The sequence below is a fragment of the Mugil cephalus genome, chromosome 7 (genome assembly GCF_022458985.1).
Source record: "Mugil cephalus isolate CIBA_MC_2020 chromosome 7, CIBA_Mcephalus_1.1, whole genome shotgun sequence".
NCBI lineage: Eukaryota > Metazoa > Chordata > Actinopteri > Mugiliformes > Mugilidae > Mugil > Mugil cephalus.
In genome coordinates this window covers 4833940-4977071 of record NC_061776.1, presented here as the reverse complement: position 1 = coordinate 4977071, position 143132 = coordinate 4833940, and the positions used below count along the sequence as shown (strand labels likewise).

At 40.4% G+C, this 143132-nt stretch overlaps 13 protein-coding genes and 1 long non-coding RNA gene across 18 annotated transcripts in view; all 14 read left to right on the top strand.

Moving 5' to 3' along the window:
* Positions 1 to 22238: 22238 nt before the first annotated feature.
* Positions 22239 to 24848, top strand: LOC125011064. Its single transcript, XR_007113115.1, has 3 exons — positions 22239 to 22329; positions 23253 to 23356; positions 24540 to 24848. It is a non-coding gene; the product is annotated as an uncharacterized LOC125011064 (long non-coding RNA).
* An 18873-nt stretch (positions 24849 to 43721) lies between these two features.
* Positions 43722 to 46036, top strand: LOC125010942 (tripartite motif-containing protein 16-like). Its single transcript, XM_047589905.1, has one exon. The coding sequence runs from the start codon at positions 43744 to 43746 to the stop codon at positions 45403 to 45405; it is 1662 nt and encodes a 553-aa protein (XP_047445861.1). The 5' UTR covers positions 43722 to 43743; the 3' UTR covers positions 45406 to 46036.
* A 3691-nt stretch (positions 46037 to 49727) lies between these two features.
* Positions 49728 to 67008, top strand: LOC125010910 (T-lymphocyte surface antigen Ly-9-like). Of its 5 annotated transcripts, none has more exons than XM_047589852.1 (8): positions 49728 to 49955; positions 50623 to 50934; positions 51020 to 51304; positions 51895 to 52200; positions 52286 to 52570; positions 53156 to 53461; positions 53547 to 53831; positions 66393 to 67008. In XM_047589852.1, the coding sequence occupies exons 1-8, from the start codon at positions 49898 to 49900 to the stop codon at positions 66752 to 66754; spliced, it is 2199 nt and encodes a 732-aa protein (XP_047445808.1). In that variant the 5' UTR covers positions 49728 to 49897; the 3' UTR covers positions 66755 to 67008. The 5 variants fall into 5 exon arrangements, with proteins under 5 accessions (XP_047445808.1, XP_047445810.1, XP_047445809.1 ...); XM_047589854.1 differs by lacking the exon at positions 66393 to 67008 and adding an exon at positions 55303 to 55859; XM_047589853.1 differs by lacking the exon at positions 66393 to 67008 and having other exon boundaries at positions 53547 to 55294.
* LOC125010938 (tripartite motif-containing protein 16-like) lies at positions 59051 to 85313 on the top strand. The gene is made up of 2 exons (XM_047589897.1): positions 59051 to 61274; positions 84767 to 85313. The coding sequence occupies exon 1, from the start codon at positions 59406 to 59408 to the stop codon at positions 61080 to 61082; it is 1677 nt and encodes a 558-aa protein (XP_047445853.1). The 5' UTR covers positions 59051 to 59405; the 3' UTR covers positions 61083 to 61274; positions 84767 to 85313.
* Positions 67004 to 70340, top strand: LOC125011049 (SLAM family member 5-like). Its single transcript, XM_047590044.1, has 4 exons — positions 67004 to 67068; positions 67658 to 67963; positions 68049 to 68333; positions 69800 to 70340. The coding sequence occupies exons 2-4, from the start codon at positions 67717 to 67719 to the stop codon at positions 69820 to 69822; spliced, it is 555 nt and encodes a 184-aa protein (XP_047446000.1). The 5' UTR covers positions 67004 to 67068; positions 67658 to 67716; the 3' UTR covers positions 69823 to 70340.
* LOC125010937 (tripartite motif-containing protein 16-like) lies at positions 74353 to 77062 on the top strand. Its single transcript, XM_047589896.1, has one exon. The coding sequence runs from the start codon at positions 74626 to 74628 to the stop codon at positions 76303 to 76305; it is 1680 nt and encodes a 559-aa protein (XP_047445852.1). The 5' UTR covers positions 74353 to 74625; the 3' UTR covers positions 76306 to 77062.
* On the top strand, positions 80457 to 84767 carry LOC125011058 (tripartite motif-containing protein 16-like). The gene is made up of 4 exons (XM_047590054.1): positions 80457 to 80490; positions 80570 to 80709; positions 80900 to 82302; positions 84224 to 84767. The coding sequence occupies exons 3-4, from the start codon at positions 81022 to 81024 to the stop codon at positions 84623 to 84625; spliced, it is 1683 nt and encodes a 560-aa protein (XP_047446010.1). The 5' UTR covers positions 80457 to 80490; positions 80570 to 80709; positions 80900 to 81021; the 3' UTR covers positions 84626 to 84767.
* A 10495-nt stretch (positions 85314 to 95808) lies between the features above and the next one.
* Positions 95809 to 105583, top strand: LOC125010947 (tripartite motif-containing protein 16-like). The gene is made up of 2 exons (XM_047589910.1): positions 95809 to 97656; positions 105155 to 105583. The coding sequence occupies exon 1, from the start codon at positions 95809 to 95811 to the stop codon at positions 97462 to 97464; it is 1656 nt and encodes a 551-aa protein (XP_047445866.1). The 3' UTR covers positions 97465 to 97656; positions 105155 to 105583.
* On the top strand, positions 100935 to 103678 carry LOC125010936 (E3 ubiquitin/ISG15 ligase TRIM25-like). Its single transcript, XM_047589894.1, has 2 exons — positions 100935 to 101164; positions 101354 to 103678. The coding sequence occupies exon 2, from the start codon at positions 101476 to 101478 to the stop codon at positions 103156 to 103158; it is 1683 nt and encodes a 560-aa protein (XP_047445850.1). The 5' UTR covers positions 100935 to 101164; positions 101354 to 101475; the 3' UTR covers positions 103159 to 103678.
* Positions 105584 to 110372: 4789 nt separating the features above from the next.
* LOC125011000 (tripartite motif-containing protein 16-like) lies at positions 110373 to 112366 on the top strand. Its single transcript, XM_047589986.1, has one exon. It carries the CDS (start codon positions 110409 to 110411, stop codon positions 112077 to 112079), a length of 1671 nt encoding a protein of 556 aa, XP_047445942.1. The 5' UTR covers positions 110373 to 110408; the 3' UTR covers positions 112080 to 112366.
* Positions 112367 to 117084: 4718 nt separating this feature from the next.
* LOC125010935 (tripartite motif-containing protein 16-like) lies at positions 117085 to 120255 on the top strand. The gene is made up of 3 exons (XM_047589893.1): positions 117085 to 117132; positions 117212 to 117349; positions 117540 to 120255. The coding sequence occupies exon 3, from the start codon at positions 117661 to 117663 to the stop codon at positions 119344 to 119346; it is 1686 nt and encodes a 561-aa protein (XP_047445849.1). The 5' UTR covers positions 117085 to 117132; positions 117212 to 117349; positions 117540 to 117660; the 3' UTR covers positions 119347 to 120255.
* Positions 120256 to 126325: 6070 nt separating this feature from the next.
* Positions 126326 to 129084, top strand: LOC125010931 (tripartite motif-containing protein 16-like). The gene has a single exon (XM_047589889.1). It carries the CDS (start codon positions 126391 to 126393, stop codon positions 128098 to 128100), a length of 1710 nt encoding a protein of 569 aa, XP_047445845.1. The 5' UTR covers positions 126326 to 126390; the 3' UTR covers positions 128101 to 129084.
* A 4707-nt stretch (positions 129085 to 133791) lies between these two features.
* On the top strand, positions 133792 to 135771 carry LOC125010946 (tripartite motif-containing protein 16-like). Its single transcript, XM_047589909.1, has one exon. It carries the CDS (start codon positions 133913 to 133915, stop codon positions 135566 to 135568), a length of 1656 nt encoding a protein of 551 aa, XP_047445865.1. The 5' UTR covers positions 133792 to 133912; the 3' UTR covers positions 135569 to 135771.
* Positions 135772 to 138970: 3199 nt separating this feature from the next.
* stard3nl (STARD3 N-terminal like) overlaps positions 138971 to 143132 on the top strand; it is a 13118-nt gene continuing 8956 nt past the window's right edge. Inside the window, exon 1 of the mRNA XM_047590034.1 lies at positions 138971 to 139116. The gene's annotated coding sequence lies outside the window, so the exon portion shown is untranslated. The remainder of the gene's footprint in view (positions 139117 to 143132) is intronic.

Genomic DNA, 143132 nt, shown 5'->3' with positions numbered 1-143132 from the left:
TAGATTTTTTGTAGTGTATACAAACCCCACCAGTGTTGGACCGGGGCCACCGCTCTCTAGCTGCTAAACCGCGACAAGGAGACAGGCCCAGACCTGCGATCGTCGATCGTCTGCTTTCACCGGCACCTGACCAAGGAGCTAATAGTTCGAGAGGCCCGCAAAAGGAGGAATGACCTGAAGTACCGTGGCGAGTCAGTCTGCATCTACGATGATTACTGCCCCGATGTGTTAGAACAACGGGCGGCCTACCGCGATGTCATGGCTAAGCTGTACAATCTGGGCCTCCGACCGTCTCTGCTTTGCCCAGCTAAACTCCAAATCACCAAGAAAGGTGGCAACAAGAATCGCTTCTCCTCAGTTGAAGAAGCCACTGCCTTCGCGAGTTCCATGCCCACTCCATTAGTCTGCTTCACTGACCCGACTCAGCAGCTGAGGTATGGGCTAATCCAACTCCTAACGCTAACACCACTACTGGCATGGGCCTCGGGACGTCTCGCCCAGCCGGTAAGAGCGTTTTGACAGGATAATGTTTGACACACATTGACTGTGAACTCTTACTAGTGTCATATGATGCTTTTTCAACACTGGGACCCCCCGTTAATGCAATTGCACCTCAGAGTCAGGGCTGCAGGATCGTGTCATGGAGCGTTAGGGGAGTCAACGGAGCAATCAAGAGGGGCAAAGTGATGTCACATTTTAGACGGCTTGGAGGGGATATTCATTTTCTGAGATTTCATTTATCGAAAGACCTTGGATGAGTCATGTATTCTATTCTAAATTTTCTGCAAGGGCGAGAGGGGCGGCCATCATTGTAAGTAAAATCATAACATTTGAACCAACCAATTCTATTGAAGATCGCAGTGGGCGTTTTGTGGCTGTCTCAGGCAAGTTGTTTGACATCTCAATTATTCTAGTGAATGTCTATGCCCCTGTATGGGATGTTGACTTTTTTCCTCGCTCGCAGACATAGACAGTCATTACCTGATCATAGGTGGCGATTTCAACCTTATTCAGGATCCTATTCTAGATAGGTCCTCTTCTAAACCCCTTACTCTCTCAAACTCTGCCACTACACTGAGATCGTTTGTAAGTCAGCTTAGCCTATGTGATCCTTAGGCTGCTGCGCTCATCCACCAAAGCCTTTTCATTTTTCTCCCATGTCCACCGTACATATTCTAGAATAGATTTTTTCTTTGTGGATAATAGGCTGCTGCACTGGGTCAACTTTAGCCAGTACCACAGTATAGTGATCTCAGATCATGCTCCTACATCAGTTGTCATAAATTTCCAAACCACAGACCTCCTCACGCACAGTGGAAACTTTCCCACTTTTCACTGATCAATCCACATTTCCAAAAATTCTTTCAGGTGGAAATAGTCAGTTTTTTTCAGGCAAATGACACCCCAGACGTCACAAGAAGCACTCTGTTGGAGGCGTGTAAAGCATACTTGAGGGGTCAGGCGATTTCATTTTCTTCCTGGCAGAAAAAAAGTGGACGCGGAAAGAATGATCTGGCTCTCAGATCAACTAGTTAGTTTTGACACACAATATGCCGCCACAACTACTCCCTCGCTTTATGACCAGTGTCTTAAATTCCAGGCTGAATTTTATCTTTTGTCAACATCCAAGGTTGAAACAAAATTGTTAAAAACAAAGCAATGGTATTTTGAAATGGGTGATAAGGCGGGCAAACTCCTTGCCCATCAGGCTAGAACTGCAGCACTCTTGAGACTAATCCCCAGGAAACTGCCATCGGGGGCAGTGGTCACCGACCTCAAACTGGTAAATGATGCGATTTCGAATTTCTATCCCGACTTGTACACCTCTGAGTACTCCTCTGAAATCTGGAAGAGCCATAACCCCCTGGAGATGTTCTCATATCCTAAAGTTGATAGCAATCTGGCCGACAAATTAGGCGCACTAATCACAGTGGCTGAAGTACAGGAGGCGATTAGGCAGCTGCAAAATGGAAAATCCCTGGGCCCAGATGGGTTTGTGGTAGAATTCTACAAAGCATATTCAGTCCTAATAATTCCACATTTGGTTATTATCTACAATGAATCCTTTAATAGAGGCAGGTTGCCCCCAACCCTTTTAGAAGCTAACATTTCTCTTTTATTAAAAAAAGACAAAGACCCCCTTGAATATAGCAACTATAGGCCCATCTCACTTTAAATGTGGACCAAAAGATTCTTGCCAAGGTCCTGGCCCCTTGGTTGCAACAAGCCCTACCTGCCCTAATTTCCACGGAGGTTCGGGTTGGTGCCATATACTTACGGGGAACGTGAAGTCTTCGGCAGCAGGATTGATGGACTGTGTGCGCATGATGGGACCCAGATGGAATGTGTCATGAGTGCTTTGGAGACCTGGTTCATGGGACCAAAGTACGTCTGTGCCCAGCTTCAGACTCTAAGTGTAGACACGTTCTGATCCATTTAAATTTACATCCCTCCCTCAGCCGATAAGGAAACACCATTGACGTGAAACCATCGATATATACACTAGATGCCCCCTTCACCGTCTCTGATGCTGTCGCATTCATGCATCACTAATTCTCTTGTCTCAACGTACAATGCAATCCGCTACCTGCTGCCATCTAGTGATAATGAAGAGTATTACATGATTATGCTGCCAGCAGCCAGTCACTACTACATCACAGTCTCTCGACAATGGCATATTATTTGCAGATAACAATTAATTCGTTTTTAGACCAGACAAAAGAAGAGCAGGAGAAACAAGATAAACAAACTTCTGTAATCGATACATCGGAACAAAGTAGACATGTAGAATCTAGTAATACAAGATACAGCTGATGATCTTATGTGACAGTTTGAGAGTATAAGAGGATTCATGGGCAGATTGGAGAATTGTTCATCGAGGTAGGAATGGACAATTGGAGGAGGACATGAAGACTGGGACAGATGTAGTTTATGGAACTCCACAGGTCTGATACACAGCACTCCAGACCAGAGACCCTCACAAGAAGATGGAGGGGAGGGGAGACAGGGAGACACAGCGGATAGTAATAGAAAATAAATTATAAGAGATTCGAGGACAGGAGCTTGGTGCCAGAGAAGAGAGAGTAGAGGACATGTCCTCAGTGCATCGTCCCCCTGCAGCCTAGGCCTATAGCAGCATAACTAAGGGACGCTTAAGTCCACCTCTAACTATAAGCTTTGACAAAAAGGAAGGTCTTAAGCCTGACCTTAAAACCAGAGACGGTGTCTCCTTCCTGAACCCAAACTAGGAGCTGGTTCCATAGGAGAGGAGCCTGATAGCTGAAGGCTCTACCTCCCATTCTACTTTTAGAAACTCGAGGAACCACAAGTAGGCCTGCACTTAGAGATCGTAGTGATCTGTTGGGACAGTATGGTACTATGAGGTCTTTCAGATATGATGGACCTAGGCCTTTCAGGGCCTTGTATGTAAGGAGGAGGATTTTAAATTAAATTCTAGATTTTAAAGGGAGTCAGTGAAGAGAAGCTAATACTGGAGTAATATGAGCTCTCTTGCTGATCCTGTCAGTGTTCTTGCTGCAGCGTTTTGAATCAATTGGAGGCTTTTTAAAGAGCTACTTGGAGCCAGACAGTGATGAGTTACAATAATCCAGCCTGGAAGACACAAATACATAAACTAGTTTTTTCAGCACTCTGAAAGGAAAGTAGTCCTGGTCACCTGCTTCATGTGAGAATTAAAGGATCCTGGTCAAATATAACACCAAGGTTTTTCACTGTCGTACTGGATGCCAAGGTAATGCCATCCAATGAAACCAGGTGATTAGATAAATGTTTCCTCTGTTCTGTTTGTTTGTTCAGAAAGTTTCAGTGACACTGTTGACGTGACGCTTCATGATAAGAAACCGGTTCAAATCAATGTGGAAGAGCAGGAAGCAGAAGAACAACCTGCAGACAATAGAAGGAGAGATTAAAGGAAGACTCAGCCAAAAACTGAAGACCTGTATAGACTGGTTGTTCCACTATAAACTTAACTTGAGACTGTGACACAAACTCTACATAGACCAGGTACATGAACACAGTTCGTTTAATACTGAGATAAATGGGTTTATTGTGACCAGAGAGAAACAATCAGATGAAGTCTTTACATGATTATAGGAGCTGATGTTTTACCAAAACTCCTTCTCTTCAGTCCAGTCTGTTGTATTTGACCATATTTGCACATTTACTCACATTCTTTGATATTCATCACATTAATCTGTCACTTGTGTTTTCAATGTGTGTTTTCATTTAGTCGTTTTTCCACTTAAAGCAACAAATAAACATTTTATAAGTCAAAAAATGAAAAATGACAACTAAACATGTTCAGGACAGGTCCGGAACAGTTATTTTCATTAATTTCATTCTTTTTTTGTCTTTCAGGCTCATGTTTACAGTGAAGGAGATGAAGTTTATGACATAATGCTAAACCAGGTTAGTTGACTTAAGTCCTGACATTTAATCTTTGTAAAAATTAGCTGTTGTACCTCAGCCAGGATCACTACTTTATTTTATGAATGTGTCTATGTGGAACCAGTGTCATAGCCTGAAGTTCAGTTTATAGTGACACAACCAGTCTATGCAGAGTCTTGCTTTGCTCTCTCCTTCTATTGACTGGAGGTTGTTCTTCTGCTTCCTGCTCTTCCTCTTTAATTTGAACCACGTTCTCACTGAGAAGCTCCACGTCACCAGTGTCACTCAAACTTCATTTATTTTCATTTGATCTTTAAATAAAAACAACTAAAACAGAATCATTTTTACAATATCCTTTAGCCTTATCAAAACAGGTTCAATTAGTAAAAAATCTAATTCAATACCATTTTATTCATATAGCATCAATAACAATACAAACTGTCTCAAGACACTTTACAAAAAACAACCTGAAACGTCCAGAGCAAGAATGAAGACGACAGTGGCAACGAAAAACTCCCTTTTAACAGGAAGAAACCTTGAACAGGACTTTAAGCTCATATGAAGGAACCATCTGCCCAAGGAGAGCTGTGTAGAAACAGAGAAGAGAGAGAAGAGAAGAGAAGAGCAGGAGAAACAAGATAAACAAAGTTTTGTAATCAATGCAGACATTGGAATAAAGGAAACATGTAGAATCTAATAATACAAGATACAGCTGATGATCTTATGTGACAGTTTGAGAGTATAACAGGATTCATGGGCAGATTGGAGAATTGCTCATCCAGGTAGGAGTGGACAACTGGAGGAGGACATGAAGACTGGGACAGATGTAGTTTACGGAACTCCACAGGTCTGATATACAGCACTCCAGACCAGAGACCCTCACAAGAAGATGGAGGAAGAAGGGAAAGAGTGAGACACAGTGGTTAGTAATAGAAAATAAATTATAAGAGATTAGAGGACAGGAGCTTGGTGCCACAGAAGAGAGTAGAGGACATGTCCTCAGTGCATCGTCCCCCTGCAGCCTAGGCCTATAGCAGCATAACTAAGGGATGATTAAGTCCAGTCCTAACTATAAGATTTGTCAAAAAGGAAAGTCTTAAGCCTGACCTTAAAACCAGAGACGGTGTCTCCTTCCTGAACCCAAACTAGGAGCTGGTTCCATAGGAGAGGAGCCTGATAGCTGAAGGCTCTACCTCCCATTCTACTTTTAGAAACTCGAGGAACCACAAGTAGGCCTGCACTTAGAGATCGTAGTGATCTGTTGGGACAGTATGGTACTATGAGGTCTTTCAGATATGATGGACCTAGGCCTTTCAGGGCCTTGTATGTAAGGAGGAGGATTTTAAATTAAATTCTAGATTTTAAAGGGAGTCAGTGAAGAGAAGCTAATACTGGAGTAATATGAGCTCTCTTGCTGATCCTGTCAGTGTTCTTGCTGCAGCGTTTTGAATCAATTGGAGGCTTTTTAAAGAGCTACTTGGAGCCAGACAGTGATGAGTTACAATAATCCAGCCTGGAAGACACAAATACATAAACTAGTTTTTTCAGCTCTGAGAAAGGAAAGTAGTCCTGGTCACCTGCTTCATGTGAGAATTAAAGGATCCTGGTCAAATATAACACCAAGGTTTTTCACTGTCGTACTGGATGCCAAGGTAATGCCATCCAATGAAACCAGGTGATTAGATAAATGTTTCCTCTGTTCTGTTTGTTTGTTCAGAAAGTTTCAGTGACACTGTTGATGTGACGCTTCATGATAAGAAACCGGTTCAAATCAATGTGGAAGAGCAGGAAGCAGAAGAACAACCTGCAGACAATAGAAGGAGAGATTAAAGGAAGACTCAGCCAAAAACTGAAGACCTGTATAGACTGGTTGTTCCACTATAAACTTAACTTGAGACTGTGACACAAACTCTACATAGACCAGGTACATGAACACAGTTCGTTTAATACTGAGATAAATGGGTTTATTGTGACCAGAGAGAAACAATCAGATGAAGTCTTTACATGATTATAGGAGCTGATGTTTTACCAAAACTCCTTCTCTTCAGTCCAGTCTGTTGTATTTGACCATATTTGCACATTTACTCACATTCTTTGACATTCATCACATTAATCTGTCACTTGTGTTTTCAGTGTGTGTTTTCATTTAATCATTTTTCCACTTAAAGCAACAAATAAACATTTTATAAGTCAAAAAATGAAAAATGACAACTAAACATGTTCAGGACAGGTCAGGAACAATTGTCTTCATTCATTTCATTCTTTTTTTGTCTTTCAGGCTCATGTTTACAGTGAAGGAGATGAAGTTTATGACATAATGCTAAACCAGGTTAGTTGACTTAAGTCCTGACATTTAATCTTTGTAAAAATTAGCTGTTGTACCTCAGCCAGGATCACTACTTTATTTTATGAATGTGTCTATGTGGAACCAGTGTCATAGCCTGAAGTTCAGTTTATAGTGACACAACCAGTCTATGCAGAGTCTTGCTTTGCTCTCTCCTTCTATTGACTGGAGGTTGTTCTTCTGCTTCCTGCTCTTCCTCTTTAATTTGAACCACGTTCTCACTGAGAAGCTCCACGTCACCAGTGTCACTCAAACTTCATTTATTTTCATTTGATCTTTAAATAAAAACAACTAAAACAGAATCATTTTTACAATATCCTTTAGCCTTATCAAAACAGGTTCAATTAGTAAAAAATCTAATTCAATACCATTTTATTCATATAGCATCAATAACAATACAAACTGTCTCAAGACACTTTACAAAAAACAACCTGAAACGTCCAGAGCAAGAATGAAGACGACAGTGGCAACGAAAAACTCCCTTTTAACAGGAAGAAACCTTGAACAGGACTTTAAGCTCATATGAAGGAACCATCTGCCCAAGGAGAGCTGTGTAGAAACAGAGAAGAGAGAGAAGAGAAGAGAAGAGCAGGAGAAACAAGATAAACAAAGTTTTGTAATCAATGCAGACATTGGAATAAAGGAAACATGTAGAATCTAATAATACAAGATACAGCTGATGATCTTATGTGACAGTTTGAGAGTATAACAGGATTCATGGGCAGATTGGAGAATTGCTCATCCAGGTAGGAGTGGACAACTGGAGGAGGACATGAAGACTGGGACAGATGTAGTTTACGGAACTCCACAGGTCTGATATACAGCACTCCAGACCAGAGACCCTCACAAGAAGATGGAGGAAGAAGGGAAAGAGTGAGACACAGTGGTTAGTAATAGAAAATAAATTATAAGAGATTAGAGGACAGGAGCTTGGTGCCAGAGAAGAGAGTAGAGGACATGTCCTCAGTGCATCGTCCCCCTGCAGCCTAGGCCTATAGCAGCATAACTAAGGGATGATTAAGTCCAGTCCTAACTATAAGATTTGTCAAAAAGGAAAGTCTTAAGCCTGACCTTAAAACCAGAGACGGTGTCTCCTTCTGAACCCAAACTAGGAGCTGGTTCCATAGGAGAGGAGCCTGATAGCTGAAGGCTCTACCTCCCATTCTACTTTTAGAAACTCGAGGAACCACAAGTAGGCCTGCACTTAGAGATCGTAGTGATCTGTTGGGACAGTATGGTACTATGAGGTCTTTCAGATATGATGGACCTAGGCCTTTCAGGGCCTTGTATGTAAGGAGGAGGATTTTAAATTAAATTCTAGATTTTAAAGGGAGTCAGTGAAGAGAAGCTAATACTGGAGTAATATGAGCTCTCTTGCTGATCCTGTCAGTGTTCTTGCTGCAGCGTTTTGAATCAATTGGAGGCTTTTTAAAGAGCTACTTGGAGCCAGACAGTGATGAGTTACAATAATCCAGCCTGGAAGACACAAATACATAAACTAGTTTTTTCAGCTCTGAGAAAGGAAAGTAGTCCTGGTCACCTGCTTCATGTGAGAATTAAAGGATCCTGGTCAAATATAACACCAAGGTTTTTCACTGTCGTACTGGATGCCAAGGTAATGCCATCCAATGAAACCAGGTGATTAGATAAATGTTTCCTCTGTTCTGTTTGTTTGTTCAGAAAGTTTCAGTGACACTGTTGATGTGACGCTTCATGATAAGAAACCGGTTCAAATCAATGTGGAAGAGCAGGAAGCAGAAGAACAACCTGCAGACAATAGAAGGAGAGATTAAAGGAAGACTCAGCCAAAAACTGAAGACCTGTATAGACTGGTTGTTCCACTATAAACTTAACTTGAGACTGTGACACAAACTCTACATAGACCAGGTACATGAACACAGTTCGTTTAATACTGAGATAAATGGGTTTATTGTGACCAGAGAGAAACAATCAGATGAAGTCTTTACATGATTATAGGAGCTGATGTTTTACCAAAACTCCTTCTCTTCAGTCCAGTCTGTTGTATTTGACCATATTTGCACATTTACTCACATTCTTTGACATTCATCACATTAATCTGTCACTTGTGTTTTCAGTGTGTGTTTTCATTTAATCATTTTTCCACTTAAAGCAACAAATAAACATTTTATAAGTCAAAAAATGAAAAATGACAACTAAACATGTTCAGGACAGGTCAGGAACAATTGTCTTCATTCATTTCATTCTTTTTTTGTCTTTCAGGCTCATGTTTACAGTGAAGGAGATGAAGTTTATGACATAATGCTAAACCAGGTTAGTTGACTTAAGTCCTGACATTTAATCTTTGTAAAAATTAGCTGTTGTACCTCAGCCAGGATCACTACTTTATTTTATGAATGTGTCTATGTGGAACCAGTGTCATAGCCTGAAGTTCAGTTTATAGTGACACAACCAGTCTATGCAGAGTCTTGCTTTGCTCTCTCCTTCTATTGACTGGAGGTTGTTCTTCTGCTTCCTGCTCTTCCTCTTTAATTTGAACCACGTTCTCACTGAGAAGCTCCACGTCACCAGTGTCACTCAAACTTCATTTATTTTCATTTGATCTTTAAATAAAAACAACTAAAACAGAATCATTTTTACAATATCCTTTAGCCTTATCAAAACAGGTTCAATTAGTAAAAAATCTAATTCAATACCATTTTATTCATATAGCATCAATAACAATACAAACTGTCTCAAGACACTTTACAAAAAACAACCTGAAACGTCCAGAGCAAGAATGAAGACGACAGTGGCAACGAAAAACTCCCTTTTAACAGGAAGAAACCTTGAACAGGACTTTAAGCTCATATGAAGGAACCATCTGCCCAAGGAGAGCTGTGTAGAAACAGAGAAGAGAGAGAAGAGAAGAGAAGAGCAGGAGAAACAAGATAAACAAAGTTTTGTAATCAATGCAGACATTGGAATAAAGGAAACATGTAGAATCTAATAATACAAGATACAGCTGATGATCTTATGTGACAGTTTGAGAGTATAACAGGATTCATGGGCAGATTGGAGAATTGCTCATCCAGGTAGGAGTGGACAACTGGAGGAGGACATGAAGACTGGGACAGATGTAGTTTACGGAACTCCACAGGTCTGATATACAGCACTCCAGACCAGAGACCCTCACAAGAAGATGGAGGAAGAAGGGAAAGAGTGAGACACAGTGGTTAGTAATAGAAAATAAATTATAAGAGATTAGAGGACAGGAGCTTGGTGCCAGAGAAGAGAGTAGAGGACATGTCCTCAGTGCATCGTCCCCCTGCAGCCTAGGCCTATAGCAGCATAACTAAGGGATGATTAAGTCCAGTCCTAACTATAAGATTTGTCAAAAAGGAAAGTCTTAAGCCTGACCTTAAAACCAGAGACGGTGTCTCCTTCCTGAACCCAAACTAGGAGCTGGTTCCATAGGAGAGGAGCCTGATAGCTGAAGGCTCTACCTCCCATTCTACTTTTAGAAACTCGAGGAACCACAAGTAGGCCTGCACTTAGAGATCGTAGTGATCTGTTGGGACAGTATGGTACTATGAGGTCTTTCAGATATGATGGACCTAGGCCTTTCAGGGCCTTGTATGTAAGGAGGAGGATTTTAAATTAAATTCTAGATTTTAAAGGGAGTCAGTGAAGAGAAGCTAATACTGGAGTAATATGAGCTCTCTTGCTGATCCTGTCAGTGTTCTTGCTGCAGCGTTTTGAATCAATTGGAGGCTTTTTAAAGAGCTACTTGGAGCCAGACAGTGATGAGTTACAATAATCCAGCCTGGAAGACACAAATACATAAACTAGTTTTTTCAGCTCTGAGAAAGGAAAGTAGTCCTGGTCACCTGCTTCATGTGAGAATTAAAGGATCCTGGTCAAATATAACACCAAGGTTTTTCACTGTCGTACTGGATGCCAAGGTAATGCCATCCAATGAAACCAGGTGATTAGATAAATGTTTCCTCTGTTCTGTTTGTTTGTTCAGAAAGTTTCAGTGACACTGTTGATGTGACGCTTCATGATAAGAAACCGGTTCAAATCAATGTGGAAGAGCAGGAAGCAGAAGAACAACCTGCAGACAATAGAAGGAGAGATTAAAGGAAGACTCAGCCAAAAACTGAAGACCTGTATAGACTGGTTGTTCCACTATAAACTTAACTTGAGACTGTGACACAAACTCTACATAGACCAGGTACATGAACACAGTTCGTTTAATACTGAGATAAATGGGTTTATTGTGACCAGAGAGAAACAATCAGATGAAGTCTTTACATGATTATAGGAGCTGATGTTTTACCAAAACTCCTTCTCTTCAGTCCAGTCTGTTGTATTTGACCATATTTGCACATTTACTCACATTCTTTGACATTCATCACATTAATCTGTCACTTGTGTTTTCAGTGTGTGTTTTCATTTAATCATTTTTCCACTTAAAGCAACAAATAAACATTTTATAAGTCAAAAAATGAAAAATGACAACTAAACATGTTCAGGACAGGTCAGGAACAATTGTCTTCATTCATTTCATTCTTTTTTTGTCTTTCAGGCTCATGTTTACAGTGAAGGAGATGAAGTTTATGACATAATGCTAAACCAGGTTAGTTGACTTAAGTCCTGAAATTTAATCTTTGTAAATATTAGCTGTTGTACCTCAGCCAGGATCACTACTTTATTTTATGAATGTGTCTATGTGGAACCAGTGTCATAGCCTGAAGTTCAGTTTATAGTGACACAACCAGTCTATGCAGAGTCTTGCTTTGCTCTCTCCTTCTATTGACTGGAGGTTGTTCTTCTGCTTCCTGCTCTTCCTCTTTAATTTGAACCACGTTCTCACTGAGAAGCTCCACGTCACCAGTGTCACTCAAACTTCATTTATTTTCATTTGATCTTTAAATAAAAACAACTAAAACAGAATCATTTTTACAATATCCTTTAGCCTTATCAAAACAGGTTCAATTAGTAAAAAATCTAATTCAATACCATTTTATTCATATAGCATCAATAACAATACAAACTGTCTCAAGACACTTTACAAAAAACAACCTGAAACGTCCAGAGCAAGAATGAAGACGACAGTGGCAACGAAAAACTCCCTTTTAACAGGAAGAAACCTTGAACAGGACTTTAAGCTCATATGAAGGAACCATCTGCCCAAGGAGAGCTGGGTAGAAACAGAGAAGAGAGAGAAAAGAAGAGCAGGAGAAACAAGATAAACAAAGTTTTGTAATCAATGCAGACATCGGAATAAAGGAAACATGTAGAATCTAATAATACAAGATACAGCTGATGATCTTATGTGACAGTTTGAGAGTATAACAGGATTCATGGGCAGATTGGAGAATTGCTCATCCAGGTAGGAGTGGACAACTGGAGGAGGACATGAAGACTGGGACAGATGTAGTTTACGGAACTCCACAGGTCTGATATACAGCACTCCAGACCAGAGACCCTCACAAGAAGATGGAGGAAGAAGGGAAAGAGTGAGACACAGTGGTTAGTAATAGAAAATAAATTATAAGAGATTAGAGGACAGGAGCTTGGTGCCAGAGAAGAGAGTAGAGGACATGTCCTCAGTGCATCGTCCCCCTGCAGCCTAGGCCTATAGCAGCATAACTAAGGGATGATTAAGTCCAGTCCTAACTATAAGATTTGTCAAAAAGGAAAGTCTTAAGCCTGACCTTAAAAGTAGAGACTGTGTCTGCCTCCTGAACCCAAACTGGGAGCTGGTTCCACAGGAGAGGAGCCTGATAGCTGAAGGCTCTACCTCCCATTCTACTTTTAGAAACTCGAGGAACCACAAGTAGGCCTGCACTTAGAGATCGTAGTGATCTGTTGGGACAGTATGGTTCTATGAGGTCTTTCAGATATGATGGAGCTAGGCCTTTCAAGGCCTTGTATGTAAAGAGGAGGATTTTAAATTCAATTCTAGATTTTAAAGGGAGCCAATGAATAGAAGCTAATACTGGAGTAATATGAGCTCTCTTGCTGATTCCTGTCAGTGCTCTTGCTGCAGCGTTTTGAATCAATTGGAGGCTTTTTAAAGAGCTATTTGGAGTCAGACAGTAATGAATTACAATATTCCAGCCTGGAAGACACAAATGCATGAACTACGTTTTTTTCAGCATCACTCTGAGAAAGGAAAGTAGTCCTGGTCACCTGCTTCATGTGAGAATTAAAGGATCCTGGTCGAATATAACACCAGGATTTTTTTTCCCACAGTCGTAATGGATGCCAAGGTAATGCCATCCAACGAAACCAGGTGATTAGATAAATGTTTCCTCTGTTCTGTTTATTTGTTCAGAAAGTTTCAGTGACACTGTTGACGTGACGCTTCATGATAAGAAACCGGTTCAAATCAATGTGGAAGAGCAGGAGGGAGAAGAACAACCTGCAGACAATAGAACAGATCCACCTTATTCTACTCACGAGATTATTCCTCTCTGTGTACACGTCAGTATTTACTCACATGACATTATCCAACCTTTCAGTGAGTTACACTACTTCAATACTGGTTAAATCAAAGTTGTCCCTTTCTTATCAATGAACTGTAGGCTGCAAAATAATTACCTGTGTTGTTTTAAACTATCACCATAGTTTACATGAATGAGTGCTCCCTCAATGACCTGCTATGTGTGATGAAGACCACAAGAGGGCGCCTTCATCTCGCTAATCAGGGATGTAGTGAAGGTTAAAGGTCCTCAACTCACTTTGTCCATAGTTTGATTTTGTCACATGTTATCAGGGAGATCAAATCCCATTTAGAAGCTGTCAAATGATCTGGTACGTTCAAGTCCTGTGGGATAAAAGGCAATTTTTAAACATCCACTCATGTCCATATCTGACTCTGTTTCTGTTGTTTTACCTGTTGAGCAAAACATGTTCAAGTTAAAGTTTTATAATTAATCTGGAATTAAAGTGTAGACTCTCATCTTTAATTTGAGGATAATTATGTACAAACTGGAGGAATCACAAACCCAGATTCACCGATGCTCCTTTAAACACATCTTCTGACTTCTGAGTCCCGGCTGAAAATCAAGGACTATGTATAAAACGGTTGTAATTCCATTTGAGCAAAGCCTCCAACCTCCCAAACTGCTCCCTGATGCCTGCTCATCAAGTCCACGTCTTCATCATATCTACCATCTACAGTCGCTGAGGACGAAACGTGTTCACCACCAAACTTCACCCACTTCATCTGGAGTCTTTTCAGTAATGAAACCTGTTCATGGAGCCGGATCACAAACTAAATGTGGGTTGTAAAAAGCACCAAGTGACAGAAAGTCTGCTCATTTCTCTGTGTCCGAGCTGTTTCAGTGAAGATAGTTGACTGGCTGACAAACATTGTTCTCCTCTAGACGTGAACTCTGGACTTTAAGGAGTTTCAGGAGGAAAACTGCCTCAGTTCTACTCTCACAACACCCTGAAAATTAATGACCGTTTGATCTCATAGCTAAAAACAAGTCTGCCAAGGAGATGAATGACTTCACATCACATTTGATGAAATGTCTTGAAAAATAGATCAAATCCAAAAAGACAGAAAAGACATCACACTACTTAGTCTCCTTTATGACCTTGATAAACGGTGGATCCATGCTCACCTACAATTTGTTGACTTTTCTTTAGCATTTAATACAATTCAGCCTCATATTTTAGCAGCCAAACTTTTATCCCGCCGAGCCTTTATGACAATAGACATGTTATAAAATATACATATACGACACAGTCATTTTCAATCTGCTCCAAAACCATGAAGACGGACATGCGAGGGTTTGAGATTGTTGAGTGGTATGAATCTGCTTATCTGAAGATGAATGCGATTGATTTAAGGAAAAACACCTGCTCCTCTGACATGAGTCATAGCAAAAAGAGCCTGTTAAAATGTGTGATCATGTGGCCTCCATTATTAAGCTGCAGTGGGAGAATACAAACGCCATTCACGCCAAAGCACAGCAAAGACTGTTCCTTTGTAGTATATGGTCCTCTCGTTTTATTCTTAGTGTCCCTTTTCAGTTTTTGGGGATGTGTGCAAAGTTTAAAGGTTAAAAGTAGGGATGTCCGATATTGACTTTTTGCCAATATCCGATAGCCGATATTTTCCAAATTCTTCATTTCCAAATCCGATATCAACCGATATAGTATACTGATATATGCAGGCGTTTTTTTGTTTGTTTGTTGTTGTTATTGTTGTTTTCTTGCCCAGACTAATCTTACGTAGCAAGCAACTTGTTAGCCACACTAGCTACACTCTGTTGTTGTTTTGGCTCCGGGTTTGATAAAGTCATCAATTGCGCGGCGGTAAATGTCTCAGGACCCCACAAACAGCAGCAGCACAACCCAGGCATTATGTTATCTGTTTTCATTATCGGTGGTAAAACCAATAACAATATGAACCGATATTACAAAAATAGGCTAATATCGACCGATATTATCGTACATCCCTAAAATGTCATTTACCAGTTGTCAGCTTGTAAAACTGCTACAATAAGGAGATGAGTTGGCAGCCATATATAAGGAGACTGTAGGAGCTGAACGGGAGAGAGGATTCAACAACTGGCTGGAAGCTCTCTCAGATTCGGTAAGAGTATGACACTGATCTTTCTTGTAATAAACCTTTTTGAATGCAAGAGAAGACTTGTCATCGGTGATCACTTCTTTCTTCAGCACATCAATATACAACACCTTCAGAGGGTATTTAATTATCTTAATGTGGATAAACCTGTCTTGACCTTGTTTTATAGATCATTCATTGAACTCTGAAAGAGGTGTAGAACCAAATTACAGAGAGAAGTGAACAGCTGTTCTAGAGTCTGTTCGCTGTATTTAACAGACATTTAGTCAGAAAGTTCTCCTCCTTCTTTGCTGACCCTTCACAACCCTTGCATCAGGAGTTCCATCCTCTTCCATCTGGGTGGTGGTTTATGGTACCAGGGCTCAGTGCCTTTATCCCTAAGGCCATCGTGGGTATAAACCATCACATAAAGGATGTGTCTCTTCTCCTGCACCCGGTAGATTCTACCTGCACTTTTTTCTATCTCTATTTATGTATTCTAAACACTATTTATGTATTCTTTCTTAATCTGGTTTGTAAACTATGCCGTCGTAGTAATCTGGTCTCTTGCAGTGGGGTTGTACTGTTTTCTTTTGTGTATCTGTGTGTTTTTGTGTCGTCTGGTTGTGGCCCTTTGGGGACAATAAAGATTTATGATAACAAAAATATTAACTCCACATTTTCTCTACAGGTTTTGTGTGAGATGCTGGAATAAAGACAGGAGACGGTCATTCGTTCATGTGTGATAAACAGCATCTTAATTCTTCATGTGAAGCTTCAGTTTTTTCTCCAATTAAATCAGTAAAGTCTGATCAATGACTCTTGTTCAGTGAGTTCATGAACAGATTCACTTCATTCACACAATCATTCACACAGTCAGGTAGTTGGACTCATGTTATCAGCTATGTACGATCAGATAATGACTGATGTCCTGATTGATGATGATCATGATCACTACAGTTGACATGAGCTCGTCTCTTCATCCATTTCAACAACAACAACATGTGGTCTCCAAACCACTCAGTGGAAACGTAATCGTAGATTTCTTTCTTTCCAAAGTCAGAACTAAATCTTTGTGAGTGCTGTGCTACACCAACTCCTCCTCCTCTCCTCTCCACCTCCCAGTAACAACGTCGAGTCAGACTCTCTCTACTCAGGACCTGAGGACAATCAGTGAATCTGTCTGAATGATCAGGATAAGACTGAGGTTGATTCACTGATGTTCCTGTTCTGTTTCCCTCAGTCAGTACCAGATCTCTTTTTACTGTGTTTGGATCCAATGTGATTTCACATGAATACTTTAAGAATTCATCTCTGGTCTTTGGCTCTGGTTGTGGTAGTAAAACATCTACTTCAGTCACTGTCAGTGAGAAGTTTGTCCTTGTCTCTCTTAGGTTGCAGGATTTTTCCCTGGCTTTGCAGGGAACACGATGGCCCCGTGTCCCAGTGCGTGCAATTTTTCAACCTAAAGAGAAAATATTCATAGTCATAGGGAAACATCACCAGCCTTAATTTTGTACTATTTTAACTACTGTTATAGATCTACACATACCAAAACAGATGCCTCGTCAATAAAGGTGAGGTTGTTTAGTTTTTATTTAAGTCGTTTTCTGGGCTGCACCGTTTTGCAGTATCTATAAGTCTTGGTGGCCGCAGCAATCCCTGCTTTGCAGCCAATGCATAGAGTGTTTGTTGACCCTCGTGGCATCTTAAACCTGGGATCAACAAAAGAAACCAAGTTTCTAAAAACAATTTTAGAAGGAGCTGGCTTCATTTGAATATAAATTAGGAAAATAAATCAAATTATTAGGTTTTAGCATTTTGCCTACTTCCAGGTTAACAATAAAAATTCCTTGCACATTACTAGAAAGAAGGATTTCAGATGACCCACATGGCTTCTGCCATCCACCACTGCAATGCCCAACCTCCAGTCACAGCCAGACAGACGACATAGACATAATGTCATCGTTAAACTGACATAAATACAGCATTTTTTTTTTCTTTTTTAATGACAACTGTTTGTTACAGCTCCACAGGGGGTGGGACAACTTAAAACATATAAAATTAAAACTGAATTGATATAAAGTTGGTGGGAAAAACTACTTTATTTATTTATTTACTTAGAAACGTAATATCCAAAGACTGAACTGAGCTTATTCTAAAAGGATCCACATGTTAATATAGCTTCTTCATAGCAACGACATGTATATTTATTCATCACCTTTGCGACTGTTCAATTAGGCGCAGCCTAGATCTGCAAAGTGCGTAGTATCTTTTTCAACTCCCATCAATGAACCGCCAAGCATCAGTTGTCAATAAAAAAGAAAAAAAAAAAAAAAGAAGATGAAGATGAAGCACAAAAAAAATGAAAAACTACAACTAGAGTGCTGATAGATATTAGGTATTAGGATGCATACTGTGACAATAGGGACATGTAGTTTCTCAAATATATTAATGTTTTTCTTTGGATTTGAAGTTGAAACTTCTGAACTGAGCGTACACTGAGGATGGTCAATACATCTGTGCAATCAGGTTTAAATATGAAATTGTTTTAAAGGCGAAAATTAATTTATTCATATTTTAGTAATAATTGACTGTAGGACATATGATAGCTGGGGTCAAGAGCTTTCTATAACAGCTGGTTCCATTTCTGTAGCCCCTTTCGTAGCCCTTTCCATTTCCAATCAGGAACCATGTAACATCTTGATACTGACATATGTGACTCTCCTGGTCAAGACCTTTCCAGTGATGTATTTGTTTCAGCTTTATGGCAAAGTTTTGATTTTCTCTTGCCTTGGCACAACCTATGTCAGGTGTAGTTAATAAACTGAAGCTTATATTTGTTTTCTTGGTGTAAATAGTGATGAAACAAGTCACCATCTGAGATTACAATACTGCTGGCGTGCAAGGGCATTACTTTAGCATTACTTTAGACTTATTCATTATGTATTATTCATTTATGTAATTACACCATGGGTCATTCCACCAGAATGTGTTTTATCAGCCTAAACTGATGCATATTCATTTCCAAAGATCCAGTCAAGACTCAGTCAAACACTCACCATTTATTTTTCTATTCTGTTCTTATTGTCTTGGTTGTGTCAGTACTCCTACTCTCTACGTAGCATTTCAACTGTAATTTTCTATTTTGCAACTTCATGTCCTGACCCCCTCTTGCGGATGACACATGAAAACAACCTATCCTGTGCTGGAGTGTACATCAGTGGTAAATCAACTAGAAATAATTCATGGTGGTTGTGTGCCTCAATCCTGTGGGTCTTACTATCATTTTGTGTTGCACTTTAGTCAAGTTGCTTAGCTTGTGAAATATGGTCACGATCTCCCCTTCTGTTCCTGAGTTAGTGAGGTGTTGACGTCACAGTGAAGTAGAATTTACATGTTTTATATGTTTATATGTCAGAGCTTAATTTTGCTCTGTAAAACATTTCTGTGAGCATGTGTCGTAATTAGCTTATTTTTGAGTTGCAGGCAAAAACGTGATTGTGAGATCACAGTGACCCTTGACCTTTGGCCATCCATTAGTCCAAGTGGATGTTTGTGCCTAATGTGAAGACATCCCCCTCTAAGCATTCCTGAGATATCACGTTCACAGCAATGGGGCAGACAGACAACCGCCAAAACATTATGCATCTGGCCACAGATATGTACCCCACTGGTTCATGATAAATTATAGAGGGTTGTACAAGTAAAAGAGTCATAGAACATTTGAGGTTACTTTATTGGTACCCAAAGACAGACTTTTTGAAATGCATTGTCATCCGTTACATACAACAGTACACAAAAACAACGCAAAGAGAAAAATACAATAAAGATAAATATGCTCTATAGGTCTTGAATTTGATTCATTTTAGTACACAGAGTAGCCCCTCACATCCTCTGTCCGTCAATGCATCGGTACTGCCTGAGAATATATGAATAATTCATTAACTACAGATCACCAGACAAGTAATTTAAAAACAATGTATAGTTCTTACTTTGTCCACTGGTGCCTTGTAAAAGCTGGGACGCAGCTCTGTAAAGACACTCGTCATGTACTCCCAGTGCTGCTTGACTTCATGAACCACAATTACTTCTTCTCTCAGTCTGGTCAGCAGCATAACCTTGTCATAGACCTTTTTCTTCTGTACCATACCACCGTGACCTGTATTCACGCACAAAGTGTTTATAGCAATACGTGTACAAATTTGTACTCAATGCCTTTCAATGTTCTCTTGGCCAGGAGTAGTTCTCCTCAGTCAAGAGCTCGTTAGGAGGGGGGAGTTTTTCAGCTTCCCCCACAGCAGCATTGTATTCAGTGATGGCATCTTCCAAGGCTTTCTTCTCTACAGCAATCTTTTTTCCTGATGTCTCCACTTATTGCCATCTAAAATATGAAAACAAAATAATTCAGTGTACACTTACAAGATGACCAACTAACAGGCTACTATAAGACCAGTAAAATTCTTCCATCACTGGTTTTCATTTGCAAAAAGTGAATTTCATGTGGGTCAGTTGCTGTTGAGATGCGTTGTAGAGCACGATACACAATAAAAAAATTATCTGGACGCAATCCGAACAAAGACTTACCTGCTTGAATTGACATATGATTTAGATGTAAAAACAGGCTTCATATATTTACTATCTATTAACACACATGGCGACACAGCGGCTCGGTGGTTAGCAATGATGTGTCCCAGTGAGAAGGCTAATTCTGGGTTAGTGACCCAGAATTAGAGTGACTCTAACTTGACCCGAGGTGTGAGTGTGAATGGTTGTCCAGGGTGGACCCCAACTTCGCCCAATGCCAAGTGGGATAGACTCCTGCAACCCTTGTGACCCCAGTGACGATTAAGCGGTAGTAGAAGATGAGATGAGATGGGACAAACACACACCCACACACACACACGGGATGAGTTTCTCAGCTACAGTCCAATCAGTGACGCATGTCCTGGTTTCTGAGAGAGAAAGAGGAAAAAGCTCCATAAGAGTCCACTCCCAGTGCTTTCAGCTTGCTATGCTGACATGGAAGAAATTAATATTTTCTGATGAATTTTGCTTTTCAGAGGAAGTTACTGCAAATATTGCTCAATTTCTGTCTTGCTTTAGAGCACAATAATTAATCTTAGTCACGTCTTGATTCCCGGATGCCACTGTAGCACAGTGTAGTGGCCTGCCCCTAGAGAGGAGTAAGGGAGAAACAGGATAGCACGGACGTGGATATGACACTGCCAATATTCGAGATGGTAAACAGTAGAATGAGTAGAGGTAGCTACAGTTGATTAATTACAGCGCCACTTAATAAATGACCGAAAGCAGCTTTTCTATTTGGATGACGCATATGGACCTGAATGGACAGTATGTTGATAATGTTTAATACTGAAAGCATTCCCTAGATTTACTTATATTTGGTACTTTCTGTGAACAAGCCATAGCTCAGATAGCATTTTATTTAATAATAATTAAAATAATTGGAAAAGCAACAAAGGACGTACTAACAGATTAATGAGATTAATTCACAAATAACAGAAGGAAACAGACTGATAATGAGACACTGTATACAGATACGGTATAACATATTGCCATTAACAAACGTCATTGTAGAATTATTTGAACTTCTTGTGTCATTTATACTGTATTATCCCAAGAAGAAGAAATAAAGAAATAAAAGTTTGCTTTTGAGCACAATAATTAATCGTAGTCACAAGTCACATCTTAAATGTCAGCTGCCACTGTAACACAGTATCACAGATTATTACTGATGTAATGTAGATCAGATGATGTTTTGGGCATTTGTTTCTTTAGGCAGGTGGTATATCAAAACTAACTAACTAAAAAAAAAAAAAAGAGCCCATGAGTGGTCAAAACTACATGTGAAACAAGAATGTTGGCTTTTCTACTGCGTAAGCATCATGAAAGCAGGTGAATGACAGGCTCGACAATATGTAATGTTTGCCTTTTTTGCCATTTCTTTACTTTTTTATGAGATTGTTAACACTGTGAATGATGAACAATTCAGTTATGATGATTTTGATTTCAATTAGTTACATGTTTAAGGGACTGTGTCTATGGATGTGAATAGTCTCACTTTATAATTAAGAGCCTTAAATATCATTTTAACTATACAGTAAGCTATAAATATGGTATAATTGTGCCATTCATTTTTTTTTTATAACATTTTGTTTTTATAACTTTTATAACAACTAGAATTGATTAATCTATGAGTCAGCGTAGTCCTGTTGGTGGTTTCACTTTCTATGACAGTCGCGGATCACTTTCTCTGTCTCCAGATGAAGGTAAAAACCATTTTATTCTTTAGCTTAACTACGCGACTTAATCGAATTACAATATATACATAAAATAATAGTCCACTCGTTTTTTAATTTTCTTAGAAAAAAATAACATAATGACAGGTAAAACAATCAGTATTTGAGATTATAAACAGAATAAGTAGAGGCAGCTTTAGTTGATTAATGTACAATAATCAACAATAATTGACCAGGACCAGTTTTTCCATTTGGATGACATATGTGGACCTAACGGTATGTTGATATGTTTATTTCTGGTTTTATTTTCTACAAAGAAGACATGGCTCAGATCATTTTCTCAATCTCAGCCTCCAAATGAAAACTATGTACTAACCAGTTATATAACGGTCTCATTATTTCAAAATTTAGAATAAGGGTTTTATTTTTTTTTTTTTTTTCTGATAATTGGAATTTCATCATTGTCTGGTGGGCAGAATCTCATTCTAGACAGGTTGTGTGCTTGTCCATGCACCAATCACCTCAGGGACACCTGAGACATCGTCTCAAGTCAATCGTCACCCCTGCAGGGCATCACCTGATGAGAGAATGAAAAGTCAAAGTACAAAGTACAGGTACATTGTGTGCATGTACAATGATTAATCGATAGATAGCATTTTACAACCATTGGCAGGTTTTCTTGATACCTGTACTGTGTTTTCCATTAGCCTGTGGGATACCGAGATACTTGTGACTGACTCGGATGTCACCTACGTTGCTCTCTGGTAGGTCGACCCTTTAGTTCTGATCATCTTGCCTCTCTTGGAGACCATCCAGCCACGCTTGGCCAATCCAAATAACATTCCTATGTTACTGCTGAAGATCCTGGTGGTGAGGATCAGTGAGTGGATTTCTTACTCATTCTTGGCGTACAGCTAGATGTTATCCATGTAGAGAGGTGGCTGATTGTTGCTCCACTTCGGAATTGGTACCTGTATTCGGTCGTTGTGATGATCTGACTGAGGGGGTTCAGGCCTATGCAGAACAGCAGGTTCATCTGTCCTGCTAGGCGGTCATGGGGTGCAGTTAGCTTCTTCAGCCAGTACGTATGGATCATATCGGGGCCCGGTGCTGTCTCTTCATCTTTCACACTCTTTGTTGGATCTCTGCCATTGAGATGGTTATTGGTTCTTGTTCTGGGCGGTTGCTGTGGTCAGCTCTTAGGTCCACTAGCCATTGGGAATTAGTGTTGTGTGATGCCTCTCTTTCCTATGTGTCCTTCCAATATTCTTCCATCTCAGATCTCAATGGGTCTGACCAGTTGTTATTTCACTGCCACTGAGAGTGTACTGTAACACAGTATCACTGTACTTAATCACGGTACACCAGTGGAGAATGTCCTCCTGGCCTCTGCCTCCTTGGTGTATCTCTTCAGCTGGGTGGCCAGTGCTGTTAGTCTCTTCCCTTGTCCAGCAATATATATATAAGATACTGCAAACTACTCAAGACCAATCATAGTCTGGCTGTGGTTTTGACATTTATGTTTCTTGTGATCAAGTTAAGTAAAAAACGATTTTGATATTTTAAACATATAAGGATAGAGACTTTACAGAGTATATGTTATCCAGATGTGCAGTATCAAAGTATAAAAAACAAATCATTGTCATTCTGGTTCATTTATGTGACTGTGTCTGACTCTTTCCACTAGATGGCGGTGTTACTGCAACTGAGAGAGAAACTGTGACGAAGAAAAGAGGAACCAAGGACATTTGACTCAGTGGTCAAGAACAGGTCTTCAGGATTGAGAGTAAAGTAAGTAACCCTGACAATAACAAGCTTAATTTGACCACATATGAGCAGATTGTGAGTTGGCATACAAAAGGTTTTGTATCAACCTTCAATATTTAATCTTTTCTTTATTTTCATGTGGTGAATTTCGCTATGCACATGTTCACAATAAGCCAAACTAGAAAAGGATGAAATTGACAACTTTACAATTCCAAAATATGGGCGAGGATTTGGTTGTAACCACTGGTTATTTGATATTACTTCACTAGATATGTAGACTTTTAATAAACAATAGTATTCAGGGTCAGTAGTTTCTTGTGTTTATTGTACTAGCTTGACAACAGTGGCTCAGTGGTTAGCGATAATGCCTCCCAACGAGAAGGTTCAAGTTTGAGTCCAGCTCGGGCTTTTCTGGGAGGCTCTCTTTTCCTCCCACCTCCAAAGACAATTATTGACTCTAAATTGACCGTAGCTGTGAGTGTGACTGGTTGTTTGTCTCTGTGTTAGCCCTGCAATAGAAATAGGAACGACCTGTCCAGGGTGTACCCTGCCTCTTGCCCGGTGCCAGCTGGAATAGACTCAAGCAACCCCTACGACCCTAATGATGATTAAGGGGTAGTGGAAAATGAGCTTTGATAATAAGTAACAGCATTCAGCTTGTTCATCTTGGACCAGTTTGTTAATTTTAACTCATTTTTAATTCTAGGTGCTAAGTAGCTAAGTTAGGCTCATTAAAGAAGTGACATGACTTGACTGGAGTCATATCTAGTCTCACTTTGGCACATATGAGGCATTAAAGGAGCCCTAACCTCGTTTATGAGCCAATCATCCTTCCCATGTTCATGTCATGTGACCTTCATGTCATAAATGGTCAATGGCCACATAAGATGTGGGGTAATTGTGAGTGCAGGCATCCGATTTCCAGAGTGAGAAGTATTAAATAAATGTTTATTAAGTGGAAAGTACCAGTCATTCCTTATATCTCATGAAAGACCAATAAGCAAATACCATGATGACTATGACACGTTTGTGTGAAAATACTGAGAACAGTTAAAGCAAATGGTGTGTGGTGAACCAGTATCTATGATCAATTACTGAATGTGGATATACTTAGATGGACTGGCATCGTTGTATAAGAGTTGCCTTATTTATTTGTAAGGCTACTCTGCATTTTAATTATAATATGATTTCTGATTATGTTTTTCAGGAAAACACAGTTTGCACATAAAAATCAACACTTTAAATTCAAATCATCAAAAATGGGAAACGCACCATCAGAAAGTAACATGGGCATCCGCCTGAAATGCTGCAAGTGTTATAAAGTCCTACCTCCATGCAAATCCTTTAATGACTTTTATCAAAGTACAGTTCATGGGCGACATGTATATGTGTACAATAGAGGAGAATACTACAGACCAGTTGGCTGTGATAACATGTACGAGTGTGAATACTGCTTTAATAAGCCAATCAGGGATCATGAGAAGATGAAGAGAGAGGAGGAGAGGAAGAGAAGAGAAGAGGAGGGACAAGAAAAACTAAATCAAAGATTAAAAGAATCACAGCAACGAGCCAAGCAGCAGCATGAGAAACTGAGCAGGAACATATCAGCAGAATATGAGTCAAAGCAAGATGTTCTAATAAAACATTTGGATGAGTTTAAAGATAATGACGAATCAGACAGTGATGAATCAGAGAGTGATGAGCTTCTAGAGATCCTCTCTTTAAAATGCAGCATCCCACTTCAAAATCTGAGTCTCACTCAGCTGACGGATGATCAACTGGGGGAAATCCTCTCAGCCCTGGACAAACTTCTGTTTGATGAATGGGTTAGTGCCATCCCATCCGTCTACACACTGCATCACACTCAGGTTTTCATCACAGAGCTGTGTTCCCTGTTCCTGGAGAGATCTGAGGGAAGTTCCCAGCAAACCATCTCCAGTCACCTGCAGTCCATGGTGGAGTCAATTAACCAATCAGCAAGTGATGTTTGTCAGAGTTTCCTGTTGACTCAAGCTCTGTATCTGACTCTGATACACTTTTTCAGTGACGGTAGCTCTGACACAGACGCTGTCCTCTTAGCCAAACAATGGGCTGAAGACGAGCTTTCCTCTGAGCAACTCTTTCTTGTAGAATTCCTGAGCACCCTCACATCATCACTGCAGGATGCAGTTGGAAGAGTCTCTGTGTTCATTTTAAAGATGGAAATTCAAAGCTTGGAACTCCTTTTATCCATACTCACACATCTGAATGGAAAGGAAACCTATTCAGCATCCACTGAAATGCTCCTCAAACTCGTACAAACAAACCAATGGACACCAACAGAGGCCCTGAATCTACTACAAGCACTGTCACAGAAGTACACAGAGGATGGTTCAATAAGCAAAATCCTTACGTTGGTCCAAGTGTATGACATATCACCTGAGTGGAAGGATGAGTCTGGACGCTCTCTCATTCAGACCCTTGATTTTGATGGACCTGACAAATTCTACCAGGATTTACCAAACACTCTCAGAGAGAAAGATGGCCTCTGTGTAGATGTAGCTCTGGAAGAATTACAAATGTTATGGAATTTGAATGATTCTTTGATTCATATGATAAAAAACATTACTTTTGGTGTCCTGCAATATTCAGAAAATGCACCAAAAGATTCGCCATTTATGAAAGATGCCTTCAAATGTGTAACATCAGATGAAGACCATATACAGAGTCTACTGTCTCAGCTCTGCAAAGCAGTTTTTGTCGCCAAAGGCTGGTGGCCTACAGTGAAGCAGATGCTGCAGTGGTGTGCAATGATGCTGACTGAAAAGAGTGGAGAGCTACAAGTGGTCGGCATTAACACAGACAGATGTGTTACAGCCATGTTTGCAGCATCACAAATCTTCAAAGGAAACAAGATAAACATTGTGCTGAGCTCTGATGTTCACTCACAGCAGCAAACAAAGGAATGGTCTGACTTCTACAAGTACCTTGAAATGTCTGTCAACACAAACATGAAGATAACCAACGCCTCATACAAGGATGTCTATGAAGCAGACATTGTTTATGGTGCTATGGATAATTTTGTATCTGACTACATTCTAGATGGCATAGAGGTGATGGAAACAGGGAAGGCCCTGCTTAGTCGTGGATTTCTCGTTGAAGAAAAAAACGTCAGTGATTTACATAATCTGGAACTTTCAAGGCTCAAGGACAATGATTCCCTGGTGTTTGCTGCAGAGGTCCTACAAAACCTCCTGAGTAAATTTCGCAATGAACCTGTGGAACTGAGATGCAGGTTCATTAAGGCCATTTTTCAGGTGCTCAACACCAACACAAACAACAATGCAAACACTGGCAATAAAATCATTGCCATCTCAAAGAAAATGAAAGGAAAGGAACTGCTTTCAAACGAGATATTCATTTTGAGCTTTCTTGAGAATCTCCTGAGACTTCTTACTGGAGAAACAGAAGCAGAGACAAATACAACTTCTTCTGCAGGCGAATGGTGTTTGGAGATTTTATTTGCCTGTGTGGAGAAATTCCAGGACTCAAAAGAACAAACCAAAGAGCTCCTCCAGATGGTTTTAAGTCTTGTAGAACAAAGACTTTGGTCAGCACCAGAGGCCTTGAGCCTACTTGGAGCTCTAAATGACCACCATTATGACAAGGGCCGGTATTCCATCATGTGGATTTTACATTTGATGGCAACATATCAGGTTTCCTCCAAGTGGACAGATAAGAACCATCAGCCTCTCCTCAACCTCTTAGATTCATGTGGAACCAAGATTCTGATCCAACATTTAGAAAAAATCCTGAGAGATGAGAAAATAAAAAGCACTGACACTCTTTTTGAAGAAATATGGCAGATTAAAGACATTGATGACCTGACTTTGAGAAAGGCATACGATGTAGTAACTCATGTAACCGACCTGATCAAAACTGGTGAAATCAAAAACTACAAAGATGTACAACGAGCAAAGAATCTGAGTCACAGCACGGACACAAAAGACCTTCAGGAGATCCTGGCAGTCTTATGCAATGCTGTAAACCTGCAAAAGGCTGAAGGGAAGTGGTGGCCCAGAGCCACTCAGATGATAAGCTGGTGCCTCTTGGCCTTGTCTGACACTGGTAAACTCCTGGAGATGGGCACTGGAGAAGGAAAGTCTTGTGTCATAGCCATGTTTGCAGTTCTGCGTGTGCTTAGGGGTGAAAAAGTAGATGTAGTGTCCAGTTCTTCTGTCTTAAGTCAAAGAGATGCAGAAGAATGGACCCAATTCTACAAGTACTTTGGAATCACAGTTGACACAAACACAAATAAAACCGAAGATAAAGATCGTCAGGAATGCTACCAGGGAGACGTGGTCTATGGAACTATCGAAGCCTTCGCTGCAGATCACCTTCGCCAGATATTTGAGATGAAGAATGTCAGGCCTGATCGCAACTATCAGTGCATCATAATCGATGAAGTGGACTCTCTGTTGCTGGATCAGGGAGTGCAGCTGACCTACCTGTCCAGCCCCATGGTCTCCATGCAGCACCTGAATGTTATTCTGGCTATGATCTGGGGCCATGTCAGCCAGCATGGTTTCCTGTCTACAGGACGCCAGACATTTATACAGGGTCCTCCTGCTTCATTCTTCAAGGTCATCTTTGACTCAATGAACACAGACGAAACTGAAATAAAGGATCCAATGGACATTTTACTCATTGCTGAAGAATCCAACACTGTGCCAAAAGGATTTACTAAGGATATGCTGAAAAGTGAAAAGGATGAACGTCTTACAAAACTGAAATCTCTGAGTCAGGATGCAGTGGTCGATTTTTTCCAAGAACTTGAACAGTATGTCCCCTACAGTTTCACTGTTTACACTTTAGAAGATAAAGGTATGCTCTGTCTCAGAAAGAGCAGCCCATACAACGACCAGGAAATTCCAGAGCTTACATTTCTAGTCTTGGAGGAAGGCTTGTGTTGTGCTCTTTATGATTCAGAAGAACCTCTGATCAAGGCCATTGCTGAAATAATCAAAGAGAAGATTCAGTACACCCCATGTTCAAACATTAAAGACAAAATCAGCATTCCTGGCTTTCTGAAGAATCTGATAGAGAGCAAAGTGTCAGTGTGGGTTCAGAATGCCTTTCTGGCAAAGCAGCTGCAGCAAGGACGAGAATATGTTGTAGAAAATGACAACGTCTGTCCAGTGGATTTCTGTTCCACTGGTATCATAGAAATAAATAAGAAATGGGGCGATGGTCTGCAGCAGTTTGTTGAGATTAAACATCAAATCAAACTGAGCACAATTTCAACAGTGACAAATTACATTTCTAACATCTCGTTCTTTGAACAGTATGATGGAAAAATATATGGAACAACAGGGACTCTTGGGAGCACAACAGATATTCTGTTTTTGCAGAACCTGTACCCATATCTTTCGGTTTGCAAAATGCCAACGTTCAACTGGAAAAAGTTGTTTGAGGTCAAAGGTACTCTGAAGACGTCAGCTGAAGAGTGGAAATCTGAAATTAAACGTGCAGTTATGGCTCAGATTTGCCCAAATTCATACAGAGGTGGAAGAGCCGCCCTGGTAATCTGTGAAACTATCAACAAAGCCAAAGAGATCTATGAAGAGCTGAAAGGCAGCATCCCTGGTGAAACCATTCTCTACTGCCGCAGTGACAAAGACAGTTTGAGCAAAATAGATGAGGAACTGCTTCCTGGAGATGTCATTGTTGCCACAAACCTTGCCGGGCGTGGGACGGACATAAAAGTGTCTAAACAGGTGAATGATAATGGAGGATTATTTGTGATCCTCACGTTTCTTTCTGAGAACTCAAGAGTGGAACTCCAGGCATTCGGTCGGACCGCTCGCAAAGGTAAACCAGGATCTGCTCAAATTATCATGTCCATTGAACACCTGCCTCAGTCTTTCAGCACTGTGTCCTCTCTGGAGGAAGCTAAGAGCAGAAGGGACAAACTTGCAGTAGAAAAGAATGATCACATGATGAACAATGTTGCTGAGATGAAACTGAGGGAGGACCTGTTTTCAGAGTACTGCAAAACTCTTCAAGATATTTATAAGAACACAAATGGTGATGAGAGAAGAGCTGTTGTTGCGATAATGAATGAGTTCTGGTGGATATGGCTGCAAACTAAATCTGTAGAAATTGAGCAGCTGAAGAGAAATGAATTGCAAAAAATTTTGAAGGCTGATGTGGCATCTGCAAAAACTCAGTGTCAGAGTCAGACTTCACCATGTTCTAGCATTTATCACTACATCAAGTTTGGAAACATTGCACTGAATGAAAAAAATGGGACACCAGTAGCAGACTATTTGAAAAGGCCATGAAACAAGATGAAAGTTGGGCAGCCATAGCCTTTTACAACCATGCCTACTGCACTATAAAGAAAAAGGATGCAGATTACCTCACTAAGGCCAAAGATGATTTAAAGAAGGCACAAGAGTCTCTAAAGTATCTCAGTGAGGAATCTGTGCTCTGTCTTCAGTTTGTAAAAATGTCCTCTGCAGCATCAGCCAATACTGACCCATCCAGTCTTGAAAAACAACTAACAACCAAATGCAGCATGCTCAGTTTCATTGACAAAAACATTAGTGAGGCGATCCAAAAGATAGATGTAATAAAGGACAGGGGGAGAGATGCAATGGCTGAAAAATCACCAATTTTCTCCCTGGTGTCAAGTTCTGAAGAAGATCTCCAGGTCGAAGCGTACAACCTCTACTGCCAAGGCCTCAAATATGTATTTTCTGTGGAAGAGGAACCTCGTTTCCCATTGGGGGTGGGGGTGGTGTTCTTTCTTGGAGTTCTACAGATTGTTCTACATTTGCTCAAGTTGGCATGGGAATTATTTGTGATGGAATATCAGACTGTATCTCTAGCATACAGTCCATGGTAAAAGGAGAATTCAGCTGGAAAGCATGGGCTATAGAGAAGGCAATTTCCATTGGTGTATCTATCATGACATTTGCAGTTGGAAAGCTGATTTCAAAGGGATTCAAAGCAGCTAAATTGTCATTCAAACGTTTCGTCAAAGAGCTGAAGTCAATGCCAAAGTTCATCTCTAACCAGGTTAAAGAGGGCCTCAGCACTGTCGCAAAGATGAATATGAAGAATGTTTTAGAATTCACTGCTAAAACAGTAGTTGAGAAAAGCATTATGTATGGAATAGGAAAGGCAGAAGAGAAAATACTGACAACAATACTGAACAGCATCAAAAACAAGGTGAAACATGGAATTACTGACCAGGTGAAATCCAGAATGGAAAAGGAGCCCCTGGCTACATTAATAGACTCTATTATCCTCTCCCACCTTGAAGATAAAGAGCAACTCCATGAACTCCTGCAGCATGAGAACAGAAAGACCCAACTGTTGGACGTTTTGAAACAGTTAAGTAGCATTGCTTTACAGCCATTCTACGCAGACCTCAGCTGGCAGAATAAGCTTAGCTCATCCATCTTCACAGTGATGGACAGTGCGCGAGCAGAGGCCAAAGGAGTGACGAAGATAATTCTAACCACCATTCAAACTACCCACATGGCAGTACTGGCTGGGGACGCCATCCATGCAGTACTCAGCCTCTCCGACGAGTTTTTCTCAAACCTTCATGAAGAGATGAATTAGTTTAAAAAAGAAGGATTTTTTTCAGAGAAAGTGGATGTAAAGGATCTCTCTGCTTCAGACACTAAGATGCTGAAAGAGTTCAAACAGGTATTAGCCAATGCCATCAGTGATTTATTGGCTGATGCTTTGGTGGAAGTGTTCCACCAGAAGTTCTCCACTCATATTGTTTCTCGGGTTCAAAACAAAGTCAATGGCTTCATCACCAAGAAAGCCAGAGCCATCTTAAAGAGTGACAGAACAGAGGAACAACTCAGAGCTGGACAGAACAACAGATATATCGCACACATGCCAAGAAAACCAAATTCTAATCATCAGCTTGTAGGAGAGACGGGTGAACGTTTAAAGTTACATGCTGAAAACATCAAGAAATCTGAAACTGCAGGTACAATCCTTGATATCAAAGTCTTGTCAGAAGCCAGTGGCACTAAGGTTGTCATCCTAACAGAGGATGAACATGGCAGACCTACCAAAATGCAGGAGGTGAAACCAACTACTCAACCTTGTCAAACTGTGACCCTGGTCTACAGACCAAAGAGTGACCAATACCCTGATGGACATTATGATGTACGCATCAACAACCAGACAGTAAGCATTGACGGTAAGGACAAGGGCTGCCTATTTCATGCTTTGGCACGAGGCATGAAACCACAGGCCAGTGAAGAACAGATTGTTTTGGAAGCAGACCGACTCCGATCTTTGGAGGCTCAGACCCTCCACCCAGCTCAATGGGAGCCTTTCATTAAGCGCAAAGAACTTACACAAGGAATCAGAGGAGGAGACTGGTACATGGCAGAAGTAGCAGGAATAAAACAGATTATCAAGGAAAATAAAACAATGCTCCAGAAAGAGACTGGAAAACTGACATCATACAAAGAATGGAAAAAATATGCAATTGAAAATCAAGGGATTGGACAGTTCATCAATGCAGACCACCAGCCACCGGTCCGTAGTTTACTGGAAGCTAGAAAACTCAACCAGAAAAGCAAATTAACAGAAGCCATGCTTGAAGTTGGAACAAAGTCTTCTCCTCTGGATAATAATCTGATACATAATGTGCACATGTATCATGGTCCCGAACTTCCAGCTGTTTATGTGCCTAAAGAAGCACATTATGAGTTTGCCAGTACAAGATCAAAAGACTTCAGATCAGAGTTAGCTACCGCCATGAGCAATGATGATGTTGTGGGCTCCTTCAAACTGACAATCCTCGGTTCAATGCCAAGATTCAAGTTTCACAACAACTTCAAAAACTTTCAGAACTCGGAGAAGAGTAAAACGAGACTTGACGTTTTTGAAAAGAGTTTTCAGAAACACAGTACAAAGATGGTACAGACATGGTCCAATCTTCTTCAAGGAAAGAGTGTCATGACAGAAGCCCATCTTAACACCCTTACTACATGGATTAACATCAAAGGCTACGATAATCAAAACGACCCATACAGGAACCGGGTCTCCGACATCCTGCGACGATAAGGTAACATCACATTTAATATGATACTAAATTAAACCGCGATTTTTATGTTGATATGAGTGGTACTGGAATATTTAACATAGTAATGGAGATACATCTTCATAGTGCATTGTGTGTAAAGGTTCTAGATGTGTTTACCACCTAAGACAGGAGGTGAAAGTTGATGAGGGAACAATTGACTCAATGGAAAACAATGCACAAGGAAGTGCAAATATCACTGGTGTCGCCCTCTGACCCTGCCTCCAGTATCTGTAGATAGGTACCAGTATTGAAAAGATGTAACTCAAACATGTTTGTGTTTGAATTAATCAATCCAGCTAAATATATTTACAGTATATCTAAGGAAAATAGACCAGTGCTAGACTGTGTACTTTGCTTTACAGTGAGCAGTTGACCAGAGTGTATTTATCATCTTTGCAGTGTATCTACACGTGAGACTGGTGAACAAGTACAACAAAAATTACAAAGACTTTCCACCTACCAGATTATTACAAAGAGACCTCTGGATATGGACTATGAAGATTGTAGAGTCCTGGATCACTAACTGAACATAGAGCTATCTAGTGGTCACTACAAATAAACGTCAGCATTGGCCTTCTTGCTAAACCCATATTGTGGACATTTAGAGCAGCTCACATACCAGCTTCACTGATGTTGTGTATCTGTCAGTCCATTGACTGACAAGGCAGCGCAATCTAGAAACATCATAAATGACCAAAATTTGAAATGGCTCATTAAAGGATACATATTCACTCTCAGGCCACTGATAACAAACTGACTGCATACTACACAACATACTAATAGCAGAGAAAGCTCCAGCAACCCCCGCAACCCTAGTGAGAAAAAGAGATATGGAAGATGAGATGAGATGTATTGGGTTGTGGTTTTGTGATTAATTCCGTGTTTTTGGACTCTAGTTAAGTCGACCTTTAAACCATTCAACTGACTAATAAGTCTGAGTCTGATTAATATTGACAATTATTCATCTATTAATAGTAGGAAGGGAGGCACTTAGACTCGTATACTGCTCATTTTGGTTTAATTATTGTGTTATATTGTCTGATATTAAACTATAATGCAAGTTATGAGCTATATATTGTTGTTTTGTGGTTGATGATGGGTAAATGTAACATGAAGAGTTGAAATGTCGTGATGATTCTTATACTATGGTCATTTAAGTTATAAACATATGGCCCAACTCAAGATAATCTGAGAGTAGCTAAAGAGACTACAAAGTGAGTTATTTTTTCATCAACCCTGAGGATTGGAAATATGCAGGTGGTCCATCAGCCAACTGACACCATCAACCCAACCAACATTTTACATATTGTGCATATCGTTAGCTCTATTGAAAAAATTCAAAGTGTGACTGAACACTGGAGAGTTGTGCTTTCGTCTGGAAGACCTTTGTGACACCTCAAGGGTATAACTAACTTAATTTTTAACAACAAATTCCGCCAAACAGTTCTCTCTTCCTGGGGCTCACCGGTCTTGCGTCGCTCCCCAACCTGCAGCCAACAGCAGCAGAGTGTCATCATTACCGTAATGGCAGCTTTTTTTGTTGTTGTTGTTTTTATGCGTAGGTGGAAGTTCCGGTCTTGTACCTGCATGAGTTGGTTGCTTGCTCTCAAAGTCATGTGTATTAGATAAGTGATTCTAAGTGGACATAGTGTTTCTGTGGAGGGTGTAGTGTTTCTTTCCCATTGCTATTGACATAACTATTGCCTGTTTGTGTGGAAGAATGGGCCAAAATCACACCTGAGTAATGCATGTGACTAGTTTCTCTAAACAGGAGGGGTCTTGAAGCTGTCATCACCAACAAAGGCTTTTGTACAAATTATTAAATAAATATCATCAAGCGTGTTCAATACTTTTATTATTCCGCATAACTTAATTTCTGAACGTATGTGTTTTGGTTTCTTTGTATGTATGGATTACTTGGGTTGTTACCAACACCTGGTGAAAATTTCATATCAATAGCACCTTTAGAAATATGCTTACTATGAAAGATTGTGATGTGTTCAATACTTATTTTACCCGCTGTACTGTATGTACTAGGGCTATCAAAGCACAGGTGGGTCTAAAGACAAGACAAAGACAGTTAAGGGTAATCACAGGGCGGGAAAATGCAGGAAGTAGAACTATAATAAAAGTAATGCCAATTATAAAACAGGAAACCAGACTGGTACCCAAACACAATATCATGACAGACACAGAGATTATTTTGTAAAAATGAGACACACAGTAAAGGTTTGATCTTGTATTTATAAGCACCTGTTTACCCATCGGTACACTGAGCACTTTACAATCACAATGAGACATCTACACACTCGTGTATACGAATGCACACATGTTCACACAGTATTGTCAAGCAGAAACAACAGAAGTCCTCTGTACTTTAGGGACTTAAGGTCAAGTAAAAAAAAAAGATCTTACATAAACAACAATGGAGGAGGAGTGGAGTGGTGGTTAGATGCAACTTGGAGGCTCAGGTCAGAGGTTTCCCTCATTGATATACACACTGTGGCAAGCCAGGGAAGAATGCAGCAAGATTCACATAAAATAGGCTCCAAGACAGATTAGGCAAAATCAAAAAGTCTTTAATCAGGCTTTTACAGGATGTTATTTCTTCTTCATTCTATTTTATCACATTTGATTTGAATTCTTCTCAATTCTACTGATCGTACTTGAGTTTTATTTGTGTTGTTAGTGTTTTCATACTTTTATTCCACTGCTCTAAATAATTTTAAAATCTAAGTACTTTTATAAAATAGTTTTACTGGATAAAGAGTGTTTGAAGTTTTTATTTTACTTATTTATTTAAACTTATTAAACTTATTTATTTATTCCTATTTCTTACCATATCTTACTGTTTTAGTCTTTTAATTCTCTCCTGATTTGTTTCTTGTAATGTTTCATGTTGAAGGTAGATTCACAGCAGTTGAACAACAGAAAAATGAGGAAATCAACTCCACTGTTACGGATCATGACACAGAAAATGACTGATCTCTTCCCTTCACACATCTGAAAGGCAGGAGATGAACGGACGAGAATCCTCATTCACTGCAAATCACTGAGAGAACTAGGAGGAAATCAACAGCACTGTTTTAAACGATGAAACCTGGAAAAGTGGAAACATCACCATCACTGCCACTGAGAAATGAGAAGACGACCCGTTTAGTTCTTAATGTTGTCAGTTATTGTGTCACGTCTTCCTTTCCTGAACACCACAGCAGGTTAACATGTCTATAATCTGTATTTCTATGATAACAACAGACTAAATGACAGTGGAACAGTGGAAAAGCTCAGTCACAGTGATGAACCTGAATCTGCAGCTCAGTTACAACTGCAAGAGACAAAAAAATGAAACTAATATTTTGTGATGTGACACAAAACTTCAAATGAATGATCAAGTTATTCTCTGACTGCTGGATGTGGAAAAAAGCAGAACATAACACCTGAAGACAAGAGAGTTGCATCCAATCTATCCTCTATATTCCTGCAGTAAATGCATGATGAGACCTGTTGTGCTAGGGTTAAGGTTGGGAGAAGGGGTTTTGGGTGGAGTCAGTGCACGAGGCATCCAGCCTGCTCCTATATTATCCAAACACCCTTTGCTTGTTTGTGTCATAAATCCATCTTCATTGTTTGAAATAACCACTGTGTGGACCAGCTTTCAGGTCAGCTCCAGGTTTGACCCTCGATGTGACCAGGTCATCTTGATGTCAGGCTTTTATTTTTCCTACATGCAGCGATTATTGTGAGGTCATCGTGGGGTTGGTTTGATCCCATAATAGACTGAAAATAGTTTTTAATTGCTCTAAGTAATTTCATTGCAGAAATTGAGTAGGTGATGAGGAATGGAAGGGCAGTGGAGACCTCGATGAGTTTGGTCTGGAGGAAGGCTCTCAAGCTGTTTCTCCTGGACTCTTTGGCCCCCCCAGCTGTGGGCCTGGTCTCTGTGGCAACAGAATGCTGGTTCTCAGACAACCAGCCAAAACATTATGACCACCTAGGTTTGGTGTGAGGCCAATGTCCAGCTCCTCAATATCAGTGCTCAGTGAAAGATGATCATATGTCTGATTAGCTCTGGTTGTGGGTTTGATTCCCATGTTGACAGAGATGGTACCCCCGGCAGTAGTCCCCCGTGGCCCTGATGGAGATGGAGAAAATGTCAAACTAATATGAGAGCGTATCTGAGACAGTTTTCCTCCTGAAACACCTCAAAGAAAAGAGTTCATTTTTATTCATTTATGTATTTTTACAACTAAATGCTAAGAAACAGGAAAATGAAACAGAAAGAAGTGATTAGTTTAAGAGTCAGGAGGTTTTCTGCTCCACAGCATCTTGACATCAAGTTTAAGTGACTCTACGTCTGTAAACTCTGACCAATGTGAAGGCTTCAAACTCTCAGAGAGACTAGAAAGTTTCCACCTGATGAGAATAGACAGCAGCCTGTTGTAGAATCACTGTCACATCATTCCAGCATCATTTCTATAGCTCTCCCATCAGTTTTAATAGAAACATTTATAATCATTTGTATTAGAAAATACTTTATGTTAGGAACGTGGGTACTTTTAAAAGTAAGTCCCACCTTCCTGTGTCAGCACATCCGTCCTGTTTGGCTCTGCAGGGGTAAAGCACAGACCTCTGTCCAGCAGCAATGACCTGAGACATGAAGCCGAGTCCTCTACTGTCACCTGAGGTGCAGTTAAGACGTCTGATGAGACAATTAAACACTTTAATACACCAACATGTTCAGGCATTCATAGAAGGAAGAAGAACAACAAGAAGAGCATGGATCCATCTGAATTTAATTTAGAATAAACATTTAAGAAGCTTCTCGTTCACGTATTCTATCATTATTAAGCTTCTTTAAATTAAATGAAATCTATATTATTCATGTTTCCAAAGGTTCATAACGTTTCTGTGGAGCTCTTTCACCTCCTAGTGGTTGCACAGTTTATGACAATCTGTCTTCCTGAATAGATAGATTAGATAGATAGATAGATAGATAGATAGATAGATAGATAGATAGATAGATAGATAGATAGATAGATAGATAGATAGATAGATAGATAGATAGATAGATAGATAGATAGATAGATAGATAGATAGATAGATAGATAGATAAAGATGCTCTTCTCCTGACACAGTTTTAGCTCAGATCACAGTTTAAGTCACTGTTTTATAAAATGTAATAATGATAGAGTGGTGTGTTTGTCTCTTTCTACTTTTAAATGAAAAAAAAAACATGGTCTATTTTTATTATATCAGATTTATAGAGAACGGGAAACTGGAAACACAATCTCTGAACACAGAGGTTAAAGAAGAATTCCTAATCAGAGTGTGAACGCCCTCATTCTACTTCCTGCTCTCAGACAAAGCAGCTCCACTATGTCCACGTACATCTTGGTTCCCTCCCCTTTAGATCTGTATCCTGAGTAGAGAGAGTCTGACTGGACGTTGTTACTGGGAGGTGGAGTGGAGAGGAAGAGTTGATGTAGCAGTCACATACAAGAATATCAGCAGAGCAGGGAAGGAATGTAGATTTGGACGTAATGACAAATCTTGGAGATTAGATTGTTCCAGTTCTACATTTTGGTACAACAAATTCCAAACTCCCGTCTCAGCCTTCCTCCAGAGTAGGAGTGTACCTGGATCACAGAGCAGGTATTCTGTCCTTCTACAGCGTCTCTGAAAGCATGACTCTCCTCCACAGAGTCCAGACCACATTCACTCAGCCGCTCTATGCTGGACTAGGGGTTAGTGGTTGGTTTGATGATGTGTACTTTCTTGGTTCAAGTGCTGGGTTGTTTAAAGTGAAGTAGACAGAGGAAAATTCAGGACCAGAGAGTTTAATCCTGTGTTTGTCTTCATCAGCTTGTTTTCTCTCCATGTTTGTTGCTGAGTGTTCATTGTTGTGGTGTTTCTGCTCAGAGATCAGCTGTCAGTCAAACATCATGGCTGCTACCTTGACATGTTTAATAGTTGTTCTCTGGATGTTTCATCACTTTCTTTAGGTGGAGCTCTTTCCTGTGTCTGTTTAGCCATGGAGGATATCACTGCTCATGATGACTTTTATTTCCATGACAATGCAAACTTGTCTGAGCTCTAAATGTCGCATGAATATTTGTAGTGATGTATTTGTGTTGTTGTTGTTTCTCTTCCACTTCATATCAGAGGAACCAGCAGACCTTCCTCTATCACTGATATGTTGTTGATCACTTTGTACAGAAAGAAATCTGTGATTACATTTACATTAATGTGTTTGGTTGTTGTTGTTAAGTTGCTGTACAGATTTGTACTAATTCATAAAACTGGAATCATCATGGTGACTATTGATCAGATGAATTGTTTTTTCTTCTTTTGCTGATGTTTAACCAGTTTAATGTGTGAACAACCTGAAGGTTTAAATAATGAATAAAGGGTTTTCACCAAGAGGAAATGTTGACTTGTGTCTTCATTCCAGGATCTCACTAGAATCTGATGGAAAACATACAGTGAAGTTAATAAGAGTATAAATGAGACAATGTGTTCATTGGTGTCGTCATGTAAAAACAACTCCAGGACTCATGGAGGGACTGGTTCAAGTTTCAGCTGATGGTCACAGTCTATATTCTAGGTTCTGGTCTCCCTAGGAAAGTTTTACATTCCTGAAAAAAAGACACTTCTCAGAGCTGGTGGTGAAACAGGGAGCTCAGTGGCCTCCAATAGTAAATGTTTAACTACTGTTTTCTAACCTCATCACTGTGTCAAGTGGTAAATGTTCCAGTTAACGGTGCAGTAAATAGTCTTTGACCAGCAGAGGGCAGAAATGGGCCAACCTTCAACTCACTGCATCTGCACACAGTCAGAGAAACACGCGGGCTTTCTCTGACTGACTGATGAACATTAAAATGATGAGTCTGTTCAGGCTGCTTCAAGTTTCTGGTAGAAGCAGGAGCAGTGCAGTCAGACCTTGCCTCAGATAAGAATGTGTTTGTCTCCTTCAGATAAATGGAAACAAACGTAAAGAACTAAACCCTTCAGTGATGAGGATTTTAAGTGCTGATTTTCTCTTGTCGTCTTCTACTGTTCTTCTCCTTTGACAGACCCACATTGAATCGTAGCCTCCAGTTCAAATGATGAAGATTTGAGTATCTACTGTCAGACTTATGTTCCTCATCTTCAACTAAATATTCAAATAATCTGGAGTTTCATCAAAGATTTGATCCACCTGCTTGTGTAATCTTTACTTTCCTGAATAAATCTCAGCAGCACCTATTCGTGGTCCAGTGGAGGCCTCTGATCACCTGGAAGCCAGAACTTCCTCCTTCCACAAGGAGTAACGTTGGTCTGGAGTCTCTCTGTTGGGAACTGTTTCTGCTCCGGCAAAGATTTGCCGGCTCCAGTGAAATCATGTGGTGACGGACAGAAGAGCAACAGCGATGCAGTCGCACGTACAAAGACGTGGAGTTAAAGTGGTTCAGAACATTGTGGCTGCCATCAGAGAAGTGAGAGGTTTAGATTGTGCTGTTGAATCTGTGGTAAGTGATGTTGACAGTGAAATAACTTTAAAGGATCAACAGTTAAACAGCATTTAAGGCGTTTGTCCAGAAGCACGTGTCACACGACTCGTTGCTCTGATTGGTTGCAGCTCTGTCCAGTTACATGCAGACATCTATCTTCTTGGTGTGACCTTAAAGACGTCTGACTCCTCCAGACTGGGCCTTTGATGCAGAGACATACAGTCCAACAAACAGTGCAGACTACAAATGAAGCTCCAGCAGCCTGAGCCAGTCCTAAAAGCAGTGAGAGGCTCACAAACAGCATCAGTACAGTGCAGGGGATTTTATCTGCACTTTAAAGTTCTCACCCTCCTTCCTCCTGTCATGAAGATGCATGTGACCAGAGCTGAAAGTCCTTTTCTGTTTGTAGAGCAGACCTGCAGCATCAGAACAGGATCCTACCTGATATGGTTTAGACTCTGGTCTCAGTTGGATCCCAGTCAACCCATTAAGATCTGAAACTAGACTCAAAATAAAGCCAAATGTAGTTTCGGGACACTGGGTGTAAAATTGTCTGAGACACTGTATTTCTATTGGAATGATGATTCATCAAAGTCCTGCATAGAGAAGTCTACTGAGTCAAGAATCAGCAGAGGATTCACTTACTGCACATGAAGACTGGACTGTTTCTATCACATGACCTGGACATTTAAACACATGGATTTATTATAAAGACACACAGCAATGTACAATGTGACCTCTTGACTGAATCACGTGATGCCTTTTGTTACCGAGAGACGATGGTAGAAATATTTATCAGAGATCGAGAGGACTTTGTCGAGGCTGCGGTTAATATTTATCTCCTATGTGATAATGTCAAGTGGAAAGGAGGTAAGGACACAGGTGCAGGACGATAAGGTGATGAAGCCGGGGTGCAAACAAAAGGTTTTTAATAAGTGAAGGAGCTGCAGATGGCAGGTAATCCAAAACTCAAAGAACTCAAGAAACATGGCTCGTGATAAAAATCATTGCATAGCAACAAAAACTAGAACATGGAGACAAAAGGCATGGCATGGGTGACAGTTACATAGGCACAAAACCCAGAGGACTAAGACTATGGGACTGAAACAAGACGAGGAAACAACAACACAACTCAAACCATGAACCAGCTCCAAGGAGTCTCTACAGTTCTGATGGGCGTCCCGGAGGCCCAGACTAGGACAGCCGGCCCAGGAACAGAGATGTGGACTAGAGCAGACGCCAGCAGCTCGGGGGCTGAGATGACCCGCTGAGCCAGATCTGGTGGTGCTGAGACGATCCGGGGGCCGGGACACAAGTCCTGTTTAGTCTGTCCATGGTTTCTGTCTCAGGCTGACACGGAGGTGCTGATGCTTTTATCTTTTGACGTCTGGACTATTGTGATGCTCTACTCTCTGGTCTTCACAAAAAAGACCGTTTCCAACTTACAATTGTTACAAAATTCAGCCGCACGAGTGCTGACGAGGACCAGAGGGCGGGAACACATTACAACAGTTTTAAATATCTGCATCGGTTCCCCATGTGTTTCAGGAGAGATTTTAAGCTTCTTTTAGTTGTTTTTAAATGTGTTAACAGTCTTGGGCCTACTCATTTGTCTGACTTACTTTGATCAACCCTCAGGGACCCTGAGGTCCTCCATATTTTTATTCCACTGCTCTAAATTATTTTAAAATCTAAGTACTTTTATAATATATTTATACTGGATAAAGAGTGTTTTAAGTTACTAATTTTAGTTTATTTTAATTATTTATTTAACTTAATAATTTAAATGGTCATTGACAGTGTTGCTGAGGATTCGTGACCTTGGGAGGCAGGTGGTCTCGTCCTATCTGCTGGGGTGTGTGGTCGTTTTCAAGGTTTATCCACTTACATTACACCAATAACTTCAGAATTGCCCTAAGTTCCCACTATTGTAAAGTTCCTCTTGCCCATTTTACACCCTTATTTTCACCTCCAACTTTTTTTTAAATAATAAAGTTTATTATGAACAAACTAAATTTTACCAAGTGCAATAAGTGCAACTATCTTAGACATATTATGTACCCCTACACATGTGCTCTTGTGAGGAGTACAGTAGATATACATTAGGCAGACATACATTTTTCCTAGCCCCTTTAAAATTATACTACAGTTTGACCCTTGATGTGACCAGGTAATCTTGATGTGAGGTTTTTATTTTTCCTATATGCAGCATTTATTGTGAGGTCATTGTCGGGTTAGTTTTTCATAATGGCCTCCAAGTAGTTTTTAATTGCGCTAAATAATTTAATTGTAGATGGTGAGGATGTGAAGACAAACGAAAGGGCAGTGGAGACCTGGATGGGTTTGGTCTGGAGAAAGGCTTTGAAGCTGTTTCTAAGAATGATCCTGGGGATTTAGTTGATCTACTACTAACGCTCATCTATAGTCATGAACTACTGATTTACTAAAAGAATGGCTGTGCAGATTTATCAGTATTCTGTAAATGAGTTTCCTCCTCTTAAATCTCTGCATTGGCTCCCCGTGTGTTTGAGGAGAGATTTTAAGCTTCTTTTTTTTGGTTTTTAAATGTGTTAACAGTCTTGGGCCTAATATTAATTTAAACTTTGAAAATATAAACTAAACAAACTGAGAACAAAAAACAACAAACACTAATCATGTATGTCTGTTTATTCAAGAATGCAGAAAAGAAAGTCCAAAACTGTGGTGTTTCTCTTGTCTGTGGAGTAGGCCGGATTTAGACAGTCAACAGATAAAGGATGATTCCGTGTTTTACAGGACTGGTGGCAACCCTTGATTACACTGAAATTGTAAAGACAATTCGTTATGGTAGACACTTATCAGATGATGCTGTAATTAGTTATAAGGAATGAATTCCTTCTGTATTTACCTCAGTGCCTTATGTCAGTGATGATGATGAAAGCAAACACAATCTAACTCCATGAGATCCAAGTAGCTTCTTCAATTCAGTTCTTAAGACCTTAAAGTGATTCTTAATACGATATTTCACAAATGAATGGGGTGTCCACCACCTGTTTACCAGTTACATTTATGTGCTCATTACAAAAGATATGTAGAGAGATTAAAGTTAAGTGAAAACAGCAATAGTAAAATAAAGAGACAAAGTTTGCAGAGGTTTACAACAAAACTATATAGAAAGGCCCCAAAAAGCCTTGAACCTTATTTCATGACTTTGTTTTAAAATAAATGTTATCTTTGCTTGGAGTAAACACCTATCTAAGAGAGTTTAGAGACTTTATTTCCTGGTATGATTAGTGCAGCTGGACATAACCACAAAATAAAAAAATTAGGATCAAAGAGAAGCCTTAATGGTTAAAGAAGAACAAGGTGAATATTTTGGAACGCCCAAGTCAAAGTCCTGACTTTATCTGGAAAATGTTGTGGAAAGGCCCGATGCATCAGTTCACATCACTATGGATTAGTGTAAATTCATTTCTTTTTCGGACATACTAAGGATTATAGTAGGTTGGATAAATAACTAGATTTAACAAGAAAAACTAGGAAGAATTTACGCTTGACCGTGAATAAAACTGTCTTCATGAAACAGGCCAGAACTGTAAGAAGGAAAATGTTTAGACCTTCAAGTGTGTACTGTTTTGTACTTTGTGCTGTTTTTATGTCTGTATGGTTAATAAAACTTTATTGTTTTATGTTTTAATAGTCAAATTCTTTCAGGTCACTCCTCTTCCGAGAACAACAGTCTGGTGACGCCTCTCGACTCTTCCTCAAAAAGAAACTGTTCAACTGTAAATTCTTCAAATGACACAAACTGTCAGTCACTGACACACAGAGCAGAGATGGCGCAGAAAGGAATTGAACTGGATCAAGAAGCAATCAGCTGTTCCATCTGTCTGGATCTACTGAAGTATCCGGTGACTATTCCCTGTGGACACAGCTACTGCATGAACTGTATGAAAAGCCACTTTGATGAAGAGGACAAGAAGAAAATCCACAGATGTCCTGAGTGCAGACAACTCTTCCCATCAAGGCCTGTCCTAGTGAAAAACACCTTGTTAGCAGCTTTAGTGGAGCAGCTGAAGAAGACTGGACTCCAACCTGCTCCTGCTGATCACTGCTATGCTGGACCTGAAGATGTGGCCTGTGATGTCTGCACTGGAAGAAAACTGAAAGCCTTCAAGTCCTGTTTATTCTGTCTGGCATCTTACTGTAAGAAACACCTTGAACCTCACTATACGTCACCTACATTTAAACAACACAAGCTGGTGGATCCCTCCAAGAAGCTCCAGGAGAACATCTGCTCTCATCATGATGAGGTGATGAAGATGTTCTGTCGTACTGATCAGCAGATTATCTGTTACCTCTGCTCTGTGGAGGAACATAAAGGCCACGACACAGTCTCAGCTGCAGCAGAAAGGACTGAGAGGCAGAGAGAGGTGGAGGTAAGACGACAAAACATCCAGCAGATGATCCAGGACAAAGAGAAAGATGTGAAGCTGCTTCAACAGGAGCTGAAGGCCATCGCTCACTCTGCTGATAAAACAGTGATGGACAGTCAGGAGATGTTCACTGAGATGATCCGTCTCCTCCAGAAAAGAAGCTCTGATGTGGAGCAGCAGGTCAGATCCCAGCAGGAAACTGAAGAGAGTCGAGTCAAAGAGGTTCAGAAGAAGCTGAAGCAGGAGATCACTGAGCTGAAGAGGGAAGACGCTGAGCTGAAGCAGCTCTCAGACACAGAGGATCAAAACCAGATTCTACACAACTACCCCTCACCGTCAATACTTAGTCAATCTACACACTCATCCAGCATCAATATCTGTCCTCTGAGGCACTTTAAGGATGTGAAAGCAGCTGTGACAGAGCTCAGAAAGAGACTACAGGACATTCTGAGAAAGACGAGGACAAACATCTCACTAACAGTGACTGAAGTGGATGTTTTACTGCCACAACCAGAGCCAAAGACCAGAGATGAATTCTTAAAGTATTCATGTGAAATCACACTGGATCTAAACACCGTACACAGATATCTGGTACTGTCTGAAAGGAACAGAAAAATAACACTAGTGAATCGACAACAGTTCTATCCGGATCATCCAGAGAGATTCACTGATTGTTCTCAGGTCCTGAGTAGAGAGAGTCTGACTAGACGTTGTTACTGGGAGGTGGAGAGGAGTGGATTAGTTGGTGTAGCAGTCACATACAAGAATATCAGCAGAGCAGGGAAAGAAAGTGGATTTGGACGTAATGACAAATCTTGGACATTATATCGTTCAAAGGACAGTTCTACATTTTGTTACAACAACATCCAAACTTCTGTCTCAGCTCCTCCTTCCTCCAGAGTAGGAGTGTTCCTGGATCACAGAGCAGGTATTCTATCCTTCTACAGCGTCTCTGAAACCATGACTCTCCTCCACAGAGTCCAGACCACATTCACTCAGCCGCTCTATGCTGGAATCTGGGTTGGTTTGTTCTCAAGTGTTGAGTTGGTTAAAGTGAAGTAGACAGAGGTAACTTCAGGACCAGAGAGTAAAATCCTGTGTTTCTCTTCATCAACTTGTTTTCTCTCCATGTTTGTTGCTGAGAGTTCATTGTTGTGGTGTTTCTGCTCAGAGATCAGCTGTCAGTCAAACATTATGGCTGCTACCTTGACATGTTTAATAGTTGTTCTCTGGATGTTTCATCACTTTCTTTAGGTGGAGCTCTTTCCTGTGTCTGTTTAGCCGTGGAGGATATCACTGCTCATGATGACTTTTATTTCCATGACAATGTAAACTTGTCTGAGCTCTAAATGTCTGATGAATATTTTTATTGATGTGTTTGTGTTGTTGTTGTTTCTCTTCCACTTCATATCAGAGGAATCAGCAGACCTTCCTCTATCACTGATATGTTGTTGATCGCTTTGATTGATATGATTACATTTACATTAATGTGTTCGGTTGTTGTTGTTAAGTTGCAGTAGAGATTTGTACTAATTCATAAAACTGGAATCATCATGGTGACTATTGATCAGATGAATTGTTTTTTCTTCTTGTGCTGATGTTTAACCAGTTTAATGTGTGAACAACCTGAAGGTTTAAATAATGAACAAAGGGTTTTCACCAAGAGGAAATAAAATATTGACTTATGTCTTCATTCCAGGGTCTCATTAGAATCTGATGGAGAAAATACATTGAAGTTAATGAGAGTATAACTGAGACACTGTCTTATTTCCTGAAACACGTACAGAGTTTATGTACTCCTCCTTCTCCAAGACGCCAGTGATTGATAAAAAGTTCAGCCTGGGTGGGGGTGGGGGGTGGTTTTCAAAGGACACGTGGATGGTAGACGAGGATGTTCTTCTTGGGCGTTGTGAGACAATTACATGAAATTGTTGAGACCAAAGTCCAGTTTATTGTATTTAAAAAGAATGAAAACAATACACCAGCTGTAAGTGTAGTAATTACAAAAAGTCTTATTTTACATTTTTAAATTCCAAAACCAAACCACTCATCAAATGTCTTCATATCTGCTTTCAACTAAACTGTTGTGTGTGATAAACCATTTAATAAACTACATGTTGCTCATAAATGCTAAATGAACAGGTAAAATACTGATAAAATAACCCAGCACATCGTTCTACACTGGACACGAAATATTCAGAAGTGGAACTGATTTTTCACCAACCTCTAAGTAAGAAGAAAACTAAAGAAAAAAATCACCTTAAAAAGACTCGTTTTTAGATCGTAATCTAAACAGATTCTTAAACACTGCAGCCAAATATATATTTTAGCTTCCTTTCACACGTTACAAATAATAAATTAACAAATAGCTTTGATTTGTAGCTACAACGTAGACATCTCACAATTCCATTACCCACAATTCAACAGAAACAGATCAGAGACGAAGACAATCACAAGGATCAAATCACTGTTTATGTTTGGATGGTTGACTATAAAGGTTTAGAGAAGGAAGGAAGAAACCAGTGTTTCATTTGATAAAGTTATTTAAGTTTTAAATTTTATATGTCCTTTTTACGCCCAGGGACGTATTTATTTTATAACTAAATGCAGCCTGTCTCAAAATACTATGCATGGGAATGTCATTTTGAGACCAAAACACATTTCAACATAGAACTTCCAGAGCTTCAAGTCGTGGATTTCTTGGAACGGCCTGGAGATAAATCTGATAAATCCCCTAATATTAACTGAGAATAAAAGTTTACATGTTTGTGTTTGAAATGTGTTCATTGGTGTCGTCATGTAAAAACAACTCCAGGACTCATGGAGGGACTGGTTCAGGTTTCAGCTGATGGTCACAGTCTATATTCTAGGTTCTTGTCTCCCTAGGAAAGTTTTACATTCCCTAAAAAAGACACTTCTCAGAGGTGGTGGTGAAACGGGGAGTTCAGTGGCCTCCAATAGTAAATGTTTAACTACTGTTTTCCAACCTCATCACTGTGTCAAGTGGTAAATGTTCCAGTTAACGCTGCAGTAAATAGTCTTTGACCAGCAGAGGGCAGAAATGGGTCAACCTTCAACTCACTGCACCTGCACACAGTCAGAGAAACACGCGGGCTTTCTCTGACTGACTGATGAACATTAAAATGATGAGTCTGTTCAGGCTGCTTCAAGTTTCTGGTAGAAGCAGGAGCAGAACAGTCGGACCTTGGCTCAGATAAGAATGTGTTTGTCTCCACATCACTTGGTGAAAGAAGGTGAACACAGTTACCGTGACTTAAGTGAACCCGTTAAGAGTTGCTCCACAGGTTTATTTTGATGAAGCAATCTTGTGCTCTGTGAATATGAGACACTTGGAGGAAATTTAAAATCCAACACGCTTCTGTTTCTACATCACAAGGCCAGATTGAAACGTGGAAAAACTTTAAATTACAGAGAACATAACAGAGAGTTATTATGTTGATTATGTTACTGAACGTGTCCCAGAAAATCAACTCTAATGCAGCTACTGCAACAAAAACACGATGTCGACTGTGATCCTAGGTCATCACTGAACCTGACATAAACCTTCAGATAAATGGCAACTAACATAAAGAACTAAATCCTTCAGTGATCAGGGGCCTCATGTATCAAGGTTGCGTCCGCCTAGAAACTTTGCGTACGCCCACGTCCACACAACGTTCAGACGTATCAAAAGTAAAATGATCAACTTCATGGCTGGCGTACGCCCATTTCCACAGCTATTGTTCCTTTGGTGACACTAAGAGGCAATGCTGAGTAAATGTCAATAACATGAAATCAAGTAGTCCTCAGAGCGATGTGCGCGATGGGACACATTAATGCACAACACACACAGGTTTGCAACCCTGGGTGGATATAAAAGCATGCACAAAGTGATGACGAAAATGGTATTAACAATGGCAGCCTTGGCTTCGTTAGAAGACCTGCAAATGGTAACGTTAGGCATGAGAGAGTGTTTAGAGAACGAGAAGATCTGCTGTCAAACTACAACAATTGGCTCATGAGCCGTTTTCGTTCACCGAGGCCAGTATTACTGGAGCTGTGGGCAGAACTGCAGCCAGACCTAGAGCGCAACACATCGTGCAGCCAGGGGTTGACCTGCCCACGCAGGTGCTGACCACTCTGGGGTTCCTGGCAACAGGGGGTTTTCAACGTGAACTGGCCGACCAGTCAGGAGTGAGTCAGTCAACCCTGAGCCGAGCAATGCCAGCTGTGTGGGACGGGATCATCAGAATGTCATCCAGGTACAACCAACACATTCCCACTCATTGCTGATGAACAGGCCAGAGCCGGTTTCCCTGATGTAATCGGAGCTATTGACTGCACACACATTGCTACAAAAGCAGAAGCCATCACAGGATGAATTCGTTTTTGTCAACAGGAAACATTTTCATTTGGATTTTAATGCACCCCATGTTTCAGTGAGAAATCCACCCAAGTCTTTGTACATGAGGCTCCTGGACATGTAAGAAACCTGGACTTGGACCTGGTCCAGTCCAGGCTGTTTGGTCCACCCTGGGTGTGTGTGTGTTCGGAAATTTTAGTGAAAAAGAAACGTTTGATGAGTGGATCTGATGCTTACTGAGTGTTTCTTTCTGTGTCTCACTTTTAAAATTCATTGAAAGATTCAACAGCTTTTTTCTTTTACTTTATTTATTTTTTAGTCCAGGCCGACACAGTTTAAATGGTTTCACTCGTATTTTGTATGGATAATGTTAAAAATTATAAATAAAAAAACCTTATTGAGCTTCCTCTTCAAAACATATTGTGCAAAATAAACTCGCAGTTCGAGTCGAATTGAACTGAACAAACAGGCCGAACATATAGTTGACGTCATCTGGAAGCGGCGGACAGGGCTGGGCGATGATGGGAACTTTGGTATTGATCCGATACCAAGTAAATACAGGTCTAGTATCGCCGATACCGATTCTTTTTCTTGGAACATCATGGTCATTGAATAACTTCGTAATTTCACCTTTAGATAGTTGATTATGGTTAAGGGGCAAAATAAAGGACAAATATTTAGGCAAGTAATCCATTTTTTATTGACTGATTACAATATAAAACAATTGAAAAGTATACATATATATATATATATATAACAATGTAAACATGACCAAAATAATGGATAATAAAGTCGGTAGTAAAGTCAATTAAGCAAAATACACAAAAAGCGACAATGTAATAATAAATATAAAATTTACTTAGAGAGGGAAATGTTGGCTCATTCATTTTCCTCCACTCTTCCAATTTAGTACCAGCTGTGATTCTAGGATTTGAGCGTCAAACTTTGTCCATATCCACCTTTTATTACAAGTGAGGAATGAGAAGCTCCTGCATCGCACAAACTTGTAGAGAAGCTGCGCTCGTATGAACTTTGCGACAAGTAATTTGCTGGAACAAACAACAAAAGTATCGAATTCAGAACGCTAGTATCGATAAGCCTTGGTATATTTAGCTTGATACGCCCAGTCTTACCCGATACTCGGGGCGAGCAGATCTGGTTTGCAGTCAGGTCATCTTCGCATGTTTTGAAATGGCACATAAATCTTTCTTGTTGGCTGTTTTTGTGCTGTATTCAAGTCGAATTCAAGGTAAAAAATCTTTTTTTGTAGTTGTATTCGTTGATGTTTCCTATCAAGTTTATACCAAACACTGGCAGATAAGTACAAAAAGGAAAATCCAACCGAGAGAAAAAAAAGCAGAAAGAAAGCGCTGGAAACTCCAGGAGAAAAAAAAAACACACAAAATCAGCTGTTTGGGCAGGAGACTGAGTCAGCACGGAGGCAACAAAAAGGAAGAAAAATCAGAGACGATGAGAGAAAAAAAACCCTTTCATCTGGAAGTTTGTTTCTGTCGCTCGAGATTTCTCTCGCTGGCACAAACCGAGAATTGGCGAAATATCTGGCACTGTAGGGGAGCCACAGCATTCCTTCTGAAGAGCCACGATGGTCAGGTGATGGAGGAAGGAAACGGAGGGAGAGAACAAAAACACGGAAAAACGGAAGCAACAAGAACAGCAGGACCACCACAGGCCCTATAAAAAAAAAGCCAGTCAGAGTTGCATTAATGTCATCCTGCTGTTGTTGACATTTACTCTTTATTTTGAATAAGCATTAAGAATCACCAATTAATTCGATCCATTCCTTCTCAAATCTGGATAAGATAAATTTACTTGAGATTTTTTTTAATTGATTATTGTGTCGGAAATGAATTACAGTAACATAATAATTTCATTGTTATGTATCTACTGTTTTCCAGGGTCCAGTGCTGTGACTGATGTGTTTGTGAAGAGAGGAGATGATGTACTTCTGGAAGTCATGGATGATGCTCCAAAGGAATTTGATTTGTTTGTCTGGACATTTGATACAAGCAATAGTAAAAAATTAGTAAGATATTCACCTGGTGGAAAACCAAGAGTCTCTGAAGGTTACACTGGAAGAGTTGAGTTCTCTGTGGAAAATTACTCAGTGAAATTGAAGAATCTACAAGATGACGACAGTGGAGTTTATACAGCACGTGTGGTAGGAGATAAAGAACAAACAGTAGCTAAATACATGGTCACAGTTCAAGGTAGGTTTCTGAACATTTCACACACTGACAGAGAACATCTGCTGTCATGTCTGTAAACCTCCTCACACCTACTTTCCTCCATCAGGTCCAGTGTCTCCAGTTGATCTGAATCCAGACTCTGTGTCCATCAGCTCAGACTCCTGTAACCTCACTGTGACCTGCAGCACAGAGGACTCACACATCAGCAGCACTTTCACATGTGACACCAAAACCTGCTCTCAGGAGGGAGGAGACCAGTCAAAGGTCACCAACTCTGGTGCTTCCCTCCATGTCCACCTGCTCAATGACGCAATCATCTGTAACCATAGCAACCAAGTCAGCTGGACTCAGAAGAAGACACAGCTTCAGCATCTCTGTTCTCTACATGGCGGTAAGACTGACAGACTGATTAAATAAATGAAATGAGTGGGTTTGAAGTATCTTTTGAAAGTCAGTAGTTTTACAGTTTAAATTTATTTATACTTATTAGGGTTCAGTCGAGCAATTTAGATGCATAAAAGACATTTGTTCTCTAATTTTGTGTCTTGAAAATATAAATTTATTTTAAACTCATTTTAAATATAAATGAAGGCATCTGTTAAGACATTTAGACACAGAACCAGTACAGTCAATCAGTAAATTGTCCACTGATGGCTGAGTTTTGTTTGGGTTTTCTTGTAAAATAATATCAACTTGCAGTGAGACTTAAACTGTTCACCTCTGGACTAAACATCTATGTTTCTGTTCATCACCACAGATTAACTAGGAAAACTGTTTTATTTCTGAATTTCTAGGACATAGTTGGTCAAAGGTAAAGCTTCCAAGACACGATGCTACACTAGCACAAGATAAACTATCTACTAAACTAACTAATGTACTTGAGAACATTTTTAAATGATTATTGTGTCGGAAATGAATTACAGTAACACACTATTTGTGATTGATGTTTAATGTCATTATTATGTATCTACTGTTTTCCAGGGTCCAGTGCTGTGACTGATGGGTTTGTGAAGAGAGGAGATGAGGTACTTCTGGAAGTCATGGATGATGCTACAAAGGAATTTGATTTGTTTGTCTGGACATTTAATACAAGCAAAGTTTTAGTAATATATTCACCTGGTGGAAAACCAAGAGTCTCTGAAAGTTACACTGGAAGAGTTGAGTTCTCTGTGGAAAATTACTCAGTGAAATTGAAGAATCTACAAGATGACGACAGTGGAGTTTATACAGCACGTGTGGTAGGAGATAAAGAACAAACAGTAGCTAAATACATGGTCACAGTTCAAGGTAGGTTTCTGAACATTTCACACACTGACAGAGAACATCTGCTGTCATGTCTGTAAACCTCCTCACACCTACTTTCCTCCATCAGGTCCAGTGTCTCCAGTTGATCTGAATCCAGACTCTGTGTCCATCAGCTCAGACTCCTGTAACCTCACTGTGACCTGCAGCACAGAGGACTCACACATCAGCAGCACTTTCACATGTGACACCAAAACCTGCTCTCAGGAGGGAGGAGACCAATCAAAGATCACCAACTCTGGTGCTTCCCTTCGTGTCCACCTGATCAATGACGCAATCATCTGTAACCATAGCAACCAAGTCAGCTGGACTCAGAAGAAGACACAGACTCAGGATCTCTGTCCCCTACATGCTGGTGAGACTGACAGACTGATTAAATAAATGAAATGAGTGGGTTTGCAGTATCTTTTGAAAGTCAGTAGTTTTACAGTTTAAGTTTATTTATACTTATTAGGGTTCAGTCGAGCAATTTAGATGCATAAAAGACATTTGTTCTCTAATTTTGTGTCTTGAAAATATACATTTATTTTAAACTCATTTTAAATATAAATGAAGGCATCTGTTAAGACATTTAGACACCAGTACAGTCAATCAGTAACTTGTCCACTGATGGCTGAGTTTTGTTTGGGTTTTCTTGTAAAATAATATCCACTTGTAGTGAGACTTAAACTGTTCACCTCTGGACTAAACATCTATGTTTCTGTTCATCACCACAGATTAACTAGGAAAACTGTTTTATTTCTGAATTTCTAGGACATAGTTGCTCAAAGGTAAAGCTTCCAAGACACGATGCTACACTAGCACAAGATAAACTATCTACTAAACTAACTAATGTACTTGAGAACATTTTTAAATGATTATTGTGTCGGAAATGAATTACAGTAACACACTATTTGTGATTGATGTTTAATGTCATTATTATGTATCTACTGTTTTCCAGGGTCCAGTGCTGTGACTGATGTGTTTGTGAAGAGAGGAGATGAGGTACTTCTGGAAGTCATGGATGATGCTACAAAGGAATTTGATTTGTTTGTCTGGACATTTAATACAAGCAAAGTTTTAGTAAGATATTCACCTGGTGGAAAACCAAGAGTCTCTGAAAGTTACACTGGAAGAGTTGAGTTCTCTGTGGAAAATTACTCAGTGAAATTGAAGAATCTACAAGATGACGACAGTGGAGTTTATACAGCACGTGTGGTAGGAGATAAAGAACAAACAGTAGCTAAATACATGGTCACAGTTCAAGGTAGGTTTCTGAACATTTCACACACTGACAGAGAACATTTGCTGTCATGTCTGTAAACCTCCTCACACCTACTTTCCTCCATCAGGTCCAGTGTCTCCAGTTGATCTGAATCCAGACTCTGTGTCCATCAGCTCAGACTCCTGTAACCTCACTGTGACCTGCAGCACAGAGGACTCGCACATCAGCAGCACTTTCACATGTGACACCAAAACCTGCTCTCAGGAGGGAGGAGACCAGTCAAAGGTCACCAACTCTGGTGCTTCCCTCCGTGTCCACCTGCTCAATGACGCAATCATCTGTAACCATAGCAACCAAGTCAGCTGGACTCAGAAGAAGACACAGATTCAGGATCTCTGTCCCCTACATGCTGGTGAGACTGACAGACTGATTAAATAAATGAAATGAGTGGGTTTGAAGTATCTTTTGAAAGTCAGTAGTTTTACAGTTTAAGTTTATTTATACTTATTAGGGTTCAGTCGAGCAATTTAGATGCATAAAAGACATTTGTTCTCTAATTTTGTGTCTTGAAAATATAAATTTGTTTTAAACTCATTTTAAATATAAATGAAGGCATCTGTTAAGACATTTAGACACAGAACCAGTACAGTCAATCAGTAAATTGTCCACTGATGCTGAGTTTTGTTTGGGTTTTCTTGTAAAATAATATCCACTTGTAGTGAGACTTAAACTGTTCACCTCTGGACTAAACATCTATGTTTCTGTTCATCACCACAGATTAACTAGGAAAACTGTTTTATTTCTGAATTTCTAGGACATAGTTGCTCAAAGGTAAAGCTTCCAAGACATAACGCTGTACAGGGTCTGAACATCGCCTCGCACCCTATTAGTGCAATTGTCATTCCTGTGATAGCTGTTGTTGTCCTTATGATGCTTGTTGCATTTTACTGCCATCGTAAGTTATTGTATCTTTTTTATTTATTACAAAACAGAAAGATGAATCTATTTTATTACCTGCTGCCTCACCCATTAGTACTGTTTATTCAGCAATCCAGTAACACTAATCATACAGTTAAAGTTATTCTGTATTTAGTTTTCATGGTAGTTTACAGCTGTTCTTCAGAAACAACAAATGTTGAGACAAGCACCTGTGTTTTAGAGCCTCTAGTCTATGTGCTGCTTTAAGATCATTCGTTCTCTGAATCCTTCACTTGTGATCACCCACATTATAAAACATCACATATGGAGACTTTAAGTGTGTGTCTGTGTGACATAAGAGATATTAACACATGCATGACATTTGGACTCCACAGGAACAACTTTAGAAGTTCATTAATACCTTCAGTGTGCCAGCTTCTTCTCCTCATAATAAACTGATGAACTTACTGATGAATTCCTGACTTTCTGATGAAATAGTCTGTTTATTGTTCATGTTTCCTGACTTGTAACCAAATTGGCCTCGGGTCCATAGAGTGCATATTAAAGATGTACGGCTCCTCTAAAGTGACGCCAAAGCAGCTAGAGCTCCCCCTGGTGACTGACTGCAGTATAGGTCTTAAACTAAAACGCGAAAACTAAAACAATAAATTACACTTCAAATAGCTGTTTTTCAATGATGGTTTCTGCCTTTTTAGGTAGTTAATATAATACTGGTGCATGTTCAAGTGTCCAGGTAACACGATGAACTAATGATGAAAGCAAAAACAGAAATAAATCACTGCTCATTAGCATGAAAACTAAGAATAATGTGAACACAAGACTGAGGCCAAATCTGCACTCATTGTCTTATGATGTCATGCTAATAGAAACGTGTACTTTCTCAAGGATAGGGTACAGATGATCAAACACTTGTAAAAATGTTGACTGTCTTTTTATTCTTCAAGGTCTGAACCCCCCCAAAAACTGAATCAGCTTTCAGCAGATGATGATTCAGCTCGTTCTGGGGTTGTACAAAGGATCCACTAAGACTAAAACCAACCATCTGCCAGAGAGTCTGTATGCAACGGTAGAAAAGCCTACCAGGTCCTGAGATAAATCATCAAGACAAACTGAATATATTCAACATGTTAATATAAGCCTTACCCTGACATGAGCTGGGCTTCACAGTATTGTACATGAACTGTATTTGTACATGGAGTTCTTTTTAACAGTGTGTCCAGAGAACTTTTAAACAGTTGCCGTGTATGGTCCTGTCTCCCTTTCTTTTTCTGGGTTTGGGGAATGTGTTCATTATTTAAAGGTTAAAAGGTTAATTACTCTGTAAAATATTAGCCCTGAGGGCTCAAGGTCTTGTTCATTAATGTGGAGTTTTTGGTGAAAAGATACCACATATAAGGAGTGTGTTGGAACTGAGCAGCAGGGAATTCTACAGTTGGTCCCTGAAGGTCCCTCAGATTCAGCATGAGTTTTTGACATTGTTCTTTCATGCAATAAACATTTCTTTAAATGCAAGAGAAGACTTGTCAGCAGTGATCACTTCTTTTCATCAACACATCAATATACAACATAGTTTACATTGTCTTGATTTTACACAACATGTAACGGAGGACCTGGTCTCATCTTATGGCCTGTCCGTGTCTGAGTCCTCTGTCGTTGGTCTAGCTGGTCTGTTTTTTTTTAATATCACCAGTTTGAAAGTGATGAGGAAACGCTGTCTTACTCCTGAAGTGGCTGCTAATCTCATCCAGGTTTTACAGAGCACTCGCGCCCTGAAGGGTGAAAGACAAAAAAACAAAACCAGGTGGCTAAACGGCGGTCAGAAAGTCATATTGTTCATGAAAGTGGTACCAAGAAAAAATGACTGATAAAAGTGGTGAGTGTTAGTGAAGATCCCTTGGACGATGGAGAGACGAGTGGAGACCAGCACATCCCACACCCCTGGCCTTACCTCCGAGAAATGTTTGAAATAGCTAGCAGCAAGAAGGACTCCTGGAGAATGCATTGTAAATTGCATTTACTAAAACGCCACAAACTTTTGGCATTCAAGAATTCGCCATCAGAAACATGGCGAATGTCTGCTTTTCACCTCCAGAGAAAACACATAAATCAGTTGGAGAGGTACACAACCCTCACTTCCAAAAGGCTCACAGCGACGGATGAAGGTCCAGCCTCCAAACAACCAAAACTCTGGGAGACCAGAAGAGTGTCACAGGCCAGTGTTGATAAAGTGGTCATGGATTTTGCACGCTCTGAGTGTTGTTGAGCAGCCGGGTTTCAAAGCTCTAGTTCTTTACCTACAACCTGATGTGTCAGCGATGTCGTATGGCACCACTAAAAACAGAGTAGACCAGGCTGCACTGGTCATGAGAAATAATCTGAAAACAGCTCTTGGCAAACTTGAGTTTATTGCGACAACGACTGATTGCTGGACCTCACGGCGACGTATTTTATAGGAGTCACAGCACGCTGGTTTGAACCCCAAACTCTCCAGAGACGTTGTGCTGCCCTAGCCTGCAAGCAGCTTAAAGGGTCCCATACCTTTCCTGTCACTGCCAGTGCCCTGAATGAAAGTTTAACATCTGTGAAAAGATTACCTGCACCACAACTGATAACGGCTCTAATTTTGTGAAGGTCATGTTGATGAAAATAACAATCTGGCACCTCCAGCAGAGAGTGGTGAAGTATACGATGATGAGTAGGAGGAAGTTTAAGATGATGATGAAGAGATGGAAAATGCTGATGTTGAGTTTGTTGAAGCCGGAGCCATTTTAGATGAAGACGATGGCTTGGAATGTCAGCTTCCAAAACACCACCATTGCGCCTGCCACCTCATCAACTTCGGATCAACTGTTGATGTGTCTGAAACAAATGTCAGCAAATATCACAGTCTACAAGCGTCTCTGTCGTTCATCATTTGCAAAGTGCACAAGTCTGTGGAACAAAAGTGCAAGATCCACCATAGCTGCTGAGGTCAAATGACACAAGGTGGAACTCGCTTTTTTTGCTGTTGAAAGGATCATTCGGATCTCCAGAGAACAAGGAGAAGGCGCCATTGCTGCTGTCTGCAGTGAACTGAAGATACCCATGTATGTACCTGCATAATTGCTTTTTAAAGCTTAATGATTGTAATATGTGGTAGCCTGATGTTTATAAGGATCGTTCAAGATGCGAAATGCTGCTAATACACATCCACCATTATGTATGATTTTCAGTTCTCTTTAAAAGTTGATCAGCAGTGCATAATAGTTCTGCATAACATTCCTGTTGAGCTGGCTTTTCTAGCAGAGTATGTCAAGTGTCAAAAGTGTTTGATGTTCTGCAGGGACAGAGTAGTGTGCAGATGGGATGGTTGGTACCTACAATAACACTACTCAAGGTTAAGCTCCAGCACCTTCGCATTTCCATCAAGTTCTGTGGACCTTTGGTTGATGCACTCCTCGCAGGCCTTGAAAATCGACTTGGACAGATGCTTACAGATGCAAACTATATTAATCATGTGGTAATCCAGTTCCCTGATTCCAATAATTTAATTCCATGATTCCAATTTGGTCCTAAGTCTGCTTTTATTCCGTAGGCCTCGACTACATCAAAAGTCATTTGCAAGAGCAAGCTGTGGAGAATCAAGGTGAAACCTCCCATTCTTCAGAGGACGACGACTTCTTTTCTGCAATCAAACAGAACCGTAGTTCCCAGGAAAATGACCAACAGTTGGAGACTTACTTGGGATGCCCGGGTGATGCAATGGGGGTACTTCTTTCCCGACAGTATTCAACCTGTCAGTAAGACTTAACTCTCCACTACCAGCCTCAGTAGACTGTTCAGCACAGCTGGACTGATATTCACACCAAAAAGGGCATGTGTTTTGTGGAAACACACTCACACACAGCCTGTTTGGAATCTCTGTCCTCACACATGTGCACAAAATGTTTTATGTAAGGTTATACGTGAGGTTTTGGCAGCGTAGTTACTTCCCTGTTTTTTGAAGGAACTTTCTTTTGCCTCTCCCCCCAACACACACACTGTTGTGGGTAGTTCTCACATAGATGCACTTAAAGTCCTACTTATGATTTCTTGTTTATTAGAAGTTAGTCACAGGGTATGCATTTAATGTTACCGTCTAGGCTTTGAAGTCTGTTGTGACAGATAATATATGCATGTGTAATATCTATTTGCATACCAATAAAGTTTGAACACCATATACATTGAGTTTGCAATCCCTCAATCTTTTACAGCTGTTTTATTTTTTGGATGTGTTAAGAAAAGACTGGCCGACAGAGCTTTTTGTATTCACGTCACTTCATTTTTCTCTGCTTGCTCTGGGTCATGGAGTGCAGTCAGCTTTTCACTAAAATGGTGGTCTTGTTCTTCAAAGGTTACTTTATCCTTTTCTACTTTGAGTATGTTTTGGAGCCTACACTTTTCACTTTAACCTGAGTAAAAAGATGAGTCAATACATCAACTTTTACTAAACTCTTTTGAAACACAGGTATCTATACTTATACGTGAGTAAGGAATGTGTGTACTTTTGACACCTCTGCATAAATCCATCTTCATTGTTTGAAATAACCACTGTGTGGACCAGCTTTCAGGTCAGCTCCAGGTTTGACCCTCGATGTGACCAGGTCATCTTGATGTCAGGCTTTTATTTTTCCTACATGCAGCGATTTTTGTGAGGTCATCGTGGGGTTGGTTTGATCCCATAATGGACTGAAAATAGTTTTTAATTGCTCTAAGTAATTTCATTGTAGATGGTTAGTAGGTAATGAGGAATGGAAGGGCAGTGGAGACCTGGATGGGTTTGGTCTGGAGGAAGACTCTGAAGCTTTTTATAACAATGGACTCTACTTCCTGCTCTCAGACACAGCGGCTCCACTCTGTCCACGTACTTCCTGGTTCCCTCCCCTTTAGATCTGTATAACATGTGGAGAAGTGTAAGAGCTGACTGGCCCCATTCACTGTACAAATACATGACTTTTAGATCAGAGCTCAGAATAATTTCACTTCCAAGAAAGAGAAACTCCCTGAGTCACTGACAACGAGGGCAGAGATGGCGCAGAAAGGAGTTGAACTTGATCAAGAAACAATCAGCTGTTCCATCTGTCTGGATCTACTGAAGGATCCGGTGACTATTCCCTGTGGACACAGCTACTGCATGAACTGTATTAAAAGCCACTTTGATGAAGAGGACAAGAAGAAAATCCACAGCTGTCCTGAGTGCAGACAACTCTTCCCATCGAGGCCTGTCCTGGTGAAAAGCACCATGTTAGCAGTTTTAGTGGAGCAGCTGAAGAAGACTGGACTCCAAGCTGCTCCTGCTGATCACTGCTATGCTGGACCTGAAGATGTGGCCTGTGATGTCTGCACTGGAAGAAAACTGAAAGCCCTCAAGTCCTGTTTATTCTGTCTGGCATCTTACTGTGAGAAACACCTTGAACCTCACTATAAGTCACCTACATTTAAACAACACAAGCTGGTGGATCCCTCCAAGAAGCTCCAGGAGAACATCTGCTCTTGTCATGGTGAGGTGATGAAGATGTTCTGTCGTACTGATCAGCAGAGTATCTGTTATCTCTGCTCTGTGGATGAACATAAAGGCCACGACACAGTCTCAGCTGCAGCAGAAAGGACTGAGAGGCAGAGAGAGGTGGAGGTGAGACGACAAAACATCCAGCAGATGATCCAGGACAAAGAGAAAGATGTGAAGCTGCTTCAACAGGAGCTGAAGGCCATCGCTCACTCTGCTGATAAAACAGTGAAGGACAGTCAGAAGATGTTCACTGAGATGATCCGTCTCCTCCAGAAAAGCAGCTCTGATGTGGAGAAGCAGGTCAGATCCCAGCAGGAAACTGAAAAGAGTCGAGTCAAAGAGGTTCAGAAGAAGCTGCAGCAGGAGATCACTGAGCTGAAGAGGGAAGACGCTGAGCTGAAGCAACTCTCAGACACAGAGGATCACAACCAGTTTCTACACAACTACCCCTCACTGTCACCACTCAGTCAATCTACACGCTCATCCAGCATCAATATCCGTCCTCTGAGGAACTTTGAGGACGTGAAAGCAGCTGTGACAGAGCTCAGAAAGATACTACAGGACATTCTGAGAGAGACAAGGACAAATATCTCAAAGACAGTGACTGAAGTGGATGTTTTACTGCCACAACCAGGACCAAAGACCAGAGATGAATTCTTAAAGTATTCATGTGAAATCACACTGGATCCAAACACAATACACAGACGTCTGGTACTGACTGAGAGGAACAGGAAAGTAACATCAGTGAAACAACAACAGTCTTATCCAGATCATCCAGACAGATTCACTGATTGTTCTCAGGTCCTGAGTAGAGAGAGTCTGACTGGACGTTGTTACTGGGAGGTGGAGTGGAGAGGAAGAGTTGATGTAGCAGTCACATACAAGAATATCAGCAGAGCAAGGAAGGAAAGTGGATTTGGACGTAATGACAAATCTTGGACATTAGATTGTTCCAGTTCTACAATTTGTTACAACAACATCCAAACTCCCATCTCAGCTCCTCCTTCCTCCACAGTAGGAGTGTACCTGGATCACAGAGAAGGTACTCTGTCCTTCTACAGCGTCTCTGAAACCATGACTCTCCTCCACAGAGTCCAGACCACATTCACTCAGCCGCTCTATGCTGGACTCAGGATTGCTGCTTGGTTTGGTGGTTGGTCTATTGAATCAAGTGCTGAGTTGGTTAAAGTGAAGTAGACAGAGGTAACTTCAGGACCAGAGAGTTAAATTCTGTGTTTCTCTTCATCAACTTGTTTTCTCTCCATGTTTGTTGCTGAGAGTTCATTGTTGTGGTGTTTCTGCTCAGAGATCAGCTGTCAGTCAAACATCATGGCTGCTACCTTGACATGTTTAATAGTTGTTCTCTGGATGTTTCATCACTTTCTTTAGGTGGAGCTCTTTCCTGTGTCTGTTTAGCCATGGAGGATATCACTGCTCATGAGGACTTTTATTACCATGACAATGTAAACTTGTCTGAGCTCTAAATGTCTGATGAATATTTGTGTTGATGTATTTGTGTTGTTGTTGTTGTTTCTCTTCCACTTCATATCAGAGGAATCAGTAGACCTTCCTCTATCACTGATATGTTGTTGATCACTTTGTACAGACAGAAATCTGTGATTACATTTACATTAACGTGTTTGGTTGTTGTTGTTAAGTTGCAGTAGAGATTTGTACTAATTCATAAAACTGGAATCATCATGGTGACTATTGATCAAATGATAGTTTTTACTTCTTGTGCTGATGTTTAACCAGTTTAATGTGTGAACAACCTGAAGGTTTAAATAATGAATAAAGGGTTTTCACCAAGAGGAAATGAAATATTGACTTGTGTCTTCATTCCAGGATCTGACTAGAATCTGATGGAGAAAATATAGTGAAGTTAATGAGAGTATAACTGAGACACTGTCTTATTTCCTGAAACACGTACAGAGTTTATGTACTCCTTCTTCTCCAAGACGCCAGTGATTGATGAAAACTTCAGCATGGGTGGGGGTGGGGGGTGGTTTACAAAGGACATGTGGATGGTAGACGAGGATGTTCTTCTTGGGTGTTGTGAGACAATTACATGAAATTTTTGGAATGAACAAAGCCCAGTTTATTGTATTTAAAAAGAATGAAAATAATACACTAGCTGTAAGTGTAGTAATTACAAAAAGTCTTATTTTACAATTTTAAATTCCTAAACCAAACCTCTCATCAAATGTCTTCATATCTGCTTTCAACTAAACTATAGTGTGTGATAAACCATTTAATAAACTACATGTTGCTCATAAATGCTAAATGAACAGGTCAAATACTGATAAAATAACCCAGAACATCCTTCTACACTGGACACCAAATATTCAGAGGTGGAATTGATTTTTCACCAACCTCTAAGTAAGATGAAAACTAAAAACAAAAATCATCTTAAAAAGACACGTTTTTAGATCGTAATCTAAACAGATTCTTAAACACTGCAGCAAAATCTATATTTTTGTTTCATTTCACACGTTACAAATAATAAATGAACAAATAGCTTTGATTTGTAGCTACAACGTAGACATCTCACGACTCCATTACCCACAATTCAACAGAAATCAGATCAGAGACAAAGACAATCACAAGGATCAAATCACTGTTTATGTTTGGATGGTTGACTATAAAGGTTTAGAGAAGGAAGGAGGAAACCAGTGTTTCATTTGATAAAGTTATTTAAGTTTTTAATTTTATATGTCCTTTTTACGCCCAGGGACGTATTTATTTTATAACTAAATGCAGCCTGTCTCAAAATACTATGAATGGAAATGTCCTTTTGAGACCAAAACACATTTAAACATAAAACTTACTTCCAGAGCTTTGAGTCGTGGATTTCTAGGAATGGCCTGGAGATAAATCTGATAAATCCTCTAATATTAACTGAGAATAAAAGTTTACATGTTTGTGTTTGAAATGTGTTCATTGGTGTCGTCATGTAAAAACAACTCCAAGACTCATTGTGGGACTGGTTCAGGTTTCAGCTGATGATCACAGTCTATATTCTAGGTTCTGGTCTCCCTAGGAAAGTTTTACATTCCCTAAAAAAGACACTTCTCAGAGGTGTTGGTGAAGCAGGGAGTTCAGTGGCCTCCAATAGTAAATGTTTAACTACTGTTTTCCAACCTCATCACTGTGTTAAGTGGTAAATGTTTCAATTAACGCTGCAGTAAATAGTCTTTGACCAGCATAGGGCAGAAATGGGTCAACCTTCAACTCACTGCATCTGCACACAGTCAGAGAAAAACGCGGGCTTTCTCTGACTAACTGATGAACATTAAAATGATGAGTCTGTTCAGGCTGCTTCAAGTTTCTGGTAGAAGCAGGAGCAGTACAGTCGGACCTGGGCTCAGATAAGAATGTGTTTGTCTCCACATCACTTGGTGAAAGAAGGTGAACACAGTTACCGTGACTTAAGTGAACCCGTTTAGAGTTGCTCCACAGGTTTATTTTGATGAAGCAATCTTGTGCTCTGTGAATATGAGACACTTGGAGGAAATTTGAAATCCAACACGCTTCTGTTTCTACATCACAAGGCCAGATTGAAACGTGGAAAAACTTTAAATTACAGAGAACATAACAGTGAGTTATTATGTTGATTATGTTACTGAACGTGTCCCAGAAAATCAACTCTAATGCAGCTACTGCAACAAAAACACGATGTCGACTGTGATCCTAGGTCATCACTGAACCTGACATAAACCTTCAGATAAATGGCAACAAACATAAAGAACTAAATCCTTCAGTGATCAGGGGCCTCATGCATCAAGGTTGCGTACGCCCACGTCCACATCAACGTTAAGACGTATCAAAAGTAAAATGACCAACTTCATGGCTGGCGTACGCCCATTTCCACAGCTATTGTTCCTTTGGTGACACTAAGTGGCGATGCTGAGTAACTGTCAATAATGTGAAATCAAGTAGTCCTCAGAGCGATGTGCGCGATGGGACACATTAATGCACAACACACACAGGTTTGCAACCATGGGTGGATATAAAAGCATGCACAAACTGATGAAGAAAATGGTATTAACAATGGCAGCCTTGGCTTCGTTAGAAGACCTGCAAATGGTAACGTTAGGCATGAGAGAGTGTTTAGAGAACGAGAAGATCTGCTGTCAAACTACAACAATTGGCTCATGAGCCGTTTTCGTTCACCGAGGCCAGTATTACTGGAGCTGTGGGCAGAGCTGCAGCCAGACCTAGAGCGCAACACATCGTGCAGCCAGGGGTTGACCTGCCCACGCAGGTGCTGACCACTCTGGGGTTCCTGGCAACAGGGGGTTTTCAACGTGAACTGGCCGACCGGTCAGGAGTGAGTCAGTCAACCCTGAGCTGAGCCATGCCAGCTGTGTGGGACGGGATCATCAGAATGTCATCCAGGTACAACCAACACATTCCCACTCATTGCTGATGAACAGGCCAGAGCCGGTTTCCCTGATGTAATCGGAGCTATTGACTGCACACACATTGCTACAAAAGCAGAAGCCATCACAGGATGAATTCGTTTTTGTCAACAGGAAACATTTTCATTTGGATTTTAATGCACCCCATGTTTCAGTGAGAAATCCACCCAAGTCTTTGTACATGAGGCTCCTGGACATGTAAGAAACCTGGACTTGGACCTGGTCCAGTCCAGGCTGCTTGGTCCACCCTGGGGTGTGTGTGTTTCGGAAATTTTAGTGAAAAAGAAACGTTTGATGAGTGGATCTGATGCTTACTGAGTGTTTCTTTCTGTGTCTCACTTTTAAAATTCATTGAAAGATTCAACAGCTTTTTTCTTTTACTTTATTTACTTTTTAGTCCAGGCCGACACAGTTTAAATGGTTTCACTCGTATTTTGTATGGATAATGTTAAAAATTATAAATAAAAAAACCTTATTGAGCTTGGTCTTCAAAACATATTGTGCAAAATAAACTCGCAGTTCGAGTCGAATTGAACTGAAAAACAGGCCAAACATACAGTTGACGTCATCTGGAAGCGGCGGACAGGGCTGGGCGATGATGGGAACTTTGGTATTGATCCGATACCAAGTAAATACAGGTCTAGTATCGCCGATACCGATTCTTTTTCTTGGAACGTCATTGTCATTGAATAACTTCGTAATTTCACCTTTAGATAGTTGATTATGGTTAAGGGGCAAAATAAAGGACAAATATTTAGGCAAGTAATCCATTTTTTATTGACTGATTACAATATAAAACAATTGAAAAGTATATATATATATATATAAATTCCCCTTTTCCTGCAGTTGTTTTTAGAAAAAAAGGCATTAGTGCAAAAATAAAAAAAGGAACAATGTAATAAAAATTTAACAATGTAAACATGACCAAAATAATGGATAATAAAGTCGGTAGTAAAGTCAATTAAGCAAAATACACAAAAAGCGACAATGTAATAATAAATATAAAATTTACTTAGAGAGGGAAATGTTGGCTCATTCATTTTCCTCCACTCTTCCAACTTAGTACCAGCTGTGATTCTAGGATTTGAGCGTCAAACTTTGTCCATATCCACCTTTTATTACAAGTGAGGAATGAGAAGCTCCTGCATCGCACAAACTTGGAGAGAAGCTGCGCTCGTATGAACTTTGCGACAAGTAATTTGCTGGAACAAACAACAAAAGTATCGAATTCAGAACGCTAGTATCGATCCGATACTGGCCTTGGTATATTTAGCTTGATACGCCCAGTCTTACCCGATACTCGGGGCGAGCAGATCTGGTTTGCAGTCAGGTCATCTTCTCATGTTTTGAAATGGCACATAAATCTTTCCTGTTGGCTTTTGTGCTGTATTCAAGTCAAATTCAAGGTAAAAATCTTTTTTTTTGTAGTTGTATTCGTTAATGTTTCCTGTTAATCCTTAATTTCTTATTAAGTTTAATACCAACACTGGCAGATAAGTACAAAAATGAAAATCCAACCGAGAGAAAAAAAAGCAGAAAGAAAGCGCTGGAAACTCCAGGAGAAAAAAAAAAAACACAAAATCAGCTGTTTGGGCAGGAGACTGAGTCAGCACGGAGGCAACAAAAAGGAAAAAAATCAGAGACGATGGAAAAAAACCTTTCATCTGGAAATTTGTTTCTGTCGCTCGAGATTTCTCTCGCTGGCACAAACGAGATTGGCGAAATATTGGCACTGTAGGGAGCCACAGCATTCCTCTGAAGAGCCACGATGGTCAGGTGATGGAGGAAGGAAACGGAGGGAGAGAACAAAAACACGGAAAAACGGAAGCAACAAGAACAGCAGGACCACCACAGGCCCTATAAAAAAAAAAAAAAGCCAGTTAGAGTTGCATTAATGTCATCCTGCTCTTGTTGACATTTACTCTTTATTTTGAATAAGCATTTAGAATCACCAATTAATTCGATCCATTCCTTCTCAAATCTGGATAAGATAAATTTACTGGAGATTTTTTTTAATTGATTATTGTGTCAGAAATTAATTACAGTAACATAATAATTTCATTATTATGTATCTACTGTTTTCCAGGGTCCAGTGCTGTGACTGATGGGTTTGTGAAGAGAGGAGATGAGGTACTTCTGGAAGTCATGGATGATGCTACAAAGGAATTTGATTTGTTTGTCTGGACATTTAATACAAGCAAAGTTTTAGTAAGATATTCACCTGGTGGAAAACCAAGAGTCTCTGAAAGTTACACTGGAAGAGTTGAGTTCTCTGTGGAAAATTACTCAGTGAAATTGAAGAATCTACAAGATGACGACAGTGGAGTTTATACAGCACGTGTGGTAGGAGATAAAGAACAAACAGTAGCTAATTACATGGTCACAGTTCAAGGTAGGTTTCTGAACATTTCACACACTGACAGAGAACATCTGCTGTCATGTCTGTAAACCTCCTCACACCTACTTTCCTCCATCAGGTCCAGTGTCTCCAGTTGATCTGAATCCAGACTCTGTGTCCATCAGCTCAGACTCCTGTAACCTCACTGTGACCTGCAGCACAGAGGACTCACACATCAGCAGCACTTTCACATGTGACACCAAAACCTGCTCTCAGGAGGGAGGAGACCAGTCAAAGGTCACCAACTCTGGTGCTTCCCTCTGTGTCCACCTGCTCAATGACGCAATCATCTGTCACCATAGCAACCAAGTCAGCTAGACTCAGAAGAAGACACAGATTCAGGATCTCTGTCCCCTACATGCTGGTGAGACTGACAGACTGATTAAATAAATGAAATGAGTGGGTTTGCAGTATCTTTTGAAAGTCAGTAGTTTTACAGTTTAAGTTTATTTATACTTATGAGGTTTTAGTCGAGCAATTGAGATGCATAAAAGACATTTGTTCTCTAATTTTGTGTCTTGAAAATATAAATTTATTTTAAACTCATTTTAAATATCAATGAAGGCATCTGTTAAGACATTTAGACACAGAACCAGTACAGTCAATCAGTAAATTGTCCACTGATGCTGAGTTTTGTTTGGGTTTTCTTGTAAAATAATATCAACTTGCAGTGAGACTTAAACTGTTCACCTCTGGACTAAACATCTATGTTTCTGTTCATCACCACAGATTAACTAGGAAAACTGTTTTATTTCTAAATTTCTAGGACATAGATGCTCAAAGGTAAAGCTTCCAAGACATGATGCTACACTAGCACAAGATAAACTATCTACTAAACTAACTAATGTACTTGAGAACATTTTTAAATGATTATTGTGTCGGAAATGAATTACAGTAACACACTATTTGTGATTGATGTTTAATGTCATTATTATGTATCTACTGTTTTCCAGGGTCCAGTGCTGTGACTGATGGGTTTGTGAAGAGAGGAGATGAGGTACTTCTGGAAGTCATGGATGATGCTACAAAGGAATTTGATTTGTTTGTCTGGACATTTAATACAAGCAAAGTTTTAGTAAGATATTCACCTGGTGGAAAACCAAGAGTCTCTGAAAGTTACACTGGAAGAGTTGAGTTCTCTGTGGAAAATTACTCAGTGAAATTGAAGAATCTACAAGATGACGACAGTGGAGTTTATACAGCACTAGTGGTAGGAGCTAAAGACCAAACAATAGCTAAATACATGGTCACAGTTCAAGGTAGGTTTCTGAACATTTCACACACTGACAGAGAACATCTGCTGTCATGTCTGTAAACCTCCTCACACCTACTTTCCTCCATCAGGTCCAGTGTCTCCAGTTGATCTGAATCCAGACTCTGTGTCCATCAGCTCAGACTCCTGTAACCTCACTGTGACCTGCAGCACAGAGGACTCACACATCAGCAGCACTTTCACATGTGACACCAAAACCTGCTCTCAGGAGGGAGGAGACCAGTCAAAGGTCACCAACTCTGGTGCTTCCCTCTGTGTCCACCTGCTCAATGACGCAATCATCTGTCACCATAGCAACCAAGTCAGCTGGACTCAGAAGAAGACACAGACTCAGGATCTCTGTCCCCTACATGCTGGTGAGACTGACAGACTGATTAAATAAATGAAATGAGTGGGTTTGCAGTATCTTTTGAAAGTCAGTAGTTTTACAGTTTAAGTTTATTTATACTTATTAGGGTTCAGTCGAGCAATTTAGATGCATAAAAGACATTTGTTCTCTAATTTTGTGTCTTGAAAATATAAATTTGTTTTAAACTCATTTTAAATATAAATGAAGGCATCTGTTAAGACATTTAGACACCAGTACAGTCAATCAGTAAATTGTCCACTGATGCTGAGTTTTGTTTGGGTTTTCTTGTAAAATAATATCCACTTGCAGTGAGACTTAAACTGTTCACCTCTGGACTAAAGATCTATGTTTCTGTTCATCACCACAGATTAACTAGGAAAACTGTTTTATTTCTAAATTTCTAGGACATAGTTGCTCAAAGGTAAAGCTTCCAAGACACAACGCTGTACAGGGTCTGAACATCCCCTCCACCCTATTAGTGCAATTGTCATTCCTGTGATAGCTGTTGTTGTCCTTATGATGCTTGTTGCATTTTACTGCCATCGTAAGTTATTGTATCTTTTTTATTTATTACAAAACAGAAAGATGAATCTATTTTATTATCTGCTGCCTCACCCATTAGTACTGTTTATTCAGCAATCCAGTAACACTAATCATACAGTTAAAGTTATTCTGTATTTAGTTTTCATGATAGTTTACAGCTGTTCTTCAGAAACAACAAATGTTGAGACAAGCACCTGTGTTTTAGAGCCTCTAGTCTATGTGCTGCTTTAAGATCATTCGTTCTCTGAATCCTTCACTTGTGATCACCCACATTATAAAACATCACACATGGAGACTTTAAGTGTGTGTCTGTGTGACATAAGAGATATTAACACATGCATGACATTTGGACTCCACAGGAACAACTTTAGAAGTTCATTAATACCTTCAGTGTGCCAGCTTCTTCTCCTCATAATAAACTAATGAACTTACTGATGAATTCCTGACTTTCTGATGAAATAGTCTGTTTATTGTTCATGTTTCCTGACTTGTAACCAAATTGGCCTCGGGTCCATAGACTGCATATTAAAGATGGACGGCTCCTCTAAAGTGAAGCCAGAGCAGCTAGAGCTCTCCCTGGTGACTGACTGCAATATAGGTCTTAAACTGAAACGCGAAAACTAAAACAATAAATTACACTTCAAATAGCTGTATTTCAATGTTGTTTTCCGCCTTTTTAGGTAGTTAATATAATACTGGTGCATGTTCAAGTGTCCAGGTAACACGATGAACTAGTGATGAAAGCAAAAACAGAAATAAATAACTGCTCATTAACATGAAAACTAAGAATAATGTGAACACAAGACTGAGGCCAAATCTGCACTCATTGTCTTATGATGTCATGCTAATAGAAACGTGTACTTTCTCAAGGATAGGGTACAGATGATCAAACACTTGTTAAAAATGTTGACTGTCTTTTTATTCTTCAAGGTCTGAACCCCCCCAAAATCTGAATCATCTTTCAGCAGATGATGATTCAGCTCGTTCTGGGGTTGTACAAAGGATCCACTAAGACTAAAACCAACCATCTGCCAGAGAGTCCGTATGCAACAGTAGAAAAGCCTACCAGGTCCTGAGATAAATCATCAAGACAAACTGAATATATTCAACATGTTAATATAAGCCTTACCCTGACATGAGCTGGGCTTCACAGTATTGTACATGAACTGTATTTGTACATGGAGTTCTTTTTAACAGTGTGTCCAGAGAACTTTTAAACAGTTGACGTGTATGGTCCTGTCTCCCTTTCTTTTTCTGGGTTTGGGGAATGTGTTCATTATTTAAAGGTTAAAAGGTTAATTACTCTGTAAAATATTAGCCCTGAGGGCTCAAGGTCTTGTGGAGTTTTTGGAGAAAAGATACCACATATAAGGAGTGTGTTGGAACTGAGCAGCAGGGAGTTCTACAGTTGGTCCCTGAAGGTCCCTCAGATTCAGCAAGAGTTTTTGACATTGTTCTTTCATGCAATAAACATTTCTTTAAATGCAAGAGAAGGCTTGTCAGCAGTGATCACTTCTTTTCATCAACACATCAATATACAACACAGTTTACATTGTCTTGATTTTACACAACACGTAACGGAGGACCTGGTCTCATCTTATGGCCTGTCCGTGTCTGAGTCCTCTGTCGTTGGTCTGGCTGGTCTGTGTTTTTTAATATCACCAGTTTGAAAGTGATGAGGAAACGCTGTCTTACTCCTGAAGTGGCTGCTAATCTCATCCAGGTTTTACAGAGCACTCTCACAGAGATCTTACCAGCGCCCTGAAGGGTAACAGACAAAAAAACAAAACCAGGTGGCTAAATGGCGGTCAGAAAGTCATATTGTTCATGAAAGTGGTACCAAGAAAAAATGACTGATAAAAGTGGTGAGTGTTAGTGAAGATCCCTTGGACGATGGAGAGACGAGTGGAGACCAGCACATCCCACAACCCTGGCCTTACCTCCGAGAAATGTTTGAAATAGCTGGCAGCAAGAAGGACTCCTGGAGAATGCATTGTAAATTGCATTTACCAAAACGCCACGAACTTTTTGGCATTCAAGAATTCGCCATCAAATTTGAAAAAACATGTGGAGAAGAAATGCTTTGTGTCGTGGATAGATAATTCATTGGTTTCAGTAACAATTGCTTGGCTAATTTATGTTTGCAATGCAGTAGCTACTTGGCTAGCTGCAGCGATATGGTAGGCTATAGGCTAGCATGTAATTATAACTCATTTAGGCTAGCTAGCTAGTTCATATTCACTTCACTACAATGGTCTAGTATTATTTTGCATACTGTTCAGGGTTCCTACGCAAGTATGGAAAGTATAGAATTAGATTTTTATAAATTTCCCGGTCTGTAAAAGTATTGAAAATGAAAACTAGTGTATGGAAAAATATGTTTCCAAGACTGTTGCCACAATTTTCTAAAACATAAAATTATCAATATCTAATTTTAAAAAAAAGGTGCTTTTCATGGCAGCACAGCTAAAATGTTAAAAATGTAGGCTAGACGTCTAAAACATTTGTTCTTATTCTAAATCACTGAACATAATGTAAATTCTCAATGACTGATTAACTCAATTTATAATTAGTTTAATTTAGGATTTATTAATTATAATTCCATACTTTTTAATCACATGCCATAAATTAGATTTTTTTTTTTTTTTTTTTTTTTTTAAACCAAGAAATCTGGAAATTAGTGTCTGGAAAAAGTACGGAATTTTTAAAGTTGAGATATATAGGAACTGTTGCATGTATAGCCATATATTATTCAAAGGAAATTATGTTATGTCATGTAGTCTAATGTTGTGTGTGTTTCTGTCTGCTTTTCACCTCCAGAGAAAACACATAAATCAGTTGGAGAGGTACACAACCCTCACTTCCAAAAGGCTCACAGCGACGGATGAAGGCCCAGCCTCCAAACAACCAAAACTCTGGGAGACCAGAAGAGTGTCACAGGCCAGTGTTGATAAAGTGCTCATGGATTTTGCACACTCTGAGTGTTGTTGAGCAGCCGGGGTTTCAAAGCTCTAGTTCTCCACCTACAACCTGATGTGTCAGCGATGTCGCATGGCACCACTAAAAACAGAGTAGACCAGGCTGCACTGGTCATGAGAAATAATCTGAAAACAGCTCTTGGCAAAGAGTTTATTGCGACAACGACTGATTGCTGGACCTCACAGCGACGTATTTTATAGGAGTCACAGCACGCTGGATTGAACCCCAAACTCTCCAGAGACGTTGTGCTGCTCTAGCCTGCAAGCAGCTTAAAGGGTCCCATACCTTTCCTGTCACTGCCAGTGCCCTGAATGAAAGTTTAACATCCGTGAAAAGATTACCTGCACCACAACTGATAACGGCTCTAATTTTGTGAAGGTCATGTTGATGAAAATAACAATCTGGCACCTCCAGCAGAGAGTGGTGAAGTATACGATGATGAGTAGGAGGAAGTTTAAGATGATGATGAAGAGATGGAAAATGCTGATGTTGAGTTCGTTGAAGCCGGAGCCATTTTAGATGAAGACGACGGCTTGGAATGTCAGCTTCCAAAACACCACCATTGCGCCTGCCACCTCATCAACTTCGGATCAACTGTTGATGTGTCTGAAACAAATGTCAGCAAATATCACAGTCTACAAGCGTCTCTGTCGTTCATCATTTGCAAAGTGCACAAGTCTGTGGAACAAAAGTGCAAGATCCACCATAGCTGCTGAGGTCAAATGACACAAGGTGGAACTCGCTTTTTTTGCTGTTGAAAGGATCATTCGGATCTCCAGAGAACAAGGAGAAGGCGCCATTGCTGCTGTCTGCAGTGAACTGAAGATACCCATGTATGTACCTGCATAATTGCTTTTTAAAGCTTAATGATTGTAATATGTGGTAGCCTGATGTTTATAAGGATCGTTCAAGATGCGAAATGCTGCTAATACACATCCACCATTATGTATGAATTTTAGTTCTCTTTAAAAGTTGATCAGCAGTGCATAATAGTCCCATATAACATTCCTGTTGAGCTGGCTTTTCTAGCAGAGTATGTCAAGTGTCAAAAGTGTTTGATGTTCTGCAGGGACAGAGTAGTGGGCAGATGGGATGGTTGGTACCTACAATAACACTACTCAAGGTTAAGCTCCAGCACCTTCGCATTTCCATCAAGTTCTGTGGACCTTTGGATGATGCACTCCTCGCAGGCCTTGAAAATCGACTTGGACAGATGCTTACAGATGCAAACTATATTAATCATGTGGTAATCCAGTTCCCTGATTCCAATAATTTAATTCCATAATTCCAATTTGGTCTGCTTTTATTCCGTAGGCCTCGACTACATCAAAAGTCATTTGGAAGAGCAAGCTGTGGAGAATCAAGGTGAAACCTCCCATTCCTCAGAGGACGACGACTTCTTTTCTGCAATCAAACAGAACCATAGTTTCCAGGAAAATGACCAACAGTTGGAGACTTACTTGGGATGCCTGGGTGATGCAATGGGGGTACTTCTCTCCCGACAGTATTCAACCTGTCAGTAAGACTTAACTCTCCACTACCAGCCTCAGTAGACTGTTCAGCACAGCTGGACTGATATTCACACCAAAAAGGGCATGTGTTTTGTGGAAACACACTCACACACAGCCTGTTTGGAATCTCTGTCCTCACACATGTGCACAAAATGTTTTATGTAAGGTTATACGTGAGGTTTTGGCAGCGTAGTTACTTCCCTGTTTTTTTAAGGAACTTTCTTTTGCCTCTCCCCCAACACACACTGTTGTGGGTAGTTCTCACATAGATGCACTTAAAGTCCTACTCACGATCTCTTGTTTATTAGAAGTTATTAGGGTATGCATTTAATGTTACTGTCTAGGCTTTGAAGTCTGTTGTGACAGATACTATGTATGTGTAATATCTATTTGCATACCAGTAATGTTTGAACACCATATATAGTGAGTTTGCATCCCTCAGTCTTTTACAGCTGTTTTATTTTTTGGATGTGTTTAGAAAAGATTGGCTGACAGAGCTTTTTGTATTCATGTCACCTAATTTTTCTCTGCTTGCTCTGGGTCATGGAGTCCAGTAAGCTTTTCCCTAAAATGGTGGTCCTGTTCTTGCAAGGTTACAATACTTTTATACTTTAAGTATGTTTTGATGCCTGTACATTTCACTTTAACCTGAGTAAAAAGATGAGTCAATACATCAACTTTTACTAAAGTCTTTTGAAACACAGGTATCTATACTTATACGTGAGTAAGGAATGTGTGTACTTTTGACACCTCTGCATAAATCCATCTTCATTGTTTGAAATAACCACTGTGTGGACCAGCTTTCAGGTCAGCTCCTGGTTTGACCCTCGATGTGACCAGGTCATCTTGATGTCAGGCTTTTATTTTTCCTACATGCAGCGATTCTTGTGAGGTCATCGTGTGGTTGGTTTGATCCCATAATGGACTGAAAAATAGATTTTAATTGCTCTAAGTAATTTCATTGTAGATGGTGAGTAGGTGATGAGGAATGGAAGGGCAGTGGAGACCTGGATGGGTTTGGTCTGGAGGAAGACTCTGAAGCTGTTTATAACAATGGACTCTACTTCCTGCTCTCAGACACAGCGGCTCCACTATGTCCACGTACATCTTGGTTCCCTCCCCTTTAGATCTGTATAACATGTGGAGAAGTGTAAGAGCTGACTGGCCCCATTCACTGTACAAACACATGACTTTTAGATCAGAGCTCAGAATAGTTTCACTTCCAAGAAAGAGAAACTCACAGAGTCACTGACACTGAGAGCAGAGATGGCGCAGAAAGGAGTTGAACTCGATCGAGAAACCTTTTCTTGTTCCATCTGTCTGGATCTACTGAAGGATCCGGTGACTATTCCCTGTGGACACAGCTACTGCATGAACTGTATTAAAAGACACTTTGATGGAGAGGACAAGGAGAAAATCCACAGCTGTCCTGAGTGCAGAAAACTCTTCCAATGGAGGCCTGTCCTGGTGAAAAGCACCATGTTAGCAGTTTTAGTGGAGCAGCTGAAGAAGACTGGACTCCAAGCTGCTCCTGCTGATCACTGCTATGCTGGACCTGAAGATGTGGCCTGTGATGTCTGCACTGGAAGAAAACTGAAAGCCTTCAAGTCCTGTTTATTCTGTCTAGCATCTTACTGTAAGAAACACCTTGAACCTCACTATAAGTCACCTACATTTAAACAACACAAGCTGGTGGATCCCTCCAAGGAGCTCCAGGAGAACATCTGCTCTCGTCATGGTGAGGTGATGAAGATGTTCTGTTGTACTGATCAGCAGAGTATCTGTTATCTCTGCTCTGTGGATGAACATAAAGGCCATGACACAGTCTCAGCTGCAGCAGAAAGGACTGAGAGGCAGAGAGAGGTGGAGGTGAGACGACAAAACATCCAGCAGATGATCCAGGACAAAGAGAAATATGTGAAGCTGCTTCAACAGGAGCTGAAGGCCATCGCTCACTCTGCCAATAAAACAGTGAAGGACAGTCGGGAGATGTTCACTGAGATGATCCGTCTCCTCCAGGAAAGAAGCTCTGATGTGGAGCAGCAGGTCAGATCCCAGCAGGAAACTGAAGAGAGTCGAGTCAAAGAGGTTCAGAAGAAGCTGCAGCAGGAGATCACTGAGCTGAAGAGGGAAGATGCTGAGCTGAAGCAGCTCTCAGACACAGAGGATCACAACCAGATTCTACACAACTACCCCTCACTGTCACCACTCAGTCAATCTACACACTCATCCAGCATCAATATCCGTCCTCTGAGGAACTTTGAGGATGTGAAAGCAGCTGTGACAGAGCTCAGAAAGAGACTAGAGGACATTCTGAGAAAGACGAGGACAAACATCTCACTGACAGTGACTGAAGTGGATGTTTTACTGCCACAACCAGAGCCAAAGACCAGAGATGAATTCTTAAAGTATTCATGTGAAATCACACTGGATCTAAACACCGTACACAGATATCTGGTACTGACTGAGGGGAACAGAAAAGTAAAATGGGTGTTACAAAATCGGTCTTATCCTGATCATCCAGACAGATTCATACATTGTTATCAGGTCCTGAGTAGAGAGAGTCTGACTGGACGTTGTTACTGGGAGGTGGAGTGGAGAGGAAGAGTTGATATAGCAGTCACATACAAGAATATCAGCAGAGCAGGGAAGGAATGTAGATTTGGACGTAATGACAAATCTTGGACATTAGATTGCTCCAGTTCTACATTTTGGTACAACAAATTCCAAACTCCCGTCTCAGCTCCTCCTTCCTCCAGAGTAGGAGTGTACCTGGATCACAGAGCAGGTATTCTGTCCTTCTACAGCGTCTCTGAAACCATGACTCTCCTCCACAGAGTCCAGACCACATTCACTCAGCCGCTCTATGCTGGACTAGGGGTTAGTGGTTGGTTTGATGATGTGTACTTTCTTGGTTCAAGTGCTGAGTTGGTGAAAGTGAAGTAGACAGAGGTAACTTCAGGACCAGAGAGTTAAATCCTGTGTTTGTCTTCATCAACTTGTTTTCTCTCCATGTTTGTTGCTGAGAGTTCATTGTTGTAGTGTTTCTGCTCAGAGATCAGCTGTCAGTCAAACATCATGGCTGCTACCTTGACATGTTTAATAGTTGTTCTCTGGATGTTTCATCACTCTCTTTAGGTGGAGCTCTTTCCTGTGTCTGTTTAGCCGTGGAGGATATCACTGCTCATGATGACTTTTATTTCCATGATAATCTGAACTAATCTGAGCTCTAAATGTCCGATGAATATTTGTATTGATGTATTTGTATTGTTGTTTCTCTTCCACTTCATATCAGAGGAACCGGCAGACCTTCCTCTATCACTGATATGTTTTTGATCACTTTGTGCAGAAAGAAATCTGTGATTACATTTACATTAATGTGTTTGGTTGTTGTTAAGCTACAGTAGAGATTTGTTTTAATTCATAAAACTGGAATCATCATGGTGACTATTAAACAGATGAATTGTTTTTTCTTCTTGTGCTGATGTTTAAGCAGTTTAATGTGTGAACAACCTGAAGGTTTAAATAATGAATAAAGGGTTTTCACCAAGAGGAAATTAAATATTGACTTGTGTCTTCATTCCAGGATCTCACTAGAATCTGATGGAGAAAATACATTGAAGTTAATGAAAGTATAACTGATACACTGTCTTATTTCCTGAAACACGTACAGAGTTTATGTACTCCTCCTTATCCAAGACGCCGATGATTGATGAAAAGTTCAGCATGGGTGGGGGTGGGGGGTGGTTTACAAAGGACAAGAGGATGGTAGACGAGGATGTTCTTCTTGGGTGTTGTGAGACAATTACATGAAATTGTTGTAATGAACAAAGCCCAGTTTATTGTATTTAAAAAGAATCAAAATAATAAACTAGCTGTAAATGTAGTAATTACAAAAAGTCTTATTTTACAATTTTAAATTCCAAAACCAAACCTCTCATCAAATGTCTTCATATCTGCTTTCAACTAAACTGTTGTGTGTGATAAAACATTTCATAAACTACATGTTGCTCATAAATGCTAAATGAACAGGTCAAATACTAATAAAATAACCCAGAACATCGTTCTACACTGGACACCAAATATTCAGAAGTGGAACTGATTTTTTGATTTTTCACCAACCTCTAAGTAAGAAAAAATAAATAAATAAATCACCTTAAAAAGACTCGTTTTTAGATCGTAATCTAAACAGATTCTTAAACACTGCAGCCAAATATATATTTTAGCTTCCTTTCACACATTACAAATAATAAGTGAACAAATAGCTTTGATTTGTAGCTACAACGTAGACATCTCAAAACTCCATTACCCACAATTCACAGAAATCAGATCAGAGACGAAGACAATCACAAGGATCAAATCACTGTTTATGTTTGGATGGTTGACTATAAAGGTTTAGAGAAGGAAGGAAGAAACCAGTGTTTCATTTGATAAAGTTATTTAAGTTTTTAATTTTATATGTCCCTTTTACACCCAGGGATGTATTTATTTCATAACTAAATGCAGCCTGTCTCAAAATACTATGCATGGAAATGTCATTTTGAGACCAAAACACATTTCAACATAGAACTTCCAGAGCTTCAAGTCGTGGATTTCTTGGAACGGCCTGGAGATACATCTGATGAATCCCCTAATATTAACTGAGAATAAAAGTTTACATGTTTGTGTTTGAAATGTGTTCATTGGTGTCGTCATGTAAAAACAACTCCAGGACTAATGGAGGGACTGGTTCAGGTTTCAGCTGATGGTCACAGTCTATATTCTAGGTTCTGGTCTCCCTAGGAAAGTTTTACATTCCTGAAAAAAGACACTTCTCAGAGGTGGTGGTGAAACAGGGAGTTCAGTGGCCTCCAATAGTAAATGTTTAACTACTGTTTTCCAACCTCATCACTGTGTTAAGTGGTAAATGTTCCAGTTAAAGCTGCAGTAAATAGTCTTTGACCAGCAGAGGGCAGAAATGGGCCAAACTTCAATTCACTGCATCATTATTTTGATGAACTAATCTCGTGCTCTGTGAATATGAGACACTTGGAGGAAATTTGAAATCCAACACGCTTCTGTTTCTACATCACAAGGCCAGATTGAAACATGGAAAAACTTTAAATTACAGAGAACATAACAGTGAGTTATTATGTTGATTATGTTACTGAACGTTTTCCTGTAGTCGCACGTACAAAGACGTGGAGTTAAAGTGGTTCAGAACAAAGTGGCTGCCATCAGAGAAGTGAGAGGTTTAGATTGTGCTGTTAAATCTGTGGTAAGCAATGCTGACAGTGAAATAACTTCAAAGGATCAACATTTAAACAGCGTTTAAGGCGTTTGTCCAGAAGCACGTGTCACACAACTCGTTGCTCTGATTGGTTGCAGCTCTGTCCAGTTACATGCAGACATCTATCTTCTTGGTGTGACCTTAAAGACGTCTGACTCCTCCAGACTGGGCCTTTGATGCAGAGACATACAGTCCAACAAACAGTGCAGACTACAAATGAAGCTCCAGCAGCCTGAGCCAGTCCTAAAAGCAGTGAGAAGCTCACAAACAGCATCAGTGCAGTGCAGGGGATTTTATCTGCACTTTAAAGTTCTCACCCTCCTTCCTCCTGTCATGAAGATGCATGTGACCAGAGCTGAAAGTCCTTTTCTGTTTGTAGAGCAGACCTGCAGCATCAGAAGAGGATCCTACCTGATCTGGTTTAGACTCCGGTCTCAGTTGGAACCCAGTGAGGACACAGGTGCAGGACAATAAGGTGATGAGGCCGGGGGGCAAACAAAAGGCTTTTAATAAGTGAAGGAGCTGCGGTTGGCAGGTAATCCAAAACTCAAAGAACTCAAGAAACATGGCAAGGTGAGAAAAATCAGGGGCAGAGTAATGACGAGGCACAGGTGAAACTAATGAGCAATCACACGGGAAAACCAATAATCATTCAAGAGACAACATGAGGAAATACAACAGACAGGAAATCAAGAAACTTAACAAAATAAAATAGGAAACTAAAACCATGATACAGACGGACATAAACATGACAAATAACAGTCGAGGCAGTTTCAAGCTTCACTAAGCATACAGAAATGTTAAAATTGTTCTTATCAAATTTCCCTTCAGGTGAAACACGGTGTATCAAACATGAGGAGTCCACTGAAGCAGGTTCAAATTATGTTGGAGGACCAAAATGCATTCATTAAATGTAATTGCCTCCTGAGAACTTCAGAGAGTCCCTGAACTTTGTTTCTCTTTCTGATCCCTCCTTCCGTGCCCCCTCCTCTTTTTTTATTTTAGGGATGTCTGGGAGTCGTCCCTTGAGAGAGGGGTACTGTCACGGTTCTGTGTCTATCTTTTATTTGGTGTGTCATGTTTTGCTTTTCCTGTTTTAGTTTGTTTACTTTTGTAACTTCCTGCCTGTCGTGCCTCATGTTTCTGTGATGATGTCTGTCTGTGCCATGTTTTGTGTTTCCTGTTTTATTTTGTTAAGTTTCTGGATTTCCCGTCTCTTGTGCCTCCTTGTGTGTTGATTGCTTATTGGTTTCTCCTGGTTTGATTGCCATCATTAGTTTCACTGCTGTCTTCTCATCCCTGTGCCCTCTTGTGTATATATAGCCCTGCCTTCCCTTTGTTCCCTGTCGTATTGCTGTTATTACATTGCTGTTATTTCCCTGTGTGTTGCGCTTTCGCTGTTTTTTTGATTAATCTGTACTTTGTATTCACCTGCCTTCTGCAGCGCTTTGTGTTCCCGCTTAATTCCATTAAATACCCCTTTTCTTTGGAGTCCCTGCCTCATTTTGTTGTCTTGCATTTTGGGTCCTCACCTCAACACGATTCATCTTGACACAAGTTGGGGCAGATGCTTTGTGGATTTTAAGGGGCAATATAAAGTTGAAGGTAGTAAACGTGGACACAACCAATAATTGAAGTTGTTTCCATGTATCACTGTCTCTCCGTCATTATACAGATGTCGTCAACATAGAAAATTAATCAGGCACAATATGGCAGTGGGCATTGGTCTGACAAACCTGAGATAAACCATGTGACTAGCACATAGCCAATCACCTGGATCACTCCAGTATTTACAGGAAGCAGACATGCTCTTGGTAAGATAAATTGGGGCTGATGCACGGAGCAGAGCAGAGCAGCTGCAGGTTAGTAACAAGTTTGCTGTCGGATACTTAAGTTAATGACCAGTATGAAGGTTAACAGTCACTTTCTTACTGACTGCAGATATCCACCAGCTGTCAGAAGTTCCTGCTAAAATCGTTATTGAAGCTGTTTTGCCTCCTGCCAACGCTGTGATGTCACATGGACATAGGCCATGAAGGGGTCTATACTGAGTCTGAAATCTGTTGACACAACTTAAGTAGGTGAGTTGAGCTAAATATATTGTTAGCCTCGTACTAATTTGTTGTTATCAAGGAAATGTGCAGGTTTAATTGTCAGCTTATTTGTACTTTGTACTGTTTGTACTGTTTTTTTTTTTCTCTGTAAGGTAAATAGAATGTCTTTCCAAGTCGTTGTGTTTTATAGTTTTATAGTTTATGACTCTGTTTTCAGGTCACTCCACTTCCAAGAAAGACAGTCTGGTGACACTGCTCGCTTCTTCCTCAAAAACACATTATTCATCTGTAAATTCTTCAAAGGATACGAGCTGTACATCACTGACACTGAGAGCAGAGATGGCTCAGAAAGGAATTGAACTGGATCGAGAAACCTTTTCTTGTTCCATCTGTCTGGATCTGCTGAAGGATCCAGTGACTGTTCCCTGTGGACACAGCTACTGCATGAACTGTATTAAAAGACACTTTGATGGAGAGGACAAGAAGAAAACCCACAGCTGTCCTGAGTGCAGACAACTCTTCATGTCGAGGCCTGTCCTGGTGAAAAGCACCATGTTAGCAGCTTTAGCGGAGCAGCTGAAGAAGACTGGACTCGAAACTGCTCCTGCTGATCACTGCTATGCTGGACCTGAAGATGTGGCCTGTGATGTCTGCACTGGAAGAAAACTGAAAGCCTTCAAGTACTGTTCAGTTTGTCTGGCATCTTACTGTAAGAAACACCTTCAACCTCATTATTATGCAGCTCCTTTAAAGAAACACAAGCTGGTGGATCCCTCCAAGAAACTCCAGGAGAACATCTGCTCTCGTCATGATGAAGTGATTAAGATGTTCTGTCGTACTGATCAGCAGAGTATCTGTTATCTCTGCTCTCTGGATGAACATAAAGGCCACGACACAGTCTCAGCTGCAGCAGAAAGGACTGAAAGGCAGAGAGAGGTGGACGTGAAACAACAAAACATCCAGCAGATGATCCAGGACAAAGAGAAAGATGTGAAACTGCTTCGACAGGAGCTGAAGGCCATTGCTCACTCTGCTGATAAAACAGTAAAAGACTGTCAGGAGATGTTCACTGAGATGATCCGTCTCCTCCAGGGAAGAAGCTCTGATGTGGAGCAGCAGGTCAGATCCCAGCAGGAAACTGAAGAGAGTCGAGTCAAAGAGGTTCAGGAGAAGCTAGAGCAGGAGATCACTGAGCTGAAGAGGGAAGATGCTGAGCTGAAGCAGCTCTCAGACACAGAGGATCACAACCAGTTTCTACACAACTACCCCTCACTGTCACCACTCAGTCAATCTACACACTCATCCAGCATCAATATCTGTCCTCTGAGGTACTTTGATGACGTGAAAGCAGCTGTGACAGAGCTCAGAAAGAAACTACAGGACATTCTGAGAGAGACAAGGACAAACATCTCACTGACAGTGACTGAAGTGGATGTTTTACTGCCACAACCAGAGCCAAAGACCAGAGATGAATTCTTAAGGTATTCATGTGAAATCATACTGGATCCAAACACAGTAAACAGAGATCTGGTACTGTCTGAGAAGAGCAGAAAAGTAATGTTTAAGTTTCAACAACAGTCTTATCCTGATCATCCAGACAGATTCACTGGTTGTTGGCAGGTCCTGAGTAGAGAGAGAGTCTGACTGGACGTTGTTACTGGGAGGTGGAGCGGAGAGGAAGAGTTGATGTAGCAGTCACATACAAGAACATCAGAAGAGCAGGGAATGAAAGTGCATTTGGACGTAATGATAAATCTTGGACATTATATCATTCAAATGACGGTTCTACATTTTGGTACAACAACATCCAAACTCCCGTCTCTGCTCCTCCTTCCTCCAGAGTAGGAGTGTACCTGGATCACAGAGCAGGTATTCTGTCCTTCTACAGCATCTCTGAAACCATGACTCTCCTCCACAGAGTCCAGACCACATTCACTCAGCCGCTCTATGCTGGACTTGGGATTTATTTTTCTCTTGGTGGTCGGTTAGCTAGAACAAGTGCTGAGTTGATTAAAGTGAAGTAGACAGAGGTAACTTCAGGACCAGAGAGTTCTTGTCTGAGCTCCAAATGTCTGATGAATATTTGTATTGATGTATTTGTGTTGTTGTTTCTCTTCCACTTCATATCAGAGGAATCAGCAGACCTTCCTCTGTCACTGATATGTTGTTGATCACTTTGTACAGAAAGAAATCTATGATTACATTTACATTTATGTCTTTGGCTGTCGTTGTTAAGTTGCAGTAGAGATTTGTACCAATTCATAAAACTGGAATCATCATGGTGACTATTGATCAGACGAATAGTTTTTTCTTCTTGTGCTGATGTTTTACCAGTTTAATGTGTGAACAACCTGAAGGTTTAAATAATGGATAAAGGGTTTTCACCAAGAGGAAATTAAATATTGACTTGTGTCTTCATTCCAGGATCTGACTAGAATCTGATGGAGAAAATACAGTGAAGTTAATGAGAGTATAACTGATACACTGTCTTAATTCCTGAAAAACATACAGAGTTTATGTCCTCCTCCTTCTCCAAGACGCCAGTGATTGATGAAAAGTTCAGCATGGGTGGGGGTGGGGGGTGATTTACAAAGGACATGTGGATGCTAGACGAGGATGTTCTTCTTGCATGTTGTGAGAAAGTAATGTTCCATGTACTTTTTTTTTCTTGTTCCTTGGCTTAAACTACTACTAAAACCTATCCTCTATATTCCTGCAGTAAATGCATGGTGAAACTTGTTATGCTAGTGTTAGGGTTAGGAGAAGGGGTTTTGGGTGGAATCAGTGCACGAGGCATCCAGCCTGCTCCCATATTATCCAAACACCCTTTGCTTGTTTGTGTCATTATTCCATCTTCATTGTTTGAAACAACCACTGTGTGGACCAGCTTTCAGGTCAGCTCCTGGTTTGACCCTCGATGTGACCAGTGTTAGATCCCCACAGGTAACAGGTAAGACAGCTTCTCCGTTTATATAGGGTTACGGCTTCACGTCAACAGAGTGTTATCCCAACTGAACTCAATGATAATACTACTCAAGCTGTAGGGGGGGGTGATTTCCTGTTTTCCCCCGAAAAAGACCACACACACACACACAGTGTGCAGTGAAGTCTGTGAAGTCCCTCCTGGCGATGATCATTCTCTGTCCGATCTTTGCTCTCCTGGCTGGCTCGCCAATAAATGTTGTGTCAAATAGGAGACCTTTGTCAAAGAAAGCCCCTGGCTGTTGTTAAATTCATTGTGAGGTCATTGTGGGGTTGGTTTTTCATAATGGCCTCAAAGTAGTTTTTAATTGCTCTAAATAATTTCATCGTAGATGGTGAGTATGTGAAAACGAACGGAAGGGCAGTGGAGACCTGGATGGGTTTGGTCTGAAGAAAGGCTTTGAAGCTGTTTCTAAGAATGGTCCTGGAGTACCCTCTGCTAGAGAAAGCTGAGAATAGCACTTGGTGTTTTTTTGTTTTGTTTTTAAATCCTCTGGTTGTGTACAAATTCTGTGAAATCATAGAAATGGTTAATTACTGATTCACTGATTGTCTTCAGGTCCTGAGTAGAGAGAGTCTGACTGGACGTTGTTACTGCGAGGTGGAGAGGGGAGGAAGAGTTGGTGTAACAATCACATACAAGAATATCATCAGAGCAGGGAATGAAAGTGGATTTGGACGTAATGACAAATCTTGGGCATTAGATTGTTCAAATAACAGTTCTACATTTTGTTACAACAACATCCAAACTCCTGTCTCAGCTCCTCCTTCCTCCAGAGTAGGATTGTACCTGGATAACAGAGCAGGTATTCTATCCTTCTACAGCGTCTCTGAAACCATGACTCTCCTCCACAGAGTCCAGACCACATTCACTCAGCCGCTCTATGCTGGACTCAGGATTGGTGATTGGTTCGGTTTGATTTTTGATAGATCAAGTGCTGAGTTGGTTAAAGTGAAGTAGACAGAGGTAACTTCAGGACCAGAAAGTTGAATCCTGTGTTTCTCTTCATCAACTTGTTTTCTCTCCATGTTTGTTGCTGAGTGTTCATTGTTGTGGTGTTTCTGCTCAGAGATCAGCAGGATGTTTCATCACTTCCTCTAGGTGGAGCTCTTTCCTGTGTCTGTTTAGCCGTGGAGGATATCACTGCTCATGATGACTTTTATTACCATGACAATGTAAACTTGTCTGAGCTCTAAATGTCTGATGAATATTTGTATTGATGTGTTTGTGTTGTTGTTGTTTCTCTTCTACTTCATATCAGAGGAACCAGCAGACCTTCCTCTATCACTAATATGTTGTTGATCACTTTCTACAGAAAGAAATCTATGATTACATTTACATTAATGTGTTTGGTTGTCGTTGTTACGTTGCAGTAGAGATTTGTACTAATTCATAAAACTGGAATCATCATGGTGACTATTGATCAAATGATAGTTTTTTCTTCGTGTGCTGATGTTTAACCAGTTTAATGTGTGAACAACCTGAAGGTTTAAATAATGAAAAGGGTTTTCTCCAAGAGGAAATTAAATATTGACTTGTGTCTTCATTCCAGGATCTCACTAGAATCTGATGGAGAAAATACAGTGAAGTTAATGAGAGTATAACTGAGACACTGTCTTATTTCCTGAAACACGTACAGAGTTTATGCACTCCTACTTATCCAAGACGCCAGTGATTGATGAAAACTTCAGCATGGGTGGGGGTGGGGGTGGGGGTGGTTTACAAAGGACATGTGGATAGTTGATGAGGATGTTCTTCTTGGGTGTTGTGAGACAATTACATGAAATTGTTGTGATGAATAAAGCCCAGTTTATTGTATTTAAAAAGAATGAAAATAATACACTAGCTGTAAGTGTAGTAATTACAAAAAGTCACATCTTACAATTTTAAATTCCAAAACCAAACCACTCATCAAATGTCTTCATATCTGCTTTCAACTAAACTGTAGTGTGTGATAAACCATTTAATAAACTACATGTTGCTCATAAATGCTAAATGAACAGGTCAAATACTGATAAAATAACCCAGAACATCCTTCTACACTGGACACCAAATATTCAGAGGTGGAATTGATTTTTCACCAACCTCTAAGTAAGATGAAAAATAAAAAAAAAAATCATCTTAAAAAGACACGTTTTTAGATCGTAATCAAAACAGATTCTTAAACACTGCAGCAAAATCTATATTTTTGTTTCATTTCACATGTTACAAATAATAAATGAACAAATAGCTTTGACTCCATTACCCACAATTCAACAGAAATCAGATCAGAGACAAAGATAATCACAAGGATCAAATCACTGTTTATGTTTGGATGGTTGACTATAAAGGTTTAGAGAAGGAAGGAAGAAACCAGTGTTTCATTTGATAAAGTTATTTTAGTTTTTAATTGTCCTTTTACGCCCAGGGACGTATTTATTTTATAACTAAATGCAGCCTGTCTCCAAATACTATGCATGGAAATGTCATTTTGAGCCCAAAACACATTTAAACATAAAACTTACTTCCAGAGCTTCGATTCGAGGATTTCTTGGAACGGCCTGGAGATAAATCTGATGAATCCTCTAATATTAACTGAGAATAAAAGTTTACATGTTTGTGTTTGAAATGTGTTCATTGGTGTTGTCATATAAAACAACTCCAGGACTCATGGAGGGACTGGCTCAGGTTTCAGCTGATGGTCACAGTCTATATTCTAGGTTCTGGTCTCCCTAGGAAAATTTTACATTCCTGAAAAAAGACACTTCTCAGAGGTGGTGGTGAAACAGGGAGCTCAGTGGCCTCCAATAGTAAACGTTTAACTACTGTTTTCTAACCTCATCACCATGTCAAGTGGTAAATGATCCAATTAAAGCTGCAGTAAATAGTGTTTGACCAGCAGAGGGCAGAAATGGGCCAACCTTCAACTCACTGCATCTGCACACAGTCAGAGAAACACATGGGCTTCCTCTGACTGACTGATGAACATTAAAATGATGAGTCTGTTCAGGCTGCTTCAAGTTTCTGGTAGAAGCAGGAGCAGTACAGTCGGACCTTGGCTCAGATAAGAATGTGTTTGTCTCCTTCAGATAAATCGAAACAAAGAAGTACAAAGTAAAGAACTAAATCCTTCAGTGATGAGGATTTTAAGTGCTGATTTTCTCTTGTCGTCTTCTACTGTTCTTCTCCTTTGACAGACCCACGTTGAATCGTAGCCTCCAGTTCAAATGATGAACCTTTGAGTATCTACTGTCAAATTCATGTTCCTCATCTTCAACTAAATATTCAAATAATCTGGAGATTCATCAAAGATTTGATCCACCTCCTTGTGTAATCTTCATTTTCCTGAATAAATCTCAGCAGCACCTGTTAGTGGTCCAGTGGAGGCCTCTGATCACCTGGAGGCCAGAACTTCCTCCTTCCACAAGGAGGAACGTTGGTCTGGAGTCTCTCTGTTGGGAACTGATTCTGCTCCAGCAAACAGTTGCTGGCTCCAGTGAAATCATTTGGACGGGGCTTCATTGGGTGATGGGCAGAAGAGTAACAGTGATGTAGTCGCACGTACAAAGACGTGGAGTTAAAGTAGTTCAGAACAAAGTGGCTGCAATCAGAGAAGTGAGAGGTTTAGATTGTGCTGTTGAATATGTGGTAAGTGATGTTGACAGTGAAATAACTCTAAAGGATCAACAGTTAAACAGTGTTTCAGGCGCTTGTCCAGAAGCACGTGTCACACGACTCGTTGCTCTGATTGGTTGCAGCTCTGTCCAGTTACATGCAGACATCTATCTTCTTGGTGTGACCTTAAAGACGTCTGACTCCTCCAGACTGGGCCTTTGATGCAGAGACATACAGTCCAACAAACAGCGCAGACTACAAATGAAGCTCCAGCAGCCTGAGCCAGTCCTAAAAGCAGTGAGAAGCTCACAAACAGCATCAGTGCAGTGCAGGGGATTTTATCTGCACTTTAAAGTTCTCACCCTCCTTCCTCCTGTCATGAAGATGCATGTGACCAGAGCTGAAAGTCCTCTTCTGTTTGTAGAGCAGACCTGCAGCATCAGAACAGGATCCTACCTGATCTGGTTTAGACTTCCGGTCTCAGTTGGAACCCAGTCAACCTATTAAGATCTGACTCTAGACTCAAAATAAAGCCAAATGTAGTTTCAGGACACTGGGTGTAAAATGGTCTGCACATGAAGACTGGACTGTTTCTATCACATGACCTGGACATTTAAACACATGGATTTATCATAAAGACACACAGCAATGTACAATGTGACGTCTTGACTGAATCACGTGATGCCTTTTGTTACTGATTGACGACGGTAGAAATATTTATCAGAGATCGAGAGGACTTTGTCGAGGCTGCAGTTAATATTTATCTCCTATGTGATAATGTCAAGTGGGAAGGAGGTAAGGACACAGGTGCAGGACGATAAGGTGATGAAGCCGGGGTGCAAACAAAAGGTTTTTAATAAGTGAAGGAGCTGCAGATGGCAGGTAATCCAAAACTCAAAGAACTCAAGAAACATGGCTCGTGATAAAAATCATTGCATAGCAACAAAAACTAGAACATGGAGACAAAAGGCATGGCATGGGTGACAGTTACATAGGCACAAAACCCAGAGGACTAAGACTATGGGACTGAAACAAGACGAGGAAACAACAACACAACTCAAACCATGAACCAGGTCCAAGGAGTCTCTACAGTTCTGATGGGCGTCCCGGAGGCCCGGACTAGGGCAGCCGGCCCAGGAATAGAGATGTGGACTAGAGCAGACGCCAGCAGCTCGGGGGCTGAGATGACCCGCTGAGCCAGATCTGGTGGTGCTGAGACGATCCGGGGGCCGGGACACAAGTCCTGTTTAGTCTGTCCATGGTTTCTGTCTCAGGCTGACACGGAGGTGCTGATGCTTTTATCTCTTGACGTCTGTACTATTGTGATGCTCTACTCTCTGGTCTTCAAAAAAAAGACCATTTCCAACTTACAATTGTTACAAAATTACAAAAAAGAACACACAGGGAGGGGGCGTTCAGTGATTATGTCCCCCGGCGGTGGAACAGCTGGAGAAGCTCAGGGCCTCAGAGACTGTTGATGCTTTTAAAAAGAGGCTCAAGACTCATCTCTTTAATCAGGATTTTATTTCTTCTTCATTGTATGTTATCACATTTGATTTGAATTTTCCCCATTCGACTGATCATACTTGATTTTTATTTGTGTCATTAGTGTTTTGATACTTTTATTCCATTGCTCTAAATTATTTTAAAATCTAAGTACTTTTATAATATAGTTTTACTGGATAAAGAGTGTTTTAAGTTACTAATTTTATTTTATTTTATTTTATTTATTTATTTATTCCTATTCCTCTCGAGTTGTTCCTTGTAATGTTTCATGTTGAAGGTAGATTCACAGCAGTTGAACAACAGAAAAATGAGGAAACCAACTCCATTGTTACGGATCATGACACAGAAAATGACTGATCTCTTCCCTTCAAACATCTGAAAGGCAGGAGATGAATAGACGAGAAGCCTCATTCACTGCAAATCTCTGAGAAAACTAGGAGGAAATCAACAGCACTGTTTTAAACGATGAAACCCGGAAAAGTGGAAACATCACCATCACTGCCACTGAGAAATGAGAAGATGACCTGTTTAGTTCTTAATGTTGTCAGTTATTGTTTCACGTCTTCCTTTCCTGAACACCACAGCAGGTTAACACGTCTATAATCTGTATTTCTATGATAACAACAGACTAAATGACAGTGGAATAGTGGAAAAGCTCAGTCACAGTGATGAACCTGAATCTGCAGCTCAGTTACAACTGCAAGAGACAAAAAGAATGAAACTAATATTTAGTGATGTGACACAAAACTTCAAATAAATGATCAAGTTATTCTCTAACTGCTGGATGTGGAAATAAGCAAAATACAACACCTGAAGACAAGAGAGTTGCATCCAATCTATCCTCTATATTTCACTTTGATGAAGAGGACAAGAAGAAAATCCACAGCTGTCCTCAGTGCAGACAACTCCTCACATCGAGGCCTGTCCTAGTGAAAAACACCATGTTAGCAGTTTTAGTGGAGCAGCTGAAGAAGACTGGACTCCAAGCTGCTCCTGCTGATCACTGCTATGCTGGACCTGAAGATGTGCCCTGTGATTTCTGCACTGGAAGAAAACTGAAAGCCTTAAAGTCCTGCTTATTCTGTCTGGCATCTTACTGTGAGAAACACCTTGAACCTCACTATAAGTCACCTACATTTAAACAGCACAAGTTGGTGGATCCCTCCAAGAAGCTTCAGGAGAACATCTGCTCTCGTCATGATGAGGTGATGAAGATGTTCTGTCGTACTGATCAGCAGAGTATCTGTTATCTCTGCCCTGTGGATGAACATAAAGGCCACGACACAGTCTCAGCTGCAGCAGAAAGGACTGAGAGGCAGAGAGAGGTGGAGGTGAGACGACAAAACAGTAGACAGAGGTAACTTCAGGACCAGAGAGTAAAATCCTGTGTTTCTTTTCATCAACTTTTTTTCTCTCCATGTTTATTGCTGAGAGTTCATTGTTGTGGTGTTTCTGCTCAGAGATCAGCTGTCAGTCAAACATTATGGCTGCGACCTTGACATGTTTAATAGTTGTTCTCTAGATGTTTCATCACTTTCTTTAGGTTGAGCTCTTTCCTGTGTCTGTTTAGCCGTGGAGGATATCACTGCTCATGACAATCTAAACTTATCTGAGCTCTAAATGTCTGATGAATATTTGTGTTGATGTATTTGTGTTGTTGTTGTTGTTTCTCTTCCACTTCATATCAGAGGAATCAGCAGACCTTCCTCTATCACTGATATGTTGTTGATCACTTTGTACAGAAAGAAATCTATGATTACATTTACATTAATGTGTTTGGTTGTTGTTGTTAAGTTGCAGTAGAGATTTGTACTAATTCATAAAACTGGAATCATCATGGTGACTATTGATCACATGAATTGTTTTTTATTCTTGTGCTGATGTTCAACCAGTTTAATGTGTGAACAACCTGAAGGTTTAAATAATGAACAAAGGGTTTTCACCAAGAGGAAATTAAATATTGACTTGTGTCTTCATTCCAGGATCTGACTAGAATCTGATGGAGACAATACAGTGAAGTTAATGAGAGTATAATTGATACACTGTCTTATTTCCAGAAACACGTACAGAGTTTATTTACTCTGCCTTCTCCAAGACGCCAGCAATTGATGAAAAGTTCAGCATGGGTGGGGGTGGGGGGTGGTTTACAAAGGACATGTGGATGGTAGACAAGGATGTTCTTCGTGGGTGTTGTGAGAAAGTAATGTTCCATGTACTTTTTTGTTTCTTGTTCCTTGGCTTAAACTACTTCAGGAACCCTTCACAACATCAACAGTGTGATTGTGTCGTTCCTGCCCTCGCACCTATTTTACATGGTGTGTTCTGACAGTTCAGTCTGTACGGTGTTATTTTAAGATTCATTTAGATTCTTTTCATGCCCCCAACTGTTTGTTGCACATAGCAGCCATCACCCAGCTCAGAGCGGACTAGATCAGGTCGATGTCAGACAAACACACTTGAGGGCAATGGGTAGGTTTCTCTGACAAATTAGTTTTTTAAATATTATGTCTTTATAAAGGTTGAAAAGTGACTGTACGCTCCTCATAGAGTTGAGAACTCCTTTTTTCATGTTATAGTGAAACTTTACAACTCCCATCACCATAAGTGACACTTTGGCTCATTCACTACAAATCACTGAGAGAACTAGGAGGAAATCAACAGCACGTATTTAAAAAAAGAAACCTGGAAAAGTGAAAATATCCCCATCACTGCCTTTGAGAAATGTTCTATGATAACAACAGACTAAATGACAATGGAACAGTGGAAAAGCTCAGTCACAGTGATGAACCTGAATCTGCAGCTCAGTTACAACTGCAAGAGACAAAAAGAATGAAACTAATATTTTGTGATGTGACACAAAACTTCAAGTGAATGATCAAGTTATTCTCTAACTGCTGCATGTGGAAATAAGCAAAACACAACACCTGAAGACAAGAGAGTTGCATCCAATCTGTCCTTTATATATTCCTACAGTAAATGCATGATGAGACTTGTTGTGCTGGGGTTAGAGTTCGGAGAAGGGGTTTTGGGTGGAGTTAGTGCACGAAGCATCCAGCCTGCTCCCATATTATCCAAACACCCTTTGCTTGTTTGTGTCATAAATCCATCTTCATTGTTTGAAATAACCACTGTGTGGACCAGCTTTCAGGTCAGCTCCTGGTTTTGTTGTGTCAAATAGGACCCCTTTGTCAAAGACCGCCCTCAGCAGTTATTCAATTCAGCCTGGTGGAGTCTTCTCTTTGGAGACGGGAAGAAATCGGGAGTCCACATTCAGAGCATCAGAGTGATCTTTATTGCCAGCAACAAAGGAGAGCAGCGCTATAGTGCACACAAAGTACACCACAATCCTACTCTAAAGTGTAAAGTCCTTTGTTTTCGTCTGTTACACTTTTAAGATCTCACAGGTCACACCTTCTTTCCATCCCCTACATTTGGGGCACACCTTTATATCATGCCCTCATATTTATCAATTACACCATTAGAAATTGTCATTGTCACTGTTGCTGATACTTTGTGACCTTGGGAGCCAGGTGGTCTTGTCCTATCTGCTGGGGTGTGTGGTCTTTTTCAAGGTTTATCCACTTACATTACACCAATAACTTCAGAATTGCCCTGAGGTCCCACTATTGTAAAGTCATTCTTGCCATTTTACACCCTTATTTTCACCTCCAAGTTTTTTTTTTTTTAAGTTTATTACAAACAAACTGAATTTTACCATGGGCAATAAGTGCAACTATTTTTGACATATCATGTACCACTACACATGTGCTCTTGTGAGGAATACACTAGATTAACTTTAGGTTTCCTAGGTGCGTATGAGTATGTGAAGACAAAGAAAGGGCAGTGAAGACCTGGATGGGTTTGGTCTGGAGAAAGGCTTTGAAGCTGTTTCTAAGAATGATCCTGGAGTATCCTCTGCTAGACAAAGCTGAGAATAGCACCTTGGTGTTTTTTTTTTTTTTTTTTTTGTTTGTTTGTTTTTTGAAATCCTCTGGTTGTGTACAAATTCTGTGAAATCATAGAAATAGTTATTTAATTTATCCATCAAATTTGTGTTTTGAGTGGAAACTGTGTTTGTGTAAAAGAGCATGTGTATATGTGTCTTTGAAATAAGCCCTTATGTCCAATTGGTTGTGTAATGTGAATTTGAGTTCTTTGAATGTGGTTGTGTCTAAAGAATTAACCAAATTGTGATCCTTTGTGGCTTTTAATTTTATCAAGGGATTATTATGGTTATTAAGGGTGTCTTGGAACTCCTCAAAAATCATCCTCCAGATGGGTCCAAATCCCCCAGATGTCATCCAAGCATCTCTAATAATGTAGTGGCTTCTTGTCACATGCACCGAGTGCAGCAGTCTCCCACAAGGCCTTAAAAATATCAGCATATGCAGGTGGGATTTTTTTACTGATGGCTGTGCCCTCAACTTTTAAGAAGTATTTTTGATCAAATTCAATATCGTTTCGAGTCAAATTGATTTCTGATATTCAATTTATACAGAATATCTCTGATTGCTTGGATGCCTTCTTGTGTGTCAATATTTGTATAAAAGCTGTCAACGCCAATTTTTCAAGGAATTTGGGTAATTCGGCTTAATGTTTCTAGATATATGAGGTTCTTTAGTTTAGAGTAGTATTGTGTGTCATTCAATTGTCTATAGCCTAAATACTGTTCAGCATCCATCACCACTACTACACTGTCCTTTTCAGCTAGTTTAATGATGATTTTCTTGTTTTGCATTAGTTCTTTTATAACTGAATTTTCCTCAGGAGTCAGATTGGATTTCGTCCTGAGAATTTGGAATGAATTTTTAAAATAATATAGATCTAATTTAATCAAATTCTGAATGTGTAGTGTCTGTTAAGCATAGACAACTGAAACGGGGTAAATGTGGTGCTTTTGGCTAGCATTATAACATTTCTAAACCCCTCTGTAGAAAACAGGCTCTCAGGACCTCTAGTTTACCTGATGCATCCAGGGGTCAAACATTTTGGAGTCCGTGTGGTGGGTTCAGTTCACCCTGTCTATCTCCATTTGGAAGTCTTTTCCGGTGAGTTCTGGAATAAAATCACAGTTTCTAGTGACATAATTATTCAACACCGGGGTAATAGTTAAATGGTCAGGGTAAGAAATCTCGTCGAGCCCTTGACGAGTCTCTTCCAGCCTCTGGGTGGAGTTCTGGAAAATATCCAGTCTGGGGACCTTGGTCCCCCTGGGAGACTTTGTTTGAGTCTGATTTGCAAAGTCATGGAGAAACTGATTGGGAAGAATGGCCTGCCTGATCTGAACCAGTGTGGTGGTTTGTTGTTGGATGTTTATGCTAGATCTGGATTGTCCGTAACGAACACCTTGTTGGAGCTTTAGGCAGCTCATACTGTACCTTAGGTGAAAGTTCGATGATTGACTTCAGGATTCATCCAATCTTCAAATCTACACCCATGTCTTGGGCACTCTGGTGAAGAGAGGAGCAGAGCCGTCATCTTATCGCCACCTGGTATTGACTTGGATTAGGTGGTGGGGATGGTGCATGTGCTCTAATTATTGGGGTGACACCCTGCTAAACCTCACCAGTAAAGTTTATTCTGTGGACCTGGAAAGGAGATACTGACTAACGCTCGAGGTTCAGGAGGAGAAATGTGTTTTCTGTCCTGGACATGGAACAATGGATCGACTTTACGCTTGCACAGTCGATCAGGGCATCTTTCATCTCTTTTTCCAGATGATGTGTTTCATTTAGCTTCATCAGAAAACACTGGTGGTCTGCAGAGTGTGAAGTGGAGGGTTATGAAAGTCAGCACCTCCAACTCTCAGACCATGGTGTTCCATGGGAAAAACAGTGGATTGTTCTCTCCAAGTCGGGGGTGAGTCTGCAGTAATGCAGGCAATGTATCCAGTCATCATGGTGAAGATGGAGAATAGCCAAAAGAGGAAATCTCTGGATTTAGTTGATCTAATTTTCAACCCTCATCTATAGTCATGAACTACTGATTTATGAATTAATTGGATGGATTCCATATATCCACTGGGGTCAACTTGGGATTCTTTGTGAGGTACTACAATGAGTTACTAGGGACACACACATCTGAAATACTGTACTTGGACTTTTAACACCGACTTCAAAATATCATAAAAATGTCATTACTTATTTTATGACAGATAATTTCTCTGTTGTAGTTCATCAGTTGGTGAACTAATAAAGAGAAACTGAAGTGAATTTGAGGAAGACGTAGAAATATATGAAAACAAATCTGGATCTGTGGATAATTATTTCATAACTGAATGACTAAATTTATAACAGATATAAATATATCAGGCTTCATTGTTTTTGAACTTTTGTCTTCCTGTTTTATTTTGTTATGTGTTTTCTCTATGTATTTGTGTTTTATTTCCTGCTCACCAGCCTTTAGGATACCTGTAGTTTCGTCTCTTCCTCTGTCTTTGTCAGTTTGTTTTGCCACCTATTTTCCGTCCTGTAACTCGTCTGTGTTTCCAACATCGCTGTAAATCTCCTCATTTCTCCTTTCCTCATGCGTATTTATTCCCTAGTTTTTATTCTTTATTTATTTATTTTTTGGATTATTCTGGTGACTGTTTTCTTCAGATGGATTATCTTTTGTTGGACTAATTCTTGAATTAACCTACATAAACACAGTGGAGCATTCTCTATCTCACTTCCAGTAAGTTTTATTAATGTTGAATTTTTAGTTACTCACTATGCAGTAGTTACTTTGTTTCTTACATTTGGATCTTATTTTTTTAAACTACACTCTAACATTAGACTTCATTGTCAATGAGGAAACAAACTTTAATTCACATTGTTGCTTGCTGCCTTGGAATGAATCAAAGCCTGATGAACCACATTCCTCTTCATCCACTCTGTCCACATATTTCTGTGTCCTATCTCCTTCAGATCTGCAAGTTGACGATGGGTGTGATCAACATGTGGTGAAGTGTAGCAGCTGAAAGGCCGCATTAAATCACAGCCCAAATAAGCTTAAGATCTAAAAAGAAGAAACTCGCTGAATCACTGACACTGAGAGCAGAGATGGCTCAGAAGGGAGTTGAGTTAGATGAAGAAACAATCAGCTGTTCCATCTGTCTACATCTACTGAAGGATCCGGTGACTATTCCCTGTGGACACAGCTACTGCATGAACTGTATAAAAAGACACTTTGATGGAGAGGACAAGAAGAAAATCCACAGCTGTCCTCAGTGCAGACAACTCTTCACGTTAAGGCCTGTCCTGGTGAAAAACACCATGTTAGCAGCTTTAGTGGAGCAGCTGAAGAAGACTGGACTCCAAGCTACTCCTGCCGATCACTGCCATGCTGGACCTGAAGATGTGGCCTGTGATTTCTGCACTGGAAGAAAAGTGAAAGCCTTCAAGTCCTGTTTAGTCTGTCTGGCATCTTACTGTGAGGAACACCTTAAAACTCATTATACGTCATCTACATTTAAACAACACAAGCTGGTGGATCCCTCCAAGAAGCTCCAGGAGAACATCTGCTCTCGTCATAATGAGGTGATGAAGATGTTCTGTCGTACTGATCAGCAGAGTATCTGTTATCTCTGCTCTGTGGATGAACATAAAGGCCACGACACAGTCTCAGCTGCAACAGAAAGGACTGAGAGGCAGAGAGAGGTGGAGGTGAGACGACAAAACATCCAGCAGATGATCCAGGACAAAGAGAAAGATGTGAAGCTGCTTCGACAAGAGCTAAAGGCCATCGCTCACTCTGCTGATAAAACAGTGAAGGACAGTCAGGAGATGTTCACTCAGATTATCCGTCTCCTCCAGGAAAGAAGCTCTGATGTGGAGCAGCAGGTCAGATCCCAGCAGGAATCTGAAGAGAGTCGAGTCAAAGATGTTCAGAAGAAGCTGAAGCAGGAGATCACTGAGCTGAAGAGGGAAGACGCTGAGCTGAAGCAGCTCTCAGACACAGAGGATCACAACCAGTTTCTACACAACTACCCCTCACTGTCACCACTCAGTCAATCTACACATTCATCCAGCATCAATATCTGTCCTCTGAGGTACTTTGAGGGTGTGAAAGCAGCTGTGACAGAGCTCAGAGAGAAACTAGAGGACATTGTGAGAGAGAAGAGGACAAACATCTCAATGACAGTGACTGAAGTGGATGTTTTATTGCCACAACCAGAGCCAAAGACCAGAGATGAATTCTTAAAGTACTCATGTGAAATCACACTGGATCCAAACACAGTACACAGAAATCGGTTACTGACTGAGAGGAACAGAAAAGTAAAATGGGTAGTACAACAACAGTCTTATCCTGATCATCCAGACAGATTCATTTGTTGTTTTCAGGTCCTGAGTAGAGAGAGTCTGACTAGACGTTGTTACTGGGAGGTGGAGAGGAGTGGAAGAGTTAATGTAGCAGTCACATACAAGAATATCAGCAGAGCAGGGAATGAAAGTAGATTTGGACGTAATGACAAATCTTGGTCATTAGATTGTTCCAGTTCTACATTTGTGTACAGCAACATTGAAACTCCCGTCTCAGGTCCACCTTCCTCCAGAGTAGGAGTGTACCTGGATCACAGAGCAGGTATTCTGTCCTTCTACAGTGTATCTGAAACCATGACTCTCCTCCACAGAGTCCAGACCACATTCACTCAGCCGCTCTATGCTGGAATCTGGGTTGGTTTGTTCTCAAGTGCTGAGTTGATTAAAGTGAAGTAGACAAAGGTGACTTCATGACCAGAGAGTTAAATCCTGTGTTTCTCTTCATCAACTTGTTTTCTCCCCATGTTTGTTGCTGAGAGTTCATTGTTGTGGTGTTTCTGCTCAGAGATCAGCTGTCAGTCAAACATCATGGCTGCTACCTTGACATGTTTAATAGTTGTTCTCTGGATGTTTCATCACTTCCTTTAGGTGGAGCTCGTTCCTGTGTCTGTTTAGCCATGGAGGATATCACTGCTCATGATGACTTTTATTTCCCTCACAATCTACACTTATCTGAGCTCTAAATGTCTGATGAATATTTGTATTGATGTATTTGTGTTGTTGTTGTTTCTCTTCCACTTCATATCAGAGGAACCAGCAGACCTTCCTCTATCACTGATATGTTGTTGATCACTTTGTACAGAAAGAAGTCTATGATTACATTTACATTAATGTGTTTGGTTGTTGTTGTTGTTAAGTTGAAGTAGAGATTTGTACTAATTCATAAAACTGGAATCATCATGGTGACTATTGATCAGATGGATTGTTTTTTCTAAATAATAATGAATAAAGAGGAAATTTCACCAAGAGGAAATGAAATATTGACCTTTGTCTTCATTCCAGGATCTCACTAGAATCTGATGGAGAAAATACAGTGAAGTTAATGAGAGTATAATTGAGACAATGTCTTATCTTGAAAAATGTACAGAGTTTATGTACTCCTCCTTCTCCAAGATGCCAATGATTGATGAAAAGTTCAGCATGGGTGAGGGTGGGGGGTGGTTTACAAAGGACAAGAGGATGGTAGACGAGGATGTTCTTCTTGGGTGTTGTGAGACAATTAATTGTGAAACCTTTATGTAGCCCAGGGATGTATTTATTACGTATCCTGTCTCAAATAACTATGCATGGAAATGTCATTTTGAGACCAAAACTCATTTAAACATAAAACTTACTTCCAGAGCTTTGAGTCGTGGATATCTTGGAACGGCCTGGAGATAAATCTGATGAATCCTCTAATATTAACTGAGAATAAAAGTTTACATGTTTGTGTTTGAAATGTGTTCATTGGTGTCGTCATGTAAAAACAACTCCAGGACTCATGGAGGGACTGGTTCAAGTTTCAGCTGATGGTCACAGTCTATATTCCAGGTTCTGGTCTCCCTAGGAAAGTTTTACATTCTTGAAAAAAAGACACTTCTCAGAGGTGGTGGTGAAACAGGGAGTTCAGTGGCCTCCAATAGTAAATGTTTAACTACTGTTTTCTACCCTCATCACTGTGTCAAGTGGTAAATGTTCCAGTTAACGCTGCAGTAAATAGTCTTTGACCAGCAGAGGGCAGAAATGGGCCAAACTTCAACTCACTGCATCATTATTTTGATGAAGCAATCTTGTGCTCTGTGAATATGAGACACTTGGAGGAAATTTGAAATCCAACACGCATCTGTTTCTACATTACAAGGCCAGATTGAAACATGGAAAAACTTTAAATTACAGACAACATAACAGTGAGTTATTATGTTGATTATGTTACTGAATGTTTTCCTGTAGTCGCACGTACAAAGACGTGGAGTTAAAGTGGTTCAGAACAAAGTGGCTGCCATCAGAGAAGTGAGAGGTTTAGATTGTGCTGTTGAATCTGTGCTAAGCGATGCTGACAGTGAAATAACTTCAAAGGATCAACATTTAAACAGCGTTTAAGGCGTTTGTCCAGAAGCACGTGTTTCACGACTCGTTGCTCTGATTGGTTGCAGCTCTGTCCAGTTACATGCAGACATCTATCTTCTTGGTGTGACCTTAAAGATGTCTGACTCCTCCAGACTGGGCCTTTGATGCAGAGACATACAGTCCAACAAACAGTGCGGACTACAAATGAAGCTCCAGCAGCCTGAGCCAGTCCTAAAAGCAGTGAGAAGCTCACAAACAGCATCAGTACAGTGCAGGGGATTTTATCTGCACTTTAAAGTTCTCACCCTCCTTCCTCCTGTCATGAAGATGCATGTGACCAGAGCTGAAAGTCCTACTCTGTTTGTAGAGCAGACCTGCAGCATCAGAACAGGATCCTACCTGATCTGGTTTAGACTCCGGTCTCAGTTGGAACCCAGTGAGGACACAGGTGCAGGACAATAAGGTGATGAGGCCGGGGGGCAAACAAAAGGCTTTTAATAAGTGAAGGAGCTGCGGTTGGCAGGTAATCCAAAACTCAAAGAACTCAAGAAACATGGCAAGGTGAGAAAAATCAGGGGCAGAGGAATGACGAGGCACAGGTGAAACTAATGAGCAATCACACGGGGAAAACCAATAATCATTCAAGAGACAACATGAGGAAATACAACAGACAGGAAATCAAGAAACTTAACAAAATAAAATAGGAAACTAAAACCATGATACAGACTGACATAATCATGACAAATAACAGTCGAGGCAGTTTCAAGCTTCACTAACCATACAGAAATGTTAAAATTGTTCGTATCAAATTTCCCTTCAGGTGAAACACGATGTATCAAACAAGAGGAGTCCACTGAAGCAGGTTCAAATGATGTAATTGCCTCCTGAGAACTTCAGAGAGTCCCTGAACTTTGTTTCTCTTTTTGATCCCTCCTTCCGTGCCCCCTCCTCTTTTTTTATTTTAGGGATGTCTGGGAGTCGTCCCTTGAGATAGGGGTACTGTCACGGTTCTGTGTCTATCTTTTATTTGGTTTGTCATGTTTTGTTTTTCCTGTTTTAGTTTGTTTACTTTTGTAACTTCCTGCCTGTCGTGCCTCATGTTTCTGTGATGATGTCCGTCTGTGCCATGTTTTGTGTTTCCTGTTTTATTTTGTTAAGTTTCTGGATTTCCCGTCTCTTGTGCCTCCTTGTGTGTTGATTGCTTATTGGTTTCTCCTGGTTTGTTTGCCATCATTAGTTTCACTGCTGTCTTCCCATCCCTGTGCCCTCTTATGTATATATAGCCCTGCCTTCCCTTTGTTCCCTGTCATATTGCTGTTATAACATTGCTTATTACCCTGTGTATTTCCCTGTGTGTTGCGCTTTCGCTGTGTTTTTGATTAATCTGTACTTTGTATTCACCTGCCTTCTGCAGGGCTTTGTGTTCCCGCTTATTTCCATTAAATACCCCTTTTCCTTGGAGTCCTTGCCTCATCTTGTTGTCTTGCATTTTGGGTCCTCACCTCAACACCATTCATCTTGACACAAGTTGGGGCAGATGCTTTGTGGATTTTAAGGGGCAATATAAAGTTGAAGGTAGTAAACGTGGACACAGCCAATAATTGAAGTTGTTTCCATGTATCACTGTCTCTCCGTCTTATACAGATGTCGTCAACATAGAAAATTAATCAGGCACAATATGGCAGTGGGCATTGGTCTGACAAACCTGAGGTAAACCATGTGACTAGCACATAGCCAATCACCTGGATAACTCCGGTATTTACAGGAAGCAGACATGCTCTTGGTAAAATAAATGGGGGCTGATGCACGGAGCAGAGCAGAGCAGCTGCAGGTTAGTAACAAGTTTGCTGTCGGATACTTAAGTTAATGACCAGTATGAAGGTTAACAGTCACTTTCTTACTGACTCCAGATATCCACCAGCTGTCAGAAGTTCCTGCTAAAATCGTTATTGAAGCTGTTTTGCCTCCTGCCAACGCTGTGATGTCACATGGACATAGGCCATGTAGGGGTCTATACTGAGTCTGAAATCTGTTGACACAACTTAAGTTGGTGAGTTGAGCTAAATATATTGTTAGCCTCGTACTAATTTTTTGTTATCAAGGAAATGTGCAGGTTTAATTGTCATCTTATTTGTACTTTGTACTGTTTTTTTTTTTTTTTTTTTCTCTGTAAGGTAAATAGAATGTCTTTCCAAGTCGTTGTGTTTTATTGTTTTATAGTTTATGACTCTGTTTTCAGGTCACTCCACTTCCAAGAAAGACAGTCTGGTGACACTGCTCGCTTCTTCCTCAAAAACACATTATTCATCTGTAAATTCTTCAAAGGATACGAGCTGTACATCACTGACACTGAGAGCAGAGATGGCTCAGAAAGGAATTGAACTGGATCGAGAAACCTTTTCTTGTTCCATCTGTCTGGATCTACTGAAGGATCCAGTGACTGTTCCCTGTGGACACAGCTACTGCATGAACTGTATTAAAAGACACTTTGATGGAGAGGACAAGAAGAAAACCCACAGCTGTCCTGAGTGCAGACAACTCTTCATGTCGAGGCCTGTCCTGGTGAAAAGCACCATGTTAGCAGCTTTAGTGGAGCAGCTGAAGAAGACTGGACTCGAAACTGCTCCTGCTGATCACTGCTATGCTGGACCTGAAGATGTGGCCTGTGATGTCTGCACTGGAAGAAAACTGAAAGCCTTCAAGTACTGTTCAGTTTGTCTGGCAGCTTACTGTAAGAAACACCTTCAGCCTCATTATTATGCAGCTCCTTTAAAGAAACACAAGCTGGTGGATCCCTCCAAGAAACTCCAGGAGAACATCTGCTCTCATCATGATGAGGTGATGAAGATGTTCTGTCGTACTGATCAGCAGAGTATCTGTTATCTCTGCTCTGTGGATGAACATAAAGGCCACGACACAGTCTCAGCTGCAGCAGAAAGGACTGAGAGGCAGAGAGAGGTGGAGGTGAGACGACAAAACATCCAGCAGATGATCCAGGATAAAGAGAAAGATGTGAAGCTGCTTCGACAGGAGCTGAAGGCCATCGCTCACTCTGCTGATAAAACAGTAAAAGACTGTCAGGAGATGTTCACTGAGATGATCCGTCTCCTGCAGGGAAGAAGCTCTGATGTGGAGCAGCAGGTCAGATCCCAGCAGGAAACTGAAGAGAGTCGAGTCAAAGAGGTTCAGGAGAAGCTAGAGCAGGAGATCACTGAGCTGAAGAGGGAAGATGCTGAGCTGAAGCAGCTCTCAGACACAGAGGATCACAACCAGATTCTACACAACTACCCCTCACTGTCACCACTCTGTCAATCTACACACTCATCCAGCATCAATACCTGTCCTCTGAGGTACTTTGATGACGTGAAAGCAGCTGTGACAGAGCTCAGAAAGAAACTAGAGGACATTCTGAGAGAGACAAGGACAAACATCTCAATGACAGTGACTGAAGTGGATGTTTTACAGCCACAACCAGAGCCAAAGACCAGAGATGAATTCTTAAGGTATTCATGTGAAATCATACTGGATCCAAACACAGTAAACAGAGATCTGGTACTGTCTGAGAAGAGCAGAAAAGTAATGTTTAAGTTTCAACAACAGTCTTATCCTGATCATCCAGACAGATTCACTGGTTGTTGGCAGGTCCTGAGTAGAGAGAGTCTGACTGGACGTTGTTACTGGGAGGTGGAGCGGAGAGGAAGAGTTGATGTAGCAGTCACATACAAGAACATCAGAAGAGCAGGGAATGAAAGTGCATTTGGACGTAATGATAAATCTTGGACATTATATCATTCAAATGACGGTTCTACATTTTGGTACAACAACATCCAAACTCCCGTCTCTGCTCCTCCTTCCCCCAGAGTAGGAGTGTACCTGGATCACAGAGCAGGTATTCTGTCCTTCTACAGCATCTCTGAAACCATGACTCTCCTCCACAGAGTCCAGACCACATTCACTCAGCCGCTCTATGCTGGACTTGGGATTTATTTTTCTCTTGGTGGTCGGTTAGCTAGAACAAGTGCTGAGTTGATTAAAGTGAAGTAGACAGAGGTAACTTCAGGACCAGAGAGTTCTTGTCTGAGCTCCAAATGTCTGATGAATATTTGTATTGATGTATTTGTGTTGTTGTTGTTTCTCTTCCACTTCATATCAGAGGAATCAGCAGACCTTCCTCTATTACTGATATGTTGTTGATCACTTTGTACAGAAAGAAATCTATGATTACATTTACATTTATGTCTTTGGCTGTCGTTGTTAAGTTGCAGTAGAGATTTGTACTAATTCATAAAACTGGAATCATCATGGTGACTATTGATCAGACGAATAGTTTTTTCTTCTTGTGCTGATGTTTAACCAGTTTAATGTGTGAACAACCTGAAGGTTTAAATAATGGATAAAGGGTTTTCACCAAGAGGAAATTAAATATTGACTGATACACTGTCTTAATTCCTGAAAAACATACAGAGTTTATGTACTCCTCCTTCTCCAAGACGCCAGTGATTGATGAAAAGTTCAGCATGGGTGGGGGTGGGGGGTGATTTACAAAGGACATGTGGATGCTAGACGAGGATGTTCTTCTTGCATTTTGTGAGAAAGTAATGTTCCATGTACTTTTTTTTCTTGTTCCTTGGCTTAAACTACTACTAAAACCTATCCTCTATATTCCTGCAGTAAATGCATGGTGAAACTTGTTATGCTAGTGTTAGGGTTAGGAGAAGGGGTTTTGGGTGGAATCAGTGCACGAGGCATCCAGCCTGCTCCCATATTATCCAAACACCCTTTGCTTGTTTGCGTCATTATTCCATCTTCATTGTTTGAAACAACCACTGTGTGAACCAGCTTTCAGGTCAGCTCCTGGTTTGACCCTCGATGTGACCAGTGTTAGATCCCCACAGGTAACAGGTAAGACAGCTTCTCCGTTTATATAGGGTTACGGCTTCACGTCAACAGAGTGTCATCCCAACTGAACTCAATGATAATACTACTCAAGCTGTAGGGGGGGTGATTTCCTGTTTTCCCCTGAAAAAGACCACACACACACACACACACAGTGTGCAGTGAAGTCTGTGAAGTCCCTCCTGGCGATGATCATTCTCTGTCCGATCTTTGCTCTCCTGGCTGGCTCGCCAATAAATGTTGTGTCAAATAGGAGACCTTTGTCAAAGAAAGCCCCTGGCTGTTGTTAAATTCATTGTGAGGTCATTGTGGGGTTGGTTTTTCATAATGGCCTCAAAGTAGTTTTTAATTGCTCTAAATAATTTCATCGTAGATGGTGAGTATGTGAAAACGAACGGAAGGGCAGTGGAGATCTGGATGGGTTTGGTCTGAAGAAAGGCTTTGAAGCTGTTTCTAAGAATGGTCCTGGAGTACCCTCTGCTAGAGAAAGCTGAGAATAACACTTGGTGTTTTTTTTGTTTTGTTTTTAAATCCTCTGGTTGTGTACAAATTCTGTGAAATCATAGAAATGGTTAATTACTGATTCACTGATTGTCTTCAGGTCCTGAGTAGAGAGAGTCTGACTGGACGTTGTTACTGGGAGGTGGAGAGGGGAGGAAGAGTTGGTGTAACAATCACATACAAGAATATCATCAGAGCAGGGAATGAAAGTGGATTTGGACGTAATGACAAATCTTGGACATTAGATTGTTCAAATAACAGTTCTACATTTTGTTACAACAACATCCAAACTCCCGTCTCAGCTCCTCCTTCCTCCAGAGTAGGATTGTACCTGGATCACAGAGCAGGTATTCTATCCTTCTACAGCGTCTCTGAAACCATGACTCTCTTCCACAGAGTCCAGACCACATTCACTCAGCCGCTCTATGCTGGACTCAGGATTGGTGATTGGTTCGGTTTGATTTTTGATAGATCAAGTGCTGAGTTGGTTAAAGTGAAGTAGACAGAGGTAACTTCAGGACCAGAGAGTTGAATCCTGTGTTTCTCTTCATCAACTTGTTTTCTCTCCATGTTTGTTGCTGAGTGTTCATTGTTGTGGTGTTTCTGCTCAGAGATCAGCAGGATGTTTCATCACTTCCTCTAGGTGGAGCTCTTTCCTGTGTCTGTTTAGCCGTGGAGGATATCACTGCTCATGATGACTTTTATTTCCATGACAATGTAAACTTGTCTGAGCTCTAAATGTCTGATGAATATTTGTATTGATGTGTTTGTGTTGTTGTTGTTTCTCTTGTACTTCATATCAGAGGAACCAGCAGACCTTCCTCTATCACTAATATGTTGTTGATCACTTTGTACAGAAAGAAATCTATGATTACATTTAAATTAATGTGTTTGGTTGTCGTTGTTACGTTGCAGTAGAGATTTGTACTAATTCATAAAACTGGAATCATCATGGTGACTATTGATCAAATGATAGTTTTTTCTTCGTGTGCTGATGTTTAACCAGTTTAATGTGTGAACAACCTGAAGGTTTAAATAATGAATAAAAGGTTTTCACCAAGAGGAAATGAAATATTGACTTGTGTCTTCATTCCAGGATCTCACTAGAATCTGATGGAGAAAATACAGTGAAGTTAATGAGAGTATAACTGAGACACCGTCTTATTTCCTGAAACACGTACAGAGTTTATGTACTCCTCCTTCTCCAAGACGCCAGTGATTGATGAAAACTTCAGTATGGGTGGGGGTGGGGGTGGTTTACAAAGGACATGTGGATGGTAGACGAGGATGTTCTTCTTGGGTGTTGAGAGACAATAACATGAAATTTTTGGCATGAACAAAGCCCAGTTTATTGTATTTAAAAAGAATGAAAATAATACACTAGCTGTAAGTGTAGTAATTACAAAAAGTCACATTTTACAATTTTAAATTCCAAAACCAAACCACTCATCAAATGTCTTCATATCTGCTTTCAACTAAACTGTAGTGTGTGATAAACCATTTAATAAACTACATGTTGCTCATCAATGCTAAATGAACAGGTCAAATACTGATAAAATAACCCAGAACATCCTTCTACACTGGACACCAAATATTCAGAGGTGGAATTGATTTTTCACCAACCTCTAAGTAAGATGAAAACTAAAAAAAAAAATCATCTTAAAAAGAAACGTTTTTAGATCGTAATCTAAACTGATTCTTAAACACTGCAGCAAAATCTATATTTTTGTTTCATTTCACATGTTACAAATAATAAATGAACAAATAGCTTTGACTCCATTACCCACAATTCAACAGAAATCAGATCAGAGACAAAGATAATCACAAGGATCAAATCACTGTTTATGTTTGGATGGTTGACTATAAAGGTTTAGAGAAGGAAGGAAGAAACCAGTGTTTCATTTGATAAAGTTATTTTAGTTTTTAATTTTATATGTCCTTTTTACGCCCAGGGACGTATTTATTTTATAACTAAATGCAGCCTGTCTCCAAATACTATGCATGGAAATGTCATTTTGAGCCCAAAACACATTTAAACATAAAACTTACTTCCAGAGCTTCGATTCGAGGATTTCTTGGAACGGCCTGGAGATAAATCTGATGAATCCTCTAATATTAACTGAGAATAAAAGTTTACATGTTTGTGTTTGAAATGTGTTCATTGGTGTCGTCATGTAAAAACAACTCCAGGACTCATGGAGGGACTGGCTCAGGTTTCAGCTGATGGTCACAGTCTATATTCTAGGTTCTGGTCTCCCTAGGAAAATTTTACATTCCTGAAAAAAGACACTTCTCAGAGGTGGTGGTGAAACAGGGAGCTCAGTGGCCTCAAATAGTAAACGTTTAACTACTGTTTTCTAACCTCATCACCATGTCAAGTGGTAAATGATCCAATTAAAGCTGCAGTAAATAGTGTTTGAACAGCAGAGGGCAGAAATGGGCCAATCTTCAACTCACTGCATCTGCACACAGTCAGAGAAACACATGGGCTTTCTCTGACTGACTGATGAACATTAAAATGATGAGTCTGTTCAGGCTGCTTCAAGTTTCTGGTAGAAGCAGGAGCAGTACAGTCGGACCTTGGCTCAGATAAGAATGTGTTTGTCTCCTTCAGATAAATGGAAACAAACGTAAAGAACTAAATCCTTCAGTGATGAGGATTTTAAGTGCTGATTTTCTCTTCTCGTCTTCTACTGTTCTTCTCCTTTGACAGACCCACGTTGAATCGTAGCCTCCAGTTCAAATGATGAACCTTTGAGTATCTACTGTCAGACTTATGTTCCTCATCTTCAACTAAATATTCAAATAATCTGGAGTTTCATCAAAGATTTGATCCACCTGCTTGTGTAATCTTTACTTTCCTGAATAAATCTCAGCAGCACCTGTTAGTGGTCCAGTGGAGGCCTCTGATCACCTGGAAGCCAGAACTTCCTCCTTCCACAAGGAGGAATGTTTGTCCAGAGGCACGTGTCACACGACTCGTTGCTCTGTTTGGTTGCAGCTCTGTCCAGTTACATACATCTATTTTCTTGGTGTGACCTTAAAGACGTCTGACTCCTCCAGACTGGGCCTTTGATGCAGAGACATGCAGTCCAACAAACAGCGCAGACTACAAATGAAACTCCAGCAGCCTGAGCCAGTCCTAAAAGCAGTGAGAAGCTCACAAACAGCATCAATACAGTGCAGGGGATTTTATCTGCACTTTAAAGTTCTCACCCTCCTTCCTCCTGTCATGAAGATGCATGTGACCAGAGCTGAAAGTCCTGTTCTGTTTGTAGAGCAGACCTGCAGCATCAGAACAGGATCCTACCTGATCTGGTTTAGACTCTGGTCTCAGTTGGATCCCAGTCAACCCATTAAGATCTGAAACTAGACTCAAAATAAAGCCAAATGTAGTTTCAGGACACTGGGTGTAAAATGGTCTAAGACACTGTATTTCTATTGGAATGATGATTCAACAAAACCCTAGAGAAGTCTACTGAGTCAAGAATCACCGAGGATTCACTTACTACACATGAAGACTGGACTGTTTCTATCACATGACCTGGACATTTAAACACATGGATTTATTATAAAGACACACAGCAATGTACAATGTGACCTCTTGACTGAATCACGTGATGCCTTTTGTTACCGAGAGACAATGGTAGAAATATTTATCAGAGATCGAGAGGACTTTGTCGAGGCTGCTGATGCTTTTATCTTTTGACGTCTGGACTATTGTGATGCTCTACCCTCTGGTCTTCACAAAAAAGACCATTTCCAACTTACAATTGTTACAAAATTCAGCCGCATGAGTGCTGACGAGGACCAGAGGGCGGGAACACATTACAACAGTTTTAAATATCTGCATCGGCTCCCCATGTGTTTCAGGAGAGATTTTAAGCTTCTTTTAGTTGTTTTTAAATGTGTTAACAGTCTTGGGCCTACTCATTTGTCTTCCATACTTTTATTCCACTGCTCTAAATTATTCTAAAATCTAAGTACTTTTATAATATATTTATACTGGATAACGAGTGTTTCAAGTTACTAATTTTAGTTTATTTTAATTATTTATTTAATTTAATAATTTAAATCTTTTAATTGTCAGTCGATTTGGTTCTTGTAATATTTCATGTTGAAGGTAGATTCACAGCAGTTGAACAACAGAAAAATGAGGAAACCAACTCCACTGTTACGAATCATACACAGAAATTGATCTCTTCCCGTCACATGTCTGAAGCCTCATTCACTGCAAATCACTGTGAGAACAAGGAGGAAATAAACAGCGCTGTTTTAAACGATGAAATGTGGAAAAGTGAAAACATCACCATCACTGCCACTGAGAAATGAGAAGACGACCTGTTTAGTCCTTAATGTCGTCAGTTATTGTTTCATGTCTTCCTTTCCTGAACACCACAGAAGGTTAACACGTTAAGAATCTGTATTTCTATGATAACAACAGACTAAATACCAGTGGAACAGTGGAAAAGCTCAGTCACAGTATGAATCTGAATCTGCAGCTCAGTTACAACTGCAAGAGACAAAAAGAATGAAACTAGTATTTTTGTGATGTGACACAAAACTTCAAATGAATGATCAAGTTTTTCTCTGACTGCTGGATGTGGAAATAAGCAAAACACAACACCTGAAGACAAGAGAGTTGCATCCAATCTATCCTCTATATTCCTGCAGTAAATGCATGATGAGACCTGTTGTGCTAGGGTTAAGGTTAGGAGAAGGGGTTTTGGGTAGAGTCAGTGCACGAGGCATCCAGCCTGCTCCCATATTATCCAAACACCCTTTGCTTGTTTGTGTCATAAATCCATCTTCATTGTTTGAAATAACCACTGTGTGCACCAGCTTTCAGGTCAGCTCCAGGTTTGACCCTCGATGTGACCAGGTCATCTTGATGTCAGGTTTTTATTTTTCCTACATGCAGCAATTCTTGTGAGGTCATCATGGGGTTGGTTTGATCCCATAATAGACTGAAAATAGTTTTTAAATGCTCTTAGTAATTTCATGTAGATGGTGAGTAGGTGATGAGGAATGAAAGGGCAGTGGAGACCTGGATGGGTTTGGTGTGGAGGAAGACTCTCAAGCTGAGACAATCTGACGAGACAATTAAACACTTTAATACACCAACATGTTCAGGCATTCATTAAAGGAAGAAGAAGATAGCATGGATCCATCTGAATTTAATTTAGAATAAACATTTAAGAAGCTTCTCGTACACATGTTCTATCATTATTAAGCTTCTTTAAATTAAGTTAAATCTATATCATTCATGTTTCCAAAGGTTCATAACGTTTTTGTGGAGCTCTTTCGCCTCCTAGTCGTTGTACAGTTCATGACAACCTGTCTTCCTGATTAGATAGATAGATAGATAGATAGATAGATAGATAGATAGATAGATAGATAGATAGATAGATAGATAGATAGATAGATAGATAGATAGATAGATAGATAGATAGATAGATAGATAGATAGATAGATAGATAGATGCGCTCTTCCTGACACAGTTTTAGGGCAGATCACAGCTTAAGTCACTGTTTATGAAATGTAATAATAATAGAAAAAAAATAATAATGAAAAAAAAACATGGTCTATTTTTATTATATCAGATTTATAGAGAACAAGAAACTGGAAACACAATCTCTAAACATAAATGGTTAATGAAGAATTCCTCCTCAGAGTGTGAACGCCCTCATTCTACTTCCTGCTCTCAGACACAGAAGCTCCACTTGATTCATGTACTTCCTGGTTCCCTCCCCTTTAGATCTGTATAACATGTGGAGAAGTGTAAGAGGTGACTGGCCCCATTCACTGTACGAACACATGACTTTTAGATCAGACCTCAGAATAGTTTCACTTCTAAGAAAGAGAAACTCACAGAGTCGCTGAAAACGAGAGCAGAGATGGCACAGAAAGGAGTTGAACTGGATCGAGAAACCTTTTCTTGTTCCGTCTGTCTGGATTTACTGAAGGATCCGGTGACTATTCCCTGTGGACACAGCTACTGCATGAACTGTATTAAAAGCCACTTGGATGGAGAGGACAAGAAGAAAACCCACAGCTGTCCTGAGTGCAGACAACTCTTCCCATCGAGGCCTGTCCTGGTGAAAAGCACCATGTTAGCAGTTTTAGTGGAGCAGCTGAAGAAGACTGGACTCCAAGCTGCTCCTGCTGATCACTGCTATGCTGGACCTGAAGATGTGACCTGTGATTTCTGCACTGGAAGAAAACTGAAAGCCTTCAAGTCCTGTTTAGTCTGTCTGGCATCTTACTGTGAGAAACACCTTGAACCTCATTATGATGTAGCTGCTTTAAAGAAACACAAGCTGGTGGATCCCTCCAAGAAGCTCCAGGAGAACATCTGCTCTCGTCATGATGAGGTGATGAAGATGTTCTGTCGTACTGATCAGCAGAGTATCTGTTATCTCTGCCCTGTGGATGAACATAAAGGCCACAACACAGTCTCAGCTGCAGCAGAAAGGACTGAGAGGCAGAGAGAGGTGGAGGTGAGACGACAAAACATCCAGCAGATGATGCTGGACAAAGAGAAAGATGTGAAGCTGTTTCAACAGGAGCTGAAGGCCATCGCTCACTCTGCTGATAAAACAGTGAAGGACAGTCAGGAGATGTTCACTGAGATGATCCGTCTCCTCCAGGAAAGAAGCTCTGATGTGGAGCAGCAGGTCAGATCCCAGCAGGAAACTGAAGAGAGTCGAGTCAAAGAGGTTCAGGAGAAGCTGGAGCAGGAGATCACTGAGCTGAAGAGGGAAGACGCTGAGCTGAAGCAGCTCTCAGACATAGAGGATCATAACCAGTTTCTACACAACTACCCCTCACTGTCACCACTCAGTCAATCTACACACTCATCCAGCATTCATATCCGTCCTCTGAGGTACTTTGAGGACGTCAAAGCAGCTGTGACAGAGCTCAGAAAGAAACTAGAGGACATTCTGAGAAAGACGAGGACAAACATCTCACTGACAGTGACTGAAGTGGATGTTTTACTGCCCCCAGCAGAGCCAAAGACCAGAGATGAATTCTTAAGGTATTCATGTGAAATCACACTGGATCCAAACACAGCAAAAAGAGATCTGGTACTGTCTGAGGGGAACAGTAAAATAACACTAGTGAATCAACCTCAGTCTTATCCTGATCATCCAGACAGATTCACTGATTGTCTTCAGGTCCTGAGTAGAGAGAGTCTGACTCGACGTTGTTACTGGGAGGTGGAGTGGAGTGGAGGAGTTGGTGTAGCAGTCACATACAAGAATATCAACAGAGCAGGGAATGAAAGTGGTTTTGGACGTAATGACAAATCTTGGACATTATACCGTTCAAATGACAGTTCTAAATTTTGGTACAACAACATCCAAACTTCTGTCTCAGGTCGTCCTTCCTCCCGAGTAGGAGTGTACCTGGATCACAGAGCAGGTATTCTGTCCTTCTACAGCGTCTCTGAAACCATGACTCTCCTTCACAGAGTCCAGACCACATTCACTCAGCCGCTCTATGCTGGACTCAGGATTGGTGGTTGGTTTGTTGGATCCAGTGCTGAGTTGATTAAAGTGAAGTAGACAGAGGAAACTTCAGGACCAGAGAGTTAAATCCTGTGTTTCTCTTCATCAACTTGTTTTCTCTCCATGTTTGTTGCTGAGAGTTCATTGTTGTGGTGTTTCTGCTCAGAGATCAGCTGTCAGTCAAACATCATGGCTGCTACCTTGACATGTTTAATAGTTGTTCTCTGGTTGTTTCATCACTTTCTTTAGGTGGAGCTCTTTCCTGTGTCTGTTTAGCCGTGGAGGATATCACTGCTCATGATGACTTTTATTTCCATGACAATCTAAACTTGTCTGAGCTCTAAATGAGTTGATCACTTTGTACAGAAAGAAATCTATGAATACATTTACATTAATGCATTTTGTTGTTGTTAAGTTGCAGTAGAGATTTGTACTAATTCATAACAACTGGAATCATCATGGTGACTATTGATCAGATGAATTGTTTTTTCTTCTTGTGCTGATGTTTAACCAGTTTAATGTGTGAACAACCTGAAGGTTTAAATAATGAATAAAGGGTTTTCACCAAGAGGAAATAAAATATTGACTTGTGTCTTCATTCCAGGATCTCACTAGAATCTGATGGAGAAAATACAGTGAAGTTAATGAGAGTATAACTGAGACACTGTCTTATTTCCTGAAACACGTAGAGAGTTTATGTACTCCTCCTTCTCCAAGATGCCAGTGATTGATGAAAACTTCAGCATGGGTGGGGGTGGGGGGTGGTTTACAAATGACATGTGGATAGTAGACGAGGATGTTCTTCTTGGGTGTTGTGAGACAATTACATGGAATTGTTGTAATGAACAAAGTCCAGTTTATTGTATTTAAAAAGAATCAAAATAATAAACTAGCTGTAAGTGTAGTAATTACAAAAAGTCTTATTTTACATTTTTAAATTCCAAAACCAAACCTTTAATCAAATGTCTTCATATCTGCTTTCAACTAAACTGTAGTGTGTGATGAACCATTTCATAAACTACGTGTTGCTCAAAAATGCTAAATAAACAGGTCTACTAACACTAATACTAATACAAATTTGCACTTAACTCGATTGAAAATGTAATAAAAGCCAATAATGTAATAACTTCACCAACAATGTAATAAATTATCCTGACTGATATGGTAATAACATTTTTACCGATAATGTAATACCTTATTACATTATTGGGAATTTATTACATTCAATACCGTACAGCCACATGTATATGTGCAAATACTCAGGGACATGCAACTATATCCTGGTCCTACCAAGTGGGTGATGGACTAGACCAGAATTCCAGCTCAGATAAGCTTCTGTGCAGCACTGGAGACCCCTGGTAACTCTTCCCTAAACTAACCTCTTCACTCCATACATTTCCAACAATTCACTACCTCATGAAAACAACCACAAACCAACAAAACAACTTGTCATGCTGCAAATGCTGCAAATGCTGCAATTTACTGCAATACAGTAAATTGCAGTAACATAAATGCTAACTTTTTGATACTTTAGCAAAGGCTTGGCTACTTTTCTTTTCTTTCCTTAATTAATTAACATATCAAAAGCATATTTTTTCTAATGAAACTAGTGACTGTATAATGGAAACGCCAATCTAAACATGTTACTGACATTACCAGCAGATAGCATTGCAGAGATGACGTAAAATCATCATCATAAAACAGGATTTAAAAGACCTTATTTTAGTGGTTACTTCCACCACAATTTCAGAAACCTTGTATAAAGCCCCAAAACGAGTGTGAAAAATAACCATTTCAGTTGTCATCAAGTTTTGTCATTAAGCTGACAGTCAGTATGACAGTATGTCAGCAGACTACTATGTCACTTGGCATAGAGTAAGATGTCAATTTGATATTGAAAGTGAGTTGAAAAGAATTAGATAGGATGGAATGGGATAACAATGGCCGCAGGTTTAAAGGGGTGGGATGAAAAGGGTCAAAGGGGACGGGTTGTGGGAGGACCGCTCGAGAGGTTGGGTCGGCTGATGTCCAAACTGTTCCAGACCAGGGCCTGTTGGCCTCCAGATAGATCCCGATCCAGAGCCAGTCGGTCAGTCAGTCAGGTGTCTCATTGCTCTGAACAACCCTGACCTCATGATGTTGGTGCATAAAGAATCAGCTGTGGATTCACCAACTGCACATTAACAGTTTCAATAACATGACCTGTGTTTGATTATAAAGATACACACAAATGTAGGACGTGACCTCTTAAGTGAATCATGTGATTCCTTTTGTTAGTGAGTAATGACAGTAGAAACATTTGTTTACAAGAGACTGAGAGGACTTTGTAGTATATGTGGTTAATGTTTAGCTCATATTCAATAACTGATGAATGACAGTCGAGATAATTTCAATGTGAAATGGTTCATGAGAGATCCTGAACAGCTGAACAAATGTGAAAACTCCTTTGAATCTTGTCCAAAATGATGTTGGGTATACAAATAAAAAGTTGCAACAAAGTTTATGAACATTTACAACATTGTTCATCTGTTAAGACAGGTGATTGCTGATGTCTGGAGACATGAGACAGCAAGTGAGAGTCATTCATGTGGGAGAAAAAAAGACAATATAAAGTCCAGCAGACAAGGTCACTGGACAGGATCGTCTCCAGATTCCCTCTGCTTCTACCTCCCTCTTTGCCTGCAGCCTCTCTCTCTGGTGTTTGATTGATTACAGGAGTGGGGACAGTATATGGCAGACATCACGTTTCCAGACAGCATTGTTGAGATCAGCTCATATAGATAAGAACCCTAACAGCTCCCATAAAGAGCCAGTTCTCGTTCTCATTAGACCTAGCCTTGGAGTCAGTCACATTAACCTGGCATCTGACCCAGTAGAAACCAGTTTCTTATCTGATTGCAAGTTCAGTTCCTCTGGACGTCAACAAACACATGGTCCTTCCTTAGTATCAACCTTGACCGAGAGTCAGCTGATCCTGAGTCCGTTTGTTAGTCTGGGTTATCTCTGGATTGGCCTCCTGAACACCTCTTGACCCCATTCATCCATCCAGCTGGGTTTATTCTGGTAAACCACATTGAAGGGACTCCATTCCCCCTTGATAAGTCAACTCAAGGAGGAGACAAATGTCAGACACTGATCTTTTTCAAAAGAAACATCCTGCACTTAGGAAGTTAAAGTCGTATCAGTGCTGACACTGCTCTCAAGAAAGCTCATTAGGATTTTTAAACAACTCACACCATCAAACTCCCATACAAAGTGTGATCCAGGGTTCAGATGAGTAAATACTAGTAGAAGTAATATTTATGGAGACCATGTGATGTCACTGCGTTTAAGCACCGTCACCTTTGTGTCCAAAATGACCAAAGTGCCCCACAGTGTTAACAGAGAACATAAAGGAAGAAGTGAATTAACTTAGACCTGTCAGTAAAAAAAATCAACAGCCTACAGAACTTTTGAGAAAGGCTACATTATTTTTATTATTAGAAAACAGAATTCAGAACAACCTCCCAGCGAGAAGGTCCAGGTTTGAGTCCAGCTCAGGCCTTTCTGGATGGAGTTTGTATGTTCTCCCTGTGTCTGCTTGGGTTTCCTCCCACTTCCAAAGACATGCTCGTTAGGCTGATTGGTGACTCTAAATTGACCCGAGGTGTGAGTGTGAATGGTTGTTTGTCTCTGTGTTAGCCCTGAGATAGATTGACAACCTGTCAATCTATCAGCTGGGATAGGCTCCAGCAACCCCCACGACCCTATTGAGGATTAAGCGGTAGTAGAAGATGAGATGAGAATATGGAAGAAAAAATTTAACTCCCTAAAACTGCAACTGTGAACAAAATTGTACATATCGGTATGCTAAGTGAAGTGGTGTGGTAGTGGTGCATTTTAAACACTAGCTAACATATATATCTGTAGTGTATGGGGAAGAAATTAGCCCCTATCTCTGTTTCATGTTGTGATTTGCACTTTCTGCCTCACTCCACTGCGTTACAGAGACAGTTTTAATTACTTTGCAAATCATAATGGATAATAAAAATGTTCGTTATCCCAGGGAATAAATTATCAACAAAATGTCAGTATTTAACTCAGTTGCATCTTTACAGATGAACACATTCATGGTTGATTTAATCTATCGTGTAAACGGTTGTTCACTTTGCTCCCAAACATCTGTCCAGACTTTGAATCATAGCACATCCTTGTCAATAAAACAAAAGTCTTGAAAAGAAAAAACTCACTCCTAAATCATGGATATGTCGATTCACACTGGATTAGTTACTTTACAAATTACATACATGGTGTCATGATTCTGTGTATATCTTATTTCGTGTCATGTTTTGTTTTTTCCTGTTTTATTTTGTTTCTGGATTTCCCGTCTCTTGTGCCTCCTTGTGTGTTGATTGCTTATTGGTTTCTCCTGGTTTGATTGCCATCATTAGATTCACTGCTGTCTTGTCATCCCTCTGCCCTCTTGTGTATATACAGCCCTGCCTTCCCTTTGTTCCCTGTCGTGTGATTGATGTTATTTCCCTATGTGATGTGTTCCTGTGATTTTTTGTGCTTTCACCGTAGTTTTGATTATTTTGTATTCACCTTCCTTTTGCAGCGCTTTGTGTTCCTGTTTCTTTCCATTAAATAACCCTTTTCCTTGGGGTCCCTGCCTCATTTGTTGTCCTGCATTTTGGGTCCTCACCTCAACACCATTCATCTTGACACATAGCCAATCCGCATGGGATTAAGATCACGGACAACCGCAGTGATTATTAAAAATTTCCAAAACTAGTCTCATCAAATGTAAATGTCGGGCCAAATAAGCTGGGGCTGATGCTTTGTGGATTTTAAGGGGCAATATAAAGTTGAAGGTAGTAAACATGGACACAACCAATAATTGAGGTTGTTTCCATGTATCACTGTCTCTCCGTAATTATACAGATGACGTCAACATAGAAAAATAATCAGGTACAATATGGCAGTGGGCATTGGTCTGACAAACCTGAGGTAAACCATGTGACTAGCACATAGCCAATCACCTGAATCACTCCGGTATTTACAGGAAGCAGACATGCTCTTGGTAAGATAAATGGGGGCTGATGCACGGAGCAGAGCAGAGCAGCTGCAGGTTAGTAACAAATTTGCTGGCAGATACTTAAGTTAATGACCAGTATGAAGGTTAACAGTCACTTTCTTACTGACTGCAGATATCCACCAGCTGTCAGAAGTTCCTGCTAAAATCGTTATTGAAGCTGTTTTGCCTCCTGCCAACGCTGTGATGTCACATGGACATAGGCCATGAAGGGGTCTATACTGAGTCTGAAATCTGTTGACAACTTGAATTGGTGAGCTGAGCTAAATATATTGTTAGCCTCGTACTAATTTGTTGTTATCAAGTAAATGTGCATGTTTAATTGTCAGTTTATTTGTACTTGTACTGTTTTTTTTTTCTTTTTTTTATCTCTGTAAGGTAAATAGAATGTCTTTCCAAGTCATTGTGTTTTATTGTTTTATAGTTTATGACTCTGTTTTCAGGTCACTCCACTTCCAAGAAAAGCCAGTCTGGTGACATCGCTCGCTTCTTCCTCAAAAACACATTGTTTATCTGTAAATTCTTCAAAGGATACGAGCTGTACATTACTGACAGAGAGCAGAGATGGCTCAGAAAGTAATTGAACTGGATCGAGAAACCTTTTCTTGTTCCATCTGTCTGGATCTACTTAAGGATCCAGTGACTATTCCCTGTGGACACAGCTACTGCATGAACTGTATTAAAAGACACTTTGATGAAGTTGAAAAGAAGAAAATCTTCAGCTGTCCTACATGCAGACAACTCTTCCCATTGAGGCCTGTCCTGGTGAAAAGCACCATGTTAGCAGTTTTAGTGGAGCAGCTGAAGAAGACTGGACTCCAAGCTGCTCCTGCTGATCACTGCTATGCTGGACCTGAAGATGTGGCCTGTGATGTCTGCTCTGGAAGAAAACTGAAAGCCTTCAAGTCCTGTTCATTTTGTCTGGCATCTTACTGTAAGAAACACCTTCAGCCTCATTATGATGCAGCTCCTTTAAAGAAACACAAGCTGATGGATCCCTCCAAGAAGCTCCAGGAGAACATCTGCTCTCGTCATGATGAGGTGATGAAGATGTTCTGTCGTACTGATCAGCAGAGTATCTGTTATCTCTGCTCTGTGGATGAACATAAAGGCCACGACACAGTCTCAGCTGCAGCAGAAAGAACTGAGACGCAGAGAGAGGTGGAGGTGAGACGACAAAACATCCAGCAGATGATCCAGGACAAAGAGAAAGATGTGAAGCTGCTTCAACAGGAGCTGAAGGCCATCGCTCACTCTGCTGATAAAACAGTGAAGGACAGTCAGGAGATGTTCACTGAGATGATCCGTCTCCTCCAGGAAAGAAGCTCTGATGTGGAGCAGCAGGTCAGATCCCAGCAGGAAACTGAAGAGAGTCAAGTCAAAGAGGTTCAGGAGAAGCTGCAGCAGGAGATCACTGAGCTGAAGAGGGAAGATGCTGAGCTGAAGCAGCTCTCAGACATAGAGGATCACAACCAGTTTCAACACAACTACCCCTCACTGTCACCACTCAATCAATCTACACACTCATCCAGCATCAATATCCGTCCTCTGAGGATCTTTAAAGATGTGAAAGCAGCTGTGACAGAGCTCAGAGCAATATTACAGGACATTCTGAGAGAGACAAGGACAGACATCTCACTGACAGTGACTGAAGTGGATGTTTTACTGTCACAACCAGAGCCAAAGACCAGAGATGAATTCTTGAAATATTCATGTCAAATCACATTGGATCCAAACACAGCACACAGAAATCTGGTACTGACTGAGGGAAACAGAAAAGTAACATTAGTGAAACAACAGTCTTATCCTGATCATCCAGACAGATTCACTGATTGTCCTCAGGTCCTGAGTAGAGAGAGTCTGACTGGACGTTGTTACTGGGAGGTGGAGTGGAGAGGACGAGGAGTTGGTGTAGCAGTCACATACAAGGATATCAGCAGAGTAGGCAATGGAAGTAGATTTGGACGCAATGACAAATCCTGGGCACTGGATTGTTGCAAAGTCAAATATAAATGTGTGAGCAACAAGATCCAAACTCCCATCTCAGGTCGTCCTTCCTCCAGAGTAGGAGTGTACCTGGATCACGGAGCAGGTATTCTATCCTTCTACAGCGTCTCTGAAACCATGACTCTCCTCCACAGAGTCCAGACCACATTCACTCAGCCGCTCCATGCTGGACTTAGGATTAGTGATTGGTTTAATGATATATACTTTATTGGTTCAAGTGCTGAGTTGATTAAAGTGAAGTAGACAGAGGTAACTTCAGGACCAGAGAGTTAAATCCTGTGTTTCTCTTCATCAACTTGTTTTCTCTCCATGTTTGTTGCTGAATGATCATTGTTGTGGTGTTTCTGCTCAGAGATCAGCTGTCAGTCAAACATCATGGCTGCTACCTTGACATGTTTAATAGTTGTTCTCTGGATGTTTCATCACTGTCTTCAGGTGGAGCTCATTCTTGAGTCTGTTTAGCCGTGGAGGATATCACTGCTCATGATGATTTTTATTTCCATGACAACTAAACTTGTCTGAGCTCTAAATGTCTGATGAATATTTGTATTGATGTATTTGTGTTGTTGTTGTTTCTCTTCCACTTCTTATCAGAGGAATCAGCTGACCTTCCTCTATCACTGACATGCTGTTGATGACTTTGCACAGAATGAAATCTATGATTCCATTTGCATGTATTAGTTTTTCAGACTATATATTAACCACTACTTATACATGAGGTACTGTGAGGTTTATTAAAATTGTAATCAACATGACGATTGATCATTTATTTCCTGGATTTAACAAGTTGATTGGACTTCATATCAGAGGGATGAAAACTGATCGTTAACACAAGAGGGCGCCTCCGTCCTGCTGACAGGGACGTAGTGGAGAGAATGAATGAATGTGAAAGGAGCAAATATCAAATTTCTAGAAGGACTTGCTGTGGACATTTTCTGTGGTTTTTACTCTTCTGTAGCTCCCCCGGCAGCTTTAACTCTTTTATCTAAACTGATTGTTAGCAGGGAGTTCATGTTGATGACAGTGAATTTGATTTCATGTCAGTGTAAACACCTTTACAACTATCAAATGAAAATAAAATGCGGCTTCAATCTGAATCTGTCTGGATACACACTTTCAGCAAAAAATATAAATAAATAAAAGTTTAACAGGTGTGATGTTTTTCTTTTAACAAATGTTTTACAGTCATTTACTATTATTAATAATAAACATGACTTATTTAAGAAGGTGAAAAGTGAATTACAACAGTCCAACCTGGAGGAGATGAATGTGTGACACACATTTGTAGTTCAGAGTGAGATATCAGGTATAATTCTGAGGTGGAAGAAGCAGGTACAGATGAGGAACTTGACATGAAACTCCAGGTGCATGGGCTGATCGTGGGTTTATCAGGTGGGGATGGACATCGTCTCAGAGAGCCCATGTGGGTAATTACTCTGGAGGCAATCCTCTCTGCTGCTGTTTTGGCTGTGTTTAGTTGAAGGAAGCTAGAGCCCATCCAACCTTTGACAGCAGTCAATCAGTCCTGAAGGATACTAAGGTTCTCCAGGTTGAAGGAGAATTAATTAATTGAAGTTCAATGTCGCCAGCGTAGCAGTGGTGGGAAATGCCGTCGAATTTACTGATGAGGAGGCCCAGAGGAACCATATAAATGGTAAAAAGGAGGTGAGCCATCATGGAACCCTGTGGTAGACCACAATGGAGTAATGAGGTCTCAGATTTAAAGGAACCCACAGCAACAGAGAAGCTTATCACATCCAGGTAGGAGGCAAACTGTCAAGGAGGGATGGGGTTGTTGAGGTGAGGACCCAGATGCAGGACAAATGACGAGGTAGGGAATCCAGGGAAACGGCTTTTTAATAATTCACAAAAAGCGCTGCGCACGGCAGGAAAACCAAAAATACAAAGGAATCACCAAACATGGCAAGGTAACATGGAACAAGACGTGGAACAAGGACGAGGAAACATGGACCATAGTGTGGAGACGTTAAAGTAACATTAACGACGCGACAAGGAACAAAGGGAAAGGCAGGGCTTTATATACACATGAGGACTGAGGGACGACAATACACAGGTGAGACACATGAGGGAAATCAACACAGGTGAGATATATTAACAATCAAGAGACAAAGAGGCACAAGACAGGAAATCCGGAACTTAAAATAAAACAGAATACACATCAAGACACAGACAGACATGGAAACTTGACACAAACCATTCAAGGGCTTTCCCAGAGCTGCCAACCTGGGCCTGTCAAGCATGATGACATGATTGACATTGTCAAATACTGCTCTAAGGTCTAGTAGAACAAGGTCAGAGCACTTGCCAGCATTAGGGGACATCAAGAGGTCATTTGACACTCTAAGAAGGGCTGTTTCAGAGGAGTGTTTTTTTGTTTTTGTTTTTTTTTTAAGACCATAATTTGTCAAAGATGTTGTTTGTTAGTCATGATTTTCTCTAATACCTTCGACAGGAATGGCAATCTGAAAATAGGTCTGTAATTGTTATGGATGGTGGGATCAAGAACAGGTTTCTTAAGGAAACAGGACAGAACCAGAGGATGAGGGATCATTTATGATGGTGACAAGGCTGGGGCCAACAGAGTTAAAACCCTTCTTTAGCATGGAAGTGGGCAGAACACCAACAGGGCTTGAAGAGGACTACCATGGAGCTAAGTCAGTTAGATCATCAAGAGACATGGGTGAGAAAATACTGAGTGATGATTGGATGACAAGAAGAGGAGGGAATGAAAAGGGTGAGGGTATGATGTGTTTATGGTTTTAAAAGGTGGCTGAGATAATGTTGTTAAAATAAGCAGCCCTAGCACAATTTTACGAAATTTGCGACTAAGCTCACAGATGCTGTTGTCTAGCCAGGGCGCAGGGTTGCCAGATCAGACGCTATGAGTTGATAAGAGCGCTACACCAGCTGAAATGGCTGCACAGTGTGTGTTGAAACTTTGAAACAAACAGTTGACGTCAACATCAGTGTATTAGTGGCCACCAAAACATTGCTGTCAAAGTTGGAGCTGAAGTTCTCTAACTATGTGCTGTTTATAATGCGCAATTCAGTTTATTGTGAGCCAGACCAGAGACGTGTTGGATAAAATGAAATGAGTCTGTAACATTAAGGAATTCAGTGGCAAAGTTGTCCGATCTCTTATTCATGTGGATGCCAAGGTGGCCTGTCAACAAGATTCTATCCAAGCTGATGATGGAGGCTAAGAAGTCACAAAACTCAGCAAGGAACGAGCTGTTTTTCACAGGTGGACAGTAGACTAGCACCCAGTGTAAAGGATTATGCATCCGATTTTATTGAGAAATTGAGAAAGATCCAGAGCTTGCCACTCGTGAGGAGAAGCAGTTTTGAGAAATCATTGCCCTGGGGAACTCGGGGCACAAGAATAGGCACAGTTCCACAGGTAGAGTTTGGTTGGGGGGGGGGTGAAATGTTTGCTTTCTACCAGGTTTCCGAGATCAGCATGTAGTCCAACTCCTTGGAAAGGGGGGAAATCGTTCAGGAAGGAAATATTTATTGGCTATGGATCTTGTGTTTAGCAATCCAAAACTGATCCAGCTTTACCAAAGGCAAGGGCTCAGGAAATGAGCCACAGGTAGCAAGGACGGACCCGAGGCGCGGACATGCAGGCACTGAAATCGCACTTGTGAGCAGTCGCTGATATGAAACAAGAGCGATGGCCAGTCACTGCAAGGGACAGATACATCAGAGACAAGCGGTTTGGATTTTTCAGTGTGTCTCAACTCTGCAGGTTGACCTCAGATGATGAAGGAAACAACCCTGGGTTAGGCAATTGGGATCTAAGAGGGGTTCTGACCAAAATTGGCTCAGCAGTGCAAAACTGCCTCCAGCGATGATGATCCTAGGTTCCAAAGGCCGGTTGTCGAACTTGATAGCAAGTTCCACCAAGGCCACAAAACCCCTGGGTAGATCAATGTTGACAAAACAATCCTTTATGGTCTCTGAAAGCCTGAAGTAAAACATATTGGCCAGAGCCTCATTGTTCCATCAACTCTCGGCTGCTAGTGTGCAGAAACAGGTGGCGTGGTCAAAAATGTGGTTTCTGCCTTGACTGAGACTACCAAGTACATGTGCAGCCTCATGGCTTGTGGTCAATTGCCCAAAGACACTGGTCAAAGCAGCAGAAAAAGCTGCCACAGAGTAACAGTTTTATGAGTGCTCTGAGTCTATTCTCATGCTCTGCCTGTGAGGTTAGCATCCATATACACCATCCTGGAGAATTCTATTGCAAAGGTTGCAGTTTGTAGCTCAAAAGTCAAAGGACACCGAGTTGAAAAAGTGTGATTTGTCCCAGCAATCATACCTCTCAATGCAGGATACCCTGGGATCTGAATCAGGAAGAGGAGGTGCTAGGTATGCTGGATTAGGAGCTGAAGGAGCTACGTCAGTGGGACCAGGTGCTGCTGGAGTCATGGAGTCAAGGCGAGTCATGATCTGGTTAATCTGAGCAGCCAAGGCTTGTAGATGGTTAGAGAGTGACTGAACTCCATGTCCCAGGCTGGAAAGAGCCTCATCTGATGCCTCCACCAACAACTCGGGCTCTGTACTCTGCTGGTCAAGGCTAGCCTCTCCGTGGCTCTTGACTGCCTCACCTCCTCATTTCTACCAGGGTCCTGGTCTTGTTCTCATTAGACCTACCTTGGAGTCAGTCACATCTCAGACTGCTAGTCATCAGACCTTAACTCGCCATCTCATTCAGTAGACAGTTTCTTGTCTGATTGTTCCTCATGGCACAATTCCTCAGGACTTTATCAAACCCATGGTCCTTCCTCAATCTCAACTTTGGCCCAGAGTCAGATGATCCTGAGCCTTGTCGTAAGTAGCTGGGTTATCTCCAGATTGACCGCCTGAATGGCTCCACCTGGCTTCTTGACCTCCTTGTCAACCTTAGCCCTTCGGTCATCAGGCCACCAGTCCCTCCTCTTCACTTCATTCACCCATCAAGCTGGGTTTATTCTGGTAAACTACTTTGAAGGAACTCTGTCCTTTAGAAAAGTCAAATCAGTTAATCTGTTGTTTGCACTACTTTTCACCTCTCCTACACCATAACACAGTTAATCTCATCCTATAATACCGTGTCTCTTGCATGGTCTTGGTATTTTTTGAAAGCCAAGACTCTGAAGTTTGTGTTACAAAAGTCAGAAGCAGTGTAAGTGGTATTGTTTTTGAGCAATCAAAGTTGGCACACATTTAAAATAATATTAAGTCGGTGGGTTGGGCTTATTTTTTTTGTTTTTTCTTAGTTTTGAAAGAATGTCTTGGTTGAATCCTATAATGACTATCAATTATTGACTATCATTATCAATGAAATCAGAAGAAAATTATGTATTGCATGCAACATTTACTCAATCACAAGTTGTATTCAAAGCTCTGATTGGCTCAAAAAGTTACTGCTGTCCCATATACGACCCAGCGGAAAGGGTTAAAGTGAAGTAGACAGAGGTAACTTCAGGACCAGAGAGTTAAATCCTATGTTTCTCTTCATCAACTTGTTTTCATTCATTCATCATTTTCTTGGTTAAGCTGAATGATTGTGTTGATTTTGTCAGATTTTGATTTGTAATTAGTTAATAAAGGCATTTTAAAGAACTTGTAGAAGTCTGTTTTACACTTCCAACATCCTGGGGTCATGATGGGGTAATTCGATTTACACATTAATGAGCACTTGCACCTGCATAGAGAAGTCAGCTGCATAAAGAGTCAGCTGTGGATTCACCAACTACACATGAACAGTTTCAGTAACATGACCTGTGCTTTTAAACACATAGTTTTGAATATAAAGAAACACAGCAATGTACAATGTGACTTCTTAACTCAATCATGTGATGCCTCTTATTCGTGAGACATGAGAGGAAAACATTTGTTTATGAAAGACCGAGAGGACTTTGTAGTGTCTGTGGTTAATGTTTAGCTCATATTCAATATCTGATAAGACAGTTTATATCTTCACTAATTCCATTGTTATGTATCGACCAGTGAAATGGTTCATGAGAGATCCTGAGCAGCTGAACAAATGTGAGAAATCATTTGAATCTTGAAAACAATGTTGGATATATGAATAAAAAGTTGCAGCACAGCTTATAAACATTAACAACATTGATTATCTTGTAAGACAGGTAACTGGAGCCTATTGGAGACATGAGACACTAAGGAAGAGTCATTCATGTGGTCATAAAATCCAGTAGACAAGGTTACTGGATAGGAACACCTCCAGATTTCATTCCCTCTGCTTCTACCTTCCTCTTTGCCCACAGCCTCTCTCTCTCTGGTGTGTTTGATTGATTACAGGAGTGGGGTGGTTCTTGTTCCCATTAGACCTACCCTAGAGTCAGTCACCTCTCAGACTGCTAGTCCTCAGTCCCTTAACCTGTCTTCTCACTCAGTAGACAACAGTTTCTTGTCTGATTCTTCCTCCCAGCACAATTCCTCTGGACGTCAACAAACCCATGATCCTTCGTCTGTCAAGTAGCAACAACCTTGGTCCAGATTCAGCTGATCCTGATACTGGTTGTTAGTCTGGGTTATGTCCAGATTGATAACATGAAAAACTTCATCTTGCTTCTTGACCTCCTTGTGAACTGCAGCTCTTTGGTCATCAGGCCACTTGTCCTTCCTCTTGACCTCACTCATCCATCCAGTTGGGTTTATTCTGGCAAACCACTTTGAAGGGACTCCACTGTCCTTTTGAAAAGTCAACTCAGTTTAATAGTTTGTCTGTTTTCTGCACTACAGTTCACCTTTCATACGCCTTAACACAGTTAATCTCATTCTATAATGTAATGTTTTAAAGAACCAGTGAATTCAGATTCATTTTCAGATTCACACAACACAAAACTAGGAGATGAATGTCAGACACTGATTTCTTTTTTTTTTCAAAAGAAACATTCCACACTTAGAGAGTTACTGAAGTTGTCTCAGTGCTGACACTACTCTTGAGAAAGCTCAACAGAGGCCTTTTAAACAACTAACACATCAGACTCTTAGTCAAAGTCTATCAAGTTGTTAAGTTGTAAGTTTAATGATTTGTACTTTGTACTGTTATTATCTCTGTAACTTTAATAAAATGGATTTCAAAGTCGTTATGTTTCATTGTTTTATAGTTTATTACTCAGATTATTTCAGGTCACTCCTCTTAAGAGAAAAAGAGTCTGGTGACGCCTCTCACTTCTTCCTCAAACACACATTGTTCAACTGTAAGTTCTTCAAAGGACACAAGTTCTTGTCACTGACACTGTTTGGAGAGCAGAGATGGCTCAGAAAGGAGTTGAACTGGATCGAGAAACAATCAGCTGTTCCATCTGTCTGGACCTACTGAAGGATCCGGTGACTATTCCCTGTGGACACAGCTACTGCATGAACTGTATTAAAAGACACTTTGATGGAGAGGACAAGAAGAAACAAACCCACAGCTGTCCTGAGTGCAAACAACTTTTCCCATCGAGGCCTGTCCTGGTGAAAAGCACCAAGTTAGCAGTTTTAGTGGAGCAGCTGAAGAAGACTGGACTTCAAGCTGCTCCTGCAGATCAGTGCTATGCTGGACCTGAAGATGTGGCCTGTGATGTCTGCACTGGAAGAAAACTGAAAGCCTTCAAGTCCTGTTTAGTCTGTCTGGCATCTTACTGTGAGAAACACCTTCAGCCTCATTATGATGCAGCTCCTTTAAAGAAACACAAGCTGGTGGATCCCTCTGAGAAGCTCCAGGAGAACATCTGCTCTCGTCATGAAGAGGTGATGAAGATGTTCTGTCGTACTGATCAGCAGAGTATCTGTTATCTCTGCCCTGTGGATGAACATAAAGGCCACGACACAGTCTCAGCTGCAGCAGAAAGGACTGAGAGGCAGAGAGAGGTGGAGGTGAGACGACAAAACATCCAGCAGATGATCCAGGACAAAGAGAAAGATGTGGAGCTGCTTCAACAGGAGCTGAAGGCCATCGCTCACTCTGCTGATAAAACAGTGAAGGACAGTCGGGAGATGTTCACTGAGATGATCCATCTCCTCCAGGAAAGAAGCCTTGATGTGGAGCAGCAGGTCAGATCCCAGCAGGAAACTGAAGAGAGTCGAGTCAAAGAGGTTGAGGAGAAGATGGAGCAGGAGATCACTGAGCTGAAGAGGGAAGACGCTGAGCTGAAGCAGCTCTCAGACACAGAGGATCACAACCAGTTTCTACACAACTACCCCTCACTGCCACCACCCAGTCAATCTACACACTCATCCAGCATCAATATCTGTCCTCGGAGGAACTTTGAAGACGTGAAAATAGCTGTGACAGAGCTCAGAAAGAAAGTGGAGGACATTCTGAGAGAGACAAGGACAAACATCTCACTGACAGTGACTGAAGTGGATGTTTTACTGCCACAACCAGAGCCAAAGACCAGAGATGAATTCTTAAAGTATTCACGTGAAATCACACTGGATCCAAACACAATACACAAACGTCTGGTATTGTTTGAGAGGAACAGAAAAATAACACCAGGGAATCGACAACAGCAGTCTTATCCTGATCATCCAGACAGATTCACTGATCGTCTTCAGGTCCTGAGTAGAGAGAGTCTGACTGGACGTTGTTACTGGGAGGTGGAGTGGAGAGGATTAGTTGGTGTAGCAGTCACATACAAGAATATCAGAAGAGCAGGGAATGAAAGTAGATTTGGACGTAATGACAAATCTTGGACATTATATCGTTCAAATGACAGCTCTACATTTTGGTACAACAACATCCAAACTCCCGTCTCTGCTCCTCCTTCCTCCAGAGTAGGAGTGTTCCTGGATCACAGAGCAGGTATTCTGTCCTTCTACAGCGTCTCTGAAACCATGACTCTCCTCCACAGAGTCCAGACCACATTCACTCAGCCGCTCTATGCTGGACTCAGGATTGGTGATTGCTTTAATGGATCAAGTGCTGAGTTGATTAACATCTCATCACTCAAGTCTTTTTCCAAAAAAACGTCTATTTAGGACATACCCAAAGTAAATTGAATACTGGTCATGAACATTTTGGATCTCATGCACAGTCTTTGAAATAAGAAGTTGGTGGGTTTGGCTGATTTTTTTTTTGTTGTTGTTGTTGTTTTGAAAAAATGTGTTGGTTGAATCCTGTAATGACTTTTATCAATGAAATCAGAAGAAAATGACATTGAATGGTGTTCATGGACATTTTGGATCTCATGCATGGCCTTGGTATTCTTTGAAAGCCAAGACTCTGAAGTTTGTGTTACAAAAGTCAGAAGCAGTGTAGGTTGTATTGTTTTTGAGCAATCAAAGTTGGCCCACATTTAAAATAACAAGAAGGTGGTGGGTTTGGCTTATTTTTTGTTTGTATGTTTGTTTTTAAAGAATGTCTTGGTTGAATCCTATAATGACTTTTGTCAATTAAATCAGAATAAAATTACGTATTGCATGCAACATTTACTCCAACACAAGTTGTGTACAAAGCTCCGATTGACTCAAAAAGGTACTGTTGTCCCATAGAGAATGATCAGCTGTCAGTCAAACATCATGGCTGCTACCTTGACATGTTTAATAGTTGTTCTCTGGATGTTTCATCACTTTCTTTAGGTGGAGCTCTTTCCTGTGTCTGTTTAGCCATGGAGGATATCACTGCTCATGATGGCTTTTGTTTTCTAAAATTTTCTGAGCTCTAAATGTCTGCTGAATATTTGTACTGATAAATTTCTGTGTTCTTGCAGTTCATAGGAGGAATCAGCAGACCTTCCTTTCTCACCGATATGTTAAAGAAATCTATGATTACATTTACATCTATTAGTTTTTTAGACTATATATTAACATCTACATATACATGAGGTACCATGAGGGTTATTAAAATTTTATTTATCATGATAAACAGGTAGATTGTATGGCTTAAGTGAATGTGTACATGAAATTGTTGGATGTGTGAACAATTTGTTGATTAAAATATTAAATAAAACGGTTTTTCATTAACGATTATTTTCTTTGGTTTTCCTTTCCGTAATTTCTCCAAATGCCGATGGAAAAAATGGCAAAATAATATGAGAGTGTATGTGATACAATTTTTGTCCTGAAACTCTAGGCTATACAGTTTGTGTTTGTGTTTTTGCCTTTTTCTCTGTCAATCTTAGGCAGGCGGAGCTGACCTACTTCCTGAACTACAGTCTCACACACCTGCAGCTCATCCCAACCAAGTGCGCCTGTGGAGCATAAAGGACCGGGTTCCCCATCCACTCTTCACCCGATTGTAGATCACACCATTGTAACACTTGTCTCTTTGACATTTGCTTGATCAACCTTTTGTCTGTTTGAATCTGTATGCCACGTTCGGCATCCACCTCCTGAACAGAACGATCTGGCCAACATGGACCAAGCAGACCCAGTGAGCCACGCCCTGGCCAGGGCACACTCCTTGGCCAACACGATCAAATAATCAGAACATTGTATGATAATCTGAATTTAACTCGCCCGGCAACAGAGACGTCTTGGCGGCTGGCTGAATGGGCGTCCCTCACTGTACGGATGTTTGAATTCCAGATCCAGATTTTTCACAGTTAGCTGGACAAGTGCTGTGGTTTTTTGCTTCATTGGGATTTGGTTTTTCAGCAAAAAGCCCAGATCTTCGCTCATGATGCTAAGATCGTTTATATGACTTCTCCAGTGCAGGGCACTAGCACAGGCTGAGGCAGTAAACCCCAGTCGCGCTCTGAGTTCATTCCCATTTAAAGATTTTGTGGAACATTTTTAATCTTTTGCCGGCAACGCCTCTAGCCATTTACTGGGACAGCGGCAAGGGCCCTGGTTGGTGGTGGACTATTCTGTGGAGTTTTGGACCTTGAGTGTGGATGTGGGCTGGAATGAGGAGGCTCTGCAAGTAGTGTTTGTCAAAGGACTCAACGACCAGCTTCAAGACCAGCTAGCTGCCCGCGACCCACCCTCAGATCTCCAATCCTCGCTTTGTATTTGTCCATCTTGATGACACCCTCATCTTTTCCAAGGACCCTGAGTATTCTGCCACCTTCTGGAGAACGAGCTCTTTGTTAAGGCGGAGAAGTGCATGTTCCATGTACAGTCTGTGTCTTAGCAATGATTATCCAACCAGGTAATCTTGGATCGACTTTTGTCTGCTTTTTTGAATCTGCCTGCCTCTTATCTTTTCCATTTGTTTTAGTTGTCTGGTCCCGAATTCCAGGATTTTGAGGAAGATGATGAGCACAAGGAAGTTCAGCCAGGGGCTCTAGGTGTACAGCTTCCCACTATTTTGATTGACAGAGGACGGATCCTGATGAATCGTGCACAGGCTGACGTAAAATGTGTGCACCTGCACTAGGGGTGGGCGATATGACGATATTAAATCGTGAACGATTACAACGTGAAGACGATCTGTCAAACTGCAGAGATCGTGGGATCGTCGAGGGCGCATTCTATGAATTGCAGTTCTATGCTGATGCACCGTCACAGCAGACATATTACGTCGTCAACCTGACCGACCAATCATAGCGAATTACGGGCAGTGACGCACTTTCTTTCCCGCCTACTTGTTTATGTGTGTAGCGGTAGCCGCATGGAGAGCCATGGCTGAAAGCCAAATGGAGTTGGTCACTAAAAAAACAGGGAGGGGCCCAGTGGCACCACAGGCGGAGGAAGCAGCTAGTGTAAGACCAAAACAGTCAACATTAACACAGGTATTTAACAAAGGCACTCCGTACGACAAGTGAAGCAAGCGATGGAAAGAGGTAACAGAACCAGTTACCTTTTATCTTGCAAAAGATATAGTACCTTTCAAGACGGTAGAAAACGAGGGGTTCAAACACCTGCTTCAAGTAGTAGACCCGCGGTTTGAGCTGCCCAGACCAAAATACTTCTCCAACACTGCCATGTTACATCTCTACTCTGAATGCAAAGAAAATATTGTCTGTTTTTCATTTTTCAATTTAAGATCATGATAAAATCGAAATCATGATTTTATTTTTTAAAAATCGTGATATGATATTTTTGCTATATCACCCTAACCTGCACTATCAAATGCGGAAAAAAAAAAAAAATATTACACTTTCACCCGGGATTTACTCAAAACTGGAATTTTGCACAAGGTTTGGCCTACATCGCCTGTTAAATGAGTTATTACACTAATTTTATGAACCATAATGGAATCAAATTATTTTTTCTTTTCTGTACACCTTTAACAGAAGCACCTGAAAGTACCTCCGTCTCTTCCTGGAATCTAAATCAGTTTTAATAAATTGCTGCTCTACGTTCTGGAATGTGGCAAACCCTCATAACTCTCATTCTTCTCTCTGCTTTCAAACACATCTGATCTCTTCCCTTCACACATCTGAAAGGTAGAAGATGAGCAAACAAGAAGCCTCATTCACTAAAGATCAATGACAGAACTAGAAGGAGATCAACTGCACTGTTTCAAAAAAATGAAACCTGGAAAAGCAAAAATATCACATTACTGACACTGAGAAATGAGGAAACAACCTGTTTAGTTATATTGCCAGTTATTGTTTCACGTCTTCCTTTACTGAACACCACAGCAGGCTAACACAGCTGTAATCTGTATTTTTATGATAACAACAGACTAAATCACAGTGGAATTGCCCAATCACAGTGTTGAACCTGAATCTGCAGCTCAGGTGCAACTGCAACAGACAAAAAGATTGAAACTAGTATTTTGTGACGTGACACAAAACTTCAAATGATTCTCTAACTATATTCTGTATATGCTACATGTGTAAATAAGCAAAACATAATGCCAAAAGACAAGAGAGTTGCATCTAACCTATGCTTTCTGCAGTAAATACATTAGAATATTTGTTGTGCTAGGGTTAGGGTTGGGGTTACGGTTAGGGTTAGAAATCTCGTCGAGCCCTTGATGAGTCTCTTCCAGACTCTGGGTGGAGTTCTGCAAAAGATCTAGGCTGGGGATGCCTCAGTTCTTTTGAGAGACTTTGTTTCTGATTTGTAAAGTCTTGGAGAAACTGATTAGGAATAACGGCCTGCCTGATCTGAACCAGTGTGGTGGTTTGTTGTTGAATGTTTGAGCTAGATCTGGATTGTCCATAATGAACACCTCGTGGGACATCAGGCAGCTCATACTGTACCTTAAGTGAAGATTGGATGTTTGACTTCAGGGTTCATCCAATCATCAAATCTGCACTCATGTCTTGGGCACTCTGGTGAAGAGAGGAGCAGAACTGTCATCTTAGCACCACCTGGCGGTGAGACTAATTAGGTGGTGGGGGTGGTGCATGTGCTCTGATTATTGGGGTACTTCTCTGCTAAGAATACACAGTAAGTTTATTTTGGGGCTCTGGAAAGGAGACACTGACTAACTAAGGAGAGTTTTCTGTCCTGGACACAGAACAATGGGTCGGCTATTTACCCTTGCATAGTTGATGAGAGAATCAAGGGAGTTTGATGATCCAGTCTGGATGTGTTTTTTGGACTTGGAGGAGTCTTACAACTGTGGTGCCCAGTGAACTGTGTGTATGTTACTCAGGGAGGTTGGAGTATGGATGTACAGCCATTGCTGGGAGCCATCCGGTTCTTGTATAAGCTACGAGTGAGTTTTTCCCAAGTTTCCAGTGGATTGAATTCCACCAAGGCCAACCCTGGTCTCTGGCACAGTTTACCACATTAACAGACAGAGTCTTAAGGTGCAGCTGGGTGACGAGAGTTTCCAGCATCAGTCCAAACTGTATCTCTTCTGTTGGCTTCATCAGAACACACTGAAATGGTTTGCAGAGCGTAAAGTGGCTGGTTATGAAAGTCACCTCTCAGACCAATGGTGCTTGGTAGGAAAAACAGTGGATTGTTCTCTGCATTACTAGGAAGATGGATATCTTGAATACTGTATTTATACTTTCACCAGTCACTTCCGATAAAAAGATGAACATGAATGAAGGGAATATCAACAAAATATAATTCTGTATTTTATGACTCTGTTGTAATTCCTCAGCTATTGAACTAATAAAGGAAACAAATGAATTTGAGGAAGAAACCAAATCTGCAGCTATGGACAATTATTTCATAACTGAATGAATAAATATATAACAATGGGGAGCAGGGCTTCACTCAGGCTTTGTAGTTTTCGGACATTTGAGTTTGTCTTCCTGTTTTATTTTGTAATGTGTAGTCTCTTTGTATTTCAGTCTTTTGTATTTCCTGCTCATCAGCCTTGTAGATACCTATAGTCTCTTCCTCTGTCTTTGTCAGTTTGCTTTACCACCTGTTTTCCTTCCTGTTACTCGTCTGTGTTTCCAACATCTCTGTAAATCTCCCACGGTCTCCTTGCCTCATGTGCATCTTTTCTCTTCTAGTTTTCTTGGATTCTTCTGGTGACTGTTTTCTTCAAATGGATTATCTTTTGTTGGACTAATTCTTGGATTAACCTGTGCGATAACAGTGGAGCCTTCTGTGTCCCACTTCCAGTAAGTTTTATTAATGTTGACTTTTCAGTTACTCATCATGCAATAGTTTCTTTGTTTCTTACATTTGAATCCTCTTTTGGACTACACTCTAACATTAGACTCCATTGTCAATAATGAAACGAACTTTAATTCACATTGTTACTTGTTGTCTTGGAAAGAATCAAACCCTGATAAACCACATTCCTCTACATCCACTCTGTCCACATATTTCTGTGTTGTCTTTCCTACAGATCTGCAAATTGACGATGGGTGTGATCAACATGTGGTGAAGTGTAGCAGCTGAAAGGCCTCATTAAATCCCAGCTCAAACGAGTTTAAGATCTAAGAAAGAGAAACACACTGAATCACTGACGCTGAGAGCAGACATGGCTGACAAGGGAGTTGAGTTAGATGAAGAAACAATCAGCTGTTCCATCTGTCTGGATTTACTGAAGGATCCGGTGACTATTCCCTGTGGACACAGCTACTGTATGAACTGTATTAAAAGCCACTTTGATGAAGAGGACAAGAAACAAATCCACAGATGTCCTGAGTGCAGACAACTCTTCACATCGAGGCCTGTCCTGGTGAAAAGCACCAAGTTAGCAGTTTTAGTGGAGCAGCTGAAGAAGACTGGACTCCAAGCTGCTCCTGCTGATCACTGCTATGCTGGACCTGAAGATGTGGCCTGTGATTTCTGCACTGGAAGAAAACTGAAAGCCTTCAAGTCCTGTTTATTCTGTCTGGCATCTTACTGTGAGAAACACCTTCAACCTCATTATGATGCACCTCCTTTAAAGAAACACAAGCTGGTGGATCCCTCCAAGAAGCTCCAGGAGAACATCTGCTCTCGTCATAATGAGGTGATAAAGATGTTCTGTCGTACTGATCAGCAGAGTATCTGTTATCTCTGCTCTGTGGAGGAACATAAAGGCCACGACACAGTCTCAGCTGCAGCAGAAAGGACTGAGAGGCAGAGAGAGGTGGAGGTGAGACGACAAAACATCCAGCAGATGATCCAGGACAAAGAGAAAGATGTGAAGCTGTTACAACAGGAGCTGAAGGCCATCGCTCACTCTGCTGATAAAACAGTGAAGGACAGTCGGGAGATGTTCACTGAGATGATCTGTCTCCTCCAGGAAAGAAGCTCTGATGTGGAGCAGCAGGTCAGATCCCAGCAGGAAACTGAAGAGAGTCGAGTCAAAGAGGTTCAGGAGAAGCTGGAGCAAGAGATCACTGAGCTGAAGAGGGAAGACGCTGAGCTGAAGCAGCTCTCAGACACAGAGGATCACAACCAGTTTCTACGCAACTACCCCTCACTGTCACCACTCAGTCAATCTACACACTCATCCAGCATCAATATCCGTCCTCGGAGGAACTTTGATGACGTGAAAGTAGCTGTGACAGAGCTCAGAAAAAAACTACAGGACATTCTGAGAGAGACATGGACTAACATCTCACTGACAGTGGCTGAAGTGGATGTTTTACTGCCACAACCAGAGCCAAAGACCAGAGATGAATTCTTAAAGTATTCATGTGAAATCACACTGGATCCAAACACAGCACACAGACGACTGGTACTGACTGAGGGAAACAGAAGAGTAACATCAGTGAATCAACAACAGTCTTATCCTGATCATCCAGAGAGATTCACTGATTGTTGGCAGGTCCTGAGTAGAGAGAGTCTGACTGGACGTTGTTACTGGGAGGTGAAGTGGAGAAGAAGAGTTGATGTAGCAGTCACATACAAGAATATCAGCAGATCAGGGAGGGAAAGTAGGTTTGGAAATAATGACACATCTTGGACATTAGATTGTTTCAGTTCTACATTTGTGAACAACAACATCCAAACTCCCGTCTCAGGTCGTGGTTCTCTCAGAGTAGGAGTGTACCTGGATCACAGGGCAGGTATTCTATCCTTCTACAGCGTCTCTGAAACCATGACTCTCCTCCACAGAGTCCAGACCACATTCACTCAGCCGCTCTATGCTGGAATCTGGATTGGTTTCGGATCAAGAGCTGAGTTGATAAAAGTGATGTAGACAGAGATAACTTCAGAGGTATTTTGTTGGCTGCTACCTGGACATGTTTAACCTTTTAACATTCTCCTGGGTCGTATATGGGACAGCAGCAGCTTTTTGAACAAATCAGAGCTCTGTACACAAGTTGTGTTTGGTAAATGCTGCGTGTAATTTGCTGTTGGATAGCTATTTTTCTTCTCATTTCATTGATAAAAGCCATTATAGGATTCAACCAACACAGTTGACATCAGATATCAAAAAATAAATAAATTCAGGCGAACCCAAAACTTCTAATTTTTTAACTGTGTGCCAACTTTGATTTTCAAAAACAATATCACTTAGAGTGATTCTGATTCTTTGTGATAGAAACTTCAGAGTCTTGGCTTTCAAAAGAGACCAAGACCATGAATGAGCTCCAAAATGTTCAACAACAGTGTTCAATTTACTCCCCGAACAGCAGTTTTTTGCAAAAAGGCTAGAATGGTAAGAGGTTTATGGTTGTTCTCTTGATGTTTCACCAGTTTAGCCATGGAGGATATCACTGCCCATGATGCCTTTTATTTCCATGAATATTTTTAACATAAAATTGTAAACCCTTCTGCACTGTAAATGTGCTGGCTTTGAATATTCGTACTGATTGATTTGTCCTTTTTTTCACTCTCTGTAAAAATGACATCTCGAATCACAGTTGCATCTCTTTGTTTGATTATTGCTGTTGAAATTAATATGCAGATTATGTTACTCTGGTCATTATGATCTTTGTGGATGAGGACGGCATTTGTAAAATAAATTGAAAATTAAAATACTTTTACATTTTACTCAGATAAACAAGAGTTATTATGTTGATGAAGTTTGAACCCATTCATGAAGTCATTGAACTAAACTTGTAACTCAGGATTTTTTCTTCTTTTTTAAAAAACAAACAAACAAAAGAACAAAGTTGAAATGTTTTAAGAACTTGATAATCAATAAAGTTATTTTTTTTCCTCAAGAGCACATAAATTGTTTTCACCTCTGTCTACGTTCTCCTTCGAATGTTAAGCAGAAGATGTTAGGATCTATCCCCGTGAACTGAAGATGCCGGTAGTGAAACGTCTTCAAGAACCTCTACGAGTTCAGCTTTAAAGAAAAAAATAATAATAATCAGAATGTACAACAAAGGAAAACATTTGGAGTTTCCTATATTTATTATGCAGTGTATTTTCCGCTTCCAGTGACCTCCAACTTTAATCAGAACTACACTTCTTTATAAGCCATCAACATCATACAGACATACAATAAAAGAGGACATTGCATGGCAGGGTGAGATGAATGTCATTACTGAAGCAAGAACAATTCAAAAAGTCTCCTCTCATTCACTGCAGCAGTAGTGCTACATCAAATCCAATGCCAACAATATACATAAAAGATGTAAATATAATTAATTTTACTCACCAGAACTTAAGAAACAATTTATAGTTCTCCTCAAACAGACTTGAACGTGGCAGTCACACCCTTTCGACTGGCTGGGATTTGCTGGCTGTTAAGGCCGCTGCTCTTTCTGAGTCCCCATGTGAAGCAGATTTTTCCTCTGGAGACTTCAAGAAAATTCAGAAAATTAAACAAACAAACAAACAAACCAATAAATTAGCAGTTATTTGATTATCATTTTAAAATTCGAATTCAAGGCATTTTTCGTGATAGAAAAGGGTCGAAAAGAGATGGACAAACTTTACAGACGGGTGTATTTCCATTTTTTGTTTCTAAAAATAAAATCGTTAGAAGACAGAAACAAAAAAACGCCCATTTTTTCATATTTTGCCATTGGAAGTGGCCGTTTTCAAAGTAAGAGTAAGAGTGTATGAGGACGGGACTGTGTTCATGGCAAGAGCGTCCAAATACATGACTTCTATCTGTGATTTCCCTAGCTAGCCCAGGCTAAAATGTTTATAGAACCTTACTCTGATGGGATTTTTTTGACGTGATGGCAAAAAAACAATTATCTGCAGAAATCTCTGCACGCATATATCAGAGTAACATTAGCTAGTAGCTAACTATTTCCTGATTGTACGTAGTTGTTTTTATTTTATGTATTTATGCATTTATTTAATTTTTACCTGAAATATACCGCTTAGATTTTCTGCAGTCTTCCTTCATTTACTGTTTACTGGAGAGATCCACGTTCATCAACTTCTGTTAAACAGCGCCGTCCTCATACGTGCTCTTACTTTGAAAACGACAACTTCCGGTCGCACAATATAAAAAAAAACAACAAAAAAAAAACAAAAAAAAAACCAAAAAAAAAAAAAAAAAACGGGCGTTTTTTTGTTTCTGGCTTCTAACGGTTCCATTCTTGATATTTCTTTGTCCATTCTTTGTTAATTATTTTTTGTACGGAAAATCTACTGACCAAAACATACACGGACCTGGTTTGCCCGACACTGACTGCGAATCTGTGGTTATTGTTCTTTTGGATTACTTCCAAAGTCGTTAATCTGTGAAAATTTTGTTAATTGAGAACTTGTTTTTTGTTTATTTGTTTGTTTGTTTCATTATTTGCCAAAGAGCTTCATTTGTACCTTTTTGGTCACACAAGCTTGATCTTTTTTTGTATTAGGTTTGCGATGTTATTTATTGGTGTGTTTTTATTTTGGTTTACGATGTAGGGTTTTCTTTTGAGATTTCATTTTTGACAGCGACTAAATGTTTAATTTATTTATTTATTTATTTATTTATTTTTCCTGATTTCTTTTGTTTATTCCACACCCCTTATGCAGGTTGAAGCTGCGCTTCTTGTTGTCTCACTGTTGTCCAGAAGGTGGCGGCAGAGCACCTGAAATCCCGCCATGATTATTTATAACACCTGAACAACCAAGACATTATCCCATACAATAATGTAAATATTGAGAAAAGAACCACAGATCACCTGGTAGTGTATATACAGCTGAGCTCATAGCTATTTTACTCACATTAGAATGGATTTAGGAAAACAATAATCATACCATCAGGTTGCAGGGCAGCACTTACGAACATAAAAACAACGAAGTCTTGTAGATTAGATTGTATTTTTTGAAATCCACAACTTTTTTTTTTGTTGACTGTATCAAATTGGGTTGAACAACCTCTTAACCCTTAATGGGCTTAATAGGCCAGATTAGATACTGGGTTAAATGAAACACTACGTAAAATATTAAAACACAGATGGATGGTGTGCTCATTGTGATACATCTGATTCTGTATGTTCAGTTTGAAAGCAGAAGTTCAATATAGGAAGCCTCACAAGTCATTGTGTGTTTAAAGGAAACGTGATTGTGTGACAGGATTTGTTCGTTTTTTGTTTTTTGTTTTTTTTGTCTGCAGTGTACTGCACCACACCAGTCCAGTAGGTGGCGGTAATGCACCTTCACCTTGGCAACCGCCAATAAAAAAAATAAATAAATAAAAACAGTAGAAGAAGAAGGAGGAGGAGGAAGAGAAGGAGGAAACAGGTGACTGCTCGTCTGGTTCGAGGAGGCTCATATCTGATAACACAAGTCATTCCAGAGTCAATTTGGGAAATTAAAACGCACGAAAGTGTTCGAGTTTAACAGGTAAGAGGCACGACGGCGACTTTAAAAGGGAGAAAGAAGCGTATTTAATACGTGACGTTGAGCTAAGCCTGTTTGCTGGCACACTTAGCCCTGAGCTAAAGGACTTCTTCCGTGTTATCCGGGTTATTTTATTATTGTTGTTGTTGTTATTATTATTATTATTTGTGTTATTATTCTGGGGAACTCCTCTCCAGAGCTGTTCAGGGAAAACAGTAGCCCTAGTCAGGCTTCAGAGCTATCATCTGGGGCCTCACGGTGTTATTTATTTATTTATTTTTATTTTTTTTCTATATATATATATATATATTCTTTTGTATTTTTTTCACTGTGTTGTTATTATTATTTTTATTTATTTTATATTTTTTATATTTTTATTCTCTTTTTTATTTCATTCTCTATTTTTATTTTTTTATTTATTATTCACTGTTATTATTTTGTTTATTTTATATTTATTTTAATATATTTTTTATTTTCTTTTTCATTCACCGTGTTTTTCTACGTAGGAGCTTGGCTACATGCACACTGACAGATCCTTACTCCAACATCATCCACGTTTATGACTGGTCCAGGTGTCACTATCACACTCAGTCCACATGTAATTACAGAATAAAAAAAAGACTGAGTTATCGGTGGTTTGTGAACATTTGATGATAATATTGTGTTTAGTAGGAAAATATCAGGTCATAATAACTATGCTAATTCTCGATGAGCTGGTTTCTCTCTGGTTTGGAATAAATTCATAGTTTCTGATGGACGTTAAGGTTACTTTACTGTCGTTTGCTTGCATGAAAATGAAATTTGAACTCAGGACCAGCAGTCTACAAGACAAGTCTTATGTATAAACGGCCCTAAGAATGATAAAATAATACAGTTAATACAAGTTAAAGGACACAGACACAGTTTAAAACAAAACCCTCAATTAATAGCATACGCTAAGTGAGAAAATAAATACTGTAGTGCAGTGGAGTTCAGAGCAGATGTTACCAACCCAACCAGTAGTTAAAGTGTTTGAAAGGTGAACCAAGCTGGAGTCAGTGTGTAAAAGCAAAGTTAAACATAAATACATTTATAAATAAAAATGTTTAAGTAGATTTCTGGGTGATCTAGGTTGTAAAATCCTCGAGGGTTTGTCCCAAAAACCTAACCTAAGTCTTCCTTTCACCGGATGCCCCCTTATGCTCTGAAAAACGAATAATTTGAGTGCATTCGAACTAATAAAAAGCTCAATAACCTGACAAACTTAACATGAAATAAACAGATGAATGTATTTGTAGAAATTAATTTGGTCCATTGTTTGTGTTTTGTTTTTATGCACAATGGCACAGATGTAAAAGATGAGATTTTTCCTTATTTTTGGAATAAATTTAATACAAGAATTTGGATATTTTTATTGATGAAACTAGAGCTGCAACTCCATCCGTCATTTATTTGTTTGATTTTGTCGAATGTTATTTTTTTTTTACGTTTGATTCATTTATTATAAAAACATATAGACACCTTCTCGTATTGAATAGATTTAGTTCTTATCCTGTTTTATTTCCTGCAGCTCTGACCCTCCACCGAGGGCCGAACCACTTTGAAGATAAAATTTTCTGTCAAATAAATCCTTTGTAATTGTAGCCAGTCAGAAATTAGTTGGGGAATTAATTACACATTTCTGTTGCAACTTGTTGGAGACCAATAGTTAAAAGACAAAAATGACGAAAATGATTGATGAAATACATTATATTAGTATTATATATTATGAATTGGCTGTTTACTGTAATCAGGGACCAATAAACTCTTGTTCATTACTCAGACTAGTCTCTCTAGATCCCTGGTGTATGTCACCATAACAGTTTCCTTTTTATTTAATCACGAGACTCTGTTCACACTGGCTTCACTGCCACCTCTGGGTTACCTCTGTGCAGACTCTGGTTGCAGCCGACGTCACTGGGTCAGCAACTATTTTTTGTTTTACTTTTTTTCTCCCACTTCAGTTTTGATCAGCATGAGGAAGTGATGGTCGTGTACAGTCGGAGGTCAGGCTGTAGACGGAGTTGTTAATGGTTAAACCGAATGTTGAAGTGGTGTAGGATTAGGAAGCAAGAGAAACTACTATGTCTTCTGATTCTGAGACGCTGTAGCACAACATTTGACTATTTTGATTAAGCAAGTAATCGTTAGTTATTCATTTGAGTTCCTGCTCACTCAAACCAGCCCGACCTGCGTTTCCATCAGCCTCTTTTTTCCAGCATTCGTTTCGTGAGTTTTGTCTTTGTGTCAATGGGACATTATTTTACCTCTTTCACAAACAGGTTAAAAATGCATTTAGAGATTGATGTCTACGACTGTAGCTTAGATTTATTTGTTTAAAAAAAAATGATATTGTTTATTTCTTGGTATTGGGATCAATTGAAGACACGGAAGAAGAAATTGTACTTTTGTAACATTCAGCTCGTCGGTGACGGTGTGTAAAGATGAACGAACCCTCCAGCATGTTTCCCCAAAGAGACGTTTTTGAAGCTCAGTGTGGCGTCTCAGGCCGCCGCCATCTTGAATCCACCTAATAGCCGGTTTAGGCTTCTGCATCAATTTGACGGCATAGCTAGAGCATCAGTCTAGACCCTACGAGGACCCTAACGACGAACGCCTGACGTGCATCTCACCAGAAATCTAACTACGCACCGCGACCACGTCATGGTTGTCTTAGTAACGCCGTGTCATGGAGTAAAGGTTGAGGTTCAGAGATACAAACAACTGTGCGACTCATCTTCGGCTAAAGTTTCAGTCTCCATTGTTGAAGCAGGAAGTAGAAACAAAAATTATAATATATGTCCCTCAGTACCTTAAATGACCATTAACTCCTAGATAATAATAATAATGGGTAATAGTCAAAGAGGTTGAGCTGAGACCTCTGAGGACACTCACCTCTCACTCATAGCAACCACGTGCTTAATTATGCATAACTTTAAGCTTCAATATAGTTTAAATATCAGTGACTTGTATAACAATTCTCCCCCTGTACATTGGTTATGAATGAAGAAATTAGCTGTAGAGACCAAACCCGGTTGTAAACATGGTTATTTCTGCTCTGAAGTTGGACATTTTAACATTGGAGGTCAGTGAAGATTCACTCGTTTTTCGTAGGAAGCCTCTAGTGGCCATTTGAAGAACTGCAGGCTTTTTTTTGTTTTTGTTTTTTAGCTCATCTTTCAGTGTGTATTTCAGGTGTGTGCATTTGAGACGAATGAAACGCTGAGAAGCCTTTGCCTCTGACAGTTTGCCGCGCATCGAAGGGTTAAGTGAATTTAAACAACAGGTCCTGCTGTTGCTGTGAAAACTGTGTGGTATGTGAAGAGGAAGCTGACAATTTTGGTTTCAGGGGAAACTACAGTACTTGGAGGGGGGGGGGCTGTAAATCTGCTTTCCTCAATTTGCATTGTGTTTTTGTCAGTAATTACTTACAAAATGCAAGATTGATCTAAACTAAAAAAAAAAAAGAGTATATTCAGTTGCTCGGAGACTGGTTTCCCTTCCTGAAATACAGAGGGTGTGAAGAGTCAGTGTTAAATTAGGTCAAGTGTGAAAACACGTTCTAGGTTACAGCAAACGTTGTTCTAGATGTTTGTGCTTTGAAAATGATCTCTTCCTGGTTTATTCTCTGTTGTTCCGTCTTCCAAACGTACAAAATGTTTCCACCTTCAGTCTGATGTTTGAGTTCAAAAGTTCAGAACTCCTCAAACCACTTTTGCAAAATCCTCTCTATCTCTTCTCTTTCTCTCTCTGCACCAAATACACCGCAAGTGTTCTGCAATTTCCCCATCGTGGGACAAATAAAGGGGTTCTAACTATGAGTCTTCCTTTCACTCAGTGTACCCCAGAATGTATCATTTTAACCTTTTAACTAATGAACAGGTTCAATAATTTGACTAAATTAAATAAACATGTGAATTAATTTATGGAAGTAAATGGCTCTAATTGGTTGTAGGACCGTCCACTTGTATGCAGATGTTGTTATGTGGCTTTCTTCTTCT

Coding starts and splice junctions, on each gene's coding strand:
- LOC125010942 (XM_047589905.1), top strand. CDS start 43,744: ATGGCGCAGAAAGGAATTGAACTGGATCAAGAAGCAATCAGCTGTTCC.
- LOC125010910 (XM_047589852.1), top strand. CDS start 49,898: ATGGCACATAAATCTTTCTTGTTGGCTGTTTTTGTGCTGTATTCAAGT. Junction 50,935..51,019: donor ATACATGGTCACAGTTCAAG/GTAGGTTTCTGA, acceptor TTCCTCCATCAG/GTCCAGTGTCTCCAGTTGAT. Junction 52,201..52,285: donor ATACATGGTCACAGTTCAAG/GTAGGTTTCTGA, acceptor TTCCTCCATCAG/GTCCAGTGTCTCCAGTTGAT.
- LOC125010938 (XM_047589897.1), top strand. CDS start 59,406: ATGGCGCAGAAAGGAGTTGAACTTGATCAAGAAACAATCAGCTGTTCC.
- LOC125011049 (XM_047590044.1), top strand. CDS start 67,717: ATGGATGATGCTACAAAGGAATTTGATTTGTTTGTCTGGACATTTAAT. Junction 67,964..68,048: donor ATACATGGTCACAGTTCAAG/GTAGGTTTCTGA, acceptor TTCCTCCATCAG/GTCCAGTGTCTCCAGTTGAT. Junction 68,334..69,799: donor TCTCTGTCCCCTACATGCTG/GTGAGACTGACA, acceptor TTATTCTTCAAG/GTCTGAACCCCCCCAAAATC.
- LOC125010937 (XM_047589896.1), top strand. CDS start 74,626: ATGGCGCAGAAAGGAGTTGAACTCGATCGAGAAACCTTTTCTTGTTCC.
- LOC125011058 (XM_047590054.1), top strand. CDS start 81,022: ATGGCTCAGAAAGGAATTGAACTGGATCGAGAAACCTTTTCTTGTTCC. Junction 82,303..84,223: donor GATTCACTGGTTGTTGGCAG/GTCCTGAGTAGA, acceptor GATTGTCTTCAG/GTCCTGAGTAGAGAGAGTCT.
- LOC125010947 (XM_047589910.1), top strand. CDS start 95,809: ATGGCTCAGAAGGGAGTTGAGTTAGATGAAGAAACAATCAGCTGTTCC.
- LOC125010936 (XM_047589894.1), top strand. CDS start 101,476: ATGGCTCAGAAAGGAATTGAACTGGATCGAGAAACCTTTTCTTGTTCC.
- LOC125011000 (XM_047589986.1), top strand. CDS start 110,409: ATGGCACAGAAAGGAGTTGAACTGGATCGAGAAACCTTTTCTTGTTCC.
- LOC125010935 (XM_047589893.1), top strand. CDS start 117,661: ATGGCTCAGAAAGTAATTGAACTGGATCGAGAAACCTTTTCTTGTTCC.
- LOC125010931 (XM_047589889.1), top strand. CDS start 126,391: ATGGCTCAGAAAGGAGTTGAACTGGATCGAGAAACAATCAGCTGTTCC.
- LOC125010946 (XM_047589909.1), top strand. CDS start 133,913: ATGGCTGACAAGGGAGTTGAGTTAGATGAAGAAACAATCAGCTGTTCC.